General features: G+C 42.5%; 3 protein-coding genes across 8 annotated transcripts; all 3 read left to right on the top strand.

Annotated features, from left to right (window-relative positions):
- Positions 1-22,913: 22,913 nt before the first annotated feature.
- Positions 22,914-79,535, top strand: PKIB (cAMP-dependent protein kinase inhibitor beta). Of its 5 annotated transcripts, none has more exons than XM_064447375.1 (4): positions 22,922-23,022; positions 30,994-31,121; positions 74,029-74,203; positions 78,683-79,535. In XM_064447375.1, the coding sequence occupies exons 3-4, from the start codon at positions 74,056-74,058 to the stop codon at positions 78,766-78,768; spliced, it is 234 nt and encodes a 77-aa protein (XP_064303445.1). In that variant the 5' UTR covers positions 22,922-23,022; positions 30,994-31,121; positions 74,029-74,055; the 3' UTR covers positions 78,769-79,535. The 5 variants fall into 5 exon arrangements, with proteins under 5 accessions (XP_064303444.1, XP_064303445.1, XP_064303447.1 ...); XM_064447377.1 differs by lacking the exon at positions 30,994-31,121 and adding an exon at positions 26,253-26,318 and having other exon boundaries at positions 22,927-23,022; XM_064447374.1 differs by lacking the exon at positions 30,994-31,121 and having other exon boundaries at positions 22,914-23,022.
- Positions 79,536-93,278: 13,743 nt separating this feature from the next.
- FABP7 (fatty acid binding protein 7) lies at positions 93,279-96,791 on the top strand. Its single transcript, XM_064447371.1, has 4 exons — positions 93,279-93,465; positions 94,089-94,261; positions 94,918-95,019; positions 96,524-96,791. Exons 1-4 carry the CDS (start codon positions 93,393-93,395, stop codon positions 96,572-96,574), a joined length of 399 nt encoding a protein of 132 aa, XP_064303441.1. The 5' UTR covers positions 93,279-93,392; the 3' UTR covers positions 96,575-96,791.
- Positions 96,792-99,596: 2,805 nt separating this feature from the next.
- SMPDL3A (sphingomyelin phosphodiesterase acid like 3A) lies at positions 99,597-112,994 on the top strand. Of its 2 annotated transcripts, none has more exons than XM_064447369.1 (8): positions 99,597-99,947; positions 101,472-101,685; positions 103,155-103,299; positions 106,296-106,392; positions 107,664-107,842; positions 109,009-109,189; positions 111,143-111,267; positions 112,479-112,994. In XM_064447369.1, exons 1-8 carry the CDS (start codon positions 99,821-99,823, stop codon positions 112,788-112,790), a joined length of 1,380 nt encoding a protein of 459 aa, XP_064303439.1. In that variant the 5' UTR covers positions 99,597-99,820; the 3' UTR covers positions 112,791-112,994. The 2 variants fall into 2 exon arrangements, with proteins under 2 accessions (XP_064303439.1, XP_064303440.1); XM_064447370.1 differs by lacking the exon at positions 99,597-99,947 and adding an exon at positions 100,420-100,438.
- The last annotated feature ends 1,293 nt before the right edge of the window (positions 112,995-114,287 follow it).

The raw sequence follows: 114,287 nt of genomic DNA, 5'->3' as shown, positions 1-114,287 counted from the left end.
ATGATGGTAAATACTTTCCTTCACGCTGGAGTTTCTTTTAACTAGTTGCTGTCAGTCTTCTTGCCACTGGAAAAGCCTCTTGCAGCATTGCTAGGTTTGAGTCCTTTCTTTATTTTCACTGCGGCGCTTCAGTTTTATTCAGTTTGAAGGGAGTTGGAATCCTTTATACCCAGGTATTTGTCTCAGATGGCTTCCCCAGTGTGATCTCCTGCTTCCCTGTGAGCCTCTTGAGTTTATATGGACATGAGAATCATAGTTGTCTGTTATTTGAGTAGCTCTCTGAATTTTGTTTTAGAAAATAACAGGACCCAAATAGCTGACTTTTTTTGGTTTTTGTTTGTTTGTTTGTTTGGTTTTGTTAGGGAGCTTCTTACTAAAAACTGTATATTTATCAGATGGTTATTGGAAAATTAGGATTTTTCCAGACTAGGGACCACATGTCAGTTCCACGGTCTGTACAAGCAACTTCCATCAGCTCCTTCAGTGAACACCGGCTCTGCAGAGATCCCAGAGCTGCACTGTGGGGAATCCCAAACACGGCTACACGCACTTTAACCTGCAGCAGAAAAGCCCTAGTGACCATTTTGTCTCTTGAGTTCGTGTCCTCAGACCACTGAGAGGAAGGGCAAGCTAGACAGAAGAAGATGCACTGAAACAGGCTTATGCTTTAGACAAGGCTTTTCCAAATCCATGGTTTTCTGTTAGTGGCTCACCGCACTGGTAAACAGCATGAGAGGGAGAATCCTGAAAATTGCCCCAGGCAGGTGGTGGACAAGTTGCCTGCCTGCCTCACGCTGAGGGAGGCTGCACTTCTTTCCATGAATTCCTGCCCTCAGTAATTGAGTTACCATTCATTGCATTTGTCGTTTGAAGGAAAAGCAAGTAGGAGGCTGGGAACACAGTGCAAAGAATATACTGCCTGGCATACACAGAATAGACCCTAAGGCTTGCAGGAAACACAAGGCATATGTATGTGTGACCATGCGTGCAGCATGTCCACCGTAAGCCCAGCAGGTCTCCGTATAGCTAGGCAGTGCATGTGTATGTGTTATGAATGTGCACTGCATAAGCAGAAGTTAAAACATTTTGTGAAAAGTGTTGAGCCTGAAGTGTTTTTCTGTGTACACCCAGTTGTACAGAAGCCGTGAGCATGTTTCAGTGTGACCTAAGGCATTGCTTCGTGAAGCATCCATCAGTACAGTACAGCAGCATCACACCTTTCATCATGAACAGACTACCTTTCGCCCACAAATCTCAGAGACACATAAAAGCACCTTTAGGCCTTCCCCGATCATATTTCCAAGCACACACACAAAAAAGAGAACATGTGTAAGGCAATAAAAGAGCAAATAAAAGGTGGCTGTAATGGGACCTTTCTCATCTTTGTGCCACGATGCCAAAATCATAGCAAGCGTCAGCATTAAATCTGGAGGAAGCAAAATATTCAGCCTTCAAAACGGAAGGAGAAAACTGAGGAAGGCTTTTGTTCTCTCGACATGGATAAGGAGATATAGCTGAAGATCATCTCCCCCAGAGGGCAGTGCAACTTAAAGAATGGAAATGTCTCCCTGGTGGCATTTAAATGGAACTCAGCAATTTGAAATGTGGGTTTTATCTCAATGGTGTTAAGAAAAATAGTCTGCAGGGATGTATTTTCTGGAATAAATCTGTGTACACAGTACAACTCTACATTTCACTCACTTTAAGCCATATTTAAGTGAAATCTACAAAAGTCATTTTTCCCCCCCTTGATTCTCCAAATAAAAAGTATTATTGAAATAATGACTGTGACGACAGATTATGATGTCCAGGGTTATGTCTCTATTGTGAGAGAGAAGTGGAGCACAAAAGAATAAAATTCTTGTTTCTGATGGAAAGATGTGCAAAGACTCCTAATAGAGATATCTGAAATTAAATGTCATTCAGAGGCCGTATTTTTAAGGCCTGACCTAGATGTAAATCTAATACTGATTCAAGTAAATAGATAACACTATAGAATAAATATTTATCTTTATCTCTTACTTGCAACTTTTTTTGTTCTAGCAATGGATTTAAATGGTAAAGCATTATTATGCATGTTTATGAAACTATGTTTTGTCATCTAGAAAAATATATTACTGAGTAGAAATTCATTAACAATGTACATATTTTTGGTAAATATCTATGGATTTAATCCTCCTTTCAAAAAGAGTGAATAATCCGAAACTGTTTTATATGGCTGCTGTCATGAAGCAAAGAACAAAAAAATCATCAGTTTGTGCTAACTGCTGTCACTCCATTCATGACAAGAGAAGATTAAATGCAGACTGGGTCAAGACTGTTATTAACGTTCCTATTAAGCCCCATCACAGTCATTGCAAGTGAGAGAGGAAACCTAATTTCTACCTCTGTTACTGTTATTGTTTGCCTGGTCAAAAATGCTCTCCAAGGGTAAATTAACAAGACAGTTCCACATCACGACATAATGCTCTATGCTTTTAACAGGATAAGATAGAAATATTTGTAATAAAATCAACCCCCTTCAATTTGTGTAGCACAGTGTGGTTCAGTGTGTCTAAATAATTAGCATTTTGTAGACTGCTGCTAGCACTGTACCAGTGTGTGATGGATGCCTTTACAACTCCGTACTGACAATTTTCAGTCTATTCCCATCTTGCCTAGTGGTCCAGCCACGAGAAGCTTTGTGTTTGTATTATTCATCCTGGGGATAAGTCTAAAGAAGTCTGTGGAATTCATCAAGGAATTCTTTTTCCCCCTTATTTTTTGTCAGCCAGTGAGATTTTAGAAGACCTGGGTCCATTTATGTTCTTCAAAATCATCCGATCTTGTTTATCAGAGAGCTGTTGTGCGTCTGAGAGGACCGGAGGACACACAGCTGTCATTGCATTAGGCTGCCTCCAGTGTCAAGCCTAAGTGACCAGAGCCCTGGTCGCGGTGGCTTTGCCGAAGGCAGCTTTCAGCGCAGGCTCGGAGGGAGGCTCGCACTCAGGGTTCGTGGGGTGCACGCTGGCCGGCTGTGACTGCTCTGATGCCCTGTTCCCTTGCCCATGAATAAACACTGATCAGCAACCTAACAAGGACAGAGAGGGAAAGTTCTTCGAAAGCTGCCCCTTCACTCATGTCCAGTGTTAAATGGTAACCCGCCTCTCTTTCCTGGATTATTTTTTCTTCTTTTGCGGGCAGGCAGGGTTTCCTTAGCTTTTACTCTGAGCAGATTTGCCAAAAACTAGTTCAGAACTGAAAGCCATGCTATCACCATCTGTCGTAAGTTACCCTCATAGGTACAGGCACACACAGATTATTTGTTATTTCTCATTTTTCATGTAGATGTGGGTATATAGATAAGTATGTGTGTGTGTCATTACACATCTGCATGTTGCACACTGATACACATATACATGTACACGAATATGTACACGTGTGGTCCTGTGTGCATTAATATGTTACTTGAAATGAACTGCCATGGGCCTTTATGCTGTACCAGCACTTCCAATGAATCTGTTGGCACTTCACTCTTCATTTCAACCCTGTAGATACACAGCCGTTTGTTTTTTCCTTATATCTTTTTATTAGTAATGGCTAATTCGGAGCCAAACCCTTTTCCTGCATTTTTATAAATGCCTCTTAAGGTCTATGTGAAATCTACCTCTGGGCCAGAACCTTAATTGGCACAGTGTCACCTGTCTCCACTGAATTTGGTGGAGATATATGTGCCCCAACATCAACTAAAAATATTATGATTTTTATATATACAGTAGGCCGCACATATAATTATATGAGCTGTGACATTTTTGTTAATTGTGTCTCTTTCGACAAATACATGTAACAACTGTCTCACCTAAAAATAGGCCAAGAAATGTAGATATTTTTAGCTATTAATCAATAGGCAAGTTTTAAATGAGGCAATTTAATTCTAAATGGCCTCAGAATTCTGTACCTCTTAGTTAAGGCCTAGATTAGAAGAAGATAGTGCTCTCAACAGTATCTGCTTTTCTGGATAGCCGTATCTGAAGCCATTTGATTATTGACAAAAGTTTTTCAAAATAACTCTTAAAATACATACATACATACATACGAAAAGCAAAACTGTTACAGAAAGCTGATCCTTTTTTAGAGAAGGGAGTTCAATTTTTGTAACGCTTTTTTATATCTGCAGAGATGTTATTGGAGCTGCGCCAGTATACATCAGTTATTACTGGACTGTATTATTAATGACCTTCCTTTCGTTTTCAAAGGCAATGAGGATACCTTTCCCTCAATTACGTGTATTGGCTAAGCATAAAGTTCACCAGTCAGGAGTGGCAACGCAGAGGTTCTAATCTTAAAATGCAATCACAAGGAGGTAAAGCTGTATGATTGTAGTAGTTGCTCCATAAAAACACTTACCTGTTGCAGCAACACAACAGCAACAGCCAGGGATCATTTGGCCTTTAGGACTGATATTTCAGGCACTATGGCTCATTTCGAAGGAATTAATAACATTGGTGGGATCAGATGCAGTTTTTAAGAAATGAAAACATGAAATTGCTGAGCCACTTAGCTGTTATTTAACTGGCTCTGGCAGTTGTCCCAGAAGACAGGGGGCAATGAATGTGATGCCAACTTTTCCAAAGGCTCCAGGGGCACCTGCACAGCTTAGCCTCCCGGGAACCCGGGCTTCACAAACCTAATAGCATTCTTTCAAAAAGTTAGTGAGCATATGAATAAGGGTGATTTGGCTTCTGCAGTGTACCTGGATTTCTGAAAAGCCTTACACAAGGTTCTCACTAAGAGCTTTCAAAGCAACTAATCAGTCATGAAATTACAGAAGAGGCTTCCTTCTCGATTAATAGCTACTAGCAAGATCCATCAAGGGCTATTAAACATAATTGTCCACTTGCAACCTCTATTCAGGAAATCCTTAAAATGGTAATTGCTGGAACCGGGATGGCAGAGCTATCACCACCTGCTTGTCCTTCGCTTACACTCTTTCCTGAAGCATTTGCTGTTGGCCTCTGTCAGGGACTTAATGTTGCACAAGAACACTTTTACCCTAATGCCGCCTTTCCGATATTCTTAACTTAGCATCAAGCTATGCACTGAGTAATAACAAGTATCTATATTTTCCTCTTTTTAATGATAAAGGGACTCTTCCTTACATAACTTAATTTTACTTAAAAATAGAGCGACAATTTCCACATCAATAGCTTGTTTTATGAAGGATATCAAACTTACAAAATTTGAGCCCCGTTGCCCATTTTTTTAATTGCTGCAGCGCAATGTAGGGGGCGATGCAGAAATCTATCGTTCCTACTGTTTTTAGAAGATTTTGGAGAAAGGAGCGCAGTTCCTGCAGTTTGATGAGTTGTGGCAAGAGACGTCCTCTGCTGAGCCCTGGGAGACAGACAGGCAGGGACACAAGTCAGCCATAATCCTTCAGTCCAAGAGGGGGGAAGGCAACGGTGGAATTTGCATACGTGTGCTTTAATAACTCAGCACTGAAGTACTGAACACGAGGAAAGTTCGGACTCCAACATGAACTCTGCATCCATATAAACTCACGTAAGAGAGAGCAACACTATTCAGGTCAACTTCTGCAAACGTAAGCATTTTCCCTCACCACAGCTTCTTCTCCAGCATCAGTGGCACGTTCAGGTGTAGAAGCAAGCAGTCTTGTCCCGTAAACAAAGCTGTTAGCAGAAAAGATTTATGGCTGTGTAGTAAACGGACAAATTGTGCTCTCAGTCTGATAAGCTGTTGGTGTGATCTCTTGGCAGGCTGCAACAGTTGCTGCTGGCTTTTGGAGTGGAAGAAGTTGCTTGTGTGTAAGTATAACCTAATAGTAAAGACACCATGGATATACTGATCAGTGCATTCAAAGGAAGTAAATCAGTGTTTATTTTCTGAAGCCTTTGACTTCATATGGAAGTAGTTTTTAAACAGAAAAAAAATCAGCATTTTCAGAGATGAATGCATAAATGAATATGTTAATAAGTCTCTGCAACCCTATTAACTTCAGCTGAACTTCATGATTCTCTGGACCTCCAGCTAGCAGACCATTCAGGCCACCCAGAAATCATGCCTAATTTTTGGTCCCTATTTTCAAAAAGACCTTGAAAGAATGCTTAAAGCCAGACTTATTTTTAAACAATTGTTTCTTTGTGATGATGGGCAACTTATTTTGCAGAAACCAAAGTTATACAGATTTAATACTATGAAAGAAAAAACCACACTGAACAACATAAGCCTCCTTTTGCCATTTTTCTTCTCTGGCTTGACAGGTTGGTTTGAAGAACAGTGGTTTTTTACTGCTAAGTCTGAGTTTCATCATTCATAATATTCTCCACTGGAGTTATGGTATTGGAGCAGTCACTTTATAATAATGATGGAAGCCACAGGCTAGAGGAAGCCTTCAGAAGCACTGGTATTTCTATGACTGCTTTGGAATATGTTTAGCGCTGATTTCCTCTTTATGCGTATGAAATTAACCAAGCACAGCAAGGTTTTGTTGCATGCATCTGGTTCACTACTCTGCATGTGGAAGTTTGTTATCACGAAAACCAGAGGAATCTCAGTAATTTTTCTTACTTATTTAATTGAGACTTTCTATCAGCAGGGTCACAACTTATTTCAAAGTGTTCAAGTGCTGTTGAGGGACCAGAGCAGAACCCTTTTTTGTTCACAGACAGTAAAAGCCCACCTGATGGGTGGGTGGAACTAACGCATAACATGACCGCTGGGTGAAGCGATCAATCACTGGGTGAAGCATGATCTCGATGGCATTGCCCTGCTCCCACTCATCAGACTGGCAGGCTCACAAGGATGATGGGGTCTCAGGTACTAAATCATGACCTGTAACCACCTTTGATGGTCTAGCACTGACCCATGAGATGTTATCAAGAAAGATGTAAGTACTAGCAGGTATTAAAGGTAAATGTATTTGAGGTATTTACTTCAATACAAATAAACTCTATTTCTTGACTGAGGTCTACTTGATAATATCCTGGCCTATATACATGGCTTCGCAGCAATTACAACTTAGCAACAAGGAGGCTTTTGTTTGGGGGCACTAACACTTCTCTTTCCCACTTTTTTAACCATTTTAAGTTTTGTCTTTAGACTATCACTTTACCTGTTGTTTTTTTTTTTTCTCTGACAAATGATTCTTTTTCTTCTTGAAGCTTTTATAACAAGGAGGGACACTGGTCAAATATCAAACAATGGTAATGGCGTCAGGAAATATTTACTTAGTCTACTGTGAATTCAACATGTCCCCTACAGGATCCATTTCCTGTATATAAAAATTCTGATGTCTCAAAAGAAGAGAGAGGTTCATTTAACCATGCAGGAGTTTAGGAGGGGTCTATCTAGTCTACTGCCACAAATGTGGCAATGTATCTCATTCATTATTAGCAGCTTCTTGATTTCTTCCTGATCCCAGTTGCAGATTGGTTTATTGTAACCTAAGGCAGGGAAAAGAATCACTGTAATTTTTGTTTCTGTACTAAGACAAGATTTTGTATTTTTTCATACCAGTGCAACTGTATTATTACTGTTTCATCAGTCTCACATAAGTGAATTACAAGCATTGATTTTATAAGTTATTGATGATCTATTACATAAATACTGTCTGGTCTAGGTTTGCTTTCTTAGGTTTTCCAGGCTTTCCCAGAATATTATTGTGGCAAACTTGCTTGATATGTTCTCTAGATTTTATATAAACGATTTATTTTATATGGATATCCCTTCAGATTCAGATTGAAAAGTGTTTTTCTTATTTTGCCTCTTGAATTTCATGACAGCTTAACTTTTATCCTAGAAAACATCTCTCTCTGATGACAACATGAGCCAAAGGCAATGCGTGGCAAGAACAGAGAAAAAGCATTCATCTAAAGGAAATACCACCTGACCTCCCTCCTTCTCTGGGCTGTCAGGGCTCTAGCCTGCAGCAACTCCCAGGTCCTCTGGCTCTCCAGAACCTGCAGTAGTCAGCAGCATGGTCCGGACAGCTTCTGCCAGCTCTTCATTGCACTCTCATCTTACATCTTACCACCGCTTGTCCTAAGCAGCTGACTGTTTCACACCTACCCGGACACAAACCTTTCAATGATGAACTAGGCCAACTTCTATTTTGGCTAACACTAGGACAGTCAGGCCTGGGTTGCGCTGTCTCCCAGTGAGGATTAGCACTACAGTTTTCAGCAGCCTCCCATAATTTCTGGAATGCCCCCAGACCAGCTTTGTTTGTGGGCAAAGTAATTTAGCGAAAGCTGACCAAGTTGCAAATAGCATTTGCCTATTTCCGTGTAGCAAACCTATTTCAGGTGGGCCTGCAAGGTCTTGTAAAAAAGGCAATGAGATTTTGTGCCAGCTCTGAGCAGTGAATCAGAGCTCAGAGACAAAGATGTTGTTCTTGCCTACCCACCTGATATCCAGAAAAGAAGAGCCAGCTCCAGGCTACTGAACAACTGAGGCAAATTCCAGTTTTGATGCTCCAAGAAAAAGACTAAAATGTAATTTGTCTTCTTTCTGGGGTGCCAAAATCTGTGACAGCAGTGTGTCAAGTGAGGCAGATGAGATAACAGGCCTGAAAGAGGTCAGTGGTGGTTTCAGAGCGATGTGGATCATGAAAGAGAAAGGTCCAAGTGGAGCTGGTCTAAGTGGTGCTGGGAGTGGATTAAAGGTCACTATCCAGTGTCCATCATCCTGGGTAGATTAGAGGCCCAGAAATGCCCTCATCTACCTTTTGCAATATGCCAAATTGAAGGCCACTCTAAAGCTTTCTTAACACTCTCTTAAATGATGTGCCCCAGATAAACATCTTGTTCCCTGAGCTCCCCTACGTAGTCAGCGAGCAGACGATAGTTAACCCGCTGCTGTTTTCCTCATTGATTTAAGCGTGGAGTCTGGGGGGAGACGGCTTTGGTCTGTGGCATCTTGGTGACAGGACCCCAAGGCTCAGGACTTGAGATGTGTTTCTGGAGGCGGATAAGCTGCTTCCTGCATGTATGTCCTAACCCAGATGGAGAATGAAAGTGGAGAGCAGCATGCAGAGTGCGAACAGGTGGGGTGAATCCAGACTTGCACATCCAAGCAGTCACATTGTGGTATCCCAGAATGTGTGACGTGGTTTGGGCATATAAATATGCAGAATATCTTTATATATAAAACATAGACATTAGTGCAAAAGAAATATGTTAAGCCCATGATGAGTATTTTTATACCATGCTTATAAGTTGAATTTACAGTGTTATGCTTTTATCCTTATTGGATTAGCTATTGACAGATGCCATTCTGGACCCCAGGTAACATCCCTAGCATTCCATTTAGTAGCAGGTATTTTCATATCTAAGCACTATAAATGCTGATTCTTGCTGAAACTCCTGTTTATACTAGTTTTTACACACATCTATCTAAAGAAAGAACCACAGATGGTCAAGCTTAGGAGGCTGGGAACCATTTTATAGACCATTCTGGCATTCTCATGTCAAGGCTTGATACGCCATTAGCAAAAAAATAATTTTAAAGCGGACTGCAGGAAAGGAAAAAGGTCAGTCCCAGACACTTTCATGCCCTGGTAAATCTAAAGAAGGGAGAAAACTATAGATCCTCTGTACTCCTACACTGGCACATCACAGAACCACAGAATCCCAGGTTGGAAGGGACCTCAGAGATCATCTAGTCCAACCTTTCTAGGAAGAGCAGAGTCTAGACAAGATGGCCCAGCACCCTGTCCAGCCGACTCTTGAAGGTGTCCAGCGTGGCCGAGTCAACCACTTCCCTGGGGAGATTATTCCAATGGGTGACTGTCCTCACTGTGGAAAATTTCCCTCTGGTGTCCAATCGGAATCTCCCCAAGAGCAACTTCTGTCCATCCCCCTTGTCCTCTCCATGTGACTCCTTCCAAAAAGGGAGTCTCCATCTTCTTTGTAGCTGCCCCTTAAGTACTGGTACATGGTGATGAGATCCCCTCTGAGCCTCCTTTTCTCAAGGCTGAACATCACTGACCATCTCATGGGGATTTTGTGGAAGGGAATCTTAGGGCACCAATGCCTCCTTAATTTGCACTGTGTGATCTAGGAGGGAAAGAAAACCTAGATGAAATAAGAATATAAAATGAATATGAAGGAGAACCACCTACAGCAAAAATGAGTATCGGAACAGCTCTGCCTGCCTTAGGGGACTGTGGCGCAGCTGCAGGGGCACAGCCCAGTCTAAGCTAGCTGCACCTAGTTTTTAGTGTTTATTTTTGGTACCATGTATTTTATTTTCAGCTTCTGATATTTGTAGCATTACCTGGTTATCCAGTTAATGCTTAAGAGCAAAATAATTAAAAGGTTCATGCACACTTAAACATCCTTAGAAGTTCCTTAAAATGGATGAAAACCCTGTGGAAGTTATATCTTGCCATCAGCATTATTTTTTTTCTGAATGAGATATTGTCATAGTTTTGCTTTGGAATTGGGCTGTATTTTAATGGGTGCTAACTAAAACAAAGAAGTTTGGAAAACATTTTTTCTCTGTGTTTTAGTGTTTCAAATAAAAGTATTTTTTTCCTTCACCCGGACTTTTTTGCCTTTAGGCTACTATTAAAACCCCAAAACCTATATCCCAAACCCTATATTTTTTGCATAATTTACAATTTTTCTACTAAATTATAAAATTTTCAATGAAAGTAAGGGGATGGGCTAAGGATTTCATATTGTTTACCTTATGAAAGCTGAAAAGACAAAAGCATAAGATGTGGTGGTCAAAATCTCTGCTTTTGCAGGCTTTGTTTATGTTTTTAATATTGCCAGCATTAATACTCCATGGAACTCGCTGAATTTTCATTCATGGAGAATGAGAAGAGGATTCCTCAGGTAACTGGTTGTAACTGATGAGTTCTCTTTCCCAGAAAAGGTTGGACCAGATCATCTTTTCAGGTCCCTTTCAATCTGGGCTGTTCTGTGATTCTGTGAATGACACAATAGCATTAGTTTACACCCAAAGTTATATTTCAACATTATAGTACCAGGCTCATGGCTTTTGGTCTTGTCACTTTCTGGTTTCAAATATTATTCCCTCCTGATGAGGATGAACTGAGTTAAATAAACTACTAATAATTTTTTTAAAATCACATTTTCTGATTGACAAACATCTTTTTGCTATGTATTTCTGTATTTCACATCTGTAGTGTAGTAGAGGAAACTCACATTCCGTTGTATTGCACAAAACCAAAACAGGAGCAATGTAAGTCACTATTTGGCATTTCCCATACAGCAAGGACCACTTTGTCTTCTAGGTGAAGACTTACTTAAAGGAGCAGCTCTATTAAATTAGAAGCACATTCAAGTGGGTAAACATTGCATAAACTCTAAATAACGTAGCAAACTTCCCAGTGACAATGCCCAAATCATTTGGTTATGAGTTTAGAAGACCAGCCATCTCTGCGTATTGTGAACTGTCCCTTGGTGTGTCTAGAACTCTGAGGAGGAAATAATGTTTTCTAGTGGACAGTTAGGGGAAACATATCTCTCAGGGATTATGAAAGTGGAAAAAAACTCAGGCTGTGTGTGTTCTACATAGTTATGATCTGAAAATTTTACATTCTGCAATAACCAAGCTCTTTACTGTTGCTAAATTGTCATGGCAGGAACTTCATAGTAAATTTGAATTACGGAGAGATCACATACACCATTTCTGCAGTCACCAAACTTTTGTGTGAATGATTACAGCTGTTCTCACAATCATGGAAAGTCTGCAAACAGAGGCGCTGCTGTGGCATCCTAATAACATATGAATAAATTGGAGATACACCCATTCATTGGTTCTGGATGAAGATATGGTTTCTAATTGGTACCATCTGACTACATACAACTTTTATTTGAATATGATTTTTTTGTTGCGACTGTTTTGGTAGTTTTGGTTGGACATTCCACATTTTAATTACCATTGGAGGAGAAATATTTCAGTTCTGCTTCCTCAAAGCTCATCTCTCCTCCCAACCCTTCACTGACAGTCTTTCTGTCGGATAGATTTTTGCTCAAACTGCTTCCCTCGGAATTGATCAAATCTCAGATATGTCCATCCTTAATCTCTTCCCTTACGGTCTCATTACCTGGTATAATGTTTAGGACCTCCAAATCCACAGTGATCATTCTCTTAATGATTTTCTGAATTATTAATATCCCCATTTTACAGCATCTCAGAGGTTATTTAAGAGGGTCAGCCTGTGTCTTCTAATCCATCATCTATGCCCTAGTTATCTTCTCCCCTGAGCTTTCTGAAGAACAAACCTTTTGCTTTCCTCCTCTTTTCAGGTCTTTATAATTCTGACTGAGACTAATAAACACAAAGTTAAGAACTTTGATCTTCAAGGCTGCTTAAATTTGAGATTAATTTTGTGATTAGGTGAGGATTTTTTTTCAGGGGAAAAAGTCTTTTTAAGGCTGAGACCATTTAATGAGGGAACAAGAATAAGGCTATAGGTGATCAGTCACAGTGCTTGACAGCTGAATTATAAAGATTAATCCTCCAGTAATGTTAGCGAGGCACTTCTGAGAAACTTCTCGAAAGAAATTAATTCACTGATTCACTGAAGGTTTCTGAATGGTGAATACACAGAAACAGTCTGTTTTGTAAAGCTAACTTGACGCACTCCAAAGAGCTGATTCATTCTGAGAGGTTCTTTCACGAAACATCTTCTCTTGGCTTTTTTTTAAAAGACAAAATGTCCTTTCACCCCTCTTCAGAACTGCATTTTGCTGCTTTTCAGTGTCCATGTGCTCTCTCCCTGGAGATTTCTCTGAGACAGCCATGAAAGGAGTACCCCCCAGAAAGACACAGTGCAAGTTTATTGCCGCTTACATCATCCCTGACTTAATGATCTCTGTCTCTGAAGTGAGAACTCAGATTCAAGTCCGTTCTGTTCTCTGAGGTTTTCATTCCAAATTATTTGCATTAAGTGCCTTCTTTATTTGGAACTTTTTAGACCAGATTACTCAGAGACCAAATGAAAATAATAACCAATGCCAAATTAATAGATAGTCATGTTCTTGGATGCATGTAATAACTTAAGCTTTCTGATCACCTTGTGACAACACACAGATAATTCTCCACTATTCTCATTCTCTTATCTTTTTTCTCTCTACTGATTTGTGTGCTTTGTTCTTCATTAATGCATCCTAGGGCTTGTTTTTTATTCTAGCTGTTGCAGCCATTGAGAGGCTGGTTTATATCCTTTTATAAGCTCCACTTCCTTTATGCAGTGCTTACTGAAAAGTGCTCCCTAATTAACAAAAGTCTGAGGAAGAACCTGGCTTTCTGAAGATGGCAAAGGTAAGCTGGGCACCTTCACGTGGCATTCGTTCAGCTGGGACTGGCACTCTGAGAAGAGCAGTGCTCTAAAGCCCTGGGAATTTATAGCTGAAAGAGAAGTTATTACTTGCTTTGCTTTTTAAAAGAAAGAAAAGGAAAAAGGGAGAGAATAATGTTGTAAAGCAGCTACAGAAGTATCAAATGTATTATAAATTGCATGAGAAGTAAGACCTGACAGAGAGATCACTGTAGCCTGCGTACTTGTAACATAAACAAATGACAACACAGTGTCTAGTCATTTGATGAGGAAATGAAGAAATGTGTTATTTGGGGATTCTATGATTCTATAGGAGAGAATCACACGCTGTATCTCCTCTAGCCTTATTTCTTGCAACTGACTCACCGTATGATGCTATACAAGTGCTCCTTACCGCTGATTTGGTGGCAGGAGCACTGGCTGACTGTGATTGCTGTCAGACTGCATATGCTGGATCTTGTGCTCTATCACATCTGTGCTTCCTGTGCAGGCAGAAAGGATGTCCTGATGCTCCTTGCCTTGCTGTGGTTTGAGCAACGCATGCTTGTGACAGGCATGTGCTTTGTGACCAGGTTTGAGGGACAGGTCAAACACCCTTGGAAGAGGGAAATGTGGAAGGGGACAAGAAGGATGCTGTGAACCTGTCCCTTTTGGAGTGAGAAAACTGGAGATTATTCTTTGTATTCAACTTTTTTTTTCCTCAGTTCTCTGCCTTTTTAGCACCTTTCCTCAGTAATTACAGCTTATTCTGGACATCTGACGAGATTGCTCCTGCTAGGACAATTTCCCAACATTTCCAGCTGGGATTGGTTGGTATCCTTACCCCATACAATCTAGTCTAACTGATAATGGTGTGCAGAGGACAGATAGCTCAGAAAAAGGGGAAACGTTCAGTCCCAGAATTCATGCAGGATGTCACATTAGTGCAGCAGCCACAGCTCTGGAAGGTTGAACTGACTTCGGTCATAAAGAAACACCTTGCAGACAGCCATACAAGTAAATATCATCCAACTTCCTTGTACCTTTCCAATAGAATGAGGAAAAAATAATAAAAAGACAAATTTAAAAGGAACTGGTGCATTGAAGGCATATTTGAATCAAAGTCTGATACCCCAGAGATCAGGAACTGTGTAAATCTTCCAACTGAGTTAACTTGCTAAATAATTTCGATCAACAGAGGACCTGGGATCACTGAGTTGACAAGATGAAATCATGCACACCAAAGAGTATTAAGAAACTATTTCACAACACAAAAGCAATTTGCATTGTTTTTCTCATAGCTCTAAAGCAAGCAGGCAGCAATTTTCCAGCGCCTGCATTGTACCTTTCCTGTGCCTCGTGCTGCAAAACTCAACTATTAGGAGGCAGATAATGGCCTGGCAACTTTTCTGCAGTGCTTCTGTTGCACTAAGAGCTGTAAGATGAAATGAATCTGTGTCTTCTTTTTAAATGCTAATGTATAAACTGGACATTTCACCCCAGCAAAGGACAATATCTGAGCACACTCCATCCGGTAATGCACAGCTCTGCATAGTCAACCCCAGTTCTTGAGGACCCACCCAACAGTTAAGTTGAGCATGTGTAGATGGTTGCAGTACAGCAGAGCTTGAGTGGAGACCATGCTTTCATGATACCACTCTGCCAATATTCGTTAGTGCCTGTGGCCCACCCTATGCCCCCTTTGCTGCTCCAGTTCACAGCATGACCCCACAGCCAGATGTACAGGACAACTGTGGAGATGGTGCACCATTTCATGGAGCTAAAATTGACTGCATGTGAAGTAGGTGTGGGGGACAGAAGAACTCCTTAACTCAATGTTGTTGCCAGTGCATTCATATTGAAAACACAGCCTCAGCTGCCTGTATTTCAATTGTAATGTCTCAGTAATATGTGTTAGGCCTGGAAGATGTTTCACAAAGCTCTGGAAAGGCTCATGAACACTGCTTTGGGTCTTCTGAGCCTGTACGCAATGCTGCTTCTCTTCAGAAGCCCAGCAAGTCACAGTTGAGACTCTACCCTGCCGTCGTTGTCTTTTTGAGAGTGTACTCAGAGCTCTGTTGCTGTGGTTTATCACTCCTGAACAACATGTTTGTCTATTTATTGATCTGAAAAGAAGGTGCTTCCTCCCCAGCTGGGTGAGACATGGAAACATAGCCTGGGGAGTGACTGCAAACACATGGCAATTCTCTGTATTCTTTGGACGTCATATTTTTCCCCTTATTTAATATTTTCAGCCCAGTTTGCTTAAGTTATGCAGGTTAGGCTGTTTATTTCAGAGGTATTCCTTTACTTAGTGTGATGCTTTTTGAAATTGTCAGATAAGCATTAATCATCATTCAGCCTGTCATTTTGGCTGTGTCTGACATATATTAAATTGTACCTCAGGATACACACATCTGGTGATGACAGTCATTTGTTAATTGAATGTGACTTTTAATGAACTTTTCCCCCAGCAGGCTGTTCCAGGCATTTATGAACAACTGTATTTGTTACAAGTGTTTCTGTAATTTTTGGTAGCAAGGATCAAACAACAATGCAGTGACTTTCTGCAGTAGCAGGGTTGCACGTATTTTGCCTGTTCATCCCTGCTGTACCAGATTCACCAAAGTTACGTCTGACTTAATAAATGCAAACTCCTAATGACAGGTGTTTTATGGCCATTCATCACACCCGCCATCACAGCAAGTAGCCTCCTCAGTGGTAGTATCACCAGCTGACTTGCCTTCCTTCTTCTCCATTCCTCGGAGAGCAGACTGCTGTTGATGGCAGGGTATATGTGCTGTTGCTGAGGCTACACATCTGCCTGTGTTCTCCATGGAGGTGACACAGGGAAACAGCTCTCTTTCCCTTAGAAAGCAGGAACAAGATTCAAAGGGTAGCACGTGCTTTTCATATGAAAGAAGTGAGGATGACCAAAATGATAGGACACAAGTCAACTGTATGTATATCTGGGCTGCAAAAATGCAACTTTACAGTGGGAATGGACCCTTTCCTGATTCTTTTGGTTCTGTTTCTAATATGGATTTGTTTGTTAAAGCTAGCTCAAGAGATGCCTCTTTATCTCAGTTGCCATCGCCATCGTTTACATTCCTTTGGAAGAACTGTAGATCAAACACAGAACAGGGTGAGGGAAGCTTTGGAAATTAGCTATGTATACAGAGACTTGGCAAGAGCATTAATAGATGCAAAGGAAAATTGCAAAAAGAAAGAAAATAATCTAAATGAAGGCCACTTGCAATATGAATATCAAAAGAGAACTAGTTTGGAAATAGAAATACAGCACACTTGGAATTAATGTAGACTCATTCTAGACCTGGCATGATTCATACAGTGCCAACAGGCTGTACAATTTGCATCAGGATCTATATTTCAGTACAATTTTGTAACCAGGCTATTTAAATGCTCCAATCCTTTTATGAATGTGTGTGGGAGCCTGGAGATGAGGAAGGGTAGGAGGCAAGAGCTGGATATCTGCAGGGCACATCTCGTGCGCAACTTGCCAGGGCCAACTCCGGGCTGAAAAAGCAGCATCTCTGTTCAAACCCTGGCTTTGTCATTCTGATACAAAAACACATTTCAGCTGCATATCCTCTGGGTAGACATTTCTGAATCTAGGCAATGTAATGTCCTCCCTTCTCCTTAGAGTGCTTTAATTCAAAGTGCATATATGGCTGGCAATTCTGCTCTAGGTCACAGCAAGACATGATGCCTGATGCTGTATCACAGATGACAGGATGCAGGTATGTGGAAGTTTGCATGTATTTGGATGCATACATGTAATCTCATGCATCAGAAGCTTGATTTTTGCTTCATACTTGCTTTCAAATTCTGTGGAGTTAACTCTTGCTTCATACTAATTTAGAGGCCAGTTGCTGGAGACCAATATGTTGGAAGCCCTCTCCTGGTTTTGATCAATGTGAGGGTATGATGGTAATAAGAAAAAGATATTATCAGTTAAAGTAATTGTTCCATGCAAACTAGGAAGGGCTCCATGCAGCGCTCACACTGTCAGTATGTTAATGAAAATACTGGTAAGTAAATAAAAAAAATCTACTATTCCTACTGAAACACCTTTTCCAACTAACTTTCTCCCCAAGAAGATTTCTGAATATCTCCAGAGCCTGACCTGTCCCCAAGCAAGCATAAAGACTGCAGGTGTTAAAGCTGCAGGGAGCTGGGACACAGATGAAGCACTTGCTTTTTTGTTTCTGTAGCCTATTATAAGCCTTGTTGCTTTCAGTCATTTATTAGAGGCTTCACACATATAAAGATCTGGAGATCCAAATTTCTGTGTTTAATTGCACCTGACGGATATTTCTTCCATAATTTGCACTTTTTTACCCATTTATGATTTGTGTTTCTACATCACTCTCTGATTATGTGGGCAAAGTGTCATTTAATAATGTGCCTGTGCTGTGTGGAGCAAATACTTCCTTTTGTTTCAAACCCACTGTCTGAGGATTTCATTCAGTGCCTCTTTTCTTGTGTTGTGAGGCAGAAGTTGCATCTGGACCATTTTCTTTAGTATCCCATGATGGGCCTTGAAGTAATTAATCCTTTCCATCTCAAGATAGTTGAGCTTCTGTGTAAAGGTCTTCATAGGTCTTTCCTAAAAGACTTCGACAGAAGCATTAATGCTATTTAAAAGTCCCATATAGGCTGGTTCATTTACATCTAAAGGAGCTTGATGAAGCCTTCAGCAGATAGGGAGGAGGCATGGCTTCCTTCCACAAAAGGTAGGTTGATGCTTCCCCATTAGTTCAGAGTTAGTCACGTGCCAACTGATACTATTCTTTAGGATATCTTGAAGTGGATTGCCTTAAATACAAATACTCTTTGGAGCCCTTTTCAAGATTTGGTACCTTGGCTGACTTCAAAAACTATTTGAAAGGTAAATTTACACTCCAGATAGTGGAACAGCCATTCAACATCTGGCCTCTCTAGGAACTTCTGGGTGAATAGGACTTAGGCCAACTGATTTTATTACCAGTTTCACTTATCTGAGCTTTTCTTTTTTTCTTCAAACCATTCAATGTGAGGTAACTCTTCAGACCTGATTTTTGTAAGGAAAGAGTACGGATATGAATGTCTCTAAGCTCTTTGCTAGTAAACACTGCAACAAAGAGTTGTAACACCTCTTTGGTGGCCTTTTTTGTGATTCTTCTACTCCAAAATAATCTCTCGGCTCTGTAAAACTTCCTGTTCTTGTGGCCTAAGGTTTTATTAGTAACTTTTATACTTGCTTTAGCAAGTTGTTCTCGGAAATCTTTGTTTATGGTTTTAAGCCTAATTTGCCTGGATTTATGATCTGCGTAAGCTCCCTTGTTTGCACACAACTTCCGCTTTTTGAAAAATGCCTGTTACCTTTAGATAAGGCCTCTTCTTCTGTTTAGCTCTGTCATCTTATTTATAGCCCTCAAAGACTCTTTCTTTTTTCTTACAAGGAATATTCATTTATTATGCATCTCTTAAGACGATGCTTTTAAGGAGGGCAAAATGTCAGCTTTCTAAAGCCAGCTCTCTAGAAGAAAGGAGAGAGTTCAGAAGCCTTTACTGAGGCAAGACTCTGCCTCCAGCTTAAAAGGCAGCCTGAGCCTTCAACACATCACTATGTCCAGTACTCTGGCTGCTTAGATCCCATGAAAACCCAGCTCAGCACAGCCCTAGCCCCAGCTCAGGGAAGGGCTGTTGGCAGGAGGTTTGCTACGTGGCCCATCCAGTGAGGTGGCCAATGGAGAAGGATGGTGGTCAAGCAGCTCCCTGCCGCTCCCCAGGTGCAGTCCCCTTCCTCTCCTGGCTGGCACCTCTAGAGCCCACTGCAGAGGTGACACCGCACAGGGAGCAAAATAGATGTAAAAGTCTGCATTTTGCTTTTGTTTCAGTTTTGCTTTATTTGTATCCTCTTTAACTGAAAAAGTTTAGATGCCAGGTGGAACATGAAACACGGTCACAGGACTAGCAAGGATCTGGGCCACTGAACTCGTTCCATGGCTTCTGGGCACCACAGTAAAACATAATCTTCTTCATAAATTTCTCAACTGGAATTCAAAAATAGTCACCTACAGTATTTTCCTCACTGGGTTGTTTCCTGTGATAGCAATCAATTTCTTTAGAAGGCTCTTTGGGATTTAATCTTATATTATTTCCTCTCTGAAACATTCAACAATATTTACAATATAATATAAAGAAACAAAGGCTTGGCATGAATATTATTAAAGTACACTACAATTTTTTCCTAATCCTCCAGATGTCTAAAAATATAGAAACTGCACACAACCACAACACAAAGTTTCTCAGCAAGCCTTACAGGTATAAAATCTGTTTATCAGGTGACATTGATTTTGCTACAAGGAGGGAAAAAATAAAATAAATCAAAGAAACAGCAGTTTGTGTTAAAGAGGGAAGAGAAACCCTATTGCGGCTCTAAGTGGGATGCTCCATGTTTCTGTCAAATCATGCCCACAGCAGAAAATAAGTTGATCCCAGCTGCTTTGGAAGTTTTCCACTACTGAGCATCTCTAAGGTAACTGACTTGCTCCTTTGCAGAAAGGATTTTTCTCTCAGTGCCGCAGTGGGAACATGCACATCCCTGAGGAACTTGTTTCCATATAGTAACCATCTCACTTACTGGCACCTGCGATCCTTCCAGATGTTTGTGCTGGGTCTAATTCACAACAGGTGTCTGAAGTTCTCCACACCAAACATGACACACGAAATCCTGGCTGCACACGGCAGACACGGGCTGCATGAGGAACGGAGAGCAGCACCTCATACTACCTCAGAAGTACTACCATCAGCCTGAAGGGATATGCAGGTTGGGTCTTCCCTCAGAAGACATCCGGATGGGCGGGAAAGGTGTCGAGGCTTTCACATAATATAACCAAGCTAAGTCCAGGACTGTTTTTTGGCACTCATGTCTGTAACGGTGATATATATGGCGGTTGGGTGTTTTCTTCTTTCCTCATGTGCCCTCACACAAACAAAGCACCGTAGGTGATCAGCACGCTGAATTCCAGTTTCTGCTGGAAAAACATGAGGTGCTGAATGTAAATGTATAGTATAACTACTAGCTTCATGGGAGAATAACTGCAGGTTCACTCTTCTGAATAAACCTTTCCTATAACCCAGGAAATGAAAGACATCTGCTAATTATTTTCGTCATTAAGTTAAAAATAGTAGTCAGAAGGGTTTTTTGAGAGATCAAACCATCTGCCCAAATAATAAAATAAATAGTAAAGAGACTAATCATTAAAGGAGATACAGTAAATTATATTCTAAGAAAAAAATTTTAGAGGGAGTATTGGCATGACTCCAAACTACAGCTGTTACACTTTAAGAGGACATTTGGAAAGATCTAATAAAAATTCAAGATAATCAACCAATTCTAAGCCATCACCTGAGTTATTAGGTGTTTAAAGTTCCCATTGTAAATTGGATTACTGTAGTAACACGGCTTAAAGAGTCTTAAAAATAGATTCTAAGTCTTCTAGGTCATACCAGAAAAGTGTAAAAAGTAAAACCAAGGGATTTTAGGTTCAGGAATGCCAACGTCAGTTTCAAAATGAAATAAAATACTAACCCTCCGACTCCCTTTGTTTGTTGTCATAAATAAATATAATAAAAAGATTGACAGAATTTTTAGTGTACGCACTGAAAAACCCAGGTATAATACCCATCTTTTAGCTGAATCTGTCCAGTTCTCGGAATATCAGGTATAAATGGCAAACCTTGGTGCAAGTTCCCTTGTCATGCAGCTATGCTGGATGTAGGGAAATGGCTGGATAAAGCCTCAGAAAAATATGGATTGCCTGTAGCGAGATTTTCTAAACACTTTAAAGGGATTTCCAAGTAGATAGTCTGGAGTCCTTTTGGGTACAACATAGAAAAACTGTGTTAAAAATCAATGCTTAGAATTTCTAGATCTTTTAAAAAGCTTTCAAAGTCAGTTTGGTGTAACATGGTCTTATGCATCCCCCTGTAGGGAATGCGATTGTGCCTTGATATACTCTAAGGTGCCAGATGCTAATTTTTGTGTTCCCACTGCAACGCAATAATTAAGGCACAGAACTTGCTATATTATTCACAGGGTAACATTTTAAGAGAAGTGCAAAGACCCAGATTGAATTTTTTCAAGCTGCTGCGTAAAAGCATGTACCAGAGGCCAGAAGTCTTATGACAGACTAGTGCAGTTGCACCACAGCCTCTCCCTGTGTGGCCTGATAAAGCTTGCAGTCAAAAAGGGTCACATATGGCTACATCGAGGTGCCAACTTTTTGCATTGTTTTCACACCAGAATTTGTCAGGCACTAGCTGCTTGCATCGGACAGGAGCAGGAGGATGTCCTGTGTTGTTTTGCTGGTGCAGTTTGAGGGATTGCAGCCAAAAAAAATGTACAACATGAAGAACTGAGACGAAAATGAGCAAGGCTCCAGGCAGGAGCTGTATTTTTCCCTGCTATTTTTGGCTGATTGGGCACCAGGACCTGCTCTCCTTGCTGCCATAAGTTTGCAGAGGGACAGCTCTGTGTCCCCAGGAGGGCCACAGGGCCAGTGCTGTCATGGGGGACAGGGACCCTCAGAGGGCATGTATCTCCATGCTTGTTGGAGGTGAGGGGGGCTCCCTGGCCAGGTCACCTCTCCCAGTGGCAGAGGCTCACTGGGGGCCACCAGGCTCGCACCAGTACAGGCTGGTGATTGACCTGCTGGAAATCGGCTCTGCTGAGAAGGACCTGGGAGTGCTGGTGGGCAGCAAGCTGACCCCGAGCCAGCACTGTGCCCTTGTGGGCAAGAAGGCCAATGGTATCCTGAGGTGCATTAAAAGGAGTGTGGCCAGCAGGTTGAGGGAGGTTATCCTCCCCCTCTGCCCCGGTGAGTCCACATCTGGAGTACTGTGTCCAGTTCTGGGCTCCCCAGTTTAAGAAAGACAGGGAACTACTAGAGAGAGTCCAGCGGAGAGCTACAAAGATGATCAGGGGACTGGAGCATCTCTCTTATGAGGAGAGACTGAGAGACCTGGGTTTGTTCAGCCTGGAGAAGACTGAGGAGGGATCTCATCAATACTTATAAATATCTAAAGGGTGGGTGTCAAGAGGATGGGGCCAGACTCTGCTCAGTGGTGCCCAATGACAGGACAAAGGGCAATGGGCACAGGTTGGAACACAGGAAGTTCCACGTCAATATGAGAAAAAAAAACCTTTCCTGTGAGGGTGCCAGAGCAGGGGCACAGGCTGCCCAGGGAGGCTGTGGAGTCTCCTTCCCTGGAGACATTCAAACCCGCCTGGACGCGTTCCTGTGCCCCCTGCTCTGGGTGTCCCTGCTCAAGCAGGGGGTTGGACGAGATGATCTCCAGAGGTCCCTTCCAACCCCTACCACTCTGTGACTCTGATTAAGCTGGGCCGCCCCACGCTGGTTTGTTCTAGGGAGCGGTGGCCCATGCTAGCGCCGAGGGTCGGGTCGAGCTGCCGGTGTCCCCCCTCCCGGCCCGGCCTGGCAGCCCCTCGGGGTGCCCCGCTGCGCCCACCTCATGCGCTGCGGGTGCGGCCCGGCCCGGGCCCCCCCGCGCCGCCCCGCTCCGGGCCGGGCCGGGCCGGTCGCGCCGGCGGAGGGCGGGGCGGCGGCGGGGCGGGCGCGGCGCGGCCGCGGCTCCCGGCGCAGCGCGGGCGGAGGGCAGAGGCCCGCCGGCCGCGGGAGCGGCACCTCCGGCGCCGGGTGAGTGCGGCGGCGGCGGCGGCGGCGGCGGGAGGGCGGCGGGAGGGCGGCCGGAGCGGGGTGCCGGCCCCTGCCCTGCAGCGGCGCTTTGCTTCGGGCACCCACCCGGCGGCGTCGCAGGCTCTGGGGGAGCGGGGCGGCACGACCCCCAGGTGCTCTGGGGGAGGAGGGGTGAAGTAGCTGCTGAGGGCGCTCCTGCGGACGCGAGGTCCGTGTCCCAGGTGTCCTGCGTGACCGTGGGTAAGTCACGGATAATCCGCCTGTGCCTCCAACTGCCCTAGACGCTTCCCTGCGATTGACCGGCCGGGTTTAATGTTTGTTAAGGTTAGGGAGTAACCTTTAGGAAGTGCTCGGGGAAGCTGGTAATAGGTGCCACGAACAGCCTGGCTGTCTCTCGGCACGAAGACGGATAAAATGACTTTTTCTCCAGCAGAAAAGCAATCGGGAGCGCTCCAGGTGGAATTTTTATCTACAACTCTTTTCTGCAATGATGTTTGTAAGGTGAAATTAATCAGTGGTAAGGACGTGAAGAGTAGAGAGTAAAAATAGCAGCTTTATTGACATAACGACACTATTAAAATATATTTCTGAAAAAATAACCTCTGTGCATGAAGTCCATAACTGAAGTTGCACGGACAGGATAATGAACAACCAACATGCAGTTTGGTGATGCAAAAGATGTTCCTAGAAAATGAGTTAAAAGGCATCACTGACTTTCATCTTTCAGTGATTGCAAGGAGTGTCCTTGTACTTTGATCCCTCACAAGCCAGGAATGTTTCTTTCTGATTGCGACAAATTGTTGGCAGTAAGAGAATTTTTTCTTAATTCAGTTATGATGGATGCTCCTCGGCATTTGTTAAAAGTTATTTGTGGAGTCTGAAGAGCAGGCACGTGCTTTTAGTGAAGGAAGAAGTAAAAAGGGTATCCAAAATACTCCTGAAGCGATAGATAAAATGATCTACAGCATACTGTTTGGTTGGCACAGATACACCTAATTCTTAAAGGTTTGAATTTTTAAAAATAATGAGACTTTGGTCATTCCAAAACAATCCTAGCTGTCTTTGGGAGCATTGTGATTAGGGGAATGTGAAAATACATGCAGCGTGTTCATTTACCCAGTATAACTTCATCACCTTTTGTAGCTAACAAAAACAGTTTGGATGAAACATTTGATCAGAATGAAGACCTTGAAGGAAAGACCATGACTTTGTTTATCTTTCCTCACTGAAGTATTCTTTTTTTCATGGGTTGTTAATATTCCCTTTGAAATGCTGAACTTAAATGTTTGTGTATGATGTTTGTGAAATGGTACAGTGTGGTTGATAAAACTACTTAGATGGAAGCAACAGAAATTGAAACCTCACCAGAAATATCCAAATAACTTACAAAGGCCATCACTTTACTGTACCCTTAGAGTGAAAGTTTAGTTCTATAGATTGATTTTGAAACACACCCTGTTGGAATAGAGACCAATCTAGTTTGCCTTGGACATGTCATGACAGTAACAAATTTGAGCAAAACAGCATAACATGCATCAGTATGCTAGAAAAAATATACGTGAGCTTCAAAATCATAACAAATTTAAAAAATATTGATGCAAATCATGAAAAGCAGAGAGAGAGAAACTCAGTCAGGTCATGCTGTTAATCTGTCAGGAAGTGGAAAGTTGTTCCCTTGTGTCCATTTATTGATCTGTCTTGTTCAAATAAACAATGAGTGTTTTTAATGAATTATTCGGCTTCCTTTGATTTCTAAAACCTGGTTGAAAATCCGTGAGGAATCCTGTGTAGTTTTCTCCATCAGCTGAAGGTCACTGCGGCGGGAGATTTTACATACCCTGAACTCCTGCTGGGGTTTCAGCTGGGCTTCCTTGATGTGTCTTTCTGGTGAAGATGCTCCGGGACCTTGCTCACTTCTCTGGGTATGGCTCCCTCTTGACTGGCTTTGAGGGAAAAGCGAGGGAAACTTCTGCGCTCTCTCCGTATTGTGGTGGCCACAGAGCCTTCACCCACTGCAAAGTCTCCCTAGCGTGCTCCTTGTTTTGTGAGCAGTGAAACAGTGCAGGATTTAGGATTGATGGCTTGATTTGTTCCACTCTGTGACATCCAGACTGGCCTCTCAGACCCATGGGGTTGCCACCAGCACTGAAAGGGGAGAATTACAAAATAAATCCAAGTGATTGTGTCTGGTAGAAGTATTTGGACAGTCAAACTTACATCTTAGAAATTATTAAGATTCTGGGGTTTACGTTTTTACAAGGGGATCATCCAGGTTTCCACTGCAGCCTAAGAGTGTGGCTAGCAGAAATCCTAGAAAGTTAGGAATGGTGATCTCTCTGTGAAAAGCTCCAAAATCTGGCTTTCCTCACATGAAGTAATGTCTTCTGTACTTAACTAAATAATTCTGGTTTTAGAAGTTTTTCCCAGTTGAGATTTCTGTTTGTTGTTTCTTCCCCTGTGTCCTGACTATATTCTTTTCAACCTGGTTTCCTCAGGAGATGAAGCTAAAATAATAATAATAACATTAAAGCCATCTGACTGATAGCTCCCCTCATTGCCCCAGAGTAATTTTTTACCCCCGGGATCAAATTCAACCAATATAAAGGGAAGCAAAGAGATTTCAAGGTGATGAAATTCTTACTGTCCCTAAGACCACTGGTGACTACGGAGATGAGAGAGATGAGGTTGATTCCCCCACTGAGGGAAGAGCTGTAGCAAGCATTCAGCTTATTAGACATCAGAAAATTCATGTGGGTGCTCCATAGGATACTGAGCTTCATTGCTTCTGCTACTCACAAGGTTAGTGATTATATTTTTCAATTTCTCTGCTCCTTGGGAGTGCAGAGTCTTGGAAGTTTTAATCATGCCTTTTCTCCTCCTTAGTCAGCTCAAAATAAACCCTATATTTTCGTCACGTTTCTGGTGATGACACACATATAAATGCTGTTGTTCCTCAACTTCATAAACTGACCTGTTGCTTTCCTAGCCCATAATTTAATACTTCCAGATACAGGGTTGATAGCCGACGGTGCAGTAATTTTCTTTTGTTATCTTGACTCAGTGCAAACACTTGATTACTGTGGTCACAATAAAACCGACTTCCTTCCACAATCAGTTTCTCTGAATTGCATACAAGTTTTTGATTAGACTTTGATTTGCGTCCTACTGCCTCTGCTGTTTCTTCTGGTTACGGCTGCATCCGAACATCCCCTTCTGCTTTTTCTGCATAGTGGGATGCTGTAGCACTCTCCCCATGTCATGGCAGGAGAAGGATAACGGAGGAGAAATATGAAAAGGTATTGTGAGTTTATCTAGCAAGACCTTTATAAATATATGATGCTTTTATTGACTTTTAAGTGGTGGTTATTGTTCTGATTATTTGTTCTGTTACATAACTAAAGTTAAGAGCTTTATTTATGGGTAATTGCCCATTTTCTCCTTCCTTGTCTTTCCAACATTAATACCATCACAATCCTTCCTTTCTTCTCTCTTTCATTACCTCCCTAAAAGACTGCTTTAGGTGTTTTGTGTTGTTTTGATTTTTAGAAAGCTGTAAGTAGTAAGTTGATCTGCTAGTTTTTTTTTCTGTTGTAGAAATCATATCAACTGGACTTGCTCTCTGGGCATGAGCGTACATATATAAACAAAACCAATTTAGTAAAGTGCTTCATGAATAATGTTAATTTCTTTTTAAATATTCATCTGCATTCAAGTTGCACTAAGCTCTCCTTTACATCTTCCAGAAATCATTTAAATATTATTAAAGCCTGCATGCCATGCTAAAGAGAGAGCTCTGTGCTTGTATAGCAATTACATTTGACTTTATTCTCCTGGTTTATATTAGCAAGAGGAGGAATGAGGCACACAAGAACGTCTTTTTGTCTGGGAACTAGCACATATGCTCATGTAACATCTTGCCCTGCCTCTTCTTGCGCTTCGATGGAGCCAAACATCCTTCCTTCCCAGCTGCAAGGGCCTGGCCCCTCCTGGCAGCCCCACAGGGCTCTCCCTGCACCCCAGGGAGCTCCACCAGGCACGGCAGGCTGGGTGCCTCCCAGCAGGTTTAAGAGGCAACTCCTACAGCAATTTTTCATCCCCCACCCCTCACCAGCCATTGCATCGCTCCCAGAAATGTGGGTTGTAGCAGGATATCTAGGTGCCACCCAGTCTGTTTTGGTTAAGGTACATCCAAGGGATCTTAAAACCCTGCCAGTGCAAGTGTTTCTTTAACTTGAACTGCTGTGACAGATCAGATTGGGAGTGCAAACCCCTGCCCTTACCTTGGGAGGTTGGAGAAGGGCAGTGACATCCTGCAGAGAGGGCAGCGTGGCCCCTGCCCGGAGGCCAGGGGGATGGGCTGGGGTGGGAAAGGCAGCAGCGGGGCTGAGAGCAGGAGCCCTTAACATGGTTCAGCTGCGGCTGAGGCAGTGTTGGACTACGGCCTAAAAAAACAGCCTCAGCGAAGGGAGATGACAATTTTACCAGTTGGGTCAGGTTTGCACTGCGCAAGGGAAAGCATGTGCCTTGAGCAGCCTTTGAGCATGGCGCTGTGTCAGGTGTACCCAGGCTGAGGGGCTCGGCCAGGGGGTGTTCAGCTAGCTTGCCAGAGCGCGGTATGCACTGAATATATGCGGCAGAAGCTTTTCTGCATGTGTTTGCTTTGGTACGTAGCACGCATCCTTCCGTGCTGACCCCAGCGGTGGGGGCAGTTCTGTGCTGGGTTGTGCTGCAGGGATGCAGCTCTTAATTAAAAACCTTCCATTTTGCTGTGGTGTCCTTAGGCAGATGCCAGAGAAGCAACTGCAAATCAGGGAATGCTTCTTGCTATTTTCTTCTTTAATCCAGATTAAGCAGTATTTGCTGCACATGTAATGATAGCAATGCATTATTTTCCTCTGTGTTGGCTTTCCCTATCCTGTCCACATATTCCATCCAACAAAGGAAGGTGGAGTGGGTTTGTAGTACACAGTACTGTTTATATTTGCAGTTCTAAACACCTGCTGATGCAGAACAGGGCAATAATTTACACTGCTTTCCAGCCTTCATGGGCAAATGGGCAGCCTTTTGTTTTAGCCTTTTTCAATTACCTTTGAAACCAGTTTACAAAATTCTCTGGGGAGCCCACAGGTTAGTTTGTCCACAGGCTCCTGAGTAGCCTGTAACTGCGTTCAGTAATGCAGCTGCAGAGTTGTTGAAATGTCCTTGGAAGACATGCTGCCTTCAAGCCTTCCAGGGTGGGGACAGCTTCCTCCTCTGCAATGAAAATCCCTCCTCTGGAGTTGGCCTCGCATCCGTTCAGCAACCTGCAACTCTCTTTTCCTAAAGGGAAGCCAGCAGGTCAATAAAACAAGTATTAAAGTTTTTACAAGACAAACCCAAACGCCTTCAGATGTCCGAGTTTGGTCTTTGTGATTATTATTCATGGCTGACTTGTTGAAGGGTAATGTCACTAGGGTACTCTTCACAGTATTTTGGGTTAGTTGCAAATACAAAACGGGTAGCAGTACCTGTGTGACAGGCCTTAAAAGAAAAGGAACCAACAAAAATGAAAATGGGGAGAACCAGGGAGGAAGGAAGTTTCAGTTTGTGTGCCAAGAGCTTTTAATTGTGCTGCTTCTTCATACCTTCAGGGCAATATTGCATTAAAGCATGTACATTTTCCCCATTACCTAACATATTCTGATTAGGAAATATCTTGGAGTTATCCTATATCCTAGGGAGTGTTTATGTGGAAGCTCTGTGGCTGTATGTATATTCATGTACACTACAGAAAACACCTTGAAGGGTGGGTATTTCATGGTCTCTGTATGATGTCTAGTGACTGAGGCTGGGATACCAGACAGGCAACAATAAAATCCACACAACTATGTATTCTGTCTGGATAAAGTATTCCCTTTTGCTCAGGCTTGACACCTCCTTTATTTTTTGTTTTGCCTAGTTTTGAATCTTGTGTCATTTGTATCCTCTAGCTGAGCTCCTCACCCATCGATATTTATCATTTCTTCATTACAAGGTGTCTTGCTTTTGCTCAGACAGAAGCAGAAGTGTTGGCAGCTGTTATGTATTTCATACTAACTAATAAAAGTGCTCTGTGACCTATCACTGTGTGATGCCAAAGAGATTATCATTAAGGTGAGCCTATGCCCTCCTTCTGCCTCATCAAAAATGGCTTTAATTCTTGGGCATTATGTGGTATGCGTTGTTCATAAGCAATTCATATCTGCAAATGTGGATCTTGCAGTCCTTAATTAAGAAAGTTTCCATTAAATACTGTTGGTAAGATTTGTTCTGTAAGTATTTATGTGGGGAACTTGGAAGGTGTTCTGTCTGTTGAACACAGGGTTTGGTTAGACGGGAAGGCTAAAGGAAGCAGAAGACGGGAAGATGTTGTCTAGAAATTCTGTCTCTGAGTGGGCAAGCAGCTCTGAAAATAGTATTTGAAATATAACCAGAATTTCCCCCCGGTACCAAGTAGAAGGGTGTGGTTTGCCTAATACCTGACATATACCCACATTTCTCAGGGCTTATCCAGTGGTGAATAGCATTGTTAGATTTGGCAGATTATATGATAGTGTTAAGCAATTATATGGCATTTCATCTTTATTTAAATCCAAGATATAGTGGGAGTGCTGGATTTTCCACTGCTGTATGAATAAAAAATTTGAGGATTGGCTTTATCAACTGCCCTGCAAAAAAGGGAAGCCACCCTGGAACTGCTCGGTTTCTGTTGCCACTTCTTCCAGAGCGTGAATGGGATGCTCTTACAGACACAACTTGTAGTTGGAAGATGAGACACTGGTTTAGCTGTAATCCTACCTATAGCAGAGCTGGGCTTGGATGCAGGAGCGCGGCTCCACCCTGACGCAGTCAGGTGATGCTGTGGAGTTGACAAGGGCTTTCAGTGTGATTCATCTTGATGCATTTCCATGTAAAATAGGGTGCACTTTCCTGTGGTGAAGAAGCCGTTTTCTAGAGTATCAAGAGCTCAACAGTCATGTCTGGAGCAGTTGCCCCACGAGGAGAGGCTGAGGGATGGGGCTGGCTCAGCCTGGGGCAGAGACATCTCTGGGGGGGCTGACAGCAGCCCCCGGTACCTGCAGGGAGGTGCTCAAGAAGAGAGAGCCAGAGAGACAAGGGGCATCTGCTGAGCCAAGCAAGAGAGGTTCAGACTGCACCCAAAGAAAAGGCTTTTCCCCCGGGGCCGGCGGGGCAGAGGGGCAGGCTGCCCAGGGAGGCTGTGCAGCTCCGTCCCCCCGAGGGGTCACAGCCCTGAGCAGCCCGCTCTGACCTCGGAGCTGAGCCTGCTGCGGCACGGCTGGACCAGGGACCTCCTGAGCTCCCGTCCTGCCTGAGCTGCCCTGTGACCCTATCATCCCAAGTTCAAAGCTGAGCCCCTGAAAAGTTGCCGTGAAGTTCTCATTACCTTCTACGCATGAAAAATATAACAGGGAAAAGGGACCCTTATTTCCCAGATTAAAAGAAGGCCAGTGACAGTACCTTTAATAAAAAACCCAAACGTGCTTAAAACAGCGTAGCTGTTTGCAGTCCCTGCCTTAAATACCTTCCTAATATAATCTGTCTTAAATATGGTTAAATTCAATGATGTAAAACAATTTGTAAGTGTGCAGCATGTACTCTGTTTCAGGCTTTAAGTCTGATTCGGTTTACTGCTGCTTTTGTTCACCTAAGAAAAGTTTTCTCCAAGGCACAATACAGTACCATAAATACGCAGGGATTTCTGTAAAGATGTTTTGCTTAAGTGTTAATGTGATATTTATGTTCTGTGTTCAAAAACAAAACACTAATCCTATTGCATTCTTGACAGTAGGCATCATGTGCAATGGTGTGATTTTGAGGTTTTAAAGAAGGGTCCCTCAGTGGAGATGGGGTTCTAATATATCTTGCTTGTTTTTCTTCTTGGGAAGCTCAGGTGTTAGAAATTCTGCACTACCCTTCTTATGTTTTCTTTAGATGTCTTCTCAGAGGAGCCGGAGTGCAGTGAAACCTCGTGATAATGAACTCTCCAGAGAAGACAGCCACTCACTAATCTGTTATTAAGATTGTGGGTTGCTTTTGTTTAACAAAAAAAAATGTAAAAGGTAAAGTAAAAGCAATTGCTTGTAAAACAGACACAATCTCACTTAAACAAACATCAAGCGAAAAACTCCTCTCTGTGTTGTCAAAGCTGTTTCATAAGCAGTGATTGAACATGTGTTCCCTGAGTAGTATAAAAGAGTTTGCATTAAGAAACCCGTGATGCTTTCAACCACCTCGTTGCTCTTCCCCATCATTACTCAGAAACTGTCACTAAAAGTGCTTGCTGTTTACCTTGGAGAGCTTAAAAAAGCTTAAGAAGATGAGTGTGTGAGGGTTGGAGGAATATTTGTTTTCTTTCCCCCTGAACGTGCATTTGTTTGCTGGAAAAGCTAGAATTGTGGAAGGAACTGAACTGAATAAAAATAAATCTCAGCCGATTACTAATGGAAACATCCTGTTATTGATGTGGTTGGAAGCGCTCCACTTGAACGTGGAAGGCGTATAGCATAGAGCTAGAGCACGATGCATTTAGGAAGCGGGCTTACTGAAACGTCAATGCTAGCTTTTTCTGTTCTGAATTTGTAGTTTCATTACCTACAGTTTGAGGAGAGTGTACATGCTGTCCACGCAGTTCCCTTTATTAATGGGCTAACGCACTTTTATGTTCCTTCTCTCCTTCCAGAGTCTCATTACTTACAGGTAGCTGGAAGTAGCACTTCAAAGTAAAATAGAATAAGTGGGACGATGTGCTTCTCAAACAGATTTCCCAACAGAGTCAGTGCATTGTTTCTGTTCTAGCAAGTTTTGAAAGTGAAAGAAATAAATATTAATTTATGATACTGATTCATTTACCTTTACTGATTATTAAAATAATTCCAAATGGAAACCTACTTGCTATAATCACATTTAAGTAGAGACAATTTCTTGTTTCGAGTTAACTATAACAGCTCATGCATCTTGTCATGGAAATTTAATGTTATTACAGAAACTTAGCTTTCTTGAATGGATATAATCAGGCACTCAACTGTATATTCACTGTGTTAATTAAGTGACTGGCTAACAAGCCATGCTTTGTGGAGAGTTAAATTACGTCCTATAAAGAGACAAGAAACAAATCTGGACGCCACTTTAGAAAGGAGTAGTAATTGGTGAAGCGTCTAAAGAGCGTAGAAGAAAGCTGAACAAATTTACCCAGCTGACCTATTTTGCAAGTCCACGTGGAGTGATATCTGCCTCCTGATTCTGACTACCAAAAATACCAATTAAAACTTCACACCATTATGATCTTAAAAGTTGTGTGTTCTTTAGGTTTCTGTAAAACCTAGAACCTGAAGTTCTGTTGCTTAAAATTAAATAAAGATTTATACTCTGGAAGGACTGAAAGATGAGATTCAGAGATGTACTTTTAAAAAAAGTATACTTAATGACTTGATCAGCTCTTACTATAAATACTTTAACTATGTAAGTTTCCTAAGCATACATTTTGAAAGGAAATTGTAATTTATTTATTTAAATATGTGTCTTGGCCTCATTTCTGTACCTTTTCAGAATTTAGGAAAAAGCGTGTAAGATTAGAGGTGAATCAAAGCAGATTAAAAAAAACTCAATTTAAATTTTGGATGGTGCAGCCCCTCCCTACTGCTGCTCCTCCTCTTCTCCCCCTCTCCCCCATGCTGTTCCATTTCATTGAAGCCACCAAAAAGCTGGTATTTCCAGTCCAGACCTTTCTGCAGAGCTATCATTCAAGGTAGGATTGAATGCATTTATTCCTGCTCTATTCCTGGTTGAGAACTGGAGAACAGAGATAACAGCCGGCGCTGCCATCTCTGGAGCGAAGGACATTTCCTGTAATCTCAGTTTCCTTCTTAAGGCTTTCCAATGTCAGTATTTCATAGAGGAAGACAAGCGAGGCTGACAGCCCGAGCTACCATCTGACAGGAGTCACATTTGATGTACAGATGTCCGCGGCTGGTTAGTTTTGCCTGTGACAAATGAGGCAGTGCAGCAGATCAGGCTTAGAAGAGCAGGAGCCCACCAAAGGTGAGACGTAATTACCATTTGAAATTAAACTTTTCCCAAAATGGGGATATTTGTTCAGATGTCTTACCAGGAGCTGGCAGGGGGATCTGGCTCCACTCCTGCTGTGCCAGTCTTGAACTGCGCTGGCAGACAACGACCCAGTCTAGACAGCTGAACAAAATATGTGCAGGATGAGACCTAGTTCTGATTTTCTAGTGTCTGTGTTGACCTTTCCTAAGCGTTGCGGGGTCAAAGGCTTGATAGGAGCACACAAAGAGACATGCTCTTTCAATGGAGACCTTTTTAAGGCTCGATCTCATATGAGAGAGTGTGCGGTTCAAAAGCATGAGGATAGACAGGTCATCACTAAATGGGATGTGATGAGGGGGAAGATGCTCAGCCTCAGGCAGCATGGGAGCTAAAAACAGCTCCGTGGAGTTGGAGCTGCGCTTGCACAGTGCCAGCACAGCCAGTACCTAACTTGGGAGCGGCTGGAGCTGTTCTGGGTTTGTTCAGAGGAGGGAATCCTCAGGTGGAGGAAACCTGAAGCTAAGGAAGGAATATTACAACATGGTCATGTCTGGTTATTACATGCCTGGAGTATTACAACATGGTTGTGTATGGGAGGTTCAAAAATTGTTAAGAAAATAAGCATATGGACTGTATAAAAGGCACATAGGCTTATTTTGAGTGAGGAACATAGCAGACACTCTGTTCTGTGTTTTACATCTCTTCACAAAGTGTCTTCACACATTTTCCTATAGATTTGTGACTCTGAATTTATGGATGGAAGGTCAGGAGGAAGGGCAGCTGAGGAGAGAGTGGTGCTGGGATCTGACAGATTAGCACCAGTTTGTTTGCAAATGGAAGCTGCAGAGAAGCTGCAGTGATGTGTTATATTGTTAATTATATTTCAGTGGAAAAGCTGCTGCTCAGGAGAAAAGTATGTTTCCACTAACACCTCTGGAGTTGTAGCTCCTAGGAGAAATACCACCCTGCAGAAACATGGTGTTCACCATTCGTTGGTGAACTGTGACATCTGAAATGATAGTTCTCTAGATAAAAATAGAGCTTAACTGTGCTGAGCATTCAACAAACACTTATTGAGACTCCAATTTGAATGTTTAAGCTGTGAACAAAATACCAGGAAAAACCCATCACTAATTCTGTGGCATCTGCTTTCTGGAGGAAATTGCACCCTCATTTTCTAAATTAGAGGAACAAAAATAACAGTTAATTTTTTTTTTTTCCTCAGATCATGCTGCGTTTGGTAACAAAGCTCCAGAAAATAGCTCGTGAAGTATCTGTACTTCTCATCTGGGGTGCTGAGTTTGCAGGATGGTCACTTGAACACCTTGGGAAAGGCAGCTGCCCGTGGGAGGGGGCAGAGCCGGGGTGACGGGCCAGTGGGCAGCTCGGGGAACAAGGTCTGCAGGACATGGAAAGGGCTTGAGGACCCCTTGTTGTGTGCCCTTTGGCCTTGGGGCTGTGCATCGTGGCTTTGACAATGGGCGTCAGTGATACTGGGCAGAGGAGTGAGATAAAAGGTCGGTATGTTTGATTTTATAACCAAAATGGGCAGGATGAGTCTAATGAGACTTTGCAAACACTTTCCTAGTCTGTTGAGGAGAATGGTGGCTGACTAAATAAGTGTGCCTTGGTGACAGCAGTTGTACCCAGTTGTCATCTCATGTTTCGGAAGCTGTGGCAGGTCTCCTGATGCAGGTTACTTTCCTTCTTCAGGGTAAAGGACACTTTGAATAGCCTTTGACATCTTGGATCACCCCTTCCACTATTGAAAAATGGATGGGTTCTATAAAAATACCAAGGCTAGAACATTTCCTCTGGTCATAAATTTCCCACGGAAAGACTGCTCCGTATTCAACAATTTAATGCTGGGACTGGTACTGATGCCTGGGTCTAATAGGGTTTATTAAAGTATCTTCACTATTCAGAAAGACAAAATTGTACCACTGGTTTTGCACTATTTTGCACTGTACATGCAGTGCGGAATTGCGCTGTGTGAGGCTTCTCCTGTTTTGGTGGGAAGACTATCTTTTTTTCCTCTCCCCAATTCAGGAGGAGCTCTGTTGTTATAGTGTACCAGTGGATCTCTATAACCAGAAAAGATACTAGTAATCGAACATGGAAATCTGTAGGAAAGGTCATTTGAGTTATCAGATGCATCTGTCCTTTTCCTGTGCACTAACTTGCAGTTTTACTAGCTCTGGGGTGGCACAGATTTGTTACTAATCCTTGCTTTGAGAAAGCCATGCCTACTCAGATAATGTAGGAATTGTACAGAGCTTTAGACTGATGGATGGGTCAGATTAAAAACAAAACAAAACAAAACAAAAAATTCCAAACTGATCAAAAGAGCTTTTCTGCTATACCACCAAATTGATTACTTCTAATTCAGAAATTAATTTAAACCTTTCTTTTTATCTTTCATAACTTGGTTTTGGAAAAGCATTTTTATCATGGAACCCTGATTTTTTGTGTATGTGTGTTCTTTGTTTCTCTGGGATTGAGTAGTGAGGGCAGCTGTCCAATTAATCCAGAATGGCTTCATCAAATCCCAGATGCTGATGTGCAGCATAGCAGTACCTCCTGGCAGTGTAGCAAGTATCTCCTTCTCCTCATCCAAGAGTGTGGCGCATGGGGGAGGGGAGAAATGTCTGCAGCTATTTGTCTGCTGCTTGTGGTATTGTATATATTGAGCATTCACACCGTTGGCTTCAGCCTCACCCTTCCACCTCAGCTTGGTGGTTTTGTGGCCATTTGTGGCATGGGGCTTGCTCTAGCAGCTGCAGTGTTCTTTGGCGTTTTCTCCAGCCTGCTCATGAGTCAAATCTGGATGTTGGAGCTGATCTGTGCCAGGGTGTAGGTTGTGGCATCCCACGGATCCCTCCATGCCGTAGTTTGGTGATGAGGCTTCTGCCTATTGGTTATGGGCATCCTGCGTAGGAAGTGTTCCCCCGTGGCTGGAGGCCATCGTTCAGCTGGGGATCTGTGAGGTAGGGGTGGGTTTTCTCATGGATCTTCTCACTGGCTGTGCAACATCTGGAGATCTGCACTCAGATGTTTCACATTCACCTGGTTGCCTCCAACTAGTTTTTTTCCCCTCTTTTGTAATGCTGAAGAAGGAAAGCGCAGAGGCCAGCAGTACTAATTTCAGTCTCAAGAAAGAGCATTTGCAGCATTCGCAATTCGCAGGCCACTAGAACATGGGCGTGCTTACCAAGAAATGTTGACTTGTCCTCTAATCCGTAACACCACTGACAATAAAATGGGAAAACGTTACCTTCTGAGTTGTGAGACGAAGCCTTCAAAACGCAGAACAGACAACTGTGACACCAGGGAATTTTATTGAAAGACTGAAGAGTTTATGTTCTAACGAGGCAAATGAGTGATGTAGTCTGGATTCAGTTGTGCCCAGTGGGTGATAATGGAAATTAATTGTTTGTGAAAAAGTTTATGATCCCAGAAACATTTACTAGCACATACGTAAAACATCCTGCACGATGTAAGTGTTCTGCCATTGCACCAACTGGGCACTGTTGTTTCACTCGATTTAGCTTTCTCTACAGCCACTGAACTACTCCGGTTCCATTGAACTATTTTGGGTCGCTTAGTAAGCAACCTGAAAGAATACTCCTCTAAGTACAGCTTTCCTGGATGTGTGCGTTCAGCATATTTACTTGCTGCATGAAATCTTAGAAAGGCTATTGGTATATCCTGACTTTGATTTTTCTTTTTATAGGAATTTGCAGTTTCAAAGAAAATTTCCACTTGCACTGGTAAAAGACTTAGCATGAACTTGCAGCTCATTCTCCTCTAAGGTATTTTGTCTGTGTCAGTTTTTGATATCTGGTACGCATTTTTCAGCCTCCAATTCTGTAGCTGAAAGACCACAATCCAGGAGAGCAGGTTATTTGTAGATGTTCCTCCTTTTTTCTGCATTCAGTTGTAATTTTCATATATAGAGAGATATATAGAGATACATAGTATTTTGACAGTCAGCATCCAGATGTGTCCGAAATGCACATCTCTGAAGAATCAAATATTAGCTCAGGAAATTCAGTGATCATGAAAACTGACAGGACAGTGTAGGACTGGCTGACCAATGCATCCTAAGAAGAACGCCTCGTAGAAGAGCCTGGGAATTAGGCACAAACCCCTGATCCATGGTATTTGTGGCAGGGTAGCTTTTGTGTTTTTAACGGATCTGATACTACTGCTAAATATCTGCTGTCTCTTCTCCTTCATGCTGCCCTCAGAATTCTTTGGAGAAGCAAAAAATCATTAAGGACAAATAGCGGGAGAAAACTCAAGAGCATTGTACAAGAAGTTGGCTCTACAGCTTGGACATCGTTTAGTGGGAATGGGCATGCTTGAATGCTCTGAATGAATAATTCTCTGATTTTGAATAAAACCCTGAAAGGAACTTGGCTGTATACACAAAATCTTGAGGCCTATGCCATGTGTCTGTTCATCTCTGCGAGATATATCCTATCCTATTTCTATTTCTGTTGGATTTTTATGCATTTCTTTGGAAGCAGTGCATCCTTAGAAGAACTTTTTAGCAGCTCTTTCAAGAACAATTCACTGAATCAAGAGGTACTTTTAGCCAGCTTAGACCCACAGCTCATCAAGGCCTAAGGAACGGGCAACACAGGACTCAAAGGGTGGAGTCTTGTTTTGGTGCCTGTCTGCCTTGTTGAGCTTGAGGGTAAACGAGGGCAAATTTGGCTTCTGACATAATTCAGAATATCTGTTATAAATCCTGCCTGGCTACATGAGCCTCTCGGATCTCTGCAGCACAGTGGTACACTTTTTCTTTGGTGATGTCCTCCATACCAAGGACAATTAAAAATATCTGTAGATCTGCCTGCTAGTCGCTGTAAAGCTGCATGGTTGGTTGATGCACGGCCCGAACATATCCTTGCATAGAGCACGGGCATGTGAACTGTGGTCAGAATAAGCCAGTGCATTCGTCCTTTTCCTGAATATGGGTGAAAGCAAGATTTAATTTGTGGAATGAACAGAGGGAATGCTGTTGCTGTGCGTGCCTGAGAAAGAGATGGACCAGGAGTAATACCTGGCGAATTAACATCAGAATTATGCTCAGTTACAGGCTGCTAAAAGCTGCATAAGTAGTCTGCCATCATTTAAGCAGTATACATAGAAAGAATGCCACCAGCTTGCTTGAGGTTTGGTTTCACAGCACACTGAATCTGGAGGTGACCTTCAGTTATCATCAATGTGACATCCTTGGATAAACAATGTGCCAAGGCTTCCTTCCATTGTTTTGATTCAGGTTTGATCTCAGTGATACCAGATGCAGAATAATATGTGGTCAGTCTCAGCCTGTTAGGTTAAAAGAAATGTTAGCAAGTGCACTTATAGAGGCTGGACAATGGAGACCCTTGTGCTAACAAGTGCAGTAGGTTCTTGTGCTGAACAGTTTGGGAGGGGGAAAGGGAGGAGAAAGTGCTATGATAAAGTGACATGAAATTGGGAAGGGGAAAATGAGCAGTGGATTCAGCAGTGACTCTGGACATAGGACAGGAGTTTTCAAACACTTGCTTCTCTTCAGGCTTATCATCAAGGCTTCAGGCTTGTCATCCTTCTGCCACTGACATCAGTTATACGTTTTTGTGTGTGTGTGTTATTTGCTACATGCAAATATAAATATTGTGTTTTCATGTTGTGTAAAATTACATTCCCCTACTGAGAGCACCAAGGAGTCTTGCAGGGGGGATTGCAAAGCACCTGTAAAAATCCCATTTGATGGATGAAGCTATAATGGAGTATGCAGAGGTTAGGGATGGGGTCAAATGATTTCTGCTTTCCCTCTCATGCTCTTTGCAGAGATGCTCTTGTTCCAGGGAGAGCTAAAAGCCGCAGTCCTAACCCTCAGGAAACCCCTTGGGCTGTGGCTGTGTCTGGCCAGCATAGTGCAAGACCAAAGGCTGAAGAAAACCTTTTTCTGTCTCTGCTGTCACTCTCCACCTCTTTAGGGATCAGATATGATTTACTGTCTTCCCTGGGACCGCCTTCCCTTCACCTCCAAATGCCATTCAACCTTTGGCAAGCCCTGGTGTGCCAGCAGATTGCTTCAGCTGAACATTGGCAAGCGACCTCAAGCTGCTGCTAGGGTGGGTCTGAGCTTCTGACAACCTTTTCCTTCTAATCACAGGTTTTTAAAGAGAGATTTAGTTTTGGAACTGCTGACTTCAGCTCTTATATCTATGCTGGTAGCTTTATTTATGGCAGATACAGCACATAAATTGTCGTGTCCTGACTGCCCAATGTCAGGGATGTCTCTGTAGGCAGGAGAGCAGGTGGTGTTTCGTTGGGGCATTTGACTTTTAAATTTCTTCAGCATCACCTTGCTTTAAAGAGCACCACTTAAGGAATTGATTGTTCCTGTTGCTGCCCTTTCAGAAGGGCAACTTGCAGCACTGCCTCTGCAGCCACCAGCGGAGAGTTGCTGGGCTTCAGGGACGATCGATATGGAAAAACCTGTGTGTTCATCTCTGTGCGCTGTGACACTTCCCGTTTTACTATTCAAGCAGAGTTCAGCACAAGTGGAGGGGTCACACAGTTTTGACAGGAAGACAAAACTGATAATCTTACGTTCTTTTCTGGTTGAGCTCTTTCAATCTTTAGAGTGCTTTTTCATTCTCTAATGCTTCTTTGAAATAAAAAAAAACTAAACTGAATGAACAGTTAATAGGATCCTTTCCCATTTTCACTGGAAAGCTGTAATGTCTTATTAGCCAGAAATGCCCTTGTAATTTTCCACTTTCAGATTCTGCTTTCTACCTCTCCGAAATCAGCAGACACATTTGACTTCTCTTGCCACAGGAGGACTAGTCCTTTCCCTCTGCAGGGGATTGCTGTGGGGCTAGTTGAACGTGGTCTCACACACCAGCTTCTGGGAGTGGAAATCAAAACTGAAAATGTTTTTTGTGGTCTTCTCTTCGTTATAAACTTGATGTTCTGTCTCGCCACAGCACCGGGCAGCAAACACCAGACTAGAAACCTCAGTGTGCTGTGCCGTTCCACTGCTTGGGTGTCCAGAAAGGAATGGGTTTTCTTAAATCAGTGTTGACTAAATGACTTGGACTGCTCGTTGGTATGGAAGGGGAGGAAAGTTTTCTATTTGCTTTGAACTGACATAATGGGGATTTCATTTGTGGGGGGTTTATTTTTATATTTTCCTCCGGAGCATAAGAACAGTTGAACTTGTTCAGATCGAACAGCTATCTTGTGCATTGTGTCGTGCTGCTAAGAGAAGTAAAAAATAAATGTCTAGGAAAAACACTATGAGCACACAACAGTATTTTCCCTTGTATATTCTCCATGTGTCCAGGGCTCAGCAGCTCATGGGTTACTTGAGCCAGGCGCAGTATCTGTTACCCCCTGGACCTCTCAATCATTGCTTTAGATTGAACCCAGTTTTCAGATCCAGGATAGATTTTCCACAGACATCAAGAAATTGCTCCCTGAAGCCAACTGCATGGCATTGAGCAAGTTCTGTCTTGGAATCAATCAAGATTTGTGGCCTATTGATTCTGTGGACATTTGCAGTGCTAAGAACACGTGGAATGGCAAGCAAACCATAAGCTTGTGGAGGTCTGGGAATTTGCAGTGTTGGTGTCTGACAGAGATCTTGGCCAAGGCAGAGGACATCCAGAATGATAGCTCCAGTCTCCTCATTGCCCTCTGCCAACTGGTATAATTATCTCCTTGTTGCTACCCCAGCTGTAGCCATTGCTTTCTTGTCCACTTCAGGTATGCAGGGATGTTGCCAGTGCTTTGCAGGGTAAGTGGTTTTGAAGGCAGAAGCGTTGCTCACATGCCTCTCAGCACAAAAAGAAATACTGAGGTGAGAAAGGGTGTTATGTGCAGTGAACACCCTTCAGATCATCTGCCTACTGTTTTGCTTTCAGAAGATAGACATTGAGATGTCCCAGGAGAGAGTGAAACAGGAGCTAGTCACAGATCTGGAAGACACAGAAACAGTCCTGGTGATTTTTAAGACCCTATTGAGAAGGAGTGTAGAAATGTTGTATTTGAAGATCTGAAGAAAATATATGTTACAAAAACATCTGAACTTGTGTAATTAGAACTAAGCCTAATTACAGTAGATGATTTTTAGACTGTGTCATTCAGCCAAAGTTCTTAGAGCCCCCACACGAGAAGTGCAGATATTCAGTGGTTCTGCAAATCAGTAAGTAATTCAGTAAGGTACTTACAGCCAGAATTGTTAAGGGAAAGATGCTTAATTAGGCGTCATTAATATAGATGGACTTGTTTTTGAAAAAATGTTTTTCTGATGCTGAAAACAAGCTTCTCTGGGGTGCTCATTCCTGAACGTTTAGACAGATTTGGTTTTGACATGCTTATCAATAAGTAGTAATAACACTGGGTATGAAAGGTTTTTTCTTTCTGCATCCGTGAAATTTCTTTTGAAAGTAGTAGAATGCCCTTGCTTACGCAAGTTACTGGTAGAGGAAAGAGCTACAACTGTAAGTAGATGTGGCTTACACATGAGATTAACCTACTTATCAGCTGTAGACGTTTTTTTAAACTTGATAAAAGAACTCGTGAACTGTCATTTTTTGTGCATATTTCACTGCGGATAATGCTCATGACACAAATTGTGTAGCTTAATAGTTTACAACATGGGATCAGAAATTAAATTAACCTCCTTTATCTGTTCAGATGCAGAGCCCTCGTATCTCTGTGTCTGGGAATGGTAAAAATGTGCGAACTGATAAGCTCCATCTATTTTTGAAAGATAAACTCCTCAAATATGGGTTTGCAATGTGGAAATCATGCCTGCCAATATCCTTCATGTTCAGCATAGGCTGTGTGAGGAGGATAAAGTCATTATGAATCCTCTCAAAGCCTCCACAGACTGTGTAGGCACCACACTGAAGTGGGGAACAGTCACTCAGGTCAATATAATTATACTGGACCCAGGAGGAATTGTGATAAAGGAATTTTTCGTTGGAGAGAGCATGTATAAACCTCTTAGAAAAAGGACGGCAGAATCTCTAAAAGTATTCTGTGTGCACATTAAAGATGTTGTATGAAAGCACTGCACAGTCTAAACTGATGCCATAGTTATGTATTTTAGAAGAAAGAGCAAGTTGGCCTCTTATGGCCAAAGCAATGCTGTAATTTCAATCATGGGAACAGATAGGGAGCCTAGAAGGAGACAATTTAGCCCATAGGCTGAAGTTCTGGTCCCCCACCTGCTGTGGAGCTCTACTCAGCCAGTAAGCCTGTGGATTTCAATACTTGGCATACAATGCCTTTCAGCAGAGATCCGCACTTCGGAGGCTGCTCCTAACAAAGACACAAACTCACCTGAAGGCAGAATGAGGCAACTGGTAAGTATGTCAAGAGCCTAACTGTGAGGGCCTCCACGTATACAAAGCACTTTGTTAGCAGTGTCTATAGGCTGCCTCTTCCTGTGTGATGGGACAGAGCTGTCTCCTCTGGGTTACCTTTCTCCAGCCCGTGGTATGGACGAGGAGCAGATGCACTTGGGTGATAAGTGTTTAGAGGTGCCTTCACCCCTCATTCCAAAAGAATTGGGAGTTAGGAGTGGTTATGCTTTCACTGGAAACAGAACATGAACAAGAATCAGAATAGCTATAATACACCATTTCTTTCTTCTCTGTTGACATGCCAGTTGCCTTTTACATCTTTATCTTGAGAATGATTGGGAAGGGCCTGGCTACCTTGAGCAAAGAGCGGCAGGTGAGCATCTGGAGAGTGCACTGGTATTTGTCATGACTTTCTATGATGCATAAATCATACATCTGGGTCCTTAAGGCTGTGCTCAAAAGTATTTGTCATTTAACAGCTCTTGGTAAAATCACATTCAAATTCCCCAGAAACTTTACTCAGAATAGGTCAAAGTATTTGAGCACAGGCAGAAGTGAGGATGGAGTGGGGGGGATGGACTCCTGAAGAGTGTGCACCAAAGATCTAAAGAAAAACTCAGGCCCTATAAGAAGGGATGCCCCCACCCCAGGTCAGGCCGGGCATCCATCTTGTTTCACCAGCCAGCTAGCTCGAAGCTTCTGCACAATGCTGCTCTTCAGTGTTTCATGGGTGGGGAGCAACCACGGGTGAGGGTAGGGCACACACATCCTCTTAACTGGAGCCTCGGGGACAAAGGGAGCTTTGTGTGCGGGTTGGCAGGGACTTGCCCCTCTCCTGTTGACTGGGGGAGGTGGCTCTTGCCTGGGACCTGCAGCTGAAATCCTTCCCGATGCAGCTGGAGAAGGGGAGCACTGAGCTGCAGCAGGTAGCAATTCCTTTTACATTTCGCAGCTAGAAACTAGTGGTCATTCAGCCTAAATTCCAGGTAAATGAATATCATAAACCCTCTCTTAGGAGACAGGCCTCTGTCTTCAAATGCTTCTGAGCCTATTCAAGCAACTTCAGGCTGTGCTACCTACAGCAGTGGCCTGAGTTGGTGCCCTTCTTCCTCACTGCTTCAGAGGGATGTTGCTGGTTTTGACATTTTCAAGTTTAAATTCAGTACAGCATCATCCTCATCAATCATGGTATGAAGACAAATCCTGTCAGAGAATCCAGGCTTTGTCTTTGCTTTTTCTTCCTCTTCTCCACGACACAGAAAGAGGAGGGGAAAAAAGCTGTCAAATGCTTCCAGGTGATCGTACTGAGACTCAGAAATTAAAACAAGACTAGGGCAAAAAAATTTTTACCATAGGTGCCAGGGGTGGAAGTCTGAATCTGAAAGGGGAACTCAGAACGCAGACTTTGCTTTGTTTTGCTTGCTAGTTCTGATGTTCTGATTGTATTTACTTTTTACAGGCCAAGTTTTTATCACGCTGATTTTATTTCGCTACTATTTTACAAATAGTACAAAAGGAAAATATAGTATCAAATCTAGTGAGTTTGTGTTTGTACTTGTATAAATAACTCTTTAGCAAGCTATTTATTAGTTATTTCTACTGTACAGCATCGGGGGATAAAAAAGAGTCACAGTGTAGATGTGCTTATATAAAGACTGTATTCCTAAGGGAGTACTAAAAAAAAACCCCCAGCCTAAAAGGCACATGCCATGTCCACAGTCCGGTATTTGGTATTTGAAGTTCATACACATAAGGACAGTAGTAAAGGCAAGCAACCTTAACCGAAAGCATCAGTTTAACATGTATTTCAAAACTTGCAGTACTGACGGCTTCTACAGCATTGTCGAGTCAGCTGCATAAGGGTGAAAGGTCTGAGATGTACTGTCAGCAAAAGCATATGAAGGCTTGCTAGAGAAGGTAATGAAAATATTCCTGAAGCTTTTGACACTCAATGGTTTTTTTTAATGATGACCCTTAAATTATAAATGGATATGGAAAACAAATGAATAATCATTTTCCAGTGGCAAATATAATGGGATGTTCTGTTCCTTAACTGTTTTTTTGCTGGGTGCCTGTGCACGAATGCCTTCTAGGCTGCGCTGTATGGTTAATTATTTATTTATGACAAAGCTCTTTCAGGGTGGTTTTGTGTGTTTTGCTGCATATATTACTTTGTTGTCTTTAAACTAAGGGCTTGGGAAGGACGGGTTTTGAGTTCTTTCTTACAGGCTGATAAAGCACAGGAGACCACAGACAGCTTTCTCAATCGCTGTAACAACTCACTTGGGCTTTCCTGATTTTCTCTTGCCGCTTACCTTTGCAAAAGATATTGGATACTGGATGTAATTGGAGTGTAGTCTCTGATCCTCGCCAAAATCAATTCGTCTCTTTTGCTATCAATTCCTGTAGAGTTTGAGAACCATAACTGGGCCCTGGCATAGCTTAAAACTCAATAAGCTGTTAGTGACGCCTTATTTTTGATTTTGGAACATTACATTTCTATCATGGGGGCCTGTTGCCCTGTCAAACAATAATGCCATTTACTGTAAGGCGCACATCAAAAGTGCAGCTGAATAAATTTAACTTCCATACCCCATGAAAGTAGATTTAAAGCCTGACTTCCTTATGTGTAATAGGACTCCATGATCACTAGTGCCAACTTCTAAAGCATTACAGACAGTACAGCCTGTGGTAGCAGTTCATGTGCAGGTAATCTGTTCTGGTGGGTCAGCAATGAAGGAATGGCAAGAGGGGGTGAACAGGTTCAGCAAGTGTAGTAAAGGATGTCTCATTAACTCCTTAGAGTCATACAGTGTCTACTCCTTTTGTTTTTACACTGATCTCTGGGATGCTAAAAGAATTTCTAAGCAAATTTGTTACTAGCATCACGGCAGTTGGATATCCAACTTTTGTAAGTCAATGGAATTTGCAAATTTAGTGGCTTCTCTGTTCTGAAATCACATCGAATAAAGGAGAGGCACTGTCAGAATAAATGATTATAGCTGTGTCTTATTAGAAAAATAAAATATAGATGGAATAGAAGATGACAAAGGTGGAAGCAATCTGAACAGAAACAGTCTTTTTCAAAAGAAAATTAAGTGGTAGACTTTCAGATAATGAAAGTAGAGATAATTTGGGATAGAATTAAATAGGAAATATCAAGACCATCTTGGAAATACTGCTGAGGCTGGTTGAACTGGGATTATTTTTGTCAACCCATAGCAGTGTCCTTGCTAGGATGACGGGAGGCAGCAGGCTGTTGAAACAGGTATAGGAGCAGGCACAGCACAGATAGCCCGAAGGCTGCTAGGGTGAAGCTCAGCTGTAAAAAAAAAAAAAAGCAACCCACCAAAACACCCCAGAGACATGAGCAACTTCATCAGCTTTTTGGCTGCTTGATGTGTCTGGAGGGCTGGTGGCAGAATGCACTTCCAAAAGCCACGGTGCCAAGCTAAACGCAAACATAATTTCCTTAAAAATGCTCCTCTTCTTTTACCCACACAGAGGAACACAACTCTAATCAACTAAATTAAGTTGCAGGCTGGGAGAAAGTAAATTGGGAAAGGGAGAAAGAAGCTGATGAAATTTCTGGGTTTTGAGATTTGAGGGGAAATCTGGTGTCCTGGGATGGTGGAGAGGCACTATGGAGGGCATGTTTATGTTTTCTTTCAGCAGCCAGAGCACGGCTGTATTCTCAGAAGTCACAGTAAAGCTCTGGGGAAAAATGCAACATATCATTTACATGCCAGCTGTACTTCATTGTTTGTCACTCTTTCGGCACAGACCCGTTACCCTTTTTTATTTTCTGTCACTTTTGTAAGCTGATAGAGAATGGGATTGTATGGAGGGAGAGTAAAATGAGAAGATTATAAGGTACAATTTCCATTTTTGTTATAAGAGAGCATCTTCTTAGTCTTAATGAGAAACCTCCATCTGCAGTTTTCCAGGAGTCTGTTTCTTTACAAGGATGTTTTCAAGATTGATTGGTATCAGGTGTGCAGTGCCACATGATCCAGGCGTTACTATGGTGACCGCTCTTTTTAGACAGGATGTCAGAGACTATAATTGCGCTTACAAAATCCTGTGCACAGTCTGATAACCTGCACAGAAATAAGCTGTAGCCTCACTCAGGCCTAGGTCTGTCTGCGTAAATTTGCTGGTTCACAACTGCAGGCCACCAGAGATCGGATACTGATGTCTGGGGAGATTTCTCTCCCCTCTCCCTTTCCTTGTGGCAGACAGGGAGGATCAGCTCTACAGTGTAGGAGGAAAGACTAAATCCTTTTGACCACTATCCATCCCCAGCCCCTTCTGTGTCTGCAGCTCTTTCTCTGTTTCAGGCTCGCAGATGCGCCCGGTCAGTGCTCTGCTGATGTCCATGTGGCTCCGCTAGTGTTCACCTGGTGCTAGGGCATGTGAAAAAAGGTGGTTTACTGCCATACTGGCATCTGTGTTGTTGTACTGTGGACAGTGGCAAGCCCAAAATGCCTTCTCTGCCTTCTGCAAACCTCTGACCACTGATTAAAATGAAATTACCCTTCAAAATGCTGCTTGCTCACCCTTTGTATTTCATGGGTCCTAACACTGCAACCACACACTTGCTGGCAGTAATGTTACACTTGTTCATTAACTTCTGCAGGGTTAGGGGCACAGGTTAATTGGCCCCTCTGTCCATACACTGCTTATGGCCATACAAAGGTAGTTTGACCTTTTGGCTATCACAGCGTATAGATTCCTGGGTTTCTGCTTCAAGCCAAGTAAGTTGTAGCTGACATGAAAAGTAATAAGCTCACAAAGTTTATTAGCTTGAGTTCTGCATCTGTAAGATGGAAGGGAAAGAGAAAAGTTGGAAAGGAGTGAGGAAACTATAACATGGGTTCCAGGTCAAGAGGCAAGGGCTGAAGGAGCAGTAGAGTTAGAGGGTAATGTGCCTTCCTGCCTCAATTCCTCCGTCCCAGCTACTGCTTCTCAGCGGCAGCAAGGAGCTCTAGGTCAGCCTCCTATGGTTGCCCTTAGGCAGGGTGGTATGAGCAACAAAGGGAATCCCATTTTCTATTACTTGCTGCATCTTTGCTCTGTTGGTCTCCTCAGAGGGCCAGGGCAGCACAACAGACCTACAAGAATGTGTGCCTGTGTATCAGACTGTTACAGGAGATCAGATGTCAGGGAAAGGGACATTTCCCTGATGAAAGAAACCTTTCTGATGAAGTCTTGCACATTCCTGCAATTTTAATAGGGCTTGAACCTTTAAGTTGCTAAATAACTTCAGCTCTCCCCAGTATCTGTAGAAGTCAACAATACTCAGCACTCCTCAGAGTTAAGACTAGGAAGTTGAATATTTGGACCTGTTGTGTCCAAATGTGGTCTCTCTTAAGTCTGCAACTGCTACTTTGAAAGACGAAATTAAAAAATAAGATAAAATAACCAATTATGGCCCCAGTTGTACAGAGCGCTTAAGTATGCATTTTTAAGCACGCAGCTATGAAAAGTAAACATTTGATCGAGTTCTCCTGTGTACTGGAGCAATGCAGTACAATGGTGTATAGTGCTACAAGCTGGAGTTAAAGTGACATTTGATTGTATATTGCACTTCAGTTTATTGATTTGACATTATCCCCTATTGTAGTTGAGTTGTATTTTGCTAGGTAATAAGTGGGCTCTAATAAAATAAATACATGGAACATAGTCAAATAGTTCAAGGTGAGTGTAGTTAGGAGTCCTTTAAGTCAACTTGGTCATGTCCTCATTGTATTAAGTATGTGCCCTTCAGCTGTGCTGGGAGTCTTTTAGAAGCCAGAGTTACTCCAGGGGTCAAATTCTTAAACTGAATTTTCCTATTGACTTTTAATGATATTCATGAAAAACTGGAGATCAGTAAGCTGTAAGGAACATTTCCAAATATGGGAAAAATGAAAACAGACCCTATCACAGGCATCAGGCAGTTTGAAAAACTAAATATCAAAAGCAGATCAAGAGCAAAAGAAGTCAGACTTTGTATAGCATAGGGCTGAAACACCAATATGGATACCAATTGAAATCTGAGGGGATGGTAAACAAGAGCATCTGTCCTTTCAAAGACCATGTTTGTTAATAAAGAAATAACAAGCATGTTAATTGGCTGCTTTGCATTTAACTGTATAAATAAGACTGGAAAATGCCAGCCAAAGCTACTACAGACAGGAGAGTCAAACACTGAATTGTTCGGCATAAAAGTGAGAGCTTCCACAGCTGGTTCCTTACTTGAGAAAACTGTGACACAGGAAGTGACTTAACTTACTAATCATTGCCTTATTCTTCGTGTTTTTACTTCTGTTTCCCTGACTTCTTGCTTCTCTGTGGGGAAGGGCTTTCCCTTCTGATTTTGCTGTGTTTCTCTAAGCAACAGAAACACACAACAGAAAAACCATCTGGAAAACAGACTCAGTGCCAGCCCCATTCAGAATGAAAAAGCTGATTTTTGATGCCTGATTTGGAGTACCACATGCTCTGCTCTGTGTGTCTCACAGCCAAACTGGAAATCTGTCACCGTGCCCAGTTTCCAAAAGATGGAGGCTCTTAGAATACAAAGTCCTGTTGGATCAGTTGATAGTTCCCCATCTTCTGCATACCTGTCGGGGTGAGCTGCTCAACCTGAAACTCGTGGTAATTGTGACCATCTTATCCTGCTTTGTGCATTGCCTGCAACAAACTAAACATTACTCACCAAGGAAGGTGCACTTGTTAGACCATGTCTGCAAGACTGTCCAGTTTTGCCCCTGCCTTACCAGAAGGACGTTGATAAACTGAAGCAGGAGACCACCAAATTGGTCAGGGAAGGAACACTTGCCCTGTGAGGAGAGGCTGAGGGACTGGGGCTTGTTCAACTTGGAGAAGACTTTTGGAGAACCTAAGAGCAGCCTTCCCATACCTATAAAGTGTTACTGAGAAGGCAGAGCAGGCTCTATACAGAATTGCACAATAGGAGAATGAGAGGCTGTGGTCACGAACTAGAACGAGGCAGATTCAGACACGAGGTAAGAAAAAGCTTCTTCATGAGGACAGACAAGCCCTTGCACAAGCTGCCCAGAGAGACTGTGGAGTCTCCATCCTTGGAGATATTAAGAAGCTGACTGGACAGATCACTCAGCAGTGTGGTCTGAATTAAGTACTGACACTGCTTTGAGCAGGAGGTTGGAATAGATGAGCTCCTGAAGTAACTTCCAACCTGAATTATTCTGTGATCTTATATCACCAATTTTTCAGCCTTGCTTTATTCTCTACTTCTGGCTCTGTCCCAGACACTTCTGTTGCATATCCTGTTGCACTCTCAGAGGCGTACAAGTAATGCAAAGTATTGCTGCTGTTCTCTACCAAGTGAGCCTTGACATGATGAGAAGTGTGCTGTTTTCGAGATGTTGACAAATTTCTATTTTGACAAAACCCTATGTTGTCTTCATAAGGGAGTTGCTTAGCCAGGACTTGTACACAACTGTCCAGACGGCGAGATCTTTCCTTTCCATTCATGCTGCCACCTGTTTTCTTTCTAATGATTTTCTGTTGTCTTTAGCATTGCTGCTCATCTAGAAAATAGTATGTAACTTCTCAGAATGATGGCCAGCAAGAATCCATCGTGATAATGAGCAGGAAAAGCAGAACTGCATGCCAACAAACACATAGCTGGGGTAATTTAGTAAAACAAAAATAAAGTTTTATTTCTGTTTCAACAAATGAAGAAATAATAACGTCTAGTGTTCTAGCCTCAGATAATTTCAAAAAACTTGTATTCAGGGTCCAAAATAAAGTGGAGCAGTTTCTGGGAGAAGGAGAAAGAAATGAGCCAAAGACAGTGGATACAGGTTTATTTAGGCAAAGAGACAGAGGGGAAAAAGTAATTAAGCTCCATACAACAAAACAGTAGTTACTGGGAAGAGACTTAGTGACTTCCTGCATCAGGGAAGTGTAAAACATGTTTCACATCCAGTCATCACCTTGCCTGATTCTGTACTGGAGTTCAGACCTACACCAGTGTGACCCTGTGGCCTTGTAAATCTGCTTGGTGAGGAAGACGGTTCTGTGCAACGCTGGAAATGTAAATTATTGATTTCTACCTGGCTGCCTCAGACACTTTCTCCCATCTGAAGAGAACAACTTTGTTTTATTAACTTGTTTTCACTGTGAAAGACACGATGGTTCCTTTTTTTTTTCAGGAGACCGACATTTTAGGATATCCCTAAATTTATTTGTGTTTGATATTCTGAAGGAAACATCAGTGGACTGTGGCCTCCAGGAAGCCACCAGAGTCTGCTTCCCTCCAGACCTTTCTTCATGTCTCATTCCCCCCATCTGTTTGTAAATATTCAGCAAAGGCAAGTAGGATTCCCTGCTTTGATTTAATTAGGTTTTCGAGTTGTCCCAGAAGCAGTGACCCTAATTCATTTTCATATGCAGAACTCTTTTTTAGAACACTAAACAGGATAAAGTTGAACTAGTTTGTATTTTTCCTAATTATGTTAGTTTTTCCCTTCCCCCTCAGCTGGCTTTGAGGAAAACTCAGAAGGCTCATGCTTTTCTTCAGCAGGAGAGTCAGAATCCATACAGAATGGGAAGCTACAAGACGTAATCTGAAAAGTAGCCCTGAACCACCTGAAATAATGACTTAGTAATAAATGTGAAATAAAGTTAGGAAAATTGCAGAATTAATTTTCTTTCTTAAAATTAAAGGAACTCAAAGGTCAGATTTCTAATGTGGATTAGTGACATGTAAAGCTTCTAAAATTGTGATTAAGTATATAACAAAGACACTTTCTTTTTAGGCCACTGTTGAATGTTTGGTATTGTATCTTTTCCCCAAAAATGTTACCTTTGGAGCTGAAATTTGCTAGATTGGCTCACAATAGGGAGAGCAAAGAGTCTGTCCAAGAAAACACAGGGCCTCAACTTGACAGTGAGGTAGGATCATTAGTATATCAAAAATCACTTCATTTCATCCAGTTATGTCCACCTTGACAACTACTGGTCTTCACTGTTTTCTTAGCAGTTGCTAGGAGTTCACCAACTTCAAATTTAGTGATTAACTTGGGATGTGCCTGAGAACTCTCCAAAAAAGGAAGACAAACAAGCCTTTGCAGAGCTTGGGTAAGTGGGCTTTCTGTGTGGTGAGAGGAACAAAACAAGGGGCCTTTTCTGACATATATGAAATACGTGTTGGCATCAGTTCAGGTTTCAGTATGTGATGATCGTGCTCTTTAAGTCAGTGCGGCTTGTCAGTGTTCAGGGTAGTGAGGTGGTAGCAGGAGATGCACAGGTGATGTAGAAATGATAAACACAGAAATTCATGCTCAGAGATTCCAAAATAATTGATAATTATCTTCTATTTATTTTGGACATGTTAGCAGTCAGTTTTTCTCAAGTACTGTGTGCCTAACAGCTTACGCTGACCTCCTTTACTTTTTTCAGGACTCTTAACTCCAATATTCCTGACAAACTAATGTATGCAATGCATTTAAACTTCATCAAAGGCTGGCAAGAGGCATAATTATTTTTCCTGAGTTTAGTTGTATCAAAACTGTCTAAAAACTCTTTCCAGAGTAAATAATTGCTGGTTGAGTTTGGTACATGCAAATAATACATATAATTGGAAACCGAGTCTTCAACTTCCTTTTAATCCTGTTCCTTTCTTTGTAGGTGTGGTAACTCCTCACTGGCAGGGACAAATTCTAATAACCATTCCCCTAGGGAGATAAGTGAAACTATTAGTTGTGGTGAGTCAATATAGCATGTAGCCACAGAGGCAATTACAACTGTCCTATCGTCAGATTAGCAGGTCTGTGTTGTGATTGATCTCATGTACTTTCAGTTGCAAGAAGCATGTAAACGTCCTAAAATGTCCTGCAACTGTTGTCTCCAAGAGAACAGCATCTTGTTGGGGTCGTCTTTAGTGCTTGCTTTATTGGTATTTTGCCAGTGTAATACTGGCAATGCAACGAAAATATTCTTTCAGAGAAATGCTCAGCAGTTCCTTGCAGCATGGTCAATGTTTTTAGTGTCAAGTCTTAAATAAACAGTGGTTTTGGTTTAATTTGTTTTGTCTTTACTCATGTTTGGTTTAACCTCTTTCTAACAGCTCAGTGCTGCAGACACTCTTTATGCAGCCAGTTGGGAGCTAGTCAGAGAAGAGGACAGGTAAGAATTCATGGTCTGTGGGGACAAAATGAGCATGGTCATTATGGTACTCAGCTGGAAATGTGGAAGTTACGAATGTTGGACTGACTCCAAGGCCTCTTTCTTCTTGTATAAGAAATAGTCATTGCATAAATTATGGAAGCAGTCTGTAGGTTTCAAGCATAACATTTTTCCTCTGTGTTTCAAGTGGTGGCCTGATGACTGCCAGTCCTGACCACCAACTTCTGTGACCTTTTTTTTCCTCTCAAAGAAAGCATTGTATTGGAGGTTAAAATGTAAAGAGTAGGGCAAAACTTCAGCACAGTGGAAAGTGCTATTGCTCAACTTAATGTCTTCCCTAGGGATCAAAGCATTCACCTAGGAGACAGAAGCTCAAGGTAGCTTTTCATCAACTCACTAGGTATTCTCCTCTGGGCATGGTTTCAAAATGAGGAGTGAACCCTGCCTGGTGATTTGATGGAATTATTGCAGAGGTGATGATTTCATCAGCTGAAGTGAGTGGTGAGTAGATGTGCGTGCTTCCTGGTAACCCAGAGCAAGGCAAAGTCTTGTGATGGGTAGGATCCCTAGGCGTGCCTTTCTCCCAGGTATTACCTGTTGGTTAGTTCCAGGTGGCTCTCCTTTCATGTATGAGATTTGTAGGTTGAAGCAGTTTCTGAAGCATCCAACTTGGTAGAGGAAACTTTGGTATCCAGTTCTGCGGTTTGGCTTTTTACTTTGCACGTCTGGTACCTCAAGCAAAGGTGTCGTGGCACCTGTCTTATACATACACATGTTTTTGGCTGAAGAACCAAGAAGAATCCACTCCCAGATGCTATGAAAAATAGTGGTGTGTGGAACAAGACAAGAGGCAAGATGAGGTCCAGGGCCAGTAGTGGGCCTTCATCATGACAGTCCACAAAAAGCTTGACTTTGTGTATGGCTGCTTGCAGTAGGTTTGAGTCCAGCTTTATTCACTTTAGAGAGAAGGGTTTTTTCATCAGCTGTGGTATGAGCCTGAACAATTCCACATCCAGTGAATTCATCTCACCTTAATGGCTATGGCATTAGAGAAAAAAGAATTTGGATGACATATGTCTTTAGGTTTCAGTGTAGGAGATGCAGAGGTGTCCATACCCAATAATGCAAAATAAATGCAAATTTCAAATAACCTGAAATGCCTTTATATGCTTAGGTAAGCATTTTATTTATAAACCTAAGAGCATTATGGACATTAAGCCAACGATATAGATTGCATGGTCTAATTTTCTTTCTTTTAAAAAACTTTGTACAAGATAACTTGCTTGGTCTGTAAAAGGAATGGTCCAACTTAGCTTCTCAAGTGCACTGAAGTTGAGAAGACTTTCTTCATCTGTTAAAAAATGAATAAATAGAACTTATTGTAGAAAAATTCAGCAAGAAAAGGTCTCAGCAATATTATTTGGAAAATAAATTTCTTTAAATGAGAAATGCAGAAGTTGTTTCTTAATAAATGCTGACATGCTAGAATAGAGTTTCCACAACCCAAACATTATGTTGTTTGGGAGATTCTGAATGCTCTCAGCACTGCAAGACCAACAAAGTTGATCTGAGTTTACAGCAAATAATCTGTCCTTACATATGTAACGGGCATACTTTCATTAAAGCATCCTGCTGCATATTAGGAAGCTATTAGACCATTAGTTTATCTGGCACCAAGCCACTTGTCAAACTTCTAAGTGTGGAAGTATGGTTGCTTAGTCACAGCTTTGGAAGCCGCAGTAACAGTTAGGAGAATCTACCCTTTAGCTGGTAGACACCCTGGAGAGCTGCAAAGATATATAATATATATGCTTTTGAACTTTAAAATAGGAAAGAGAGAACCCATCAACAGACCTTTTGTATGTGCATGTTGTTTTCTTTCTTTCCTTGGCACTTAGGTAACTCTAAAGCAGCTAAAATCAACGCATAAAATGTCAGGTTGAAAAGGGCATGTGTGCAAAGAAAGCTTTTCAATCTATGGACGTGGTTCAAAGCACTGACTGTACCAACGGTTTGTCCACTAATACATCAGCTGAAGTAAAAGCATGGGCTTTGGTCTTCAGGTGAGCAACAGATTTGGAACAAGACAGCATTTTAGCTTGAGATAACATTCACAATTTTGTGCTTCCCTGCTGATACCAGGTATGATTTACTGAAGGGAGGGGGAGTAGAAGGAAAGAAAATAGGTGGAAAGGGGGCTAATGGGGTCCCAGCCACTGCGTTACCACAGCTGGGTCGTGTGTGTGCATCAGCATGGTGGCAGCCACGTACTTCCTTTCCACTACCGCAGCAGCGGTAGATGTGACCCTGATAACATTTTCTGTCTCCCTTTATTCACGCTAGTCTCTTCAGATCCTGGTTCTTAATTAGAAACCCATTCTTGCTCTGCCTTGCCAACTATACTTGTAAAATAAATGAAGCATATCTCGTAACCAATGGCCAAGGACAGTTATGTTGTTGAAGTTTCTTCTGGATAGTGTTAATTAAGCAAAACCAATAAAATAGGCATAATTGACAAGCACAGGGAGAAAACTAATTTTACAGAGTGCTAAAAGCTTAAGAGAAGATGGCAGTTTTTCCTGCAAATTTATTCTCTATTGTATCAGTTACTGTTGCAGAAATGTTATGGGGGAGGCTGAGCAGTGGAACAATTTATTTTGCAGTATTTTGAAATCCAGTTATCTCTCCGTGACGAACCCCCATCTATTTCAAAATATTGATCTTTGTATTACTCTAATGAGTTTCTGGAGTGGCATGTTTTATCACTAGTACCTCTCTCTGGGACGGGCAGAGGTTCTCTGAACACTTCGCAAAGTTTATACTGGGTTTTGTGAAGTATTATCACTTAATATGAAAGTGCAGAGGGAAGAATGTTCATCCAAGAGAGAATATGGGGAAGAAAAGGTTATACTTGGCAAGTGCTGAATTGTTGAATAGATTGGTGTAGGCTTTAGTGTGGTTTCATACTGTACCCCAAAAAATACGTAAGTGGTTTAAAGGCTAACTTAATATAACCATTTAAACAAATTGTTTCCCTTTTTAATCTTCTTTTTATGTCTAGGTTAAACATTTGAAATAGAGGTGACACCATACAAAAAAGGAATATGCATCTGGGCAAATTAATTTCTATTTCTGCTACCTGACCTTAAGATCCCACTGACATCCACTGAAACGCCCCATTTGCACTTTAGTAACTAAGTAACTGGCTGATGTGAACAGTTTATGGGAAGACCCCAATCTCAGTTGCCCTGGTGTACTTCCAGAGGAACATAACTCCATGGGATTGCTCTAGATTTACAGCAGTTGATTATTACTCAGCTTGGGTCCTCTGTGTTGGAAGAAACCTATCCAGTGGTAAAAAAACCCCCACCTTCCCTCCAGTTCCCCACCTGTGGGTGACTGACCCTTGAAAAATGTCAGATGGAGACTATCTCAATTTTGTACAAAACGTTGAGTCATTTCCTCAACTGAGAAGTTAATTTTTCTTCAGTGTTCCTTTCCTTTTTTTTCCCCTGCTGACGTACTCGGCACACAAGAAGCTTTTTTTATTTGTATAGCTCCAAATTGTTTCAGCCTTTCTGATTTTTAAAAGCAGGAAAGCTTTTCCAGTGTTGATTTGCTTCTCTGGTAGTTGTGTGACGGCAGGTTATTTTTGAGGAGACAGTGGAAGCCAGAGCTGCTGGCACCTTCCCAGATGCTCCTCTCTGTGACTGCCCACAGCTCGAGCAGTGGCTTTCTTCGGTAGCTCACGTCCAGCCCCTCTTCAAGAAAGACCGACCATGCTGTGGGGCTGAAGGCATACCTGAACTGTGAACTTTAAGGTACTTAGCATTTTGGGGGACAGAATTGGGCAGATTGCCAAGACACCATACTAGTAACCCTCTTCCCTGCAGGCTTGTCGGTTCTCCATGCAAATCAGCTGACAGCTAATAGGCAATTAAGCAGTATGGTTATTTCCAGGTAGCTTTCTTGTCCGCTCTGAAACTCTCTGTGTGTAGATGCCAAAATATTAACTCTCTTGCAGACATTTGCTGAAAATGTTGTGGGAAAGTATTATTTACCTTGTAACAATGTGAAAGTTTTTATGCCGTAGTTAATGTGTTATCGCTTTGGATAACAGAATGCCATTGAACAGCCATGGTTTGCTTTCTTACACGGTGTCTGGGCAGTTGTCACCTTTGGGGTGAACGTAGCGGCGTTGCTGCTGCAGAAAGATTCACCCTCCCTTACCGGAGGATGGAGAATTCGTTTTATGACATCATTCTTAAGGACTTACTTTTGTTCCAGAAATGCCCTGAATGGCAAGGCTGAAGTCCAGAAGTCTACCTGTATGGCATGTGCTCCTGTATGTGAATTTGTAGTCTCTTTATTTATTTTAAATGTATTCAAGTTTCATTTCCCTCTTGGCAACAGTTCAGCTTTCCTGTGGTGTTTTGCTGTAGTCAGCTGAGAGCCAGACATTGAGATCACATTCTAGTTGTTTCTGGGTGTCTCTGGTATTCATCAACCCCTTTTGCTGTCCTGTAAGTAGGTTTTTTTCTTACACTCTTGTTTGCTATATTCTAGCTCTTTTAGGCTGTTTTTAGACTATTTTAACAAGGTTTCATTACCATCTAGCACTCCTAATGAACGTTAGTTAAAGAGCTGTGCTTGTCTCAGTACTGCTTTGAACAAACTAAACAAATAGAAAAGTTCCCTATTATAAATGTTCATAGCCTTGCCGGTGTTCTGCTCGCTGGACTTGATGCACCTCAGAAGCTGTCCTTGTCTTTCTAGGCTCTCCGCTGAAACAGTAGAGTAAGAATCTTCTTTGGTATAACAAATGTAGCTAGATTAAAAAAAAAAGAGTCTAGATTATATGTTTGGATGTTGTTCTTTGGCCGTGACTGTTGGTGCTTTTGGGAGTTCTCTGCTGAGAAGTACAGCAATGGGTTCAGTTTCTCTGTGGGTGCATCTCTTCCTTCTTCAGATGGGAAGAAGGGTTCATCAGGTGAAGCTGGGTAGAGCCACAGTTTGTGCGGCCCTTCAAATGCAGATTGCTACGTCCGCCCTGTAGAGATATCCATATCACAGCCAGGTTTCTGGAGTTCCCTGACTAGGAGGTGTCAGAGATGGAGCACTGGCCACAAACAGCTCTGAACTGAGCACAAATAGCCAAATAGCTGCTTGTGCTTGGACTTGGCTTATCTGGTGTTCACCCAGTCCTCACAAATTTGAGGGACTCTACAGTTCAGGGAGGAGTGTTAAAACTTCTAAGACAGGACAAATCTTCCTTCTGAGGAAGAAATCTTGACTTCCCCCCCCCCCGAATAAATGAGCAGGGCTTTTGTGGAGAGTTTAGTTGCTGTCAGCTCTCTCCTAAACCCCTGTTTCATTGAGCACATCTGTAGTTGTTTGGTTGATGTTATAAGAAACAGAATGTGACCCATAGTATCAAAATGAGTGTAGCATATAGGTCTGTTTGGTGAAAGGTCATGTCTTTTCATCTGCAATCAAAAAAATTCAGAATTTTTTCTGCATTTTTTTGAGAAAATTGCAAGATATAAATAAAACAAACCTTTCAACTGCTCACCTTAAAGTGAGCCATAAAAATGTAGCAGAGAAGACCAAAGAAAAAAGTTTTCCATGGCGTCTGTAGTCTTTTGTAGCTCTTCAAGAACACGAGGTCATCTGCAGAAGAAAAGAGTCCCCCGAAATCACAACATCTGCAGTTCTCCAGCCAGATTCATGCAAGACTCTAGGGAGGATGTGTAGGCTCTACTCACCTCCAGTGTTGAGTGGAGTTTAGAAAAAGGGAATCCATCTCTATGGATATGTGTGTAACAGGAAAGCATGGCAAGCACCCTTCTTATTTTTGACCTTTCAAAGATATAGGTCTTAATGCAGAAGTAAATGCCAGTACCTAAAACAAGGAGTAAATGTTTTGAGTACTACATCAACATAACCCCCCAAAGCTCTGCACTTGTCAGCCAGTATCATTTTCACGTTTTTGTTTTGAAAAGCTCAGCTCCATTCTTCTACAAACAAAACTCCCGTGGAGTTTCCATTAAGCAATGCGATTATGTCTGTGTGTTTCTGGGAAAGCTGCATCTTTATAGAAATATGTCCTCCAAAACGGTCTTGGTGTTGGTTTCAATCTGTCTGGAAACAGAAGTATCAGTTTGTAAAAAGATTCTCTCAGTCATAATGCCTGTCTGTTTCCCTCTTTCTTTCCTGCCTGTGCTTAATAGGCCAAAATGGGGGAAAAAAATCGGCTTCTGAGTAGTTTGCATAGGAAAAAAAAAAAGAAGAGAGATTAATTTACACCACCAGGTGTCAGGCTGTAATATGATTATGCTGGCAAAGCTGAAAAAGGAAATGTTCAGAGATCATAGACATTTTAGAAGAGGTCATTAGTTTAACAGATGGCAAAAATTTGCTTCTGAGCATTCAGCGGTTCCAGAACTTACATAACATGTTACACAGGTATGTAAACACACTGGCCAAATGCCGTGGAGGCTGCAAAATCCTAAGAGGAGCTTGCGAGGGTGATATTTCCAATTTAAAATAAAATCCGAAGGCTACAAAATGTCAGCGCTGAACAGTAATCTTTAACCAACTGGAAATGGGTTCTTTCAGGCATTCCTCGGCATCAGAGTGCCTTCAGCGAGCGAGTGAAATGGCAGATGTGATTAACTCCCCCGCTCCAGGTTGTGTTGCTCTTCCTTCTGTCTTTCTGCGGGGAGGCTCATGCGTGGTGCTGCCCAGGGAAGAGCCTCTGTGGGGACAGTGTAGGCTCTTGCTGTGGACCTGTGGGACAGGGTGGGCAAGGCTGGATGGAGAGGGGGGCACAGGGACTTTCTGTGTGGAGTGGAAGTGTCCTGCAGGGGGTATATGTTGGTGAGGGGTGAATTTGCTGCTGCAGAAGGGCAGAGAAAGAGGAGGGAAGGTTTCTGCTGCAGTGAGAGGGTAGGAAGAGGAGAGGCAGGGCTGGTGCTGCACCTTTCAGGATGAGGGAGGGAGGAGTTGAGGTGGAGGATGCCCAATCTCCTACATGGCCTGTGCAGCTGCCAGGGTTTGACAATCTTGGTCTCAGTGCCAGATGAGAGCTCAAAGGAACCACGCCCCTGTGATAAAGCCAAGCAAGGTCAAGGCTTTCTCAGCCTCCTTCCATTTTAGGAAATGCCCTGTACCACCGGGGCTGTACACAGGCTCTTTCCAGGGCGGGGAAGTCTGGTGAGGTCATGTTTGTGTTCTGCAGGGATCAAACCATCAAGTGAGAACTTCAGAGGTGTCAAAGAGCCTAGCAATTAAAGCACTCACCTGATCCATAGGAATTAAAGCTGACTGTCCTCCTATTCCGTGCCAGCCCTTAACCACAGCCAGGCAATCCTTTGGCAGCAGTCGGTGGGCTCTCTCTTGCCTGGACCTAGTAAATAAGTTTCATTAAAATTGATATGATTCAGGAACGGCATGGTTCCAACAAACCCCTGTGCAGTGAAAGTATGATTTCTTTACGACGGAAAACAGTATTCAGTAGGAAAATACTAGCCAGTTCTGCTCCGAAGGAAAGCAAAGTAAGAACATTTGCTCAGACAGATCTTGCATGTTGCTTTTGATACTCCTTGTGGGAGAGGCTCTGATCTGACATGTCAAACACACCTCTCACTCAGAATATAGCAGACTAAATGTTAAATTAAAAATAATAAAGATGAGGAAGAACAAAGCTGATTGTTCAACTTTTAAAACCAAAAGATTCAGTATGTGGACCCCAACTAATGTTGTTTGTATGGAAACAGGAACAAGACTTGATGGCTTTGTTATATTTTGGTTTCCATCCCTGCACTTTTTCTTAAGTGTCAATAGCCCACATAGGTTAAGAAAGTTAAATAAAAGTTTGATGCCTGGTGGCATTCTGACTAAAAACAGCCTAAGGTCCAGCCATACTTCATTCAAGTTGTTTATAAAAAACACACTTTAATTTTCTACTCTGTCATCTTTTAAATGGTCCTGTATCTACTGGCTGTTTTCACAGCCTCATTGTCATTTGGGACATAAATACACTTTTTTTGGTCCTTATTTGAACCGCTTTATCCAGTACATGCCATGGAAATGACTGGTTGGTGCTTGTTCTTGAACACAGGCTGTAATATTTGGAGGTAGGGATTTGCTTTTAGGGCTTACTTTTTTGAGAGGCAATAATTTTCCTCAATTGCCAAGTAAGCTCAGGGAGATCATAAAATAATTTCCTTAGTATATTTTACTAGAAATTTGACAAAAATATGTCTGTTTTACCAAATTAGTCTATAACAGTGAAGCTGTAAGATAGGTAGGCTGTTTTAATGTCCTAGGCTAAGGGCATTGGAGGGTAATGGAGATGATTCATACTTTAATAAAATAGAAGTATATTGAAAAGCTAAAGAAATTAAACCAAATGAATCCCAGGTGTAATTCCACTGACTTGTTTAGGCTTATAACTAGTATGAATTTCACCCGTTAGGCCCATTCTCATAGGAAAAAGAGACAGTCTGAAATAGCATGGAAGTCAGGAAGGTTTACAAATCACTGTGATCAATCGTATCCTTTCAGCAGAGACTCGGAGGAAACAAGTGGAGTCATCTAAAAATAGGAGTGCAGGAGCAAGTGTAGTACTGTAGATAAACCCTTCACCTGAAGTGTAAAATTAATCCAGAATAAGTTGCAAGGAAAAATGTTCTTAGTGTGTACTGTGGCTAATCATGTAGCCTACTTGTTTCCATCATTAGTCCTCAAGAGACTGTGGGTTCGAGGTTATTTTTTTCATTTATTTTAAATTCTATTTCATCGGTTGTATTCAGTGGAGCAGGATGTAGCTGGCTTATTCCCAGACAATTTAAGGACAAGATGCTCTCAAGTATTTGTGCCTCCATATTGCCTATTCTGTGGAAAATTTTGGTTCCCCCGCTCTCAAAATTTTCTGGCAGAGGATTGCCTTGTTCTGACCTTTTTGCCTGTCCATGCATGTAAATAACCTGCAGCCTCTGACCGTTAAGGTGCAGTCACAGACTTTCTGGTGCAGACAAATAACGAGGGACTGTGTCGGCAGGTGTCTGATCCACTGGAGACAATTCTTAGCTCCAAATCTGAGTGGGACAAATCTGGCCCTTAAAGAGCGCATTCCTAGTGCTGGCTCCTGCCTGTGTTATCAAATTTCAATGGAAGGAACAGAAACCTTGCAATTAGATAAAGTTAAGTACACGCATAACTGCAGGATCAAAATGTAAACCTATACTATCAGCATATGTTTCAGTGAATTGTACTTGACCGAATTTATTTTTTTATTTGTAAGTTGAAGTCTATTATAAATATAATTATGAAGTCTTGTGAATCAAGGTCATTATTTATCTTAAATTATAACTCTAAAGGAAGACTCATTTCTCAAATCTCAGTCTATTTTCTTGGTGAGTCACCATGGGATGGGGCAGATTTTTCTACCTGTAATTTCATTAAAGTCAGTAAACGGGACTACTGCCAAAACAGGTGTGCTCTAGAGGATATGACCTGAGTGGAATTGTATTAGAGTAGGCATGATGTATGTTGGAGAATGAAATGAAAATGAAAAATTATTCATTTAATATTGAAGAAATATTGTTTCTGAAGTAAAAATATGTGCTAAAACATAAATAAATTATAAATGGAACATACAGAGAAGGGAACTGAGGGTCCAGATTTAAAATGCAATTTTTAGAAGACAGTGCAGGAAAGTTGTATGACGTAATTTCTCAAAATGTAGTCGTATGTAATTGATTTTTCATCTTTCTGAATGTTGACTGACATGTCACTGACGTGTCGAGCACAATAGTACAACACTTCAGTAACTCATTAAAGGGTGCTTCAGTGCACCAGGGTGACTTGCAGCTAGGGGTTAGCCCCATTTTGTTTGTATTAGACTTCACATCCCAAATGTCTCTCTTCTGCCCAGGCTCACTTAAAGTCATCAGATTACTGAGGAAAGCACAGTGGTCTCTGTTGGTTCATCTTCCCCTGCAGGCAAACTGAACCGAAATAATTTTCTAGAACTTTCCAGCAACAGTGGTGGCCTAAGGACATGCCCAAGACAAAGTCTGTAGGGAGAGAAAATCTCTTTTATTAGTTAGAAAAATGTAATTGGATGAACTTTTGGGTAGACCAGCTCTCTTTCAAGCTGAGATGGCTTTATAGAATTATCCTACAATAGCTCACTTATATTTGGAAAATCAAAGACCTTTTACTCCCCTTGAATGGAGTTAAAATAATATTTTATTAACTAACTAAACATTTATTGAGCTGCACAAACATGATTTCCTTTCCAACATTCCATCCAGTGAAGAATGCCTAATGAAGTATTTTGGATTTAATTTCCAGAAGCATTCATGGTTGAGCCAGAAGAATAGTTCAGGAAACCCAGATCATTTGTGGAGTAGAAGCAGCAACTGAAGCAAGAGACAAAATACATACTTATGAGGCAAAATAGTTATGCAGGGCTCCATGGGAAAAGCAAGGACCACTGAGACCCTGAGAACCATGTTTGGTTGAAGTGTTGGGGAGATGTCTTCAGCAGCTCTGGGGCTGGTATTTGCTCTTTGTGAACAGGGCAGAAGAGATGCTGTCATCAACAATAAACACTAGTGATACAGGTGCAGCTGTCAGCTGCTTTACCTCTCAGTCTGGTGCTTAAGGAAGCTAGTCAAATAACAAAAACTTGGAGTGTTAGATTTACAAACTCACAGATGACAAAGACAAGCAGGCTTTGTTGCAGCTTGCTATCCTAAAGAAAATAAAGTTTGCTGTATCCAGACCTCTATAAGTAGCAATTAATTATGATGTTTCACTTCAGGTTTTTTGGTTTGGTTTATGTGTTGGGGTTTTTGTTGCTGTTTGGGTTTTTTTTTTCCCTTCATTAGAACAGACTGCTATGAGTCATTTTTGGTCTGGAAATAGTGACTTCTTATATATGTTTGGCACTGTGAAACCAGAATGCAGAAATGAAAAATGAAAATAGGAAAGTTTTATTCCAACTTAAGGAGAAGAATGGTGCTTCGATTTGGTTACACTTCAGCTTTCCCAAAGAGTTCGTCAGACACGAACCATACAAGACAGAGAGTATCCTCTCCTGTCTTCAGGTGAAGAAGCAGTAAGGGGTGTGACTGCAAAACTGGCTGAACACAAGTATTTCCACATCAGTGAGGTGCAACTGAGGCTGAGTGGAGAAGTCACCCACGCATACGGTTGGATGTTCTCCAGGTCTGATCCAGGCCATAAAAAGTACAGCTCGCAGGTTTGAAGGTGAAAAAATCATACAAATAAGATTTGATTCATCTGTTTTTAGATATAATTATGGAATGTTATCTGGCCATGACAAGGGTAGTAAAATCAAAAGTCAGCTTTCATCTGTATAACTAAAACAATAAAGTAATTCTGAGAGCTTGTCCTTGCTTTTTAATGGAAATAGTCTCATGCTTTGAAGGCTTAGGGACTTAGCAAGGTGCCTGCTGCTATTCACGCATGGTTTCTGCTCACTGCCAGACTGTTACCACCTAATGGCTAGATGGAGAGAAGCATTGGGTTGTGTCCTTTGACCAAACCCACTTCTGCCTCCGGGAAACCTTCTGGAGGTCTGTATAGGAAATAAAGAGGGACTTTTATCCCTGGAAGGGAGCTGCTGGCAGGGCAAAAAAGAGGCATATCTGTGTGGAGGCTCGCATTGCAGTTCCTGGTTCTTTTGAGGGGTCTGCACAGCATCAGTCTGTAAAGGTCCTCACAAATAGTACATATTCAGTTAACTAGGTGTTGTGGCACATGTCACGTTAACAAAGTAATTTTTCCCCTCTCAAGAAAAAAATTCCTTGCTGTAGTAAACTGCCGTCATATTTCTTGTGCAGATTCTTCAGGTTTTTTACATGTGGGCATATTGGAATAATTAGACACAAAATCTTTCCAGCAAAAAAAGAAAAAAGCCTGTTTTATTGCTACCTAGCTAGTTTGCGGCTAATCCATAGGGTCTCTGTAGTGCCCATCTCTCCACACATCCTCCAGCAGAGCTGGTCTCCTGAAATGCTCCCCAAACTTTACCAAGCCTCTCCTCCTTCCTGCCCCCATCCCGCTTGCCCTCCAAAGAAGGTCCTCAATTACTGATTTTGTTCCTCTTCATAAGGTAATGTTCTTCATTCCTCTAAGTAAGGTTCTAGAGGCTCCTTTCTTCCTGTGTCGCTTTAGCTTGCTGTGTCATTTCTTTGTCTCAGCTAGACCCTGAGTTAACCTTCCCTTCTCTCCATGTACAAAACCACCATTACAGGCTCCCCATGCCTCTTACTTCTCTGTCGTCCTTGTGTTCCTGATCGTTCCCTTAGTGCCCGCATGTTGCTACCAGGCAACTCCACCTCTTTCTCTGCAATTCCTTCTCTTCTGTAAGCACTTCCACAAGGATCTCCATTCCTGGGAACCTCCGGTCCATACCAGTACCCTTTGATTCACTCCGAACTAGATGGAAATGTTCCTCATTCATGCCTGTAAGATCTCAGGAAGACTTGGGCCTTCTCCAGTCAGAGATTTTGGGTACGTAGGTGTGCTGGTTATGTGCATTGGGTTGTCCCATTCTCATGTATCTGCTAAATTGTGAATTCATCTTCTCTCAATTGCATTTTATATTGCACTGTGCTAATTGCTTTACTAGAGTGCATTATGTAAGTGGACTCCAGTATGCCTCGAGCTGTTTGCTGCCTCAGCCTTTCCCAGTGGTTTTGCCAGGGTAGTTTTTTTCCACAGAGCTGGCAAGCAGTGAAACAAATCCCTTACTGCTTCTAATAATACAGTGTGGACATACACATATGCTGGCTTATGTAGCTGTTGACTTGTTTGTGTTGCAGGAGGCATTTGTGGGATGCTGGGGCAGCAGGTATTAAAGTAGAGAGAAAAAGGCCTTTGATTCTTTCCTAAAGAATTCCCAGTTCAAAGGCTGAGGAACAAGGAGATCGGAGAGGTTGGAGGAAAGGTGGGGTGCATGTATGACTAGTAACAAAACATACTAGTACAGTAAGGATACTCATTTCCCTGTGTGCTTTTGGCAATGCGGAAAATCGTAAATGCAAGTTAACTGCAGTGTTGTATTTGCAGGGTATCTGCAAAATTAGCCTTAAAAATGATTTCTAAGTAATTCCTGAATTAGTCCTCAAGTATGTTCCTGTGGGTGGGCAAACTCCTCTTGGATTTCAGACCAGATGCAAATCTTAAGAAAGGATTTGGAAGGGTGGAGCTCTGTGGCTGAACTCAGAACGTGTACTGCGTATATGTGAGTCAAGCAATATTTATACTTTTTGCAACAGGAAATGAAAACTCTTGTGAGGATGAATTGGCAAAACAGAAGAATTAGGTTAGTTCATTTGTTTGTTTCCATTGAGCTTTGTTTCTTATTCCATAGTAGGGGATGCACTTGATTTCCTTCCAGCATAGCTGATATATTAGAGTTTCTTCCCTGTTGAATTGTGTTTCCCATGAAGTCAACTAAAGCTTATGTCTGTCATTGCATTTGGTCACTCAGAGGCATTTGGAAAGTGACGTGCTCGTTTGCTTGGTATTGACTGCCTTCAGTGAATGTCACTTCATTTATTACTTGCAGCAGATAACTCAGATAACTTCTGATTCAGTTGTCAGTATCCTGACCCCTTCCCCTCTCTTCTTATTTTCTTTCACAATGGGAAAATCGTACCATTACTTGGAACTGCTGTTAGCTTTGTAACGTGTTCTTCCGTGCATCAGAGCACTGTGCGTACTCAGGGTCAAACGCAGCTCACAGTAAAGCTGTTCTGCAGGTTTGTAGAGGGTGAACCACACCATGGTATCTGTGCGTTCTCCAGAAGTGTAGAAACAGCATGACGAATAAGTTTTGTGGCTTTTTTTCTCTTGTATTCTCCGTAAGTATAATATCAGCTTTATGGAAGTGATGAGAAAATTCAGCTGAAAGTTTCAAAGTACCAGTCTGATGAAGAAAAAAGTCCATCCCATTTCATTTGTATAGAAAGTTGTTTCTTGCCATACAAACCCTGTAATGCTGGCATGGCACACTAGCTTACACCAGCCCTTTCAGCTGCAGTATCTATACAAGTGCACACATAATGCTTTTTAGGTACTGTATACAGGAGACAGCTGTATTGGGCTTGTGTGGCAAGGTTTTGGGGGGGGGGGGGGTGGGCCACAGGGGTGTCTTCTGTGAGAAGCTGCTAGGAGCTTCTTCCTCTGTGTCAATGCCAGCCGGCTCCAAGATGGATGTGCCACTGGCCAAGGCTGAGCCCATTAGCAACAGTGGTAGCGCCTCTGGGATAACAGATTTAAGAACAGGGAAGAACCTGCTGTGCAACAGCAGCAGCCAGAGACAGGTTGCAGACACCAAGGTCAGTGAAGGAGGGGGAGGAGGTGCTCCAGGCACCGGTGCAGAGATTCCCCTGGAGCCCGTGGTGAAGCCCATGGTGAGGCAGGCTGTCCCCCATGCAGCCCATGGAGGTTAATGGTGGAGCAGATATCCACCTGCAGCCCGTGGAGGACCCCACACCAGAGCAGGTGGATGCCCAAAGGAGGCTGTGAGCCCATGGGAAGCCTGCGCTGGAGCAGGCTCGTGGTAGGACCTGTGAACCCGTGGAGAGAGGAGCCCATGCAGGAGCAGGTTTGCTGGCAGGACTTGTGACCCCATGGTGACCCACGCTGGAGCAGTCTGTTCCTGAAGGGCTGCACCCTGAGGAAGGGACCCACGCTGGAGCAGTTTGTGAAGAACTGTAGCCCGTGGGAATGATCCATGTTGGAGAAGATCATGGAGGACTGTCTCCCGTGGGAGGGACCCCACGCTGGAGCAGGGGAAGAGTGTGAGGAGTCCTCCCCCTGAGGAGGAAGGAGCAGCAGAGACAAGGTGTGATGAACTGACTGCAACTGCCATTCCCCATCCCCCTGCACCGCTGAGGGGAGGAGGTAGAGAAATTGGGAGTGAAGATGAACCCAGGAAGAAGGGAGGGGTGGGGGAAGGTGTTTTAAGATTTAGATTTTATTTTCTCATTACCTTACTCTGATTTGATTGGTAATAAATTACACTAATTTCCCCAAGTCGAGTCTGTTTTGCCTGTGACAATAATTGGTGAGTGATCTCTCCCTGTCCTTACCTTGGCCCACAAGCCTTTCATTATATTTTCTCTCCCCTGTCCAGCTGAGGAGGGGGAGTGACAGAGCGGCTTTGGTGGGCACCTGACATACAGCCAGGGTCAACCCACCACAGCAGCAAAGATATATGTTGCATTTTGAGATGAAGATGATGGTCCTTAATAAAATTAATTCCCCATCTTCAACCATTCCTCATGAAAGCATAGACAAGATTTATCTAGAAATTGGACTTACCAAGGGGCAAAATTCATCAGCTCCTGTCTTCATCGTACAGCTGTGGCCAAGGTTTTCAGATTCTGTACCCCAAACTGATGAGCATTTGAATAACATGATCCTTGGACCTTCGTTCAGTGCTTCTGAGAGCACTGAGGCAGGAAATGGAGGAATGGTGTAATCCTAGTATCTCAGGCTGACCAGTTTGGGACTAGGAAAATCACGTATGGAAGCCATTTTTGCATATGATCAGTAAGGAAGTTGCCCCTGGTGCAAGAGTGTAGAGTAGTTCACATATCCAGAGCAGAAGAGACACAAGACATTTGTGTTAAATGGCTGTCCGGCTGTGTACACTGCAAAGAACCAAAAGTGAAAACCTGTTATACAATATACCAAACTTATACCATGTGTTGTACAGGCTGTAATTTCCAGACTGAGGCAGAAGATGTAGAAGGACTCAGACATGCTTCTGCACTGTAGATTTTCTGAGATGGGAAATAATGGGATAATGATGTAATTTGCAAATGTTTTCCCTAGAAACATTCAAAACCCACCTGGATGCAGTACTGTGCCACCTGTTCTAGGTGCACCTGCTCAACCAGGGGGGTTGGACAAGATGGTCTCCAGAGGTGCCTTACAACCCCCACCACTCTGTGATTCTGTGATCCTGTAATTTAGTTTCCCTCTATGGGAAAACAACTCACGAATTTTTCAGAGAACATGCACTAGAGAGGCCATCTCCATTGGTACAAGAAACCCAAATAAACTTTCTAACATGAAACAATAAAAGGAACTCGTTTCAACTTTAGTGATGTATTAAAAAACCTGAAAGCTAACAAATGCACTTTTTTTCCTGAGTGTTCACTTCTAAGTTGCCTATAGTTAGCTATATTCTAACTACCAATTGCTTTTGTGTGTTAAGAAATGTGTGGTCTCTTGTCCTAAGCCCCAAACATAATCAAGACTGCTGGGTTTGATACAGATATGGTAGACTGTTAGCTTATCTTTTCTGTGTGCTTCCCAGCACTAGGCTTATGAGTGTGTTACAAATGTTATTGATGTGAAAAAGCGCAACAGAAATTCCTCTCACAAAAATTGTTATGCGCGTGCCCAGGTTACTGTTAGACAGTCTGGACTGTCTTCCTTAAAAGCATGAATGTTCCTAGGTTTTTTTCTTTTCTGTGGTCCAGTGATGCTTCAGGATAAAGCATAAGGATAACATGAGCATGTATAATGAGAATGTTCCTGTTCTGAGATCATTGGGAAAAGGAGGCAAAGCCATCAGGATGCAGCTGCAGCAGAAGAGGATGTGAAAGCACGGCAACTGCATAGCAAGGAAATGTGGTTTTCATCTCAGTTGTGCAGTAGGAAGCACTTCATTCAATAAGTTTTCTGTTCTCCTTACTTAGAAACTTTTGAACCTACAGGCTTTTGAGGTGAAGGTCCTTGGAGAACACTCATTACAAGTAAGTAAAAACCAATAAAACACAACTAAAAGGACTAAAGTTCTTTATGAATAAAGTGAGGTGCTGAAATGCATCTTAAAGTAAGAGACCATCAAGACACAAAATCAGTCAGTCTGGTTCTAGAAGTCCTACTTGGCTATTTTATTTTTCAGGTGTCTGTGAGAGGATTTCATGCTTTCCAGTTTGTTCCTACTAAGGGGCATTCAAAAGGAACAGTGTCTGGGATGTGTAGCTTTCTCTCATAGTGCAGACAGAGACTATTTGTAAGACCTAAGGGAAAAGTTTCTGAGAGGAGAGAAGTGCCTGAGTGGCAAGGAGTTTGGTCTTTCAGTCTCCTGCATGGAGTTGCAACAATACCAATGTCAGGAAGCTTCTGACATTTCCTGAGGGATAGTTTATCCTTCCAAGGAGAACAAAAACAGTATTTTGTCTCTGTGTAAGACAGTAAAAAGATCAGAAGAAAAAAGAGCTTTCACAAATACGTATGGTGGTGATTTTCTACTTCCTAACAGAGTGACAAAGAGACGACACTGACATTTAAGGTGGACGGTGGCACCTGCCACAACTGAGCACTGTAAAGCATTTTTCCCTTGATCCTCAACACAAGGTGTTTCAGGAGACTTATTTGTTCTTTTCCTTTGTCATTTACTTAAATAAATTCTCATCAGCTTCTGTGACTTATTTTCCCCCAAGAGGATGGCTACGCTTTCAACAAAAGAAGATTCAAAGATTAACAAACTAGCTGCCTTGCTTACAGAAAATCACACTGGTAGTTTCCCTGCCATGGCTTTGTCTGAGGGCACTTACTTATATGGCTGATAGATACAGTAACAGAGTTTTACTTTTGGTTGTAGCTAGTTTTCACAAGCAAAGCATTTCCTTTCCGCTTGCACACCTGAGTGGTCTGTTGTGCATTCTGGGTGGTCCTGCAGGGACTTCAGAGGTGTATATGAGAAGATCAACCTAGTACTCCCCCAAACTCCTTAGTGCTCTGTCGTGGCCCAGTAATAAGCTGCAAAGTTAGTCTGGTGCCATGGAGTAGTGACGGAGTACCGGTAGGGATACCAGTCAAAGCCTTAAGTCTCTGATTTTAGTAGGTGAGCTTTTCTGGGAGGTCCACCTGCTTTCCTGAGGCAGCCCTCTGCAAACAGCCACCATCCCTGCTCAACTCTGTTTTCCACCCAGTCCCCTTCTGCTTTTGCGTGGCCTGGTTTTTGCTATGGGAAAAAGGGAGCCGGGGAAATACGGAACCTTCTGCTCTGGAAATCTGTCGCTATTCTTTCAGAGCTGCACACCATTTGTCTAGTGAGCGGTGTCATGGGAGAAAAATGACAACAGTAATTTGGAAGCTGAGAGAGGCAACTGCATGTGGGCATCGGCAAGATACAAGTATCTTTAACTTGGATAAGGCTACAGCAAAATGAGTTCAGTGAAGCTGAAGGAGATGTTGCCAGTGGGAGGAGGAGCGGAACTGAGAAAATAGGCTCTGTGCTGTGATTATTACTCTGTGAGGGAACATGGAAAATGCTGCATGTAACAGATGCAAGATGCCAAAAAGATAGTTATTTCCTGATGGATATGTTAAAAGAATTAAACATAGAAACAGATGAAGAGTGGAGAAACTCTACATTCTTACTTGGATGTAGGCCTTAGAAAATACTATTATAAGAGAATACTATTATCAGAATGAAACTGAAGGACTTCCTTAGAACATTGAAGAAGGAAACGCCATTTATCTAAAGTACAGCAGCAAGTTATTTTGAATATGGTCTGTCATGTGTTTGGAGGTGGACTTAAGTTTTGATTTATATGGACTGAAATGGACTTAAGTTTTCATTTGTAATGTCTGTTCTAAGCCTGATGGAGGTAGTCCCTTGTCTTCCAAATATATTGAAGAGAAATATATCCTGTGCTAGTGCAGTGGGTAGCCCTTAACTTTTGAACTCAGTCTTCTCCTCAGCCTCCAATATCTTAAGTGTAATGTAGAAAAAACAAAGGTGAAAACGATGGTGGTTTTTATTATATTTAGATAGATACATTTGAGTTATGGCCACCAGACTGATGGATAATGATCAGCTGATTTTCTGACAGATGTTCTAGATTTGTCTCGGCATACTTTTTTAATCAAGTGCATAAATAAAAATTCATGTACATGAAAGCGTGTCAGACCATGTCCTTCATCATCTTCCTGGGTTGTCTAGTATTATGCAATGAAGGGAGATTACATCAGGGGAGAAAGAGATGAGCTGGAGAGGGAGGGATTTGAAACAGGTGCACAAGGTGGGTGAGATGAAACTATACTACAGAACAGAGTAGTTTCATATATCATGAGTTGTAGAGCAGATCTTCCCCATTTAAAAAGTATACATTGAGGGACCAAAACTTCCATGCAGGAGAGCAAAGAGAAAGAAACAAGTCCACAAGACAGGTTTGAGAAAGTCTTTGGTGTGTTTTGATGTTAATGTCATTCTGTACATCTTTATGGGAACAGCAGTCAGGTCACAACAGTATTGTCTCACCAACCAAATGGCTGAAATGAAATGGGCAGGAACTGCAGCACCACTGGTATTTTGGCTTTGGGAATAAATATTAACAGCCTTTCTAAGCTGTTGAAGGAGAACCTGAGTATTTTCTGTTCTGAAGTGTAATTTACAGTCTCTTTACTTGCTGTGGTGAGTATGTGGAGAAGTATATTTAGGACACCTACAAGTAAATACGAACACCCACAAAAAGCCATGAGACTGTGTCCATAAATATGGATTAATTATCCATATTTTTGTCAAGTGCTGACGTCACCCATTTTAATGAATACATAGTATAATGCTATATCTAACCAAGAATGTTGATGCACATACTTTGGATATTTTCTCAAAGTTGCAGTCTTGAATGTCCATGTATAGTTTTTATATTTTGCTACTTACAGAAGAGATTCATTTGGACTTGACCTGACTGTTTTCATGCAAGACAGGAACTTTCTGCTAAATCTCCAGGTCAGAACTTTCAGTTACTGACTGTGGTTAAAGAAAGTGGCTTATTTGCACGTTCAGGTCATCTTTCAGACTTGCAGATTTTACTCATCCCTTCCATTCTTGCCAAGAAGGATTAATTTCTTTTATTACACAGTATTTAGAGATACAAAGAAGATTAAGAATATTTATTCTTGTTGAGGGAGTGACACAGCTGAAAGGCCCTTTGAGGGAGAAAAGGAAAATGTTCTTTGTGGTGGAAATGCAAGGCCAGCATCAGTAATCAAATTTCTGCCCCTCGCTTCCTGCACATCAGAGCAAGTTGCATTTGATCTCTCTTTGCCTTGCTTTTTCTATCCGTGAAATGAGAGCACTCATTTCCCAACCTTCACGGAATTGTAGAAAGGGGACTATGATGCTTTGCTTCTTATATGAACAACACTAAAATGACTGAGGCTTTCCTCATCTGATTCTTATTCTAAGTACAGCCAGTTGTCAGCTGAAAGCTGACAGCCTTCCATCAGATCGGTGTCCAGCCTCATATCCCTTCCCACACAAAGCACTGACGATATTTACACAAAGAGACATTGTTCCTGTTCCCACACTGCAGAACTGCATTCATATAGAGCGAGTAAATACTGTTCTTAATTGAACAGTTCAAGTCTAATTATTAGAAATTACTCTGTTAACTATGAGAAATTATTGTCTACAATTCTAGTATGATAGTCTTTTGTGATTCTTAATAATACAGTTGCTAATGGCAGTGTTCACACACTATCCCTGTGAGTCACTTGCAGCTAAGTATTGCCTCCTTCTGCTCCAGGTGTTCTCACGTAAACTGGTGCCCTGGGGTGTGGTCCTGCAAACACCTCTGTGCCTCATCCAAAGCCCATTTTTGTTAGGAGGAATTTTCCCATTCAGTTCAATGGGCTTTGAGATGGGGATTGAGGGAGCAGAGTTGGTTCTATTATTTCCAGGAATCAGGTTTTTATTGGATAAAAGTCACATGCACAAGCTGAGGCTAAACCAAGCTAACAAGGAGCAGAGGAAAGCAAATGGTTTGATATCTGCAGGATAAAGACATTTTAGGAAGAGTTTCAGTTTGTTTTTTGAGAGGTCTTTTGTGTATAATTTGTTCCTCTGTGAAAGGAATTTGTTCTAACAAGATTCTAAATAAGAATCTAAACAAGATTCATAATAAAACATGTTTGCTTCATAGAGACTGACAAAACAGAGTTTCAGTTCCCTTCGGAGCGGTTGTATGGCAAAATGACTTAAAAAGAGCTCAGGCCATAAAAAGGCGTGCAAGTGGCTGGCAGAAAGGGCTGTTGCTGACCCTATACACGGGTTTGTTGTAGGTACAGAGCTGTTCCTTGTGCTAGTCTGATGTGCAAATGGCAAGGTAAGGAAATGCACAGAGATTCTTTTATGTTATTCTGAGGCACAAATAAAGCTTAAGCACTCGTTACTGAAATAGGTGGTTTTTAATAACAGAAAACCTATTGGGCAAAGCCTATGGCTATTGTATTGTTGAGCCTGTGATTAGCATCCATCTGGGCTACAGCTGTATTCTTCATATGTTTGTTCCGTATGCAGATGTTGCTATGAGGAAAGGAGTCAGCAATGACTGATGTAGAGCCTGTGGTCACAGATTTTGCAGCATCGGGTCGGGCAGGCCGCCGGAACGCTTTACCAGATATTCTGGGCTCTCCTGCTGGTGCTGGGACTTCAGACCTGCCACACAAACTGGCTGAGCTCTCCGTTTCAGAAGGTAATAGCTGCACATTCAAGAAATTGACATTTTTATGCAGTCGTTCTTTGTGTTCTTAAGACTTCTGCCACCATGCAGTTATGATGTCAATACTTTTTCCTTCATTTAGCATTAAATTCAACCTTCCAAAGGAGTTATCACTCATACCTCCTGATGAGACAAGTTAATCTTCACCCAGACAAAGTCTGCTATATCCACCCACAGATTCAGCGTTCAGCGGCCTGGGGAAGGGTGCTGGGAACTGAATTCCAGTTCGTCTGAGAAAGAGCAAACACAATTGCATTGCTGGGCGGCTTGGAAAACCATCATTCCAGCTATAAATTAGGGTCTACTCCTGCACTGAGATAGGTTAGCACAAGACAGCAAGCTGTGCTGTTAATCCAGTTACAGCTATCCTAACTCAGGCATATACGGTATGGGTAGGGTTTACAGTGATTTAATCCTGCTAGTAGGCTTTCAGCTTTGCTATCTGAGACCAGTGTCCTATTTTGCCATGTCCTTTGATTTGATAAGGTGCGCTGCTGATTCAGCACAGGTGTAATCGACACCACCTTTACATTTCAGTTCTTTTTACTTTCAGGGGGATTTTCAGATATAGAAAAATCTGGTTTCTAATGCCTGTGAAGTGAGAATTACAGGTTGGCCCTGAGCATGGGTTACCCCTACTTTTTTAGGTTCTGATTTGGAAGTAACTTTTTCTTCTCATGCCCATCACTGCTGCTGCTGTGATAAATACCACCGCATCTGGTGGTCTCACAGCCAGGTGCAGCAGCACAGCAGGAGGCAGGCCTGTGCTGAGGAGTGGAGAGTCCATCAATCTGACTGAAGTAGATTATAGGAGGGATTCCCAGGCTCTGAGGATGCAGGTCCTGCTTGTATGTTGCCCAAAGCAATCACAGGGTATTATATTTACAGCCTTCTAAAGCACCATAAAGGCTGGGGGGCGTGGACGTATTCCTTTGATTACGAGTTGTTCTCGCTTTAGTGATTTAATTTACATTCATGTATTTGGGGTTCTGTAATCTAAACCCAACATGTGCCCATCGAAGGACTGCTGGGCAGGTAGGAAAAACATTTCCAGGAGGAATGAGAAGGGACCGAATGACCACATCCTGGCTTGAACCTGGGAAAAAGAGGAAAATAAGAATCTGAATGGGTCCTGAAAGGAGACATTACTTTTGCAAAAGAAAAGCACAAAGATTTATGAAGGAGAGAGGGTGGACACAAAGGAAAAAGGGAAAGATGACAAGTTCAGATACCCTCAGGCTGCAGGGCAGTAGTGAGGGGAACTGGGAGAATCTGGAAGAGCAGGTGGGAAGGACGGTGGGCACTGTGTCAGAGTACATTCAGAGTAAAGCTGGGAGCCCTGTAAGTCCAGTTAAAACTCCTTTTTTTCAAGGAGAGATTTTTCCCCAGGAATATGAAAAGTATGTTTCTACAGATTTTCTCCTTCTGGTACATGTGACTGGAGCACTGGAAATCCATTCCAAAGTATAGACAGTCACTTAACATTTAATGCTTTGGCTTTCAAATATTACGGGTTTTTTTTTATTCCAAATAGCTCTTCCGCCTGGCACGGTTTGTGCACCATGACCAGGGGTCAGGCTCCAGCAGGAGAGAGCTGCTTCCCTTATCAAAGGGGAGGTAGATGGGAATTTATATTGTTATTAGTGTCAGGAGCTGTGGAAGTGAAGTGACCAGTCCAGCCCACTGAAATATTCATTGCTACATTATGTGTAACTAACCTTTGTATTGTTTAGAGCAGTGAACCTTGAGGGAGATGCACCATGTTAACCACATTAAACAAAAGAATACCACAGCTGTAGATAAGCTAAGTTGCTCGTGTTTGTTTCATTTTGGCCTCTGGAAAGTTTAGTAGCTGGAAAGAATATACTTTTTAAAGCATGCAAAATTTCTCTCTTTGATTTTTTTTCCCCCCCGTGGATAAAAATAAACATGAAAGAGTGAAAGTCTTGTTAAAAGAAATGTTACAGCACAGCATAAAATAAGTACTTAGCCCTCCAGACAGAATAATCCTCCTTTCCTGGTGCACATCCAATGCATTAAGAAGAAGAAATGAAACACAGCTACATTAGTTTTAACAAAATGTACTGATGCTTTCTTACAAATACAAGGACCAGCACTGCCAGGATTGCAGGAACAATTAAAAGGATGGAATTATCCTTTGCTTTTGTGATTGACATGTAGCTGTGCCAGAGCATGCCTGGAAGGAGCAGTTTCCGTTATCAGCAGTTTGCAGTAGTGATAATAGGAAATGAACACAGGATACAGTTAGGTCCGCTCTGACTGCTTGGATGCTTTTTGGGATTGTGAATTCCACAAGTATCAGGTGGGAATTACGGCCTCATTGTGTTGTAAATTAAACTTCTGATAAGACAGCAAGCAAAATGAAGAGAATTCATCAAAATGCAAAGAAAGTTTGGAAGTTCAAATGCTGTGACAGGGAAACTGAAACATTTGGGTCCCTAATAGGCATCTCTTTTTGCCTGTTTCTGGCTTTAACAATAAGTTGTTAAAAAATGAAAGCCATTTCCAGCTCAGAACAAAGAATTTGGATAAATGAGAAAAGTGGAGAAGATGGAACGTGGCTAAATAAAGTATGCCCTATTTTTTTTCTGCTCTGAAAGAATCAGTGAAGATTATGGGAAATGGTGAGGAGGGCGCTCTCTGCCTTGCCTCAAATGTAGCTAATGCTCATTGGATCATACATCTCCACTTTTTCTAAAATGCTGTCAGCTGCTGTCATAGTGAAAGGATGTGCTAATACCTTTTGTCTGGCTTAGAAGAGAAAAGAGGCTTTGCTTTTTCTTTATGAATATACAAGGACCATAGCTGTGTGATATAAATTTTCATGAATTCTGCAAGCCACACCAAATTAATGTTCTCATGAGATGAACAGAAGAGATTTTGGCACCAGCTGTTTATCTGAGAGCCTAACTCTGAAATGAAGACCATCTGTATCCTGTCTGGTTATCCTCTGATGGTGCATAAGTTCTGGAGGGCTGAGACTTTCCACAGGTGGTCTGGTGGGAGGGCTGTACTGGAACCATGTTAAACAGTTGACTGGTGTCATTGGGGATCCAAAGGTTGAAGAGGCTTCAAGAAGTTTGAGAGCAAAGAAGCTATAATGGTCTCCCACATTTGGTAGTCTGCATTAGGGTACCATTCTGCTAGTAACCTTTATTGTTTGCCGAATTGTTTCTAGGTGACTGTGTATAACTATTTTAATGCACTCAGCAGCTTAGCACCTGTTGCACACCTAAGTGCAACTATGAGATGAGATTTCCTCTAACAAACTGGTTTCTTCTACCCTGTCTGCAAGACTCCACTAATATTAGACATCCAACCCTACGTAGAAACAGCCAATAGAGGAGAGTGCTCTGTCTCCCTTTCCTCGACAGTGCTGCACTACATAATGCTGAAGGGTGTCAAATAACTCAGTTCTTTACTTACCAGTATAAAACTCCAAAGCCTCCAAACCTGTGAGCAGACTTAAAACGTCAAGGAGTTTCTGCCAAGAGGTTTAGCTGATGAATTGTGTACAGCAGTATATATTTGCTGTGATATGTAGAGACAAAGATACTTAGCTCTTTTGGATGTTGGGATATTTTATGGCAAGTCTCCGGGGCAAATATCTGAAAATGTATCCCTTAGAATATGACTATTGAAGTGAAAGATGGTACAGCCAGATATGCTGAGCAGACCTCTCCTTGCCCCAAAAGCTAGGGGCTGCCTTAGATCTGGGTCTACAAACTGTTCTGTTAGCACTGGTAATGCCACATAGGACTTGAAGGTAGTGTGAAAATGATTATGCTTTGCAAGGAAATCAAGGCAAGAGGAGTTCCTATTTCTCAGTGGGAGAATTTGAGCATCAGAAGTGACAACATGGAACTCTTCATCTAATGACCATGCATGCTGGTGAGCTCTTACATTAGTCATGTAAGCATTCAACTCTAACCTTTGGAAGAGGGAACTTACAAATCAGAGTAACAGAAAATGCCCTCGTCTTGTGAAGACAGGGTAAATTCTCCTAGGTATTTCTTGGCAAAGAAGGACAGCCAGATAACTGGCATGTTCATAAACTGCAATGTTACCTACCTGAAACCAAGCAATGCTGAGAGGTATGCAATATTCTTACCTACTTGACTTTGGAAATGACCCAGAAAAAAAAAGAATAACAATAATAAAAAGTTATCTCCAATCTGTTTCTTACAACCAAATGCACATTGATCAGCGTGTGCAAGGAGCAGGCAAATCAACACCAATTGGCAATTGCTTTTGGAAGGCACCTCTGAAAGTTCTTTATCTTTGGAGTTACTCCTCTTTCTAAAGCACCCAGGAGCGTGGTAATAAAGACCTAATCCAAACAGAGATGATCAGTGAACCCAAATATTTGGCTGCATTAAAAAAGCTGTGAGAATGTATGTGGTATAAATGTCTAATTCTGTCTTTCCTTAGATGAAGGAGCAGAGGGTGGAGAAGTGCCATCACCCAAAGCCTTGCTGGAGGGTCAAGAGGCAGAAGGAAAAAGCAATGATTCCTAACACCTAAGGACTGCTGGATTAATGAAACTCATCGACAGACTTTCCAGTTTCCCTGTGTCACCTCTTCTGAAGTGTGGTAGCACCTTTAGCAGCACAGACAAGATTTTGCAACACACTTGTACTAGATGACATTAACGTTGAACTACTTTTTTTTCTACTGTCGTCCTTCAAAACCCGTTCTACACATCCAAATGGGAAGAGAAAGAAAGAATGTGTCTCTTGTTTTGGGTTTTCTCATGGTTATAGTATTCATCCTAACTAATCTTCTTTGACAGTTTCAGTTAATATACCTAGCAGATGTACCGCCAACTAATGGTTGCTTCAAAATAAAAATCCTGTTCTTAATTTCCCAAAATAGCTTCTTTCTTTCTGACAGAGAGGTGTATTCACTCTCCCCACCTTAAGATGATACTAAGTTTATATTAGATTACAGAATTTATCTGTAATTTATCTCCTGATATCTTTGTTCTCATTAGGCATATGTAGATAGGTGTGAGGAATAAAAAAAGAAACAATTTTTTTTCTCCAAAAGGTTTTGTAAACTACTTAAACACCAGTGTTTGTTTTCAATCTCTCTTTAAACCCCTATTTGATTATGGCAGATCATCCCAGTTCTCCCACTCTTAGCAGTTGTGGTACTTCTGTCATTTATGTTTTCAGGCTGAATATTGTAGCTGTTCGTGTGTGTCTAAAATAACGTAGCCATGTTTGTAAGCGATTAGAATTGTTTAATCTCACTGTTGAAATTAAATAGCTATTGTCTTTTCTGTCTTCTCTTGATTCCTTGACGTTTCTCCTGTCTGACAAGACTTAAAGCCCTGCAATACATATTTCTTTCATTTCATCTGGTTTTTGCTTTATTGTTTGCTGACAATGAAGTTGTTTCAAACATTGCGATTTTTACAAAGATTTTTAAGCAAAGGTTTTTCTCTGCTGAAGGGAATTGTTTTGTTATGGAGGTCATGCTCCTGAAAATACTTAGCATTCATTCCCTTATTGTAGGAGACCTAAGATTCAGGTACAGACTTGCACCTGTACTGCAGCCTAGGGCAGCAGCCATTTATGTACTTCTTGAAACCTTACCAACACTGACAATCGAATGCCTTTTTTTGTGCATGCAATCTCTCTGCTGGGCTGTAGCCAGACAGAGGAGGCATCTCTGATGAGTAAATTTCACATTTGACCACTGTAAAGTATTTGTGTATTTTATAGCTGGCAGAGAGCTTGTAAGAGGTCTCTCTGCACACCTACTGTTCCTGCTGTGCATTTACTCACGCAATGTCTTTTGGGGACCATTCAGTAAAGGATTCAGTTTCATCCAACTGAATTGACACTTAGTTCCCTCCACTTTCCCTATTCATTTAACAAGTGCAGCATCCCAGGATTACTTTCAGGTTTGGAAAAGTAGAATAACTTAGTCTACTGGAGAAAAACAGGTGGCTTAAGAAAGACTGGGAGACCAAACTAGATGACACTGGAGGACAAGAGTTGAAAACTGCAGTGGAGAGGGACTTGGAGCTAACTATATTTGTGGTACCCATTCTTGTTCTGGGTTGCAGTCCCATTCTCATATACCAGCCTCCTTTTATAGCATCACAGTACATAAAATTGTTCAATTTTAAGAAGTTAAAATGATCCCATGGAAATCAAGTAGCTGAGTATTACTGAAACAGAATTCCTTATATGCTTTAAGTGGAGCATATGCTAAAGTGCTCTTCTGGGTCATGGCCTATATTGAAATCTCTTCTTTCACAGTTGCAGCACTGGATATATTTAGAGTCTCTCTTACAGAATACAGACACTGAAATTTGGGTTACAGGAATAGATACTTAATGTAAGTATTTTGTTAGCCTAAGACGCTTTGAAGTTTTTTGCAATTAAAATAACAATTATGAACCAGCTGAATTTAGCAAATTATTCATGTGCTAAACTCTGTATAAAAACCATTCCACATCTATATACATACATGGAGTTAACAGCTCACAGATGTACAGCTTAGAACTAGTCAGAGTGCTCACACTCTGGAATATTGGTTGCTTACTTTGTACTTGAGCTGTGTGAACCTGTTATTGAGAAAACACTGCAGAGAAAGAAGATTTTTAAGAGAAAATTAGAAAAACTTCATAAGGAGATAGGAGGATATTAAGTGCAACTCAGTCAAAAGTAGGATGAACATTTTTTATCTATAATAGGAGGATCACATATAATACAGTCCTTATTTGCCTGTGTATTATCTAGTTGCAGATTAAAGAAGTTACAGATGCAGAAATACTTTTTTGCCACATGCATGTACAGTTTGTGTCTAAACAATTATCAGTCTAGGCTGCATGAGAGAGCTCTTTTGTAGTTAGTTCATAAATGGAAGAGGAATATCTCGTTATGCCCTGGATTTTATCAAATAAACCCTTCCAGTTCTGGGCCAGTGGCATATTTCTGACCACTTTAAACAGAACCACAAACAGTGGTTGGTGTGGGAGACATTGTGCCACATAAACTTTGGTCCAGAAGAATTTATTAGTTGTGTATTATGCTTGACTCCGCCAGACAGGAGCTAGTGCCTTTGGAGCTGTCTGGGGGTCTCTGTGCCATGCTGTCCAGCAGTCTGAGGTTTAGGCAGGGTTACTATCTTAAACAATGCTAAAGTTGGGAAAGTTCTGGTTCATTTTCTTGATAGTATCTTGAAGATGGGTAATAATCCTACTAAACTTTGGCTGAGCCTGTAAAGAGCAAATTAAGTGCTTCTCACTGAGCCAGTTTATCCAGTTTCAACCATTATCCAGGCTATACCACCCTCCCATTAGCTCAGCTAATGGGTAATCGATGACAGTGCATTCTCTTAATCCACAGGGTAACAAAAGTTATGGCTCTGAATCAGCAGAGTATTTTAAAACATGCTTAACTTTAAACACAGACTAGTCTCACAGAAATCAATAGAACTACTTAGTGCCTAAAATTAGGTATATACTTAATTACCTTGACAAATTATGGTGGCAAACTTCTATTAAGGCTAATCTGGTATTATAATGCATTAATCCCAATTTCCATTCCAGCAGGAGTGGCACAGGCAACAGCATCTTTTTCATCAGCTTACAGCACTATCCTGGGCTTTTACAGAGCAAAGAAATTCATTTTAGTACCAAGCAAAGAAGACAACTTTGTTGTCTCCAAATTTTAGAACTTAATGAAGCAATTATTCATTCTTAGCCACTCTGCATATTAAAAAAAAAAAAAGCAGGAAATACCCTTGTAACTTGATTGTGCATATATAAAACAATTTAAGTACTTTGAATATACAGAAAATTGGCCTCACTCTTTTCCAGATGTCATTAAGAAGTAATTTTCACTGGGTCAGCCCTTCATCAGAAGCTTCATGTAAGAGGTGGGTGAACATGCTGATGCATATCTTTTGTTGTTATAAAACAGGAAAGTTCAATTTGTTATCTGGAAGGCAATAAAGGACTAAATAGGTTTTGAGGTAAAGGACTGATTATTAGAATGTTCTCATTTAGAGAGATTAAGAGAAGTAATTAAGCATTTTTTAAAATCAAGTTTATTTGCTCTGATTCTTCATACAGCAATCTCCACCTGTGCCGTATACCATTATTCTGGTATAATACTGCATAGACTGAGCTTGGTGGATGAAATGAGTAGCAAAGCAGTTTTCAAGGTGCTGTATTTTAAAAGAAATTTCCAAATCATTGCTAGTACAGCAATGTACAAGCCAGATCTAGTTGTCACTGAAGACGGAGATCGGTTTTATACTAACTACAGTGTGAATTATATCTAAAGTAATGAGTTACTAATCATAGAGAAAATTTCTCCCAACTCAGAGAAAGTCCATGAACACAAATGCTTGGGAGACAAGGATGCTAGTCAGTGTAAATGTCACACATGTTTGCACTATCCAAGACATCATGTTTAGTTATGTGGACCTATGATCTGACCCACAGTGTCCACTTCTCATTTGTACAGCTTTCATACAATGGTGATGATGCAAAATAATAAAACTGCACTTGCATTAGTTAAAAATGACAACAGAGCAGTGGCTAGAAGAGGTTTAAACTACACTTTATCACCAATACTCCAAATATCCTTTATGTATCACACATATGAACGGGAACACTTCAAGATTTAGCAAATTACTTAGGACTAGTTCCTATTCCTCTCTTCTGTCTGCTGGTGATCTATGTGTGATAAAGCCCATGAAAAGGAATTGAACAGAGATTTCTGCATGGATTTCTCCACTGGTCTGGCATAGGCTATATTTTCTGTGCTCAGCAAGCGTAAGCCCCAGACCCACCCACCGTGGTGCGTGTGGGTTCCCCAGGGTCCACACAGCACAGGGCAGTGGGGCCACGCACACTGGGGTCCCAGGGCACTTGCTCTGAAGTCGTTTGGGTAGAAATAGCAAGGGCTTAAACTGTCCTGCCACCTAGTGGGATCCTCAGCCTGCCAGATAGTTTGTGCCAATAAGTGGAGTGCGACAGTTTAAGAGACCTCAAAATCAGCTGGGAGGTAGCTGCTTGAGAGCAAAAGTGCAAAGACGGTGCGAGCTGGCCTGGTGAAAGGTAGACTGTCTCTGAGACATTTAGTTCAAGGGTTTCGCTAAGGGTCCAGTACCGTGGTGCCTCTGTATTCAGAAAGTTGGGATGATCAGAAACAGGAGACATCTCGCGTTGCTGAGAACACTGCTCCATTGCTTACATAAACTTGGGAAGATAATGCCAGCTGAAGCTTCCCCACTCCACAGGGCTGCCATTTGGAGATGTGTGGTGCTCCTTCCTGATGCCCCTTGCAGCTTACATCCTCGCCCAGCCAGCAGGAGCACGTTGCCTCTGGATTGGAGGCCCAGACCTCTTGGTGAAAATTCACTCACATTGCCTGGGCAAAGGAATGATGCTGGGCTTGGGCACCAAGGGGTGAACTAGCCAAAAGCATTTGCAGCCTGTAAACTCTGTCATAAAACAGGTATCTAAGTCTGGCTTGCAGCCTACCCAGCTTTAGATGCCCACTCTGCGATTTGGGCTAGGGTGCCAGCATTGCCATAAGTGACTGGTTTTGACCTTTTTTAGGGAGCACTCAGTGTCACCTTCCCCCCCTGAAGCTGTTCTGCTTCAGATAGTAATTAGCGATAAATGCTGAGAGCTCTTTTTTTGTGTTATTATTTTGGTTTATTTCCCTGTTCAGCCCAGTGGGGACCAATTCATATCCCGAGATGGCTGGGAGCAACAGGAGGCCTGAAGGCCATCGCTCCACCCCATCCCGTGCCACGTCCTAATGCCAGCTCCCTGGATTTTAATGCAAGACTTACGTTTGATGGAAAATGTTTGGGGGTTTTTTTGCTGTTGATACAAAGCCTGGGTGCTGTGGGCTTTTCTGGATTAAACATATATTCAGCAAGTGCCTGAAATGTAAAGGGCCCTAATGTGAGGATTTAGACAATCCTTACGAGAGCTTTGTTACTGGGACTCTACTGTGCAGTGGCTGATGCTGTAAATCCAGTGTTTATCATAGAATGTACAGAAAAAAGTAATCTGTGAGCGACTGGTTTAACCTTCTTATATATTTTTATTTTTTTCCCAGATCCCTTGGGCACATTTGTAAATGATACATCAGCAGGGTAAACAAAAAGAAGGAGCGTGTAACCTGCTGTTAACCCCCCGCAGTATTCCAGAAGTATTTTTCTAATAACGCCCCTAGCGTCCCGAGGGGACGGAGCACCTTTCACCCTCAGGCTGACAGGCAGGCCTGTCGTCCCAAGGCCGGGCCGGCGGCAGCCGGGCACAAGATGGCGCCGGAGCCCGCGCCAGGCACACGGCCGAGCCTCCGCTTTCCTCACAGCCTCGCCCCTCTGCGCCCCCCTGTCCGCCCCAGCTCCCAGCGTCTAGGAAATGGCACAGTGTGGGCCTCCGTCGTTGCGAACTGTAACGTGAAAAAGAGAGGGAGCTGTGGCAACGTCCCGGCCGCCCGGCGCCGGTGGGACGAAGGACGGGGCTCCCCGGGGGCGCCGGTCGGCCCGGCCTCGGCTTCGGCGGCTGCGTGCCGCCTCTCCTGCCCCGACGCTGCATCTTGGACAGCCGCGGCGGCTCATCCTCCAAACGGCTCGTAGACGCACCAAGCCCCCGCGTCTTCAAAGGCATGAGGAAAAGGGGTTTGGAGTGTGCCGCCCTTCCGTCCCTCGGGCAGCTCCTGCGGAGCTGCGGCAGCCGGCGAGGGGCAGGTGAACTCCCGTCAGAGGCGCCTTCCGCACGGACCGCACCAGTGTCCGTCTGGCCAGCTAAATAAGCAGTGTATTCACAATAATGTTACTTCTTGCTCTCCGGCATAGCCGTCCCTCCTGTGCCCCAGCAGCAGCTCCATGGCCAGCAGCCACCCACACACAGCTGCCCCATGCGCCAGGGAGCCGGGATTTCCGCCACAGCCGCCTAGGCCACCTTCCAGCAGGGGCTGAGCAACAGTATCCTGTGCACCACGGAAGAAAAGTGCCCTTTAAGTGAAAACCAGGAAAACTGTCATAAATACATTTGCAGGAGAGCTACAGGTTTTGAACTTGCTTGTTCCAATTTTGTACCCATCTGCTACTTTAATCGCCCAACAATCCCATCCCATTCCTTCCATCCCTCTGAATTTCTCATCTCTGTTCAAAACTCACGTCCGTCTACTCATTTGCTTTTTTCAGTGCTCACCCCTTGCTTTGCTCATTTATACCTCCTTATGCCCAGCATCAACTGTTAGTGCTTTAAACACCCAAAATAAGAAACTAATCTCTTTAATTGCCTCCATATTTGGTAAAATGAGATGGCAGAAGGACAACTCATTGCTATTCCTCCCAGTAAGTACTGGCTAGGGTTCTTATGTATCAGACGGACTCATCAAAGAGCCTTGAGCCAGTCCCTGAATAGTATGTCCTGAGCACTGGGAGACGGAAAGCTTCTCTAGAAAAAATACAGCATGTGATTATGCAAACAGAGGTGGTGTTGCAATATAAGAAAGTGCTGAAATAAGTTTCTTTCAGGCATGTTCTTTCAGACAGCCTTTGAACTCTTGACTCTGCATCTTTATTTCAGTGTGGGCTGTCATGAGTGGAAACTTCTAGGTAAATTTGTAAAGGATAAAATGACATGCTGACATGTAAGAAGGAGTGTATTTAAGGGCGGGGGAGACAAAGCACAATGAGATGGAGTTAAAAGCGTGAAGGTTGTGCCATGTTTCCTCTCCGTAGCCCTTCTTTTATCAGAAGAGCTGAGCCAGTCATGGTGTGTCAGCCTGCTTCTGCACCCTCTGCTGGCTCTGCACTCTGGATGTTCTGAGCTCTGGCTGCAGCACTGATCAGCTGCTCAAGAAAGTTTCAAAGGTCTGGAGGAAGATGCTATTAGAAGCCTTGTTTAACGATTACAAGATTAGTTAAGGATTTTGTGGTACATAGAGGGTCTGGGTTGTGTTTACCACTGCCACACTGAGGGGGAAGTCTTTTGAAACATATACACATGGATGTATAGAATTAAAGGAAGAGTGGCACTTGCTGGAGTACAGTCCAGAAAGTAAGTCCATTGATTATCCAGGCAGGGACTACATGCCTATTTTACTTTCTGTGCATATCTGCATCTTTTCCCATAGTAGGTGCTGGATTTGGCAAAATACCAACCCACACTCAGAAAGTGGGATGTGTTTTTAAGTTTCCTGGTCACCCATTGTGACTGTCTCATGTGATTTCTTGCATAATCCATGATATGTAACTTCTCTGTATTACTTCCTGCAGGATGTCTAATAGCTGTGGCTGTTAGCATAGTTTACAACTTGCAGGGATGAAAAGTCTAGCAAGGTAGTTGAATGTTGGTCAAGGGATTAAGCCTCTTCATAGCTAGTATACACTTCATTTTGAATATTAATTTCTCTAGGCTTAACTTCCAGTGACTGGAGTTTTGCATACCAGACTGAACGGACCACTCTTATTTCTGTTTCTCTGGGATTGTCTCAAAACAGCCAGAATGACCAAAGTTTTCCTGAAGTTTGTCTTGGTACTAGTCCCTGTTTAAATCTAGCAATGAGCTATCTTAACCCTGCGATGCTTCAGGTTGCTCAAGAATTTTGTGTTCCAGGAAGTTTATGTATTTAGACTCATGAAAACTCAGAAATGACTCAACGCTTGGTCACAAACCAATGTGTAAAGCAGGGATATAGTTGCACTCCTGAATTAATCAAGTTAGGTGCGTAATTCTGTCTAGGTCATCCGTCATGAGGTTTCATTTTGAAAGCACCTCTGCCTGATCTGTGTCAGGCATTTTTTCATCAACGACAGGCCCATAAATTGATAACCTAATTAAATTATTTATTAAGACTGTGGAATAAAGGGGGACTCTAGGAAAGATGGGGGCAACCTCTTTATCAAGGCCTGTTGTGACAGGACAAGGGGTAATGGTTTTAAACTAAAGGAGAATGGATTTGGACTGGATATAAGGAAAAAAATTTTTACCGTGAGGGTGGTGAAACACTGTCACAGGTTGCCCAGAGAGGCTGCGGATGCCCCATCCCTGGAAACATTCAAGGTCAGGTAGGACGGGGCTCTGAGCAACCTGATCTAGTTGAAGATGTCCCTGCTCACTGCAGGGGGGTTGGACTAGATGGCCTCTAAAGGTCCCTTCCAACCTAAACCATTCTATGATTCTGATTCTATGAATTCAGACATTTCTCAGGGGTACATTAACACTCCTTGTAGCCCACTGCTGGTTTAGAACTTTGGAGGAAATGGCTTGCTCCTGGTGAGAGATTCCGATTTAGAGGAGACAAACCCAGAGGAGTGTGGCTCCAGCTGTGCCTGAGGAATCACTGCTAGCTCCAGGAGGCTGTGACTCTGTCCTGTCATTCCATAGCTGAGTGGAACAGAAGAGGACCCTGGGAATATCCAGATGCAGGTAGTTAATGAGCTGAGTTATTACTTTGAATCTGTTTCCCAAGTTTGGTAGTTATTTTCTTAAATTTGTAATTTAGTCAAAACTGATTTTACTTTTTGTCTAAATCTCAACTGGTACTGAGAGTGATTTCAGCATATCACAGCACACGGAGTGCTTCAGTATGGAGAAACAGCATGAAGGTGCATTGACCTAGTCCAAAAGTTTCTGAAGTCCAGCCCTGCAGGCTGCAAAGTTGTCTTTTGTTATGCTGCAAAGATTTAGCATGAGATCGATTATACTGAATTCCAAATAGTTACACTGATTAAGTATTAGACAGCTTCCATGGTGTATACTACGGCTAGAGAAAGAATACAATATTTAGAGATCACCTGTACCTTTAATACTGTAAAATTTGTATTGATGATGATAAAAATCACTCCCTGCCTTTGCTATAATATAGAATCCTTGGACCTTAATATGGAGTGTGTTTCTGTCCACTAATATTCTCACTGGGCTGCTTTGAACACCAAATCTACACAAGTCTTCCAGAATCAGTTGCAGTAAGTCAAATGCAGTCATCTAATCTCCTTAAATCTATGTGCTATTTTTCTGTTTATGCACTTCGAAGTCTGGTGCTTATTTATAAGACTATTTCTTTCTTCCTCAGTGTATGACCTTACACTGGGTCATGCTGAAATTTTAACTCTGGAAAGCTGATTTCTTGTCTTGATTTAAATACACAGGCTTTTAAATAGATTTTCTACTCTTAAACACAAAAGAAATAACCAAAATAACCAAAGGCCTAATGTTAAAATAACCAAAGGCCTAATGGTACAACGTTAAAATAACTGCATTTTCAAGAAATAGAACTGGGAGCCAGGAAGGCGGCTGGTTTTAGCGCAGGCTAATTCTTTGAGGAGAGCCTCTGACTTGAGACCTCTAAATGGTAGATATAGTAATATTAGACAACAGATAACAACCCTGCAAATGCCTTTAAGAAGCAGAGAAGACCCTGGAGATATTTAGTAGTATTTGCTTCCTTCTTTAAACCACTGTAGACCAGCTGTCCTCCTAGCTTAAACCAATCCGAATAAATGTCTAATAGTTCATAATGAGGTATTAGCAGGTATTTACTTTCCAGGACTCTCCTAATCTCATGTCACACCAATTTGTAACCTAAGAGAGTCTGCAAGAACGAAACGCATGGTCACAGACCACTTCGTTTTCACCAATTAGCAAGAGACACCAGAATTAGACGTTAACATGACTTGTGCTCCAATGTTATCTTGTCCTGGCATTATTTTGGTAGAGCTTTTACCGTGGCAAAACCCCTGCTGAACATGCTCCTAAGCTTTGCCTAAGGTACACTGTGCGCTTAGAAGGGATACGGTATAAACATGTCTTCCTTGCTCCTGCTTGCACTACCTAGCACCTTGCCTATCATCTGATCCGCAGCTCCAGCAAAGCCCTTCCCTTGGCATTTACGCAGCGCAAGGCTGGATTCATACAGCTGCTGCTTTGTACCTGGGGTCATTCTGTGACCACTTGCTTGTGCAGCTGCATAATTGTGTGTCTTCTCCATCAGACATTTATCTCTTTTGTTTAAACTGGGATTTCTAAAGGGCTGCCCATCAATAGAGTAAACCCAGTGATTTTCTGTGACTCACTGACAGCACTGAGATAGTTTATTTTTATTAGGGGGATCAGCAAATCTCTTAGATGGCTAGAGGACACATGAGATAATTTTAGTTAAGGACATTCTACTGCCCTGTTTGACATTAGGTTTTTCTGCAGCACCAGAAATCAAATCACACTCAGCCCTGAAGCAACATCATCCCATCTGACACAACAGCTACTAAAATCTGGTCCTTTCTGTATTACAGAGATCAAAGCTGCACAGAGATTCGCAGCAGGGCTTCAAACAAGGTTAAAATGTACTGAGAATACCCTAGTCTGCTGTCCATAAACGGCGGAAATATCTTCTACTTTCAGCTACACATTATTTTCAATTTACTTATCCAAAAGTAGTCCCCTACATGTTTCAGAATGATAAAGGATTACTAAAATGCCTAAGTGAGTCAGGACTCTGAATCATGTTGGCTTTCAGTGGGATTCAATAGCTAAAAGGCCTCTGAGTGCCCACCTCTGCTTTCGTACCAGGGGCGTTGGGCCCTGGTGTTGCCGCTAGCCTTTGTTGCATACACGGGTACAAGATGCTCTGCTGTTCCAGGCTCTTTGTTGCCCTGAACACAGAAATGTTTGAATAATGCAGTCATCACCAAATTATCTGAAGGTCTTACAATGTAGCATCCCCCTAACTACTGATCAAACTCTACAGAGTAATACGTTATTCCTGGCTATTGCACTGCAAGGGTGGTGAAAGGATTGGTTTAAACTGAATTGGTGTAGCAAGAGTGCCCTTCCTGTGCTAGATCCACAGGGGGACACAGCACAAGGATAGGTAAACCTGACTTCAAACATCAGCTGCACCAATTTCACTACAGTTCCATAACCAGAGTACTAAGCCCTTCGTGACTGGCTGCAGTGATTAGATGCTCAGCAGTTCCTGACATGGATTATGAGGAACCCACACATGACAGAACCTCTTGGTCAGAGTTTCTACCACAGGAGACTGGTGGCCATCCTGTGGTGCTCTTTTTTTTTTTTCCTCTGAACAAATTAATTTTTTTTGGGGGGGGGGACTGCAGGAAGGCTGAATGAGGCTGAGTGCCTCATTCTCTGAATGCCTGAGGGTGTGCGAAGCAGGGATATAATGGGGGGGGGGGAAGGTAGGAAAAGCAGTTTTTGTGTCCTGTATTCAAAGGCTGAAGGTTAGAGCAGTCCCACATTCACCCTGGATGGCCTTTGGAAGCAAGGATTACTTATTACACAGAGATGTCTTGCCACAGCATTTTCATCTTTCAAGCAGGCCTTGCACAGAGAATGCAAATGTGCCCAGTTACACTGCTCAGGTGGTGTAAAGGGTTTAGTGTAAACAAGAATAAATCCCTGGGTGTTCAGAGAGGAATCTCCTGAGGCATCTTCCGTCATGCAGGCTTTTTACAGGGGAGTATGCAGTCTGTTAAAGCCTTCAAACTCTGCTGGCAGCATAAAAGAAAGTCCAAACTGGTCTCCTGTACAGCAACCCAAAATGCACACCAGGTCAGTGTATTTCACACTGCTATCTCTGTTCCAGCTCTAGCAAAGCATTTGTATAGGTCAGGAAGACTCGTACAAGCTGTTGACATTAACACAACTCTCACTTAAGGATCCACAAGCAAATATAGGGCATAAGATGCCGTGGAAAACATTTTTGGCTGTGGCTTGTCACCCCACAAGGTGTCAATAATGTAACATTTCCTACTGTTGATTTTTCCTGCTCCCAAATCATCACCAACACAGACAGGTGGGATCTCACCATCATAAAACCCGGTGTGATGACTTTGGCAATCTGTCTAAGCAGCAGAAGGAATGTGAACATTTGAGCAGACCCTGTTTTACATCTGAACCATGGTGCAAAATGTTGAAGAATATATTTTTCTTAAGACTAGGTACTTGTCTTAGCGAAATGTTGAGAAATCCTGGTAGAACTGAGCCATCAGTATAGGTATGATTGCTTAAATTGTGAAGGATCCTGACGTGCCTACCTCCCAAGGGCCAGGCTGCAGCGCCGTCTGGAAGAAGGTGCAAGTCAGAAGTGTCCTTGAGGAGTCCAGCTACCTGCAGCGGCACTGAATTAGTTTCGGGAGTTTTATGTCACACAAAGCCCGTGAAGCTGGTTCTGCACAAGAAGCCCCGGTGAGCAGAGAGCAAGGACCTCTGTGCACACATCTGCGCCCGAAGGATCAGCAGAGGCTCCAGCGCTTCTGCAGACAGAACTTATGTGAGGTGATTATTCCATCTTGTCAGTACTGGGAGAGGAGACACTGTCAGTTCATGAGGATATTGGTAAAATAATTTAGGATTTAATATGATGCATCTCAGATGAAGTAGGTGAGTGGTGAGGCCAGTTTGCGTGTACTTGCATGTCAGCTGCCTGGGTGCCAACAACGAAGCTCTCTGAGACCGTGGCTGCAGAGTTTTTGGCTAGGGGTGGTGAACACTGCTAAATAGTTGAGAATGTTACTGTTTTGAGGAAACTGGAGTCATGGGTGATACCCATGCACAATATCAACCCCGCATGCCCCGTGCCATGACAGTGCCCATCACAAGGCATATTCTTTGTTCGTTACAGGGGGTTTGGCTGACTACAGACATCAGGTTAGCAGACGTCTGTATGAGATGCACCAGTAAGGCTGGTATTCTGTGCAAGCTTTGGAGATGCAGCATTATCCAACTGTGACAAAAAAAAAAAAAAGGGACTTGATCCCTTTCAGCCTTATGAACAACAACTGGCGGTCTGTTATTTCAAGTGATGCTCTTACCCTCCCTGGCTTTCTGAGCACTGGCTGGAAAGTCTCAGAAGAGGAAGTCGGACATAAGCAGAGAAGCTGCAGGAGGGCCTTTCGTGTCTCTCTCTGTACCTCACAGGAAGGGGATGGAAGGTTAAAGAGAAATAGATGCACTAGTTCATACCCTTAGGTTATCAAGACTAATGAAAATTGTGTTGTGTGGTAAAAGGAATTAGGATTATATTCCTGGGGTTAATTCAGAGAGGGGTTAATTCTTTCTGACGACAAGTAAAAAAGTGGCAAATTAAATAAAAATCCCATCAGAAGCCATCACTTCCACTACAACCAAAGGATGTGCCATACTACAAGAGCCTGAAAGAAGCGCGAATGACAGTCAAAAACTAATTTTAAAATATTAGGAAAATATTCCAAATTATTTATATTTGGTATGGCTGGACCAGGTAGAAGATTGTTGAGGCTTTGGTCCTAAATCACGGAAAGTCTATTTTACTTAGTCCCGGAGTTTTGTTACGATTGCTGAGGAGCGTGATTCACAATCCTGGAATCCATCCGAGCTGTAGGTCTGGAAAAGGCAACACGGTGGCTTGTCCCATGGAGGCAGGCTGCTTTCTGACAAACACTCAGGAGACAAGGTGACCACCTAGAGCCTTCAGTGAATTTCAAAGAACACCTGCAAGAAGGAAAACATTCCCCCTCTAGCAGAAAAAAGCGCCTTAGAGGAAACAGTTTTAAGCTCTTTTCCTTCTTTCTTGGTTTCCTAACAGTTGCGGAGGCGAGATGCTGGTTCCAGCCAGCGATGGCAAACGCCAGTTTCACACTGCGCCCGTACAGACGCCGTGTGATCGCGGGGGAAACGGTTCCGCACTCGCTTGATGCCAAACCGGGCGTGAAAGTCTGTATTTTTATTAAGCAGGGCATTTCAGTTTGGTGCCCGCTTCTCTTTTTGCCCATGGTACCTCCAGAGGGACAGCGCCTCGCCCTGCCCCCCTCAGTGTCCCGCTGGGCGCCCGGGCCCGGGCGGGCGGCGCCGGCCGGGGACCCCCGCTCCCCTTCCCCTCTCTCCCTCCCCTTCCCCAGGGGCGGGGGTGGCGGGGGCGGCGGCGGGGGACGGGGGGGAATCGCCCTTCCCCGGCGGGGCGGGGAGGAGCCGTCGCGCCGCTGCCCTCCGGTCCGGCGGGGGCGGACCGCGGCTGCCCCCCGCCCCCCGGCCCCCCGCCGGGAGCCGGCTTTAAATGCGGGGCAGCGCGGCGGCGGCGGTGCTCCCCGTCGCTCCCCGCTGTCCCCTGCCAGCCCCCGCCGCCCCTCCCCGGTACCCGCCGCCATGGTCGAGGCTTTCTGCGCCACCTGGAAGCTGGTGGACAGCCACAACTTCGACGAGTACATGAAGGCGCTGGGTAGGTACGGCCGGGCGGCGGCGGCACGGTTAGGAGAGCCGGAATTTTGCACCATCCTAACAAAAAAAAAAAAGTAGCAGCCCCCCCTCGCCCGCCCGCCGCTGCCGGAGGTGCGGGAGAGGCGTTCGCAGAGGCCGGGGGGGTCTGGGCGGCCGTGCCTCTCCCAGCAGAGTTAATTCAGCCCGGGGGGACCGGGGTGCGTTCGCCTGAGAGCCGGGTAGAGGCTCCGGAGACCCCGCCGGCTTAGGGGAAACGCACGAAAGAAGGGCAAATGCTGCCTGCAAATAAACTGGAAACAAACAACAACCCAAAAAAGCAATCATTGCGCTGGAGTGATAAGGAACTGAAACGCGCGGCAGCAGGAGCGGCTGTCAGCGGCATGGCGTGCTGCTGAAGGGGTTCCTCGTCAGGGTGCTCGGAGGTAGAGCTGCGCCTCGGGGGGGTGGGGGGGTACCTGCGGATACTTCAGGTATAAGGGCACAAGGGAAGCAGAAAGTAGTGGTTCATTCTGCTCGCTTAAAGCTATGGAGCGAGAGAAGAGCTTTCTGTACCTTGATGTGTGGCAAAAAAGATACAAAAAACCGGAATGTCTGATGGATTTCTCTTTTGTCTTGATGCTCTAGGAGTGGGGTTTGCGACACGGCAGGTGGGGAATGTGACTAAACCCACTGTGATTATCACAAGCGAGGGGGACAAAGTAGTGATCAGGACTCAGAGCACTTTCAAAAACACAGAAATCAGCTTTAAACTTGGAGAAGAATTTGATGAAACTACCCCCGATGACAGAAACTGCAAAGTAAGTGAACGCTCGGGCTGGAGTGGCTTCTTATTTTTTCTCCTCTTCCTCCCCACCCCCGAGGCTGTATCTTTCCGCAGGGTCGAAGGAAAAAAATGTAACTTCTGCTATGGCCAGTTGTAGCACTGTGCAGGACAGGAAAAAAAAGGCAAGACTGTATCTTACTTGCCCACTTACGCCACGTCTTGTCTGAAGCCATGTGTTGTGTCACCAGCCCCCGTCTGCCTTCCAGTGTTGAAGAATTGTGTTAGCTGCACGCTTTTCTTTCAATCCAAGTATCATTTGGCGTAACTTTTTCTAGTCGATCTGGGGAAATGCCTATTCGATGGAGGCATCGTGGAGATGTCCTGCATCTCTGGGGGCTTGATGTAAATGTTATCCCAAAGCTCATCGGAAACAGTGGCTCTTGTGAGACTGGAACTCAAAGCAAACAACTTTTTTCATCCTTTGATACAAACAAGAATTGTATGGAGTTCATGCTTAAAACGAGGATGATTCATGGGCTTGGCTTTAAAATGGCTGGGACTACTTTATCATTCTAGATCCGCACCCATCTATTGAAAAGAATTCAATAGAATACTGCACGCTGAATGTGTGAGCAGAATCCCAAATACCCCAAATAAATGAATGTCTTTGTGTTTCTTGGTATCTCTCAGTCAGTTGTGACCCTGGACGGAGACAAGCTAGTGCACGTACAGAAGTGGGACGGCAAGGAGACAAACTTTGTGAGAGAAATAAAGGATGGCAAGATGGTAATGGTAAGTATAAAGCTCACTGAGCATTCACATATACCGCTAACACTCCCCACTTATATTTATCTCAAGCTTTATGAACAGGTAGTGTTACTTATACACAAAACTTTAAACTATTTGGTGGGGAAAGCTAGCAGAGATTTTTTTGAGTATTTGTTTTGTTTTGCGTCTTGTTTTACGGACAACTGAAAAATTGCTAATGGTTTTAGGCAGGCCAGCCAGTGGATTCCCAGAGCGTATATGTCCTTTGTAGAGTTTGTGTAAAATGCCCAAGCAAAAAAAAAAGTCCTGGTGAGCTGGAAAAAATAAAATGTTCTTGATTATATATGCAATGATCTGTTGCCAGTGCTAATTTATATTTCTTTAAAAACTTGTTTTATATATGCACGCATGAATAATATTTAGTTACACAGAACAACTATTTCCTTAGGAAAATAAAATTACAATATTGCAGGAGCTAAGAACATTTTCATATTTAATAATAGAGGGTTTATTCCTCCTGTCTTGTTAAAAACTACGATAAACAGCAACTGTGTGAAGAAAAGTCTTGTTTTAAATTCACATTCTTTTCCTGACTTTTCAAGAACAGTGGTATGGGGTGAATAAATGGTGTAAGTTACTATATCTCATGTCCAGGGTGGTGCTCCTCATGCTTATTTTTGGCACAGAGATGTAACTTCCAAAAATAAAACCTCTTCAGCTATACTAATCTATGTGACTTGGCTGTTGGAGAAAACCAGTTAGCTTGTTTTCTAAATACTTCAGAGAGTATCTGTATGGATGGAGACTTCCAAATACTTAAAACCTTAAAGCATACAGTTGGCGCAAGACAATGTGACAGGAGATTCAAGGGAAAATACGTGCCTTGGTTTTGGAAGCAGCTACATGCATATACAGAAAACCTTTTCCTTTGGAATTGGAACATGGTGAGATGCCCTGTTCCACTTCAGGAAACACCTCCAAAGCTCACACACTGTAGTTATTGTTCTGCACAACTGCAATAACTAAAATATCTGGTAGTTCTCGCTATGTAAGTGCACAGAATGCATTTATTTTAATACAAGGTTCTCCTTAAGTATATGCCTATGTATAACAGTTTACAATATGGGTAGAGAGGACTTGGATTTTAGAGTGCACGTTTTGCAGTCTGATCAGCTTTGGGAAAATAAGCATTAAATCTGTATTAAAACAATGCTAGATTTAAGAAATTACATTCACAAAATTAGAAAAGTTAAAACAGTTGTTCCTAGTCTCACTTCAGTTGCCTGGTACACATGCATTATGTGCTTCTTGGGTTTGAAAGTAGCAGTGAGAGAGTTACATTTAATATGGGATCCATAACTTTGAGTTTTTGCCTCCTGTTCATTTAAAATATCACTAACCTAGACCAACTATATATAAAGCACATAACGTAAAACAACCTTGCTCTAGCATGGGCTTCTTAATGTGTTAAGCCATTACAGAATATGGTCCAGCATCTAACGTGTCTGTCTTTTCCTTGGACTTGCAGACTCTCACCTTTGGTGATGTGGTTGCTGTTCGCCACTATGAGAAAGCGTAGAGTTTACCTGACCTCTGTCCAGATGTTACTTCTGCTGGATGGATTAATGTGCCGTCCATAATCGAACGTAGCTAAAATGCACATTTCTGGCATGAAAGGTTAATAAAGAGTTTTGGGGGGTGTGTGTTTTTTTTAAAAAAACTTCATGCCATCAAATTGGCAAGCTCGTGCTGTAGAGTGAAACAGGTTAAACATGGTATTAAATTTCTGAAACACGTGCCTCTTTTTTTTTTTACAGTAAATGGAACATATTTGAATTGTTTTGGAATGCAGATCAAACAAATTAAAAAGTTTTTTAAACCTGTGCTCCTTTGCATTTAATTGGCTAATATTCCAGTGTTCTGGAAGGAGTTGTTGAAAGTTCCTTTTTGAGTTAAACAGCAGAAAAGCGTGTGGCACACAACGCTGTGGCAGCCTCTTTATGAGATGAGTGAGAGTATATGGGAAATGAAAAACTTCCTTCGTTCTACTTCACTGGTTTCTTTTTTCTGGAGAAATATAAAGCCCCTGTCTTTATATATGTAGGCAGAGAAGTGAGAGTCTCAAGCCACTTTCAGCTCCTTCCTTCACTGCGAACTGCAATCCAGTGCACGCTAAGGTCAGTAGATAGGCTGTCTTCGATGTCAGGGGGGATCCTGTAGTATTGGTTTTAACAGATACAGGAGTTTTTGTTTTGGTGGGGTTTTTGCCAGTATAGAGAAGACTGAAGTAAATTCAAGTGCAAAGATTGAAGCGTTTCACAGAATGGGAAGGAAGGACCACCATCGTAAAGGGCAGGCCTGGGGGGGGAACCTAAACTACAAAGTTTATCTTTCATCAGTCTCCACAGGGGTGCGAGGAAAACAAAGGGAAAGTAGTACAAGACAAACCTCCTGAGATTCCCCGCCCCAGGCTGTAGTTTCATAGCTAATATATACAGGAGATAACAAGTTGCCATGTGAGAAATTTAAAATAAAACGCTGCTCGAAGGAGATTAATTAAAACCTTGTTCCTGAAGAATATTCCCTAAAAGACCAGGGTAGGAAAAACTGTTTTACACTTCAGATTATTAGGAAAATTGAAACAGGTTGCTGGCAGTATGGAGGAGATCGTTTGGCGAGTCCATGTTTTCTGACACGGTGACTCAGTGGACCACATGGAGGTGTAGCTCCTACAACCTTTCAAACAAAGGCAGAGCTGAGCTGTGGCTTTAGCTGGGGCTGCGTGGCTGCAGGGGGCGGTGCAGGAGGGGCATCCTGCCCACCAGCATCCCCCAGCCTAATACTGCACTGTATCGTCCTTCAGATCTGCTACGTGGTATCTTGGGAAGTGGCTTCTTGCTTCCCTGGAAAGCTAGGATAACGGGTAACTCATCTGATAAAAGTTCACGCACAACTATGGCACCTAACCAACACAAAAAATTTAATGTTGTTAGCTTTACTTTTTCACAAAGAAGCTGCCTGAAAGGGACATCCAAGTCTATTTTCTCTTGTGGGGAACACTAAGAATCCCTAATTATGAACCATTATTAATATGTTTTATTTGGTGGGTTTTTTAAACCTAGGAGCTAACTTTTTAATCAGAGAAATGAAAAGTAGAACTCGTTGCAGTGGTATGGGGAACTGCAGTCTCTGTTTTGGGCTGCTTCACCTGCTAAAGTGCAAGTTACGTTTAAACAGCACCGTCTGCCCTTGGGTTTTATTATCCTCAGCTTCAGTACCGAATACAGCTTTCATCTGTCTCCCCTGTGTTGCTGCCTGTTTGCCCATGGGTGCATTCACCACGTGACTGTCCTTCCCAGCCACCCCTTCTCAGAAATGTGGGGAAAAACTTCACCACTGGGGAAAACAGACTTGGTACCCAGTACTGGCATTCATCTTCATGACAGGTGATTTGTGGGGTCGTAAATTAAAAAAAAATAGGTTTTTATTAAATATGAGGAAAGGAATGCAGAGACAGATTGTTAAGACTTAGTTTACAAATAAACCCTGAACTGTAAATATTTTACATTACACTTTTAAACAAAGGTTACTTTTCCCTACATACATATGTTCTGTAAGTCACGTCAAACCATCATGAAGTGTATTGGTGAAATCTTTTGCTGTTCTAAAGATGAATGATATGTCAAATTAAATAAGGGAGAGGAAAAAGGAGAAGTGGTACCTGTGAAGTGCCTGTAGCACTACTCAGAGGAGTGGAAAAGTGAGGAAAATACCAGCACACAGGACTTCCAGCTGCTGGTGAAACTGTTTCGCGAAGCCCCAGAAAGCAGATCCAAACAGAACAGCACAGTGAGCAGTGCGATGTTTGAGGGCAGCTACGGGATCCATGACATCATTATTCTGGTCTGCTCCTAAAGCTGACACGAGTACTCCTCACCGGAAACTGCTCTGACCTCAGCTATAAGCAGCAGCTCTGCTAACATAAAGCCTTAGCAATGGAGACTCGTATTTACAATACCCCTCAGCATTTTCCTTAAGCTGTATTAACGGTGTACTTGGTGGCATATTTCGTCAGCTTTTTTTGTAATTTTAAAGCGTGTTAAGTAACCAGGATCCATTTTCACATGTGTGCTGTGAGAAACCTTCCTCCGAAAAGATGCCCGAGACTCCTGCTGGGCGTCGGAGCGCAGCCTGCTCGGGGCAGCCTTAGGCAGCGCCCCAGGGCCGCCGGCCCGGCCCGGCCCGGCCCGCAGCACCCCCGGCCCTCAGAGGCGTTTCTCACCCCAGCTCTGCCGGCCGGCCCCGGGAGAAAGGTTTTCGGCCGGTTCGGAGAGCCGTGACCCCGTGCTGGGAGCCCAGGGCTCGAAGGCCAGGCCCACCAGGCGCCCCAGGCCACCGGCCGAGCGGGGAAATAAGTTCTCCTGTCCGATTCACCTTCCTTCGAGGCCGCTTGCAAGTCCGCCGGTACCGTCCGTTTAGCCCTGCCCGCGGCCTGGCTGGCTCCTACGAGCACCCCAGCGCTGACCCGGGGGTGGTACCTCCTGCGGGTCACCCCGACGCCCGGCACGGTCGCCTGAGGCGACCGCGGCTGTCCCCGCAGCGAGGCCCGCCGCTGCCGCCCGGCAGCAAGCGGGGTCCCCGGCCAGGCCCGGCTTTTGGGCCCCCGGGCGGGCGGGGCGCGGTGGCGGCTTCCGGCAGCCCCGGGGAGGCAGCGAAGGGCTGGGGCTTGCACAAGCTACCGCGGGCTCGCCCCTTCTCTCCGCGGCGGGGCGGTCCCGTCCCATGAGCAGCCGTCGGCGGGCAGGGCGCTCCCGGCACGGCCATCATGGAGCGGTGGGGGGGACGCGCCGCCCGCTTGGCCCCCGGCCTGGCCCCGCCGCTGCTGTTGCTGCTGCTGCTCTGCTCCGCGCTGGAGGCGGCGCCGGCCGGCCCGCAGCCCCGCTCCGCCGTGGGTGAGTCCGCCGGGGGCCTCCCGTGGAGGACGGGGGGAGGCGGGCGAGAGGCCCGCGGTGCCTCCCCGGCTGTTGGGGGCCCGGCCCGCCCCGCCGTGCTGCCAGCGCGGGGCCCGGCGGCGGGGCAGGCCCTGGGGACGCGCTCCCCTCCGGCGCCGCCTTTCCCTCCCCTTCCCTTCCCGCTGTTTCCCGCACGCAGGCTGCTGCGGCGGTGTTCCCCGTCCCAGCTGGCTCCGGCTCCATGTGACTTTTAGATTAGTAAACACACGGCTCTCCAGGTATTGGGGGGGGGGTAGTGGGGGTTAAGCGGGGCTTGCATTTGGTTCGCCAGGGTAGGCTGGCGCTCCGGAGGGTGGCAGGTGAGGTGAGCCCTGCCCTGCCCTGGCACGGTGTCCTGAGGCATGCACTGCAAACATTAAATCTGGTTTCTGTGCTGTCAGCAAACACAGGCCCTCCACCCGGCGTGACCCGCGGTAGGGTCGCGTACGCAGGTGAGTGCTGCTCTGAAATGGTTTCCGCAGGTTTTTCATTCCCTGTGACTTACACACGCCTCGGACCAAACACGCAGCGGTGTCCGGGCGTTTCTGTCTCCTGGTGGTAGGAGTCGTAGCGTTGCAGATTTTGAAGATCGCTGCTGGTCTTTGCTTCCTGAAATAAAACTCCACGGGGTCGAGTCGCGTGGTGCCTGCTCTGCCTCGGAGTGAGCGTGTGACCTTAGGAAAAATCAATTTATATCTGTCCCGGTTTCACAACCACTAGCCCGATACACATGTGCCTTTCCCAAGTGCTTTGCAACTGACAGAAAAAAAAAAAAGTTACTCTTGTTTTACATGAAGCTTGAAGGCTGGTGGTTTAATACAAGCATAATTCATCTTGTTCACCACATTCCTATACTTCTCAGCTCCTTTTTCCATATAGTGCTAAGCAGCAGCGGCTGAGACTGTGTCAGCCTGGAAAGTAGTGAGTAGGTGAGGCTGACACAGCTCTCTAGTACGAAGCCCAGTCTCTGCTACTGTGGCCGCTGGGGAGAAGAGCTTTGAAATTTTTGCGCACATGCTGTTTCTTGCCTTTTCTTTCGAAACTGTGATCTTTTGTAGTAGCTTCCAGACAGGGAAGGTCTGGAAAAATAATTAAAATGCAGCTCCCTCTCTTTTCAGGTGGAGTGGAGAAGTTCTTCTGTCGCCTACTCCACTCTCCAGTTTCCAGATTGCTATTAATGAAAAGGAGCTGATTTTCCAGTCCCTACCAACCTCCATTTTTTTCCTGCTGCATAGCTTAAACCCATGCCTCTGCTTCTGTTTTCACTTTTTCTAAGCAGACTATGTGAAGGACTCCTGTCAGGAATGCAGAACTCGCCCACGCTTATCAGGCGGGCTAATCAACAATCTGCTAAATTTATTCTCCTTTTCAAAACTTGAAAGAGGAATAGCAGTAGGCAAACTGGAGCAAAGCTAGCATTACCCACGTATATCCAGTTCAACTGCAAATAATGCATTTTCTTTAATCTTTGTTTTCTGAAAACAGGGCAGTTCTGGCATGTATCTGACCTACATTTAGATCCGACTTACCACATTACCCCTGACCGCACCAAAGTTTGTTCTTCTTCCAAAGGAGCCAATGCCTCCAACCCAGGCCCTTTTGGAGACTTTTTGTGTGATTCCCCGTATCAACTTATTTTGTCAGCATTTGAATTCATGAAGGATTCAGAACACCAGGTTTCATTCATGATTTGGACGGGGTAAGTGTTCAAGTCACTCTGCAGTTAGGAGCTTTTAACAGCTGCATAACTATATAGTGCAGTAGTTCACAAGTTTATATTTGCACCAACCGATCCGAGCACAAATGCTACTTTTAAATAGTCCTTTTAGTTGTCCGAATGGCTAACAAGTGGGAGACTGAGTGAGAATGTAAGGCCTCAGGAACAGATTTTGATCTCTGTAGTAAGTTCTGGATATTGTTGGACTGTTCATTGGGACATTTACCATGTGACTCTATTAGTGTAAGTTAATAGAAATGGTGCGGGGAGGGTGGGAAGTGGGAAAAGCAAAAAGAAAGGTCAGAGGAATAACCAATTGGAATGAACTGTTATGGGAAGTATTGGATTTTGTAGGTCTTAAGGTCATTAAATATAAAGTTTGTCCCTTTTTAGAAGATACCTTTTGACTATATTTTATTTGGTTCTGTAAGAGGTAACTAGAATCAAGAAATACTGTAGCTTAAGTTGCCATTCAGGTTCGGTGCCTGTATGAATTCTAGATCGGGGGCTAGTGGGGGGAGGATGAGTGTTGTATGTGCTGCCTCTCTGTTCATTACTATCACTCATAGCTGCATGTGCTTCTAAAGAAAGTGTGGTTTCACTGTCCCTCATTGCAGTATTGTGGATGTGTGCAGCCCCCGTTGAGTAAAACATTTTACCTTTTCTGTGCTGATGTTACTTATTAGAAAATGGGCATAATAATACTCTCTCTCTCACACAGGTGTTATCTGTGCGGCTTTGTGTGCCTTAGCAGTGGGACTGCAAAAAGAAGTATGAAAGGGAGGCACATGAGTAGCTCGATAGTGCCATGCCCTGTTACTTTCTAGGTATTCATAAAAGACAGCATTAATTTACCCTTCTGCCATAGCAAAATTCTCCATTCTACCATCACATAATTTTTTTATGGTATACATCAATGGATAATTTATCAAAGAGATTAGTATCTTCCAGTGTTTGGGAGAACTAGTTTGTTTATCAATGAGGGGGGTCTTTTTTACTGGAAAGGTTGTATATGTTATGTCACTTAATTTTGCTGAGGGAATGGTGTTAAGAAGTATGAATATGTAAAGCAAGTGGTTAATTTATTTCACTTACCATATTGTACTTAATTTTCAATAGGTTGTTGTTAAAAGGGGAAAAATAAGCTTAGAAGGTTGTGTGGATGACAGAAGATATATAACCCAAACTGCACAGTAGCTCAAAATGATGGAACTGAATTAATTTAATTTCTAAGAAATCGTAGTTATGATAAATGTGATCATAGGATAAGCATTGGTCTGCTTGCTTGGTTTTTTTTAAAAAAAGCCTTTGCGGAGAGCCTCGCAGGCAATTCTATGATTTTAATTAAAGAGGTCATAGTAGTATTACATGCTAGAATGTGTTTGCAGATTTTTTTGCCTTTCCTCATGTTGATAATAAACCTTTGTTAATAAAGGCTTTTCCTTTTTCAGAGATAGCCCCCCTCATGTTCCTGTAAAAGAACTCTCCACGAAGTTGGTCATTAGCATCATTGGCAATATGAGTACTACAATTCGTAATTTCTTTCCAGATCTTCAGGTTTTCCCAGCCTTAGGCAATCATGACTACTGGCCACAGGTAAAACAAGTTAGAAATTTATGTATCGTACTGAGTGTGCTCCTAACCCCTCAGAAAGCAGGTGTGAAAAATAAGAGTTAAATTTGTGTAACTATTATTCTGGAAACAGTATTCTACAATTCTCCAATTAGCATTTAAATTTATAATTAGTTCCAGTCAAGAACAGAAAGTACATCTCTCTCTGTGTGTTAAGTTACTCAAGCGAATGTTGGTGCCAGGTAAAATCTGCACATTGCCTGAGGTCACGCAAATTTACTGCTTATCATTCCTCACGGCTTAGAACCACCAGGTCTCATAGTTAATACACACGCACTTCTTTCTTGCTGTGTGAGCCATGCATGTGTGTACAATAACTTAATCTAAAAGAAATTACATCCTTCATGGATCTGTGAGCCCATGGTAAGATCCAAGGCCTACTAAAAGGCCTTCTGGGAATCTGGCTGCTGACATCAATGGATTTTCTTTTATCAGACCAATGGCAGGATTTTTGTAACGTTCCCATAGTTTTGCCACTATTATTAAAACTCTGTCTTTTTTTTTTCTTTCCTTATTGGACACTTAGAAATATTTGCATTGATGATTTACTGGATGTGTGTGCCATTGCAGCTGAGGACAGTGCTTTTTTACTTTCAGTGTTCTGCGAATATTGTTCTTGGCATAGCTCAAAAGTAAACAGTTGCTTCATGTGTCCTTTAAAGCATATTGTGGGTTGATCTGGCAGCACACTGGAGTGAGAAGCAAATTCTGTCATTGGATCTGAGGGGATTGGAAGAGATGTTGAGCAGGTCAACTAAAATACTTCGTTTGAAATGCCTAGTGGGAATTCAGTAACACCCCTTCAAACCCCGAAAGACTTTTATTTCAGTTTCCGGTGTTATTCATTAGGCCTATCAGGGTACATCTTGGGGTAGTAGGTGATTGTATCGTTGCTGGAGTTAGGGATTCCCAAATCAGGGAGTAACAGAGGTGCTCAGAGAGGGGAAAGGGAAACATGAGAGACAAAACAAGAGCCACATGTATCTTGTAAATGTGAGTGCACAAACCAAGCTGGGACTTCAGCCTCTTGTGTTCTTACTCGGGTAGTATAGCTTCAGCTTATCATACACACTGACGGGGGGCCAGGTTGGTTCAGCAGAAACCCCATGTAAAGTATTTTGATAACACCTTAACTGAAGCCTCACTCCGTGTTTTGTTTTAATTTTGTTTAGTTTTTTAAAAAGTCTTCACAGAGAATAGTTGTCATTCAGCAGTCTCCTTTGATACAGAGGAAAACAAAGCTGTATACGGTAACCTTGAAGGCAAAGAATGTAGTGACTTTTCCAGCAAATATGAGTTTTGTTTGTGAAATTCAATCTGAAGATAGAAAAAAGATGGTCAGGAGGGGCAGACAGGCAGCAAATAGTATTTTGAAGCAGGCTGATGATCAGAATAACTGCACAAAACCACACAGGAGTGTTTCTGTGATACTTTGTTTTGAAATGGCAGGCTTCACCAATGTGCAGAGCTGACCCACTTTTCTGTTACTGTTTGAAAAGACCGTGGGATCAGAAACTCCCCACTATGGGGTCATTTTAGGTTGTTGGGTTGGTTTGGTTTTTTTTTTTTTGGACTGTTGATGACATCTCTGGTTTTCATATGGACATGCTTGGCAAATGTCCCGTAGACTGGAAGCGATGTGGAGCAAGCCACACACTGCAGGCTGTTCCAGAGCAAGTGTGAAAGCTGCGCACTCACCATGCACCAAGGAATTTTATTGCTCTCCGTTGTGTTCTGACCTGTCCGTCTTAACAATTTAACGGTCTTGGGTGATTTTTCTTGCAGAGCCTATTAAAAATACTACTTGGGTTAATCAAGCATTGGGGTACCTTTCAGATTGTATGTTGTGACCTTGGTCTTTCTTATTTGTTTCACATCCCTGCCCTGGCTTAAAACAAACGCCCAAACTGCTGTCTAATCCACAAGTTCACAGAGCACTGACTTGCCTGGGTCCAAACCACCTTCAGCCCATAACATGGCCTCTTATCTGAGATCAGGTTTTGCTATGTCTGTTAGTGACTGTTAGCTCTGGCTGAACTAGTATGGCTCAAGGCTTTCTTAATAACTGGTATCTGTGCACTGCAAGCAACAAATGTCTGAACAGACTTCTGATTGCACTACTCCTAGACAGAGACTTAGTGCCTAAGCCTCTAAAAACATAGGTTTAGTTTCAAAGATCTTAGAAAGGTCAAATTTTATGTTTAAGAAAGCATGCACTGTAATACTGTTCCTTTTTTTTGACCTCTGTTTTTTTGCTTCTAGCACCAAGAATCCAAGCAGATATTTCAGGAAAGTCAAGGACAGGCTGGGGTCTTCCTGTCAGGGTTAGATGAAACCATGGCTGTTATCAGCCTGTGGCGCTTGAGCATTGCTTGGCTCGGACTGAAGAGTGCTACAGTCCTAATTAGAGCCGGTGGAGAAAAAATTGACAAAACTTTTCTTTTATGTCTTAAATGCTTTGTTACTAGAACTACAGTACATCATGGAAATATTTGTGAATTTCACCAGATGTTTCTGAGGGCTGTCATGGGGTTTTGGGGAGCTGCTATGAACCCCAAGTTGCTTGAAAAATTCACCTTCTGTAAAAGAAGCTTATGTTCAAGCTTTTCCTCCAAGAGACTTTATTTTTAGACTTTGACTCTTCAGTTTATATATTTATGAATTTTGCAGAATGTATGGTTTTCTACTCTGCTGTGCTCCTAAGGCTTGAAATGTTTCTGGTGTTAATTTATCAAGGCTTTACCAAGGCCATGCAGTCAGTTCTGACTAAGTTCAGGCATTTGTTCCTGATCAGCAATACTGGATGTGCAGAAGTTTTTTTTTTTCCTTTCTTGAGTTCCTCCTGGTGATGACTGGATACAGTTACGTGTTATGCGAGAGGTCATGTGGGATAACTCAGTGGTTTGGTTTTTTTTGTCTGTCTGAATGCTAAGACTTAGGCAGGTTCTCCTCTCTCACAGGATCAGCTTCCTGTAACTACCAGTGAAGTTTACAATGCTGTAGCAGATTTCTGGAAACCTTGGCTAACTGATGAAGCAATCAATACCTTCAAAAAAGGTAAAATTTTCCACTAATGCATTGTAAAGCTAGGGCTTACAGAACTAATGTTTCTATAGAGTTGTCCTGTTTGTTTAGCTAAGTCTCATAGGATGAATCAGCACAATGGATTATCTGTAATGCTTCTCCTGGAAGAAGTAACTTGTCTTTTTGAATAGCAATGCTTATCTTCAGGGCACATTTACTCTCTTGTGATGCAATAATTATTGTTTCTTGTAACATGTAGAGTATTGGTGGCTTTGTGCCAATGCATGTGAAATATCTTCTTGCCTTCAGGACCTCATAATACTTTTTAGGTACTAAAAAGGTGCATGATGCGCAAGAAGACTTAAATTTGGTTGTTAAAAAAAAATGTTGTTTCTGTTTTGATACCATATGCATTTCAGAGCATATTGAATAGGCACATGTTTTTTCAAGTTTCGATAGCACATAGTCTTGGTGATTCTGCTGTTAATTGCATCATATTTGTGTCCAGCTTACTAAACCAGGAGAATATTGGCCCTCTTGACAGAATATCTCTTTTTAGCAAGGGACTGAAAAGTTCAACTCTGTTTCCAATCCACTCAAACATTAGGGATTTGGAAGTTTAATTTGTGTTCTTGTGGCCTGAATGAGAAGGAACTCTGGGTAAGAGCGGAAGTAGAAACTCTTAATAGGAAAAAGAAAACCCAAAGGGGTGGTCCTTAAGTTAGAGGTATATTGTTACAGGTCTGTTGGCATGGCTCCACTGAAGTCCATGGACTATGAAATTGCACCCATTGAAGAAGCTCTGTATGCCTTGGAGAGTTTTAGGAGCTTGGATTGAAAAATGTGATCTTTGCTTTTCATCATGTTCCAGTCTGAAGTTAAATGACTTTCAAAGTACAAGGCTGCTAAGCTCAAACAGTTCTTCCTGGAGGAACCTCTGTGTTTGCAGTATTTCAAGAAATGTGGACTTTTTAACAATTACTGCATCTCTCTGTGGAAGGAATGTTAGAGGGCACTTCTTGCGTGTCAGTTGTATAATTACATCTGAAAGCTGTCAAATAAACACAAAGGCAATTGCAGGCAGGACTTAATAAAAATTCAGTGTCAACTTCTCCTACCAAAATGTTGCTAAAACCAGATTCTTAAGGTCTTATGTTGTGTTAAGGTGACACATGGCTTGAATAAATATGCCATATTTTATTAGAAAGAGTAAGGCTCAGTAGTTTGTCAGTGCTGTACTTTCATTCTAAAGTTGTGCTTTGAAGCCTTTCATTTTTCAGATGATTTTGCCCTTATTTTCACAGGTGGCTTCTACACACAGCTGTTTGAATCCAGTGATAGCTCTCAACCACTCAGGATAATCAGTCTGAACACAAATTTATATTACAGCCCCAACAGTGTAACTGTGAATATCAGTGACCCAGCCAACCAGTTTGCCTGGCTGGAGGGAATACTAGAAACCTCTTCGCAAAAGAAGGAAAAGGTAGGGGCTGTGAACAGAACTCATCAGCGTTATTTGTTTAAACTTCAAAAAAAAAAAAGTAGTAAGAATTAGAGGCAATGAAAATATAAATACGGTTCCAGAAAAATATTAATGCTGCAGAAGATACTGCAAAATCAAAATTTCATTTAAAAAATAATTCTTCCTTGAATATACACATTATACTACAACAACTGATAAAATAGTTGAATGCAGTTTCTCAGAGTATACAATAAAATACCTACCATGTAAAATACTGTAGAAGCCAGGATGAGAATACTTAATATTTTCATTTTTGTTTCTGACTTTTTTTTACTCATAGCTTTTAATTTTAAGATGTGCACCCTTGGCCTGAGACAAAAGCTAGCATATTTAATTTACATTTTTATGTAATTACAAGTATCAAAAATAGAAGTTAGAAAGGAGGTTGTCAACCATAAAACTTAGCCAAGCTGCAGCAATTGCTATGATTTGAGTGTTATAATAAATTGTCTTATAACAGTCAGGTTTTGAAGTGAGGTTATGAATTGCTGGCTCGTGTTTGATTGATTGGTGCGGGGATTGGATCGTCGTCTGACCAGAAAAAGTGTTTAATCTGAAACATTTACATTTTGCTACGGTGTTGTAATTTTAAAAATATTATATTACATTTGGGAGAAAGGAGAGATTTCCTTTCCTTGTAAAACCCTGCAGCATATTAGTTGGTGTGTGCAGTTGGAGCCAAGTCTCAACCTCAGACAGAGGGGTTTTAACCAGTTCTCCCATGTTTCTGGTGACTCTCTGACCATGCAGGCTCTGTAATATTCTAACATAAGTTTTTCTTACTTACGATGCCAAATCATAGGTTTTGCCCTAGTAACTTATTTTTAATTAGAAATAATTGACCAAATTTTCCTTTGGCCTAAAATCACACATAGATTTATCGCAACTTTTTTCCCAAGAATATACTGCATTCACTAAAAAAAAAATTACTTATTTTTTCTCATTACGAATGTAAACATTCTTGCTGTTTGTATTTTGTATAACAAAGCTGTTATGATTTATAGCTTTCAGAACGCCATTTCTAAGGTAGAAATGGTTACCACAATTTCATAGTAATGCTAAGTTACAGCTAAAGTATAAGTTTCAAACGAAGGTGCTAATTGTGCTTTCTGTATCTAATTCCTTAGGTATATATAATAGGACATGTACCAATAGGATACTTGCCATATGCAAGGAATACTACAGCTATCAGGGAGCATTACAATGAGAGACTGGTAAAGATTTTTCGCAGATACAGCAGTGTTATTGCGGGGCAGTTTTTTGGACATACACATAGAGATAGTATCATGGTCCTCCTGGATGAAGAAGGTAATGATGCTTGTTGAATCCTTCATCCTCCTTGATTAAAAGCAAACTAATACTTTCTTGGGTGTTCTTACTGGTCAGCCTCTGTTATAAATAATTAAAAAAGGAAATTGGGAACTACTGCTATTTATCTACAAGAGTTAAAGCCTCACACACTCCCAGTTTTTTTTCCAAAGAGAACCTTGCATGGCAGGCTGTCTTTCTTTTTGTTGAAGTCAGAAGAGACTCCCCAAGCTTTCTGGTTTTGGTTTTTTGTTTTTTTTTTTAATGAATGCTTATGCCTAGACAAGAATTTCTAGTCTTTCCTCTCCACTCTCTCAGTGACACGGGCAAATTATACTGGCCAGTTGCTATTGTGTAATGTGTCAAAGGGAATGTTCTCAGGCCAACTAGACATACTCTATGTTCTTGTGTTTCCTGCATCATTACTGTGCCTCTCTGCTGAGTTCCCTGCTGCTTCAAAGTTAATTAAGATAAGGGTAAGCAGGAGGCAGGGGAAGGAAAGTCTCTGCCTGTTGTATCTCTTAGATCAGCTAATTTCCCTTCAAGAAAAGCACCCAGGTCTGAAAATTTTGCTTATTGCTTTGAAATACCTTGGTTTTAAGCATGGGCATGGCTGTGTGGAGCACTTTAACATCTCTGTCAGAAGAACTCTAACAAGTAACTGTTTAAATATTTGTGTCCATACCATAGAACAGTGAGAGGTCCATTGTTTTGGTTTATGTAAAATACCCAAATATTAATTGGCTCTTTATCTATGTTTTATATGAACTTATAAAAGGAATTCCCAAAATGCTGACAGGGGTAACAGTATATACAGATACATTCTAAATAATTTACCTTTTTACATGGCATTATCATGGTTTTAATCTCCAGTAAAAAGGAATCCAGCCCTAGTGAAAGAACTGGCTTTTTATATTTTTTTAAATGGTATTCAAGCCAGTCTGATATCTACATGGTTTTGTACCTTGTCCCATTTGTGCATGAAATCATCCCCTCTACTGCAAATTTCACTGAGGACAGACTGATATTGGTGCCTTGTCATTACAGTTTGCATGTGCAAGTAACTGCTTTCAAATTGTTTTAATAATTTTGCATCTTTCGACGAAATTTAAACGATGGAACAGCATGTAGCTAAATACAATTGTGTTTATCTGTACAGTTTTAGGCTGTCTTCTATTCGTGCTATTTTCTTCTTGACAAAATTCCAGAGAATTCAAGATAAATGTAATATTGTAGCCAACATCAGTGTACTGAGATACAGAGCTCAGTTTCAGCTTCTCCAGAAGAATGTACTGATTTCCAAGTGTACAAGGCTTTTGCTCCTATGTGGAGACTGACCTTGTGATTTCACTGCTGTGATGTTGTTGGAGCAAGGAATAGTTAGGGCTTCTTTTTTCTTCCTCTCAATATACTTACCTGCATATTCTGTCTAATTAAAACCTGTGTACATCCTCATGTTTCAGTTGCTGTAAAGATCGGTGTTGACATGCTAGGTACTAGGCTAGTCTAGATGAGTGAAGTCAGGGTCAGGTGATGATACCCTGGTGTTTCTAATAACATCATAAATACATAAAGCAACATGTAAAATATAGCACAGAGACAGGAAGTAAAAGTTTTTAATATTTCTTCAGTAGAAATACGCAAAATACAGAGACCTTATGTATAGACAAGACCATTTTGCAAAGGTAGTTGAATTGTTGGGAAGCCTCTAGTGAAGACAAATTTAACTGGTACACACTGGAACATGGCCTGTGGTATTTTACACAGATTTTGGTCTATCCAGTGGAAGTATGGAAGGAATTCAGTGATATAGCTAATCCAGGGGAAAAAAAAATGCTAAGGCACCTAAGGCAGTCACTCTGGTTCTTGCTGTGTTGGTTCTCTACAAAAACATTTGTTTGAGAAAGAAATGGTTGAAAAGAAACTGTTTCCTCACCTTCCCTCTTCCTGCAGAAAAGCCAGTAAATTCCTTGTTTGTGGCACCTGCTGTAACCCCAGTGAAGAATGTATGGCAAATGGAGTCCAATAACCCTGGTGTCAGATTGTATCAATATGATCTTCTTGATTATAGCTTGCTGGTAAGTAACGATTTCAAAGCATTGTTTAAGACTTCAGGTATAGTGTCATTAAAAATTACAGCGAGATGTCAGCCTTTGTAGTATTATGGCTGTTGGTGGAACTTTGGTGCTTACTTTTATTTTCCTTCCTGGGCAAAGGAAAGGAAATCTGAAAGAACTTGGTCAGTCTGTCTGTGCCTGCAGGACTACCCAGTGCTTCCTGTTCTCTATGGAACGTTCTTAAAACATGGAATCAGAGACAGTCAGAAATTCTGTGGGCAGAATCCTAAAACATTTTTGTAGGGAGCTCTGCAATGGTGAAAAAGGTTCACCTAAATCCTGGGCTTGTTTACATACCAATGTTTGCTGGTGATTGCAAGAGCTTTGAGATGCAGTCCATGAAATGCTCCTAAAGGGTGTAGAAGAGCAGAGGAAGAAAAGCACTTTCAACCATGTGATGTCATTTAGAATCATGCACCTTCTTATATAGAGTTTATACTTTTTATAGGAAATTGCAGATAAATTCAGAAGGAAAAATGTAGAATAATTCTATTCTGTAGTCTCATGATATTTGGAGATCAAGTGAATCCTGTATAATTATTTTGGCTCTGAATGACTCATATATTCTCTCTCTAATTCAGGGTAAAATCTTGACCTTGCTGAGTTCAGTGACAATGCATCCTGCGGCTTGACTGGGACTTGGGTTTCCCTCTGGAGGCCTATGCTAATACAGGCTGTGCCTTTCTTGTGCAGATTTCACTCCTGCATCACCATCTCTCCCTTTCCCTTAAATTCTCCCTGGGCCATTCTTTTTCTGTCCATTCTGCCCCTCAAGCAGTGCCTGCAGAAAAGAAACTTCTGGATCTCACCCTTTTGCCCCCATTCCTAAAGCAGACATGAGGATAGTGGAGTTTGGTTTACAGTTTGGACAGAAAAGACCTCTAACAGTGCCACTGCTGCCTTTTGTGGCTCCTTTTTCTTCTCTTCCCCATCCCCCCACCATTACCGCACTGCAACGACCAGCTTTGGGTGTAAGCCCAGCTCTTGGGGTGGGACGTGACCTTCTATTCAGTTGTGAATAATGAGGAGTGACAGCTTCCTAATCAATATATCACTCTAGAGACTTAATGAAGCAGGGAAGAAAGCAATACAGCCGTGCCTATTTTTCCTTTCTGTTTTTTTTTTTTGTTTTGTTGTTTTTTGTTTTTTGTTTTTTTTTTTTTTAACTGTAGGATCTCTGGCAGTTTTATTTGGACCTCAGAGATGCCAACAAGAAAAATGAATCAAACTGGAAATTAGAGTACATCCTGACTAAAGCTTACGGCATTGAAGACTTGAAGCCAGAAAGCCTATATGAAATGGCCAAGCAGCTGTCTGTGCCACACAGTACACTGTTTGAGCAGTATTACAGTAACTTCATTGTGAGTTATGACAAAACCATTGTCTGTGAAGAGGGGTGCAAAACCTGCCAAATATGTGCAATCCAATATTTGGATTACTCCTCATACACAGATTGTATCAATCGGGAAGCAACATGGAGATGAAGTCACCATGCAACTTATGCTGATATTGACTTTAGCCTGTAATTCAAAGAACCTGCTTATCCTTTCACTCAGGCACTGACATGCTGACAGGGAGCCTGTGGAACTTCACTGAATTTCAGGGGAGCAATAAATCTCCCTAGGTCTTTCATGTAAACATGTTTTCCTTTCCTTCCACATCTAAATAAACGTTTATTGGCTATGTAATAGTGGCTAGATACTTTGCTGTTGTTTCAAGTGTCCTGTGCCCTCTGGAACAGGCATCCCAGTATGCGGGAACGGAAGTTACTCATTTCTTTGGAAATCCAAATCTCTCTTCTCAGGGTGTGTAAACGTAGGCAGTGCCATTTCAGGCATGGGATTTGTGTGGGGGCAGGTTTCAACCATCTGCTGTCACAATTTGCAAACTGAAATCTGCAAACCCCACATTTGCTGAGACCGGAGTTCAGTTATGTTGTTGATGCGATGCCAGTATTAGGTATCTCCCTGTGCCAAATTTCTTTTTCTTTCTTAACCCTTAAACCCATCTCTGTCAGGGGCACATTCTAACGACAGCGTGAAAGTGACTTAATGGATCACAAACCTCTGTCCTGTAAATACTTGATGTATTTTTTCAGAATGTGTGTGTTTGCCCACCACAACATACTTTTTTCTTATGATAGAGCTATGCACTGCTATCAAGCAGTCTCCTGATATGAGATTTTGCAGCAGACCGTAAATCAGGTTTAAATGGATCAACATCACTGATTAGACACAGCATATACATTCTCTGTATAGCACAGGTAAACATGCACTTGTCATGGTGTTTCTCAGGTTTCTTTTTTCATAGAGCAGTCTAACACTTAATGTAAAGATTATCACATGTATGGATTTACAATTGCACAAACCACTTCCTCTTCCTGTGATTGAATGTGTGCACAAGATGATAATATTCAGAAGGCTGTTTATCTAGTGTGTATAACCAAGAAGGACCTTTACCCATTTTTCTGCTACATCAAGAGCTATACTTTCGGAACCTTCAGTCAATGGAATATTGTACAGACCCTTCTCTAGATAATATTGTTCCAGAATAACTGGAGCTGTAGAGGTGGTTATGAGAGAAATCCAATTGCGGTTTATTTTTATGAAACTAAAGCCTTTACTGTAGCTGTTGAGGAACTTTCTGGTTTTGTTTCCACCCAAGCTTGAAATACTTAGCAGAATATTTCTGGACAAATTTTCTAAGTATGAGTATTCACAACTGTAGATGCAGATACCTCAGATTTGTCATGCATCAGTCATCCACAGAGGAAATGGTTGGTTTGCTAAATTTGCATTCAGAAACAAATCTTCCAGTGGCACTAATGTTTAGAAATGCCATTAATAATGTACAGTAGGCATCCTGTATCTTAAATTCTGTGCTTGGAGAGGGTATGGTGGGCATGTAAACTCTTTAGAGCTATCTGCTCTGGCTAATCTTGAATGTGTCGGGATATGTAAATAACCTGAGGTAACATGGGT

This window comes from Phalacrocorax carbo, chromosome 3 (genome assembly GCF_963921805.1).
Source record: "Phalacrocorax carbo chromosome 3, bPhaCar2.1, whole genome shotgun sequence".
NCBI classification, from domain to species: Eukaryota; Metazoa; Chordata; class Aves; order Suliformes; family Phalacrocoracidae; genus Phalacrocorax; species Phalacrocorax carbo.
Note: the sequence above shows the minus strand (reverse complement) of the source record. Positions and strands in the feature narration are given on the sequence as shown.

Bases quoted from the DNA above. Each gene is read 5' to 3' on its own strand.
- PKIB (XM_064447374.1), top strand. From the start codon at position 74,056: ATGACTGATGTAGAGCCTGTGGTCACAGATTTTGCAGCATCGGGTCGG. The intron at 74,204-78,682 runs GTAATAGCTGCA...GTCTTTCCTTAG, and splicing joins TGAGCTCTCCGTTTCAGAAG to ATGAAGGAGCAGAGGGTGGA.
- SMPDL3A (XM_064447369.1), top strand. From the start codon at position 99,821: ATGGAGCGGTGGGGGGGACGCGCCGCCCGCTTGGCCCCCGGCCTGGCC. The intron at 99,948-101,471 runs GTGAGTCCGCCG...TTCTGAAAACAG, and splicing joins GCAGCCCCGCTCCGCCGTGG to GGCAGTTCTGGCATGTATCT. The intron at 109,190-111,142 runs GTAATGATGCTT...CTCTTCCTGCAG, and splicing joins GGTCCTCCTGGATGAAGAAG to AAAAGCCAGTAAATTCCTTG.
- FABP7 (XM_064447371.1), top strand. From the start codon at position 93,393: ATGGTCGAGGCTTTCTGCGCCACCTGGAAGCTGGTGGACAGCCACAAC. The intron at 93,466-94,088 runs GTAGGTACGGCC...TTGATGCTCTAG, and splicing joins CGAGTACATGAAGGCGCTGG to GAGTGGGGTTTGCGACACGG. The intron at 94,262-94,917 runs GTAAGTGAACGC...GGTATCTCTCAG, and splicing joins CCGATGACAGAAACTGCAAA to TCAGTTGTGACCCTGGACGG.